The sequence below is a fragment of the Lithobates pipiens genome, unplaced genomic scaffold (genome assembly GCF_037356315.1).
Source record: "Lithobates pipiens isolate NorthernLeopardFrog02 unplaced genomic scaffold, aLitPip1_a1.2 Scaffold_23, whole genome shotgun sequence".
NCBI classification, from domain to species: Eukaryota; Metazoa; Chordata; class Amphibia; order Anura; family Ranidae; genus Lithobates; species Lithobates pipiens.
In genome coordinates, this window is record NW_027507785.1 from 209162172 (window position 1) to 209306350 (window position 144179).

Below are 144179 nucleotides of genomic sequence, written 5' to 3' on the forward strand. Positions count from 1 at the left end.
GTATTTTACATATAACTAACATAAGTACCCGAATCAGCCCTCTAGCATCCCTCATACAGAAGCACTGAGACTGGCAGAGGGGAGTTGCAGCACTACTTGTTAATCAGGATAATCACTCTGCTGCATGTATATGTGATGACAGGAAACATTCTGATGGGAGGAAAGAGCGGAGTGAGCAGAAATTGTGACTTATAGGTTTGTTGCTGCTCCCTCATTGGTTAGTCAGTAGGCTGCAAATAGGTAGGTGACACCACTGTATCCATTCATTGTAACACTGAAAGTAAGGACACCCCCCTGCCTGTGCTGTCCAGTAGGGGTCTAGGACAGGTTTACAAATCCTTTAGTGGATAAAACAGCTTTTATATGTATAATTCAAATTTATGTTCAGCTGTTTTCCACAGTGAAGCTTTAAAATAACAAGGTATAGTGTAAACAATAATATTTTATTATTCATTTATTTTTTATTTATTACAGGTACTTATATAGCACCATCAACTTGTGCAGTGCTTTACATATACTGTATATTGTACATTTATGTAACAATGTATTATAATGCAGAACAATAATATTAACTATCTATAAGGCTACTTTCACAATGGAGGTGGTTTTCCAGCACTTTAGAGCTAGAAATAGCGCCTGTAAAGTGCCTGAAAACTGCCTCCTATTTCTCCCCAGAGAGCTTTCACACTGGGGCTGTGTGCTTGCAGGACATTAGAAAAAGTCCTGCAAGCAGCATCTTTGGGGTGGTTTTGGAGCACTGAATACAGCGCTCTCAAAATGCCCTGCCCATTGAAATGAATGGGAAGTGCTTCCGAAGAGCCTGAAAAGCACGTTGGAAGCACTGCAACATGGGTGGTTTTAACCCTTTCTTCGCTTGCTAGCCGGGGTTAAAAATGCCCAGCTAGCGGCCGAAAAGCGATGCTTATACAGCAATAAATCGACACTAAAACGAGCTGTGCTTTATTTCTAACGCAGCGAGGCTACAGTGTGAAAATAGCTTAAAAGAAAAGGACAGAGGTGTTTGGAAGCATTGTTTCTAAATAAGTGTAAAAGTTTGCTGTAAGTGACTGATTGGTGTACACTGGTGGATAGTAATAGAAGGCTGGGATCTGTAGCCTGGTTTGGAATATCATTTGTGTTTGCACAGCTGTCCATCTACACAGTTCTGTGGAGGAGCCGGAATATACTGGAAGAGTGAACTCTCATGCACACATGCTTCCTAAAGACCAAAGAACACTTTGTGAGAGCTCCTTTCTTACATATGGCCCAGCACAAATTACTTTACTTATGTGCAAAAGAAAGCAGGAAAAGGAGGACGATGATATTAATTTAAACAGCACAGTGGAACTCAAATTCCAAAGGACTGCATGGCTCACATCTGAATCTAACTCTTCTTTTTCATCCAGTGTTAAGGTACTAGTGTTATTCTTAACATATGAGAAATAGATTTTTTTTTTTTCTGCAGTAATGGATTTCGACATCTGTTATGTAGGCCATTCTTAGCCCACTCCATAAATTTAAGTCCTGAGTCTTTTCCAAGCAATGAACACATACATTTGTGTTTCTGCAACAGATCATTTCTAAAATAATTTTTGCCTTAATGAAAGCTATAAAGTACTCTAGAATAGTTGTGAAACAATAGGAAACAAAAGGAAAAAAGTTTGACCTGTGCCTTAACCTTCTGGTTGACCTGCCTGTCAACTCATATTATCTGTTATGCCGCGTACACACGACCAGACTTTCCGGCAGAAAAGGTCTGACGGTCTTCCCGACGGACTTTCGACGGAGTTCCGACAGACTTCCGACCGAACGGACTTGCCCACACACGAACACACAAAGCCCATTCGTTTCGAGCGTGCTGATGTACGACGGGACTAGAAAAGGAAGTTCAATAGCCAGTAGCCAATTTCTGCCTTAGCGTCGTATTTGGTCCGTCAGACCAGCATACAGAAGAATGTTTTTTCCAATAGAAATTGATTCCGCCGGACAGATTTGAAACATGTTCTATTTCTAGGTCCATCAGAATTTTTGAAGAAAAAAGTCAGATGAAGCCCACACACGATCGTAATATCCAACGGAATGATTCCGTCAGACCTTTTCTGCCGGAAAGTCTGATCTTGTGTACACGGCATTACAAGATTATAATAAGACCGTTTTCTTTTTATGGTCATTTTTTTTTTTACTTTTCATATTGTTATCATGTACATGTAACCTATAGCAAAGATATCTGTAATGTATTAATCCTCTTATTTTTTAAAGTAACAATTTCTACTAAAAAAAGCTGTAAAATAAATCCTGCATACCTTGTTTTAGCTTCAAAAGCACCATGGTTCCCCTAAAATGAAGAGCGGTATAACATGCCTCTTTCTCTGCAAAAGTTAAGGGTTGCCCCAACATATACTTCAACTTCCTTTTCAACGGCAGTGCCCAATAGGGTGTTAGAGGTTGCAGGGAGCACACCACCTCTTAGCTTTTGCCTAATAAGTCAATAGTTCCATATCAAATTGTCCAGGTCTGTTAAAGTCCTGTATGGTTAAAGAAAGGTATGTATAGGCACCTGATCAGTACATTTATTTTTGCTGCTGTCAGGTAAGTGGAGTATTTTTGGGTGCAAAAAAACATTCAGCCATGAAGAGATGGTGCTTGTTAATATCTATTCCACCCATGCATAAATCCAAATTGTGATATCCACCCAAAATTTCAATGTACCAGATACACTAAAGCCTCATACACACGATCGGATTGTTGGCCAACAAAACCTTGAAAATTTGTTCTGAAGGGCGTTGGCCCAAACTTGTCTTGCATACACACGGCCACACAATTGTTGGCCAATAATTATGAACGTAGTGACATACTAAGTTGTTTTTCAGCTCTTTGGCGCCACCCTTTGGGCTCCTTCTGCTAATTTCATGTTAGTAGAAGTTTGGTGAATGTTGATTCGCACTTTTCATTTCGCACTTTTCAGTTCATTTGTGAATGGTCGTTCTTTAACCAGCTATGTTGGAGACTCAGGAGATAACATATTATTTATTATTGGCCTTGGAGTTATTGCTTTGACATTATTTTTTTGGTTGAATAATGATTTGCTTTTGTATATTTTGTATATTTTTGGATGCATAGAATGCACTTTTTGTTTAAGTTCTATTGGCAGATAGCATGTCTACGTTTATTTGTTTTCTTTTTTTAATGCACAATAAAAAAATTGTGTAGCATACTTGGCTATGTGTTTTACTTTAAATGACAGTTTGGAAGTAGGCAGTTACATTTAAAAAAATACAATGTAAAACTAACAAAGGACACCAACATAGTTGTATCTTTGATGTTAAAAAACTATGGGATAATGGTGTTGTTGTAACTTGCTCAAATAAAAAAAAAAAGCACAATAATATTATTCTTGATATCACTAGAAAAAAAAAGCCTTTGAAAATGTGTTTACCATAACTCCATCAGTATCACCAGCAAAGCAACTTCATTATTATCCTATTAAAGAAGAAGAGAATTGTGCGCTGCATTTCGAGATTTCATAATTTGCCAGGTCTCGAATGTGAATTCTCCATTACGAATGCTAGTTTACAAGACTGACCGCTTCTGGCTCATCCTTGCTTCTGAGCATGCGTATTTGTACTTTGTACTTTTGTCCAATGGACTTGTGTACACACGCTGGGTAAATCTGACAACACACATTTGTTTGCGGGAAATTTGAAAACCTGTTTGTGTGTATGAGACTTAACACCATAACAAGTATGAGCTCAGTATGGGAAGAAGGATTGCGCATGCACATGCGCAGTGGTGCGAGATCGTACACCTGCGCTGTGTGGGAGAGCTGACCCTGTGATGTCAGACGACGTTGTTTGGCGGTGTGCACTGACGCCGGCAGGGTCGGGGAGCTCATATAGTGGTCATTTTCAGACCACTTGTGAGCAGTACAGACTCTCCACGCTGGGCTGATGTGACGGCCGGCTGCTGGTAGAGGTTAGTGTCCTTCCCCCCCCTTTAGCGGTGTGAGACCAGGACCTCTTCAGAGTTCTGTGTTTTTTTTTTTTGCCTATTGGCTCTTTCTGCATGCACATGCGCAGTAGAGCGCAGTCATGCACACTTTTTTTATTACCATATTTCTGTATTTTACAGATCTCAGTGCTATTCATGGTCGCCTTTCCTCTTCTGGCTATTGAGTGGACCTTGCACTATTATTACCGTTTTTGAGCTACTCGCACCATACCCTGGTTTATCCATGCTGTCCTTTGTTACACCCAGCCCATGCAAATTTGTTGGCCAGCTGAAGTAGCTTGGTGAGTGTTTTTTAGTGGAGTTTAGATCCTCTGGTGGACAAGGTGGTGACTATGGGTTTATTTTCTTTTCCTCACTTTTCCTTATTTTTCCTTCCATCATACCTCTCCACGCTTTTTCCGCTTTTTCCCCTATTTTTATTTGCTATTCTCTCCCCCCCTTTCCCCTCCCCCTCCCTCTTCCCCCCCCACTTTTCCCCCCTCCCCTCTACTCCCCTCCTCTCCTCCCCTTTTTTTCCTTCCCCCCCTCCCCTCTCTCCTCCCCCCTTCCCCTTTTCCATGCCCCCTCCACCTGTTCCCCTTCTTCTTTTTCCTCCTCTCCTTCCCCCCCATCTCCCTTCCCCTCCATCTTCTATTCCCTTACCCCCCCTTTCCCATTCCCTCTGTTTGCCCTATCTCCCCTTTCCTCTCATCTTTTTCATTCTATTCTATTTTCTTGTCTTAGCCATTTCTTCCCCCTTTCCTTTTCCCCTTCTTTTCTCCTTCTCTCTTTATAGTATCACACAGTCCATTTCTTCGCCACCTGGTAACACCTGTGTGTGTCCTGAACCTTTTTATAATACAATTCCTAATTCCATCATTATCTTCCAATCAGAGTCTATTAGGTACAATCCCCCATACCTGCCACTGGGGGAATTTGATGGGTCCTTTTGTCTGCTGCTTCCATCCGTGTGGGTAAGCCTTTCTCCTTAGTTTAATTTTGATTGTAAAAAATGTTTCGTTATTTTTCTTTCACATGTATGTTTGCTTTGTTGATTATGTTTTGCTCAAAGATATTATTTATTCTATAGACTATCCTCCTGAAGAAACGATTTGCAGCAAAACCGGTTGAGCATTTTTGTATACTCCTCTTCAACAGAAAACTCTACGGGGGAACCCGACAGCAGCATTGTTTAATTGTGGTGTATACGATTTTAAAGATTTATTGTTTGTATTTATACATTTCCTTCATTAAATATTATATATTTTTTATTATTTTTCATTTGTTATTCACTATCAAGTACCGAGATAGTCCATTCAATTCCAAATCCTTATAGATGTGGATGCTTAGGGGTCAGCATCAGCAACTGCCCAGACACTTTCACATCTTCTAGCATTCTACAATTACAAATTTGGATGATGGTACTTTTATAAGTTTGATGAATGTCCTATCTGAACCTGAAGCTATACCCACCATTTGGTTATAACTGAGACATGCCCGTTCAGCCAGCTTCTGTCAGAATGACTCTAGTACACACAGGCCGAATGGCTGATGGTTTCTATGGAACTGGCCAACGCCGCCCGGCATTTGGCCCATGTGTTCTAGGCTTAAGTGAGGGGAGGCAGGAATAGATGGCAATTTTTCACCGCTTACATAAGCTTTTCGCCTCTTTTCCCTGACCTAACCTACCCACACTCTCCCTCCACAGATGTATACTTACCTCAATCTAACACTCACGGTTTCACTATTTGTTTACATCCAGCCATGCAAGTCTTCACTGTCCTAGCCTGTCTGCATGTTATGGCCCCTTAGATTTCTATGGGACCATCTGACTTCATCTCCAGCCTCAGGGCAGAGCCCCATAGAAGTTTATGGAGCTGTAATTTGCAGGCATGGCCAGGGCAGTGAATTCTTGAACCACCAGATGTACACTAGCAGCAGAACCATGGCCATTGTAACAACATAAATATGGACCTTTGGAAGAGAAGGTTGGGTTAGATTAGGGGACAAAAGAGATACATTCATATTTTTTTTTTAAAAAAATTTCTGTGAAAAATTAATGCACAAAGAAATAAATGCAAAGACAGCTAAAGCGTACAGTTATGCATGATTAAAAATGAGAAAAATTACAAAATCTCTTTAGATCTCTTAATTTTTTTTTTATTAAAATTCCATTCTCAACAAAAGCAGAGTTACACTTTAAGGAAATTAAAGTCCAATGGACAAGGTAAAAAAACTTGACTCATGGCATGTATTGGAAGTTGGCGCTGGAAATAAGGTTCTTTTCCTTCTTATATCAGAACAATACATGCAAGTTTAAAAAAAAAAAAAAAAAAAGCTTCTGTGCTTACAAATATCCCATTTACATGTGATCCTTGAGGACTTATGAGATGTTTTTACTCAGTTTGTCCTCTGTGTTCATTCAAAGGACTACACCTGAATGTTAATTTGATGTACTCTATAGGTATAGGAGGAGAGGCAGAGAAGTATTCTCTTGGCATTCCTTCCACTCTCTCAATATTCTGTGCAATTATACACAGCAGTAGATTACTGTAAAATGGGAAACCTATGAATCATGAAGACAAGGGCTAAAGTTTATCAAAAGGTAAAACAGGGCTTTGCCGGGGGGCACCCTAAGGTTGATGCATTTTGTTCCCTGTACATCATATGTGTAATTTTTCCGTTGTTTTCCACAAAGAAAAATGGTATGAGAGATTGACAGATATCAAATGGTTTATGGTGATAGAGGTTTTGTGCCTTTAGGCTCATATGATGTAAATTTTACACTACCGGAGGCCAGACTCACGGCTGATATATACATGCCTGCTTGTAGCAATTATTTCACTTTTATGTCTGTTAAAGACTTTATTAAGTATAATCCTTTGTGTTTAAATGAAGAGAGAACCTCGTAAAATATACATCTACAGTCATGATGTCCTGCTTGATGTGACATTTTTCTTTGCTTTTCCTTCAGCCTCCCCTGGTCCTTCATATAATGCAATCTATTTTAAACCTCATACTCTGGGGAAAGGAAGTGCTGCAAAATAATGTAAAACTCTTCAAAAAAATAACACTTACATAGAATTCTGTGTATTCTACTACAGTGAAGGGTAGCCACTTGAAACTTGAATGTGAGTGTGAATGATGCTACAGTTGAAAAAAGTAGATTGCTGTAAATGTCTTCTGTGGTGGTGACAACTTCATATAATCACATGAGGATTTGAGTTGGATATGGAGGACACCAAAGTACAAAAACACTGTGAAAGCACAAAAATCTATTTAAAAAGCGTTTCGAAAAGTGTTCACAATTGTGAGCTTTTTGCAAAAGCAGACATTTCGTATAAATAGGATATCACTGCAAACTAACATTGGTAGATATGCAGGGAATGAGCTGGTATATTAATAAAAATGTCCTAATGTGCTTAACAGGCCAAAAGCCAGAGTCTAAGTTAAATAACATTTTTTTTTCTTTATGGCTAATGTTTCTTGTTAAGTAGTGATTTTACATAATGCGAGGGGTTTTCTAGCAGATAGGGGATAGTAAAATTCAAATACAGGGTCTACCTTCATTTGGATAGTTTTGTATAGGGTGGGTAAGTTTTAGAACCTCTGTTAGGGAGAGTTTTCCAATGAGAGTACAGTCATCAATACATTTCTAACACATACTGTTTCTAGCTTTCCTAGACTCTATACATTATTTAACCACTTGCTTACTGGGCACTTAAACCCCCCTCAGTCCCAGACCAATTTTCAGCTTTCAGCGCTGATGCACTTTGAATGACAATTGCGCGGGCATACAACACTGTACCCAAATGAAATTTTTATCATTTTTTTCCCACAAATAGAGCTTTCTTTTGGTGGTATTTAGTTACAGCTCAGAGTTTTATTTTTTGCTAAACAAACAAAAAAATATGCAAAAAAAAAAAATCATGTTTAATAGTTTGTTATAAAATTTTGCAAACGGGTAATTTTTCTCCTTCATTGAAGTGCGCTGATTAGGCGGCACTGATAGGCTGCACTGGTGGGCACTGATGGGCTGCATTGGTGGGCACTGATAGGCTACATTGGTGGGCACTGATAGGCTGCACTGGTGGGCACTGATAGGCATAGTTAAGGCGGCACTAATAGGCACAAATAGGGCGGCACGGATGGGCACAGATAAGGCGGCACTGATGGGCAAAGATGGGCACAGATGGGTGGCACAGATGGGTGGCACGGATGGGCACTGATAGGTACCACTGATAGATGGGACTGATGGGCACTGATAGGTGGCATTGATAGGTGGCTCTGATAGGTGGCACTGCTGGGCACTGATGGGCAGCACTGCTGGGCACTGGTAGATGACACTGATGGGCACGGATAAGTGGCACTGGGGTGCAGCACCTTTGAGGCAGATTGTGGGCACTGCTGGGTGGCACTGTGGGTGGCACTACTGGGTGGCACTGTGGGCACTGCTGGGTGGCACTGCTGGGTGGCACTGCTGGGTGGCACTGTGGGCACTGCTGGGTGGCACTGACAGGGGGCACTTACTTTTTAAACATTTGGCACTGCAGGGGGCAGGTGGGCACTGGCAGGGGGCAGGTGGGCACTAGCAGGGCTGGCCGTGATCGGCTTTTTTTTTACCGGCTCCGTTATATCACATGTCATTGGCTGACAGCTGATCACGTGATAAGGGGTCAGGATCGACCCCTTGCACGGATCGGTGATCAGGCGAGTCTCATGGACTCGCCGATCACAGAGCGCGCCGCGCGCGCACGGGACGACGTCAATAGACGTAGTCCCGGCAAAGGAGATCCGCGCTGTAGCCGTCATTTGGCTATAGCGCGGATCTCAAGTGGTTAAAAATTTTCAAGTTTCACTCTTAGCCCTTGTACACACGGTCGGACATTCCGACAACCAAATCCGTCGGATTTTGTCCGAAACTGTTGCATACACACAGTCGGACAAAGTTGTCAGAAAATCCGATCGTACTTAACGTGATGACGTTATTTCGTTTGGACGGGACTACGTTCACAAATAGCTTTGGTCTAGGAATTTGATCTGAGCATGTGTGGCACTTTGTCTGATCGGAACTCTCTACACATGATCGGACAAAGTCCGATCAGATCATGTTGTCAGAAAATTTTATAGCCCAGCTGGAAAACTTGGTCCGTCAGATACTCCAACGGAAACAGTCCGATGGAGCCCACACACTGTTGGATTATCCGACAACACGGTCCTATCGGACATTGTCCATCGGAATGTCCGACCGTGTGTACAAGGGCTGGGCTATAAAATTTTCCGACAACATGATCCAATCGGACTTTGTCCGATCATGTGTAGATAATTCCGATCGGACAAAGTGTCGTGCATGCTCAGATCAAATTCCTAGACCAAAGCTATTGGCTACTAGCCTGAACGTAGTCCCGTCCTAACGAAATAACATAATCACGTTAAGTACGATCGGATTTTCTGACAACTTTGTCCGACTGTGTGTATGCAACAGTTTTGGACAAAATCCGTCGGACAAAATCCGTCGGATTTAGTTGTCGGAATGTCCGACCGTGTGTACAAGGGCTAACAGTTGGATAAACATTTTTAAAATTATTTTACAGTATTTTTTGGAGGTTATTCTTCTTTTGTGAAGATCCCATCAGCTGCCCTTACATTATTTTCCTTTCCTGAGACTTTATTTAGCTGTTGGAATAGAATAGAAGAAACTGTGTGTTCTGTGTGTCCAAAGTTCTGACTTGGGGATTTAATGGGACAGTGGTCTCTTTCCCTAACCATATGTTGTCTTTCATGTGAGAGGGAAGGGGATGAGTCACATGCTCATCCATACCCATAAGCATTGAGTATTTTTCTCTGCTTCTAATAGCCAAAGGGGGTGGCACATAACCAAAGCAAAGGAAAGGTGATAATGTGCTGCTGGTGGGACTGACATTAAAGTAGAACCATAGGCAAACCTTTTTTTTGCATTTTGGATAGCGTAAGGAAGGGTAAAAACCCCTGTCATTTTTTTTTTTTTTTTTGCCATCTGTGTCCCATTGGGGAGTTTTACCTTCAGGCAAAACAGGAAGTGAGAAGAAATCCTTGAAAATTAAGGGAATCCTTTGGGCTCCCCAGATCACCAGAACTAGTGTCCCCATTGGAAGATTTCCCCTCTATTACTTTTCCGGGAACAACCCAAAATTTGGGATTTTCTTTTACTTTAACTTTCAATTATAATGGTACACATGACAAATCAAGAGGGTGAATCTCCCTAATGGGGGCACAGACAGCAGTGAAAACTGACTGGTGTTCTAATCCCTCTCCACTATATGCAAAAGAAAAAAAAAGTTTTGCTTTTAGTTATACTTTAAAGTGTACTTATTCCTTGCCCAGCATGGGCAAATCACAGGTTTATTTTAAACCATTTTATTCTTCTGCCTCTTCTATTACGTGTCAAGTATTCAAAGACATTTTTGGTAACATTTATAAAGGCATGCTAGCCTACTTGATTTGAATATAAAACAAACAACAATTACCAATTGCATAGTTGGGCACAAGTACCTCTGCCTATTAATTGCTTTTGTGACTGGGAAACTAGAAAGAACATTGCTAATATTCTGCATTCACAAACAAAAGTGCTTTTGAGTTTTGCTATACCTAAATGTTAATATGCTGTATTATTTTGTTGAAATTATGCCTTGATTAGAAAAGTTCTCTGGTGTGGCCAGAAGAGTCTGCCTCATTTAAGCAGATCTTTTTTCACCACAATTTTTTCTCCTGGCCTTACACAAAAAAATATGATGACCAGGCCTCATGCCCACTAGCGTTATAAAAAATGGGCTGTAAAGCTAGTACCATTGCCAAGAAAAAATCAGCGTTAAAAAAGCAATTTTATCAGCGTTGTGCATTGGCGTCAATGCACTATTAGCCGTGCTAGCTTTCAGCCGCGTTTTTCCTGCCTCAATTCAAACTCAGTGGTTTCCTATGGGAGCCTATTGATTTGATTTGAATAGAAGTCACACCAGAAGTCGGATCATGATGATCCGACTTCTGGTGTGACTTGTGTGCTGAGGATCTTGAAGAGGAATCCCCGCAAAAATAAAATAAAAATTGGTGTGGGGTTTTCCCCCCAGATGATACCAGACCAGAGGGATGGGTGGATTTTAAGGAGAACCCCCACGCCAAAAAAAAAAATTGCGGGCCCCCCAAAATCCATACCAGAGCCTTATCCAAGCATGCAGCCCGGTAGGTCAGGAAAGGGGGGGCAAACTAACACCCCCCCTCCTGGACCATACCAGGCCACAGGTTGGGGCTTTGGGGCAGAGGGGCCCTGCGCCCCCACCCAAAAACAACTTGTCCCGATGTTGATGAGGACAAGGGCCTCTTCCCGACAACCCTGCCTGTTGGGCTTATCGGAATCTGGAAGCCCCAGGTCCTGGCCACTCACCCTATGTGAACGAGTATGGGGAACATTGTACCCCTGCCCATTCACCTAAAAAAAGTGTCAAAAATAAATAAAGTACACAGGTTTGTAAAGTATTTTAATAGGGCAGCTCCTGTGTCTCTTCTGATTTCCTCTCCCCTCTCCAGCTCTTCTCCCTCTTCTGGCGATGTCTTCTCCCTCTCCGGTTTATAAAGCGTGGAAGTATATACACTTACTTGTGGTCAACCAAGGAATGAAATACCTGTCCATTGCACAGGCAAAGCAGACTGAGCTGCTCAAATAGTCCCCAACCCGGTGGTATACACACATGCTAGCCATTGGCCACACGCGCATGTGTGCGAGTCAAACGGCCAATGGGCTAAAGGACCAAGCCAAGACTCATGCAAATCCTGTCAGGACTCGTTTCCGCACCAGGGAGATCACATAACCGCTGAAAGGAACAATAGTAGTAGTGTTGTTATTCCTTATAAGGTTAGCTACTCTTGATATTCAATTGTTTCCCCCTTTCTCTCCTCCCCGTCTCCCCTCCCCCCCCCCCCGCTTTTTTTTTAAACTGAAATTGTATTAAATTTTTCAGGTGATACAGCTCAAAATAACTTTTGTCATAAAGAACAAACAGTGTATGAGCATATATTAAAGAAATACATGGTTGACTAACAACAAGTTGCCAACTTTTTCAAACATAGCATATATAGCAAGTAGTTTGCTTACTATGGAAGGTGTTAATAAGGTAATATAGTATAATATATAATATATATAAGAGAGTGTTGTCTATATTGTAAGACTTTGTGATCTAGACAGGAAAAGAGAGAAAGAGAGAAGGTGGTCTTGTTGGGTTTGCAGATTCTACATGCGAAAAATGATGACTCATGTAAGTGGTATGCATTTAGGTTAGTTGAGCCAGGGGCCCCAGCTTCTGTAGAATTTGGGGGTCTGAAGATGAGCTTCAGCATGTATGAATTCCATTAGATGAGTGTTGAGAATAGAAATCACTTCTTTAATTGAAAGTGGGTTGGGAGATTTCCAATTTCTGACTATTGCTACTCTGGTGGCAATAAGGACATGTGGATATGCACTGTGGATATGGTTGGGGACCATGAGGCAATTTCTAAAACCCAAAGAAACTATCTGTGGAGATATGGGTACTGGGAGAATCGAGGATATAAATTTAGTAAGGATAGTACATAACGGAGCCATTACCTGGCAGTTCCACCTAATGTGTAGGGAGATACCAGGGTGTCCATAGTTTTTCCAACATAAGTTAGAAGTGTTGGGATAAATTCCTGCTGGTTTAGATGGGGTGAGGTACCAATCATGTAAAAAATTTTGGATATATTCCCAGTGAAGTATGCATCTGGATACTTTTGTTGGTAACAGAAGGGCTTGTTACCATTGTTGTGGTGAGTAGATGCGGTGGAGGAGTTGTTCCCAATGTAACATCGTGGAAGTTTTGTTTTTGAGCTGGGTGACAGTGAGGAGCTTATAGATGAAGGAGATACCTTTTTGGTTATGGTTCTCTGCATCATAGAAATGTTTTTAAGATGCCAGAATAGAGGGTCATTAGACCATTGTGCACATGAGAGGGCTGAACGGATTCTGAGCTATTTAAAGAAGTCTTTTGAGATAATGTGGAATTTGGTTTGTAGTTGTTGAAAGAAAAGTAGTATGGAGTTGTGGTATAAGTTCCTAATGTGTTGAAGACCAGCAGTGATCCAATCCATTTGTGAGATATCTGGGATGAAGGCTAGTAGTGCTGCTATAGGGATGAGGTATAGTGATCGATGAAGAATACCCCTGGTACGCTGGTAAGTTGCTCTCCACATTTTAACAGTTGCGTTGATAGTGCTGAGGTATGTGTGCATTCCATGGTGATTGAGGAGCAAGGTGCTGAGGTAGGTCTTGGGACAGGTTGCTAGGACTGTTCTTTCTATCTACAGTCAGGTGGGTTGAGAGGTGGATTTCCACCAGGTTTTTGCTTAGTCCAGTATGATTGCCTTGAAGTATGCTTTTATATTTGGGGCTCCCATTCTACCAGCTGATGTGGGTGAGCATAGTGTGGTACCTTTGATCCTAGGATGTTTTCCATTCCAAATTAAAGAGGTTATAATAGTTGTATTTTGTGGAGGTAGAATTGCAAAAAAGTGATGGGGTAGTTCTGAAAATGTACAACACGTGAGACAGGAGATACATTTTGGATAGAGCGATGCAACCAGCCCAGGAGGCCTGCACATGTTGAAGATCCCACGTAGCTTTTTGGAGTTTGGAGATGAGATGTGAGAAGTTGAAGGATAGTAAGAGAGAAGTGGGAGTAGCTAGTTGAATACCTAAGTAATTGAGAGAAGAGTTAGGGGCCCATGAGAAGGATGTGTTGACAGTGATGTTATGTTTAGCATGTGAATCAATGTGGGCTCCTAACATGCAGGATTTGATGTAGTTGACCTTGTACATGGAAACTTTGCTAAAAAGTTCTAGAGTATGATAAAGGTGAGGGAGAGATTTGGCTGGGTTAATGAGTGAGATACATATGAAGTGGGCTAATGATTCCATAGTCCATTCCATTAGTTATATGGAAGGGGGTCGATAGGATACTTGAGGTGACAACTCTAGCACTGGGAAGTGAGTAGAGAGCCATTATGGATTTAAATATGGGGCCCAAAAAGCCTACTTTTATCAAATTGCCTTAAGAAAGTTCCAATCTACCCTATAAAATGCCTTCTTCGCATCACGTGAGACAAACAGTGAAGGCACCCGATGATGCTCGACCCATTGTAACAGGTCTATGTATCGGTGAGTACCGTCCGACGCTTGTTTGCCAGCCACAAACCCCAGCTGATCAGAATGGATTAAATGTGGAATGATACTGAACAGGCGGGTGGCTAGAAATTTAGCATAAAGTTTAGTGTCCATATTCGGTAAAGAGATGGGTCTATAGCTGGCTGGGTCTTCAGATGGTTCACAGGGTTTTGGAATTGTAGTGATGGGGGCCTCTAAGGATTCTGGAGGGATAGAGCCTGTGGAGGCAATGTGATTAAAGAAATGGGAGAGGTGTGGGGTGGGTAGGTCAGCAAATTGTTTATAGTATTCATTGCTGAACCCGTCATGACCGGGGGCTTTGTGCAGTGGAAGGGAGGCAATTTCTTGTTCGATTTCTAGTGGGGAGAAAGGGGGTGAGAGAGTTTGGAGTTGTTCTGACGAGACTAAGCCCCTGTACACACGGTCGGAGATTTCGACAACCAAATCCGTCGGATTTTGTCCGTCAGATCTTGTCCGTCGGATCTTGTCCGAAACTGTTGCATACACACGGTCGGACTAAGTTGTCGAAAATCCGATCATTCAGAACGTGATGATGTAATTTCGTTACGATGGGACTACGTTCAGGCTAGTAGCCAATAGCTTTGATGTAGGAATTTGATCTGAGCATGCGTGGCACTTGGTCCGATCAAAATTCTAAACACATGATCGGAGTATGTCCGATCGAACCAGTTGGACGGAAAATATTTCCAACAAGTTGGAAAATTGGGTCCGACGAATATTCCGACAGGAATCAGTCTGATGCATACCATACACAGACGATTATCCGACAACACGGTCCGATAGGACACATTCCGACGGATTCTCTGACCGTGTGTACAAGGGCTAAGGGTAGTTGTATCTGGTCTGGAAAATGTGCTATATCTGAGACATTGCCTAAAGTAGAGAGATTGTAAAGATTGGCATAAAAGGAGCTAAATTGATTGGCTATATCCTTTGGGTTGGTGAGACGGGTACTAAAGGAGGAGGTGAGGTATGAGATTTTAGATTGGGTCAGGTGTCGTTTGAGCTGACAAGCCCTTGATTTGTTGTTGTGTTTGTAGAAATGTATACAGTCTTTTGAGTTATAGGTCAAAATGAAAATTAAAAAGTGTGCATCTTTTCGAGTGTAGTTCTTCATCTAGATGTGGTGACGGTTGTTCTTTGTTGGCTATTTATAGAGTGCGTATGTGTTCTAATAGGCTATTAGTAGTGGTGGTGCTTTTTTTCGTCTCGTGGGCCCGTAGCTGGGTAAGAAGGCCTCTCAAGCAAGCTTTGTGAGCGTTCCACAAAAGTGTAGGGTCATACACATAGTCAGTATTCACAGCAAAATAATTCTCAATCTCAGATGCGATCTGCTTCTGGTGATGGGGGTGAGAGAGAAGAAAGGTGTTAAGCCTCCATGTATTCCTTTTCTCAACCTTTTGAGAGGGAAATATTTTTAAGGAAATGGGAGCATGGTCAGACCATGATATAACATCAATCTTAGCTTCCCAAACCAACTGGAGTGTGTGTTTATCGACCAGGAATAGTTCTGAGAATGGGGGAATAGAAGGTGTAGTTTCACACCTTCAGGGGTCGTAGAGGTCTTCTGAGTGTAACAGGGAGGATAGAGTAGTGGAATGTTTATGGGTGGGATTGGAAGAATCCAATATTGGATCTACTATTTGGTTAAAGTCCCCAAATATGACTAGACATAGACGTAGAATGTCGGAAGGGTTCTAATTTCTCCATTACTGTTTTGTAAAACTGCTGTTGGTTAGTGTTTTGGGCATATCTCTCAACAATGGTCATCATCCGATTGTTTATTAATCCATTTAAGATGAGGTATCTGCCATTGGGGTCAACCTCAGAGTGTACTAATTTGAAAGATACAGAGGATCGAATGGCAATCAATACTCCAGCCTTCCTTTTAGGGGCGTTAGCAAAAAAGCAGTGTGTGAACTGCTTATGTGAACAGCTGGGACGCTTGCAGGAAGGAAAGTGAGTTTCTTGAACACAGATCAGGTTTATATTATGTTTAAGGGCTTCTTTCCATAATACATTTCTTTTGAAAGGGGAGTTTAGGCCCATTACATTAAAGATGTAATGATGATCAACATTTTGGGATGAGAGCAGAACAATCGGGGAGGGGTAGACAACACCGTCTATAACCATGCAATCAGGCAGAAATAAAATAAGAGCAAATGTCAATAATAGATGCTTTATGCTCAATGCAGTGGAACTAGCAATTCAACAGTGAACACATTTTTTCTATTTTTTTAAAAAGAAGACAATAACAGGTACAACAGAATACAAGACCAATAAGAATTGGTCTCAAGTTAGGATACTTGGCACCCTATTTTCTTCTTTGGGGGTTAAACAGAGAGTAACAAAATCTGAAAGCGCACTTGAGGTGACGCTCACCTGGGACATCATTCTGATTGTGAAAGTTAGTCAGAATGCTATGCTAGCACATGAGCAACTGGAGGCTTGGTCAGGAGCAAATGTAATTGTTTTGTTCAGTATGAGGAATGAGATTTTGTGCTCTTGGTTTTATGTGCTGGGGCGCTGTGGCTTAGGGTCAGGTGGGGGAGAGGTGAGAAGACCCCAGTTTAGCAGCCTTTTGATGCACTCCTTCGGTGTAGAGATGGCGATTGATTGGTTTTGGTAAGTCACTACCAATTTGGTGGGGAAGCTCCATTTGTAGGTTACATGCTTATCTCTGAGAACCGCAGTGACTTGAGTGAAATCCCTTCGCTTTTGAGCTGTGGCTGCGGATATATCAGCGAAGAGGAAAATAGAGGACTAGGGTTCTGATAGTGTGGAGGCAGAGTCGGCTGCTGCCATAATTCGTTCTTTTATGTGAAAAAAATTAATACGAGCTAGCACATCTCATGGGATAGACCCAGGGAGGTAGTTAGGATTGCCGATCCTGTGAGCACTGTCTATGATGATATCAGCTTGTGATAACCTGAGGCAGGAGTTTGAGGAAAAGTTGTTGTAGATAGGGGATCAGATCAGGGTGTCTGATGGTTTCTGGGATGCCCCTAAATTTGATATTGTTCCTTCTGGAACAGTCTTCCAGGTCAGCCACTTTTGCTTGCAGGTAGTAAATTTCTTCAGTGTGGTGGTCTTGGGTCTCTGCTAACACTTGGTAAGGCGCTGTGTACTCAGTAACAATTTTTTCAAGTTCATCTGTGTGTTCCTCCATGTGTTCTACCATGTGTTCATTACGCAGTTCTTTCTGTAGGGAAAGTAGCATGGGCTTCAGTGTATGCTCTGAGGCATGCTGGTCACTGACAGGGTGTGCAGCGAGGGAGTCAGTGTCATGCTCCCCATGAGATAGGACATCCGGGTTATCCCAGTGCTGTTTTTTATATGAAGGGGCTTTGGGGGGAGAGAGCACAGGGGATTGAGCAGCCCGCTTCTATCTGTGGGTGAGCCATGAGGGGGAGCCACTGTGGGCTCAGAGTTGTCCATGTCCTCCTGATTATTAGTGGAGTCCTGTGTGTCATTGTCTGTCAGTGAGGAGGAAGGAGGGGGAGGAGGTGCAGCATCGGCTCTATCTTGAGAGAGCTGCATGGAGAAATAATCAGTGAGGCAGCGTGAGTATGTGCTGGCTGCCCTCTGGTGTAGGAGAGAGGGGATAGAAGCTGCTTTAGAAGGCGGGAGGTTGCTGCATGTCCGGCGGCTGAGTGGAGCTTGTGGCTCAAGCGGCCATCTTACTCCACGGCCAGTCATGCCCCTTCCTTTTTTCTCCCCTCTATCATCAGTCCGTGCCTTCATCCTGTCCTCTTCTCCCTCCCTCCCCTTCTTTTTCCCCTCCCCCTCTACTTTTCTTCCCCCTTTATTTCCCCACCCCCTTATTCCCCTCCCCCCTCCCCTTGCCCTGTTCCTCCCTTTCCACTTGCCCTATTTCCCCTTTCCCCTTGCCCTGTTCCCCCCTTTCCCCTCTCCAGCCTTTTTTCTTTCCCACCTTTTCTGTTTTTCCCCTCCCATTCTGTCTCCTCTTCCCCCTCCCCCTCTCTCCTTTTTCTTTCCAATTGTCCTATGGTTGAATATCCTCTACTCATACATTGTCATTATTTAATATAGATGTCCGTCCATTTTTGCACGCCCCCCATAGCCACTGTGGGGGAACCCTGGTGGTGCTTTGACTCCGGCTAGGCTTAGGTAAGTGACATTGCTCTCTTTCTCCCCACTTTTTCATATATTGTGACACTGTTATATTTGGTGTTTACTGTTATAGTGATTGATTTCAGATATTCTCCTGATAAAGCGGTAGAACTCTGCAAAACATGTTGATAACAATGATATCCATGGGAATCCACCATATCCTAATCCTCCTTAACAGGGGACATGAGAGTTGGTGATATTCATGGATTGTTACGATGCACTTTTTATGATGTTTTTAAGTAAGTATTTGGATATCCTGTTTTTATAGGTTTTTGTATCAATAAAGAATTGAATATTTTTTATCAAATCTTGAGAATACGCTGTGTAAGTTGGTACCGAGATAGTCCTTCAAAATTTCCCTTTTATGGGTGACCAGTCTCCTTCCTTCTAATTGGATGATGGTACACCATACCTTGTCCATATGCAATCTATACCAACAGAGGCTTTAGCTTCTTAATAATTGCTGAAACAGGAAGAAACATTTCTAACTCTAAATTACGTGGAAAGCAGAAGACAGCAGATAAATATGTAAAACGTATGTAGGGAGATTCATCTCTGTGTATCATCTGAGGCTGTTCACTTCACTGGGTATAGGTGAGGGTTTACCTCCACTTTAATCCCAAATTAGTTTAACCACTTCAGCCCCGGACCATTTGGCTGGCCAAAGACCAGAGCACTTTTTGCGATTGGGCACTACGTCGCTTTAACTGACAATTGCGTGGTTGGACAATGTGGCTCCGAAACAAAATTGACTTCCTTTTTTCCCTACAAATAGAGCTTTCTTTTGGTAGTATTTTATCACCTCTGCGGTTTTTATTTTTTGCGCTATACACAACAAAAGCGACAATTTTGAAAAAAAAGCAATATTTTTAACTTTTTGCTATAATAAATACCCCCTAAAAAATTTTTCCTCAGTTTAGGCGCAATAAGCGTTTATTGATTGGTTTGCGCAAAAGTTATAGTGTCTACAAAATAGGGGATAGTTTTATAAACATCCTCCAAGAAATATTATAATTAATATATAAAATAAATGTTTTAAATTGTCATACAAATATGTATTTGAACATAAAGGAGAAGTAGGACCAAAGATCTTCTGGCCCTACTTCTCCTGGGGATAGCACTTAGTTCTGCACTCCTATGACCTGCATCCAGCGGACAGCAGGCTAAAGCCCACTGTCGGCTGACATCACTAGTGATGGACGAACTTCCGAAGGGACGTTTCGCAAAAGCGGACCGCGAACGCGGCCGATAGTTCACGAACCGTAACGTTCGCGGCGAGCCCCATTGACTTCAATGGGAGGCAAATTTTGCAAACCTACAGGTCAAATTTGCAGCCACAAAATAATAAAAAAAAGATGACATGTATGAGGTGAATCTGGGATCGACAACTACAAGCATTCTATTTTTATATGTGATTTTTATATGTGAAATTGTTGTGACAATTCAGGACTGTGGAGCGCATGAAGGCAATGGAGGAGAGGGAAGGTCAGGGTAGGCAAAGAAGAGGGTGCAGGAGATGATCACCAGCAGCGTGACATACAGTAATGACACCTGCACCGTGATAGAGTGATCTGACACCAGCACCGTGATAGAGAGCACTGACATCAGCAGCGTGACATAAAGCACTGACACCAGCACCGTGATATACAGCACTGACACCAGCACCGTGATAGAGAGCACTGACATCAGCAGCGTGACATACAGCAATGACACCTGCACCGTGATAGAGTGATCTGACACCAGCACCGTGATAGAGAGCACTGACATCAGCAGCGTGACATAAAGCACTGACACCAGCACCGTGATATACAGCACTGACACCAGCACCGTGATATACAGCACTGACACCTGCACCGTAAGCAGCCGCAGGAGGAAGTCAGTATAGCACAGGGATGGTGGGAGCCCCTCATAATGAGCATAGCACAGGGATGGTGGGAGCCCCTCATAATGAGCATAGCACAGGGATGGTGGGAGCCCCTCATAATATGCACAGCAGAGGTAAAGCCCCAGGAGGAAGTCAGCACAGCACAGGGATGGTGGGAGCCCCTCATAATAAGCAGCCCCAGGAGGATGTCAGTATAGCACAGGGATGGTGGGAGCCCCTCATAATAAGCAGCCCCAGGAAGAAGTCAGCACAGCACAGGGATGGTGGGAGCCCCTCATAATGAGCATAGCACAGGGATGGTGGGAGCCTCTCATAATGAGCATAGCACAGGGATGGTGGGAGCCCCTCAAAATATGCACAGCAGAGGTACAGCCCCAGGAGGAAGTCAGCACAGCACAGGGATGGTGGGAGCCCCTCATAATGAGCATAGAACAGGGATGGTGGGAGCCCCTCATAATGAGCATAGCACAGGGATGGTGGGAGCCCCTCATAATGAGCATAGCACAGGAATGGTGGGAGCCCCTCATAATATGCACAGCAGAGGTACAGCCCCAGGAGGAAGTCAGCACAGCACAGGGATGGTGGGAGCCTCTCATAATAAGCAGCCCCAGGAGGAAGTCAGCACAGCACAGGGATGGTGGGAGCCCCTCATAATAAGCAGCCCCAGTAGAAATATGACACCGCTCAACCTCTTCAAACAGGAGGGTACGGGCATATAGTACGGTGTGCTTTTTTTGGACAAGGAAGTGAGCCAAATGAAGAAAGAAGGTCTGTGTGCTCGAATAAAAAAATCATTTATAGACATATACATGGTCTACTGGTCACATGTGTTGAATTCCTCCGAGTTCCATGCCTCATTCCTTTTTTAGAAATGTGAGGTAGTTAACACTGTCGTGAGCTAGGCGAGTACGCTTATCGGTCACGATCCCCCCTGCTGTGCTGAACGTACTTTCGGACAGGACACTGGACGAGGGGCAAGCCAACAGTTCGATTGCAAATAAGGCAAGCTCTGGCCAGAGGTCAAGCCTGCCCACCCAGTAGTCCAGGGGTTCATCACTCCTCAGAGTGTCCACATCGGCCATTAACCCGATGTAGTCGGACACCTGGCGGTCTAGGCGTTCCCTGATGCTGGATTCGGATGACATTTGTCGATGGGTCAGCTGAAAGAATGACCTCATATCAGAAGTCACCAACACATCTTCAAACCGGCCTCTTCTTGCAGGCGCTGTTGGATTGGTACCCGCAACTCCTTCTCTGGGAGTGGGAATTGCTCCTCTGCCAGCGCACGCAAAAGCAGAATGCAGCATTTCTCGAAGCAAGGCCTGGAAGTGCTCCATTCTGACAGCCCTCTGTGACAGCGGTAACATTTCCGCCATTTTGTGTTTGTACCGGGGGTCTAAGTACATTGCCACTGGTCCTTGACCCTTATGCTTTTTATACGGGGGTCCCTGTTAAAACACTGGAGCATGAAGGCCCCCATTTGCACTAAACTGGAAGCGGTGTGGTGGCCTGGCTCCTGCTCATCATCCAGGATAATGTCGTCCTCTTCATTCTCCTCTCCCCATCCACGTACAACAACAGGGATCCCAAAAAGGTTTAAAGCATGCTCTTCTTGCTCCTCCTCATCCGCCCCACCCCCATCCTCCTCTGACTCCTCTTCAGACTCCTGTTGTTCACTTGTCTCAGATAGAGTAGCTCCCCCTGGGAATTCATCCAACATTGCGACCTCATCTTCCCGCTCCTGCTCCTCCACAGCTTGATCAATGACATGACGCTCCATAAAGAAGGCATAAGGTACCATGTCACTGATGGCGCCATGGCTGTGACTGACCAGTTTGGTGATCTCCTCAAATGGCCGCAGAAGTCTGTATGCCTCGCGCATGAGCAGCCACTGGCGCGGTGGAAAAAACCCCAGCTCCCCAGAACCTGCTCTGCTGCAGAGTTCATACAGGTAGACATTCTGCTGGAGCAGCCTATCAAGCATATAGAAGGTTGAGTTCCATCGGGTCGGGCAATCGCAAATAAGACGTCTGACCGGCAGATTGTGTCGCCTCTGAATGTCAGCAAGGCGAGCCATGGCCGTGTAAGATCTTCTGAAATGGGCCGAGATTTTCCTTGCCTGCCGCAAGATGTCCTGGACCCCAGGGTATTTGACAACGAATCGCTGCACGACCAAGTTTAAGACGTGTGCCATGCATGGCACGTGCGTAATTTTGCCCTGTTTCAATGCGCTAAGCAGATTGGCACTGTTGTCACACACCACTTTACCAACTGTCAAATTGAGCGGTGTTAGCCACTGATCTGCCTGTGAATGCAAAGCTGAAAGGAGTGCCGGGCCAGTGTGGCTTTTGGCTTCCACGCACAACAGACGCAGCACGGCATGGAAACGTCTCACCTGGCATGTCGAATAGGTTCTGGGGAGCTTGGGCGGCGCAGCGGAAGAGACGCTAGCAGCGGAAAAGGAGGAGTCAGCCGAGGAGGAGAAGAAGAGCCAGGCCTGCATGCAATCCGTTGCAGTAAAACCAAATCTACATGGGTGCCACGGGTTACATGCTTGACGGCCGTCAGAAGGTTCACCCAGTGGGCAGTAAAAGTGGTATACCTTCCCTGCCCGTGTTTGCTAGACCACGTGTCTGTGGTCAGATGTATCTTGGCACCGACACTGTGTGCCAGAGATACATTCACTTGCCGCTGAACATGGCCGTATAGCTCTGGGATGCCCTTCTCTGAGAAATACTTCCTTCCTGGGACCTTCCATTGTGGTGTTCCAATGGCCACAAATTTTCGAAAGGCCTCCGAGTCCACCAGTTTATATGGCAGTAGTTGGTGGGCTATCAGTTCTGACAAGCCAGCCGTCAACCGTTGGGCAAGAGGGTTATCCGGCGTCATCATTTTTTTATGCTCGAACATTAGGCCCATGGAAGCCTGCCTTTTTGCAGAAAAACGTGAGCTTGGCGTGATGGAAAGTGGAGTGGAGGACAATTGTGAGGAGAGAGGAGAAGGAGAAGTAGAAGACGAGGCTGGACGGTAAGAGCCTGGAGTGTGGCTTTGTGTGTTCCGTTGCTCCCACTGGGCTCGGTGATGGCTACTCATGTGCCTTCTTAAGGCAGTCGTCCCTAGGTGAGTGTTGGGCTTACCGCGACTAATGCGTTGACTGCAAAGATTGCAGATGGCAACACTATTGTCAGCAGCGGACACGTTAAAAAAAGCCCACACTGCGGAGCCATGTGCCGGCGTCCTTGGAGCGCCAGATGTGACCGTACATGGTCGATGACTCGCTCCTGATACATTAGCAGTCTACTTTGTCCCTCCTGTGCAATGTAAGTTATTCCTGCCTCTCCTCCCTATCTGCTGGTCCATATCTCCCTCTGAACTCCCCTCCTCTTCCTCTCTTGTGGGCACCCACGTGACATCCCTAGACACGTCATCATCAACGTCACCTTCCCCACCGCTATAAGTAGAGATCTCGGAGTAGGCAGCAACACCGGGGACCAACCTCCTCCTTGGGCTGATCTGGGTACTGTCGTCAGATTGCTGAGTGGCGGTTCTTGCTACCTCCTCTTCCTGATCCAATGCCAAGAGTGGCTGCGCATCAGAAATGTCTTGATATGGATCGGAAAATAATTCCTGTGACTCAAGCGGAAGGTATGTGCTGGTGGTGGTGGTGGTGTTGTTGGTGGTAGTGTCTTTGGGGGTGCACATAGCAGAGAGTGAAGAAGAGGGTGCAGATCGAGAGGATGAGGAGGGTGCAGAAGAGTAAGGCTGAGTGAGCCACTCAACCAAGTCTGGTGCGTCCTTTAAAGTAATTGAACGCACCTTCTGCAACTTCCCACTTTGGCTCAAGCCTGTTGCTCCTGCCCTACCCCTACCACCCCTGTGGAAGGGCCTGCCTCTTCTTCTGCCTGTCATTTTTTAAATGACCCTGTGACAAAACTCTCAGTCCCTATACTGATAAAGGACTGCTGCAGTATAGGGCAGCAGTCAGCAGTAGTGCACCTAAACCCTATATATTGTGGACCTATACCAGTCCTTAAGGAATAGCAGACTGTACCTCACTCAACCCTATGTACTGTAGTACCCTATAACTTACCAGTGCTTATAAGGACCTTTGTGGAACTAGTAGGTTGTGAATGATTAGCAGACTGTACCTCAGTCCCTATACTGATAAAGGACTGCTGCAGTATAGGGCAGCAGTCAGCAGTAGTGCACCTCAACCCTATATATTGTGGACCTATACCAGTCCTTAAGGAATAGCAGACTGTACCTCACTCAACCCTATGTACTGTAGTACCCTATAACTTACCAGTCTTTATAAGGACCTTTGTGGAACTAGTAGGTTGTGAATGATTAGCAGACTGTACCTCAGTCCCTATACTGATAAAGGACTGCTGCAGTATAGGGCAGCAGTCAGCAGTAGTGCACCTCAACCCTATATATTGTGGACCTATACCAGTCCTTAAGGAATAGCAGACTGTACCTCACTCAACCCTATGTACTGTAGTACCCTATACCTTACCAGTCTTTATAAGGACCTTTGTGGAACTAGTAGGTTGTGAATGATTAGCAGACTGTACCTCAGTCCCTATCCCTATAAGGACTACTGCAGCGGAAGGGCAGCAGTCAAGTATAATATTCTTTCTATATTTGGAAGAAAAAATATTATACGTGTACAAGCCTATTACCATACCAGTCCTGAAAAGAACCTTTGTGGACCTAATAGTAACAGCTACTGATTAAACTGACTGTCCCTCACTGCCACACACAGCTTCCTGCCTGTCCCTATTTAAACTGACAAAACAGAGGCTGCTGGAACAATAACTTGAATAGCACTCAAAACTATATCCTGTACTACTTTACCATACCAGTCCTGAAAAGGACTTTTGTGGACCTAATAGTAACAGTTAATAATTAAACTGACTGTCCCTGCTGCACACAGCGTCCTGTCCCTCTCTCTACACTGACAAAAGACAGGCTTCTGCAACAATCACTAGCACAGCAGTACCTCAAACCTATATCCTGAACTACACCTAACACCTACAGTATACCATGATACCAGTCCTTAAAAGAACTTTTGTGAACCTAATAGCTAGCGATTTGGGTCACTGCAGTCTCTCCCTGCTCCACACAGCAACCTCTCCCTATAGTGACATACGAAGGAATGTAAAATGGCCTCTGGATCGGGTCTATTTATAAGTTAGGGGGAATGTCCAAGTGTCCATGTGCTGTAATGTCTCAATTGGCTGTCCTGTACCCCATGATGGATGTGTCATCATAGGTCAAAGTTCTTTTACACAGTAAACACGGAAGTCCGCCGGGCGAACGGCGGCAATAGTCCGCCGATCGGGCGAACCGCGAACAGCCGAAATTCGCAGCGAAATGCCCGCCGGGCGAACTGTTCGGCCATCCCTAGACATCACTCTCTACCCAGTCCAGACTCTGGAGAGATCCCAAGTTTAATGTGGGGATCCACACATATGTCAGTGTTTTGCTGAAAGCCTGAACCAGACACTCCTGGCCCCTCCACAGCCCAGGGCTCCAGTAAGCAGTTTCTACGATTCTATACATGAAGGTAAAAAACATTCTGTGGGCAGCAGCCCCATTAATACTTACCTGAGCCCCATCTTGATCCAGCAATGTGCACAAGAGCAACAATTCTGGATTTCTTCTTTGTCATTGGCTGACACAGCATTTGCTCACTCTATTGTCAATCATAGCCTGTGAATCAATGAGCAGAGAGTGAGGGCAGGCTGAGCCATGCTCCACGTGTGAATGGACACATTTGCTCGGGTACCCCCATAGCAGGCTGCTTGCTGTGGGGCACTCGGCAGGAGGGAGGGGCAGAAGCGCCAGTGGGGGCCCCCCGAGAAGTGGAGAGTGGAGTTTGCAAAACCACTGCACAGAGCAGGTAAGTATGACATGTTTGCTATTTAGAAAAATTAAATTAGCTTTTAATATCACTTTAATATTTGGATTTTACCCTTCATTTTTACAGTTCATCAATCAATGTACCTATTTTTATGTTTATTAAACATAAACCCCCATTTCACATGAATGCATAAATACATATACAGTACACACACACTAAAAGAAAATCACAAATTATTAATTTTACTTTGTTTCAACCGTTATTTTAATTATATATAGACTGGAATCAACAAAGCCGCTTTACCAGTGTTGGAGGAAACTGGAAGATTCAAATAAAACCTTGAGAACTGCAAGAAAAAATAATACTCAATGAAGATAGTGTGAAGCCTATTATCCCAAAGCTACAAGGGTATAAAGCTAACCAGTAAGCCACTGTGCTGTCCATTATCATATCAAATCAAATAAACTGCTAAAACAAATCCTGTAGTCAGCACAGTATAGGCCAATGATTCCTTTATCATTACTTCATTTCCACCACATACTGTATAAAAGATGCCAACATACTCTTAAATTGAGTATTTGGGACAGCAAGGCTGGTTAGGAGAATGTAGAGCAGGACAATGTAGAGCTTTCAGGAGCCAAAGGGAAAGTTCTGGACATATGTCTAAATATAACACCCATCTCCTGCCAAAAAGCAGCAAAGAAGAAAATACACATAGCTAAGGTTTCAGACCCTCATGCGGACTGGAAATAAAAATAAAGAAGAGAAAAACTGTTAGAAGCACATATTACTTCAAAAAAGTAAATTGATCAAGCCACAGTATATTAACCAGATAAAAAACAAAAAAAACAAAAAAAAACAAAATAATATCTAAAAGTTCAATAAAGAACTTCAGACAATATTGTTTTTCAGATGGGAGTGGGGATTAGAATTTTTAGAACCTCTGTTAGTATTTTTTTATTTCCAGATAACTTTTATTGTTTTTAAATTGAAGGATAAAAAGAGAATAAATAGAAGAGAAGAGAAGAATCCTGGGGTAGCGAAGATAACAGTATACAATCATTCTGCATGCATCAGACACCAGACACAGTTGCATAAAGGCAATGCATAATGACTCCTAATGGTTGGCATCTCATTAAAGATATGTACTTTTTTTAGCTTGTGTATGTTCATGGGGAAAGAAAGGGTAGGTGAGCTAAAAGAGGAGGTGGGAGCAGGGTGCCCTGGAGGTCTGGGTAGGTAATATTGCTCCAAGCCAAAAGGTTGTGTCTGTTGGGATGTTGAGGGTCCTCAAACCCAAATACAGTTGAAAAAAAAAAGTATGTGAACCCTTTTGGAATGATATGGATTTCTGCACAAATTGGTCATAAAATGTGATCTGATCGGCAGCGCATGCACGGAGATCTCCAATATGTGACACCTCAGCCTAACAGCACACACATTGACTGACCATGGCCAGCAAAACACCCCTGGACCGCACCATCAGCTAGGGAACCACCTGGGAACCCTTCCATGCCCTGGGGCTCTGCCAAACAAGACCCCCCGGGGCACACATTGAGTACCTGACCTGCCATGGCTCCCTCCCCAGCATCCACGGAATCCCTAATTAGTCACAAATGGAGGATTACATGTTATCTCCCCTGAGGCAAGCTGAGGCCTACTCAACCCCCTCCACACCACCGCATACCAGCTCAGACTCCCTCATAAACACAGAGGACCTTTTCAACAAACTGACAGAGGTCTGACCACAATTACAGCTAAGATCACAGGGGACATTAAGGCTGATTTCCAAAACCTTGGTAACCGTATAGAAGCCATTGAAACCAAACTAGATACCACAGTGGCCAGGACCAATGAAAACTGTGACCATATTCATGTCATTCAAGAACAACTGGACAATGCTCTATCCAAAATCGAGGATCTCAAGAACAGATCTAGACGATATAATTTCAGATTAAGGGAGCCCCCGGAGTCCATCACAGACGTCACAGCAACCGTCAAAGACTTCATTAAAGACCTCATTCCTGACATTCCACCTCATAAACTAGAACTGGACAGAGCTCACAGGGCCTTGGGTCCCCCGAGAAAGGACAGGGCCCCAAAAGATATTGTGGTTAAGCCGCATTTTTTTTCGGTGAAGGAGATAATGAAAGGATCTCTCCTGTGCCAAAACCATCCGATCCAAATCTTCGCTGACATATCGCCATCGACTATCCAGAGGAGGAGGTCACTAAAACCCTTGCTCACAGTCCTCATACACAAGGAGATTAAATATTGGTGGGTTTTTCCATTTGCTCTCAGATTCACCTTCAAATCTAAGACATATTCATTTTCCAACCTCCAAGAAGGAGAGAATCTTTTACTGGGACTACGATTAATCTCCTTTGGCCCGCCACAAACTCCACCGAACTCCCAGACAGGAGCCACAAAATGCCATACGCCTTCCAGCCCCATCTCACCAGTGTGGAACAACTCCAATTTCAAGTGCTCTAGGGAAGGACGCCCCCCCCCCGACGCAGACCGAGGGCTAATTGATCACTAATCTTCTTGCCAAACCTGCCAGGATTTGGACATTCCTCCGTTGATCTATGCCTTTTTTTTTGTTTTGTCCCTCCAGAGGGGAAACAGTTACACATTTAAATTGACTTATTTTTGTTTTTGCTCCTAATGCCAAATCAGGTGACAGTTATTCAAGTTGATTGTGTTTTCAATTATTTTTCATGTCTCCAAGACTGCAAGGTACTCGGACTGCTCTAGTATTACCTGAAGTACATAGACCGCTCCTATTTCCTAACTCAGGGTCCTTTAGGGAGGTCCTCCCCCAGACCCCTTAACAAATGGTTTAAGGACCTCTGTGCACCCCCCCCCCCATATCTACCTTAGTTTATTTATTTATTTTGTTTTTTTTCCTTAGCTCATGTTAAATTCCACCCTCTATCCCCCTCATTCATGCTCACGATACTCCAGTGCTGCTTTTATATCATAGTTAGTCAGGTTGAAAAAAGACACAAGTCCATCCAGTTCAACCACAAAAAAAATAAAATATATATATATATATATATATATATATATATATATATATATATAATATCATACCAGCCCATATACCCAATTCTATACCCACAGTTGATCCAGAGGAAGGCAAAAAACCCCAGCAGAGCATGATCCAATTTGCTAAAGCAGGGGAGAAAATTCCTTCCTGATCCCCCGAGAGGCAATCGGATTTTCCCCGGATCAACTTTACCTATAAATGTTAGTACCCAGTTATCATATGTACACTTAGGAAATAATCCAGGCCTTTCTTAAAGCAATCCACTGAGCTGGCCAGAACCACCTCTGCAGGGAGTCTATACCACATTTTCACAGCTCTTACTGTGAAGAAACCTTTCCGTATTTGGAGATGAAATCTCTTTTCCTCTAGACGTAAAGAGTGCTCCCTTGTCCTCTTTGTTGACTGTAAAGTGAATAACTCGACACCAAGTTCACTATATGGACCCCTTATATATTTGTACATGTTGATCATATCCCCCCTTAATCTCCTCTTATCAAGAGTGAATAAATTCAGTTCCTCTAATCTTTCCTCATAGCTGAGTTCCTCCATGCCTCTTATTAGTTTGGTTGCCCTTCTCTGCACTTTCTCCAGTTCCCCGATATCCTTTTTGAGAACTGGTGCCCAAAACTGAACTGCATATTCCAGATGAGGTCTTACTAATGATTTTAACAGGGGCAAAATGATATCTCTCTCTCTGGAGTCCATACCTCTCTTAATACAGGAAAGGACTTTGCTTGCTTTGGAAACCGCAGCTTGGCATTGCATGCTATAATTGAGCTTATGATCTTCCAAAACCCCCAGATCCTTCTCCACTATGGATTCCCCCAGTTGTACTCCCCCTAGCATGTATGATGCATGCATATTCTTTGCCCCCAAGTGCATAACTTTACACTTCTCAACATTAAACCTCATTTGCCACATGGTCGCCCAATTAGACAGAGCATTGATGTCAGCTTGTAAATTGGAGACATCCTGTAAGGACGTTATTCCACTGCATAGCTTGGTGTCATCTGCAAAGACGGAAATGTTACTTTTGATCCCAGACCCAATATCATTTATAAAGATATTAAAAAATAAGGGTCCCAGCACTGAACCTTGGGGTACACCTCTGATAACCTTAGACCATTCAGAGTAAGAATCATTAACCATTACTCTCTGAATTCTGTCTTTTAGCCAGTTTTCTATCCATTTACAAACTGATATTTCCAAACCTGTAGACTTTACCTTACACATGAGCCGTGTGTGCGGAACTGTATCGAACGCTTTTGCAAAATTCAAGTATACCACGTCCACCGCCACCCCTTCTGTCCAAGGTTTTACTTACCACCTCATAAAAAGAAATCAGGTTTGTCTGATAACTTCTGTCTTTCATGAATCCATGCTGTTTGTTGCTTAAAATATTTTTTTCCTGCAAGAACTCGTCTATGTGGTATTTTATTAATCCCTCCAGTATCTTCCCAACTATAGAAGTTAAACTAAAGGGTCTATCGTTACTTGGTAAAGAGTTTGTTCCCTTTTTAAATATAGGCACCACAAAAGTCTCACTTACATCCATAATTATTATTGTCCTCCGTTTGATAGTCAAATCACTGTTCCCTTTCGCTGGTGCTGTTACTGGATCAATCCTCCTCCACAGCGCGCTAGGGGAAGCTCCGCTGTGTTCTGTGATGTACAGAGACTCAGACTGGCTCGTAGACAGCATGTGACGTCAGCCGGGGCATACCCGAGAGCACAACACTTTTCTGAGCATGCGCAGGCCTTGTTCGGGCATGTGCACTCCTTTCTCAAGTGCAGGTCTCTGTACATCACAGAACACAGCGGAGCTTCCCCTAGCACGCTGTGGAGGAGGATTGATCCAGTAACAGCACCAGCGAAAGGGAACAGTGATTTGACTATCAAACGGAGGACAATAATAATTATGGATGTAAGTGAGACTTTTAAGGATATGCCATGAAGTGCCCAGCTCTTGAGTTCTTTGCTAAGTTTTTCCTACATGTGGAATAAGTTGGCAGAGTATAGTAGTTCCACCCTTGGGGTGAGTTCTACTCCTAGATAGCGGATTGTAGAGTCGCTCCAAGTGAATTGGAAGTAACTTTTGAGATTTTCAACTATAGCAGGGGGATATTAACATTCATAATTTGTGATTTGTTGAGATCGACTGTCAAACCCGAGGCTCTGGAGAATTGATCAAGCAATTTACAAATGTTCGGGAGGGAGGTCATCGGTGAACAAATAGCAGAATATCATCCGCAAACAAGGCGCATTTGTGTGTTTGTGGGCCGCATGAAACCCCTTGTATATCTGGGTTAGCAAGAATTGCGATTGCTAGAGTTTCTATCGCTATCGCAAATATAATGGGTGACAGGGGACACCCCTGTCTGGTTCCCCTGGCTATTTTTATAGTATCCGAATAGTAGCCCTGTAGTCTTATGCACGCCTTGGGGTTGGAATAAAGTGCTGTTATTAGTCCCATGAACCTCTGGCCAAAACCCCAGCTTTGTAAAATGTTAAATAGGTATGGCCAGGAAACCGAATCAAAGGCTTTTTGTAGATCAAGCAAGAGGGGAAGGCCTTCCTGTCACGTCCCCTGCATCCATCCCAATTGTAATATTAATATGATTTCTATCGTCCTTCGAATTTGGTCTGGGCCCTGTCAGAATTTTCATCTCATTGTTTATAAGTGATATGGTCCTATAATTTCTTACCTCCCCCTGGTCTTTATTTGGTTTATGAATAACGGATATGTAAGCTGAGTTTAGGTTCCTAAGGGGTCTCCTCATCATTAAAGAAGCGCGTGAGAGGTTGGGCTAGAGTCTGTGCAAATGTCTTATAATAAGGCACAGAGAATCCGTCTGGTCCTGGGGCAGATCCCCTCTTTAGGTTTTTAATGACATTTATCACTTCTACTGTAATAGGGGACTCTAGGATGTCATGGTGTCTAACTTCAAGTTTTGGGAGTGAGAGTGAGTTTAGAATGTTACGCAGCTGGGGTGGCTTGCATTTTAGGGTGGGAGGAGTATAAGAAGGTTGAAATGCTGGTTAGTAAGATAGCTGCTGTCCCAGGCTAGCACACATTTTTCACAACCCCAAATTCCCACCAGGCATGAATATCAAAGCCTTTAGATGGTGGTTGGATAAAGGCCTTTACCGCATTGGACATTACTTAACACCTCGGGACCTGCTCTAACTTAGTTTCTGTAAGAGCAAGCTGGAGATTCCCAAATCTGAAACATTTTGCCTCTTTCAAATCTCTCATTTTCTAAACGCACAATGGCAGAACAACCCATTACCCCTGCCCATAAAAGCTTATGAACAATGGTGTAGCCAAGCCACAGAGCAGAGAGGGGGCATAGCCCTAATTTACCTGTCACTGTTCGTGGACAATTCCAAGCTCCCATACATGTTGACCTGGGAGAAGGATGCCCAGATTAACTGGAGCATAGAAACTTGGCACAACAATGTCTTTAGGTCTTATAGAAATATAAGTAACACAGTCTTAATTGAAGCGAATCTCAAACTCATAACCAGATAGTACCTGGTTCCAGCGAGATTAGCCACAATGTTCCCCTCCTCCTCACTCTTATGCTTCTGAGGTTGCAATTTATACGGTTCCATGATACACACCTGGTGGGAGTGCCCGAATATTAGGGGATTTTGGAATAAAAATTTCTATATGATCCGCAAGATTTCGGGTTGTCAAATTCCGAAAGACCAATCCATTGCCCTACTCAACATCCATGTACTTAATGTCTCCAAAGCAATGCAATCACTGATCTTTTTCGTTTTCATCCTCTTGGGCACTAAATTAACCATTGCTAAGGCATGGAAAAAGCATAGCTTAGCTTTTACTGCAGCCATGAGAAAAATCTCTTGGATAATGGCTCAAGAAAAAATGGTTAGCTCCCTAAAGGACACTGTGGCGAAATTTAAGTCCATTTGGGAACCATGGTCCACCTACGTTGGTAGCCCCAGATGATATGTTGGCGTTTGAGTAGGTCCGGGGGGTTGGCAGGGAGGGGAGAGGAACCTTGCCTCCTCACTTTTCTCTTTCTCCATTCTTCTTTCTTCCTACTTTTCAACTTCTCATTCCTTGGCTTTCACATTTTCTCTTAGAACTTACAGACTGGTGGGATCTACAACGAGTTCAAGGAACGTACCTTCTGAGATCCCTTACGCAACTTCCTGAAAATGTTCCCGGTAAGGCTAATCTTTTCAATTCCTGACAAACTGAGCAGTTTGTTTACTTCCCATTGGGTTAAACTAGCTTCTCACATTTCTAATACCCAGAAAAATAAGCATGACTACATTACAGATGTTTTACAGTTTTGAGTATAGAACGTTTTGTGGACATTTTTGCTTCAATTCTAATGTTCTTTAATGTATGTAATGTTCCTGGATGTACTGATGTAACAATGCAAAGATTGCCACATCTATTGTATGTTTCTCTTTTTATAAACATATATAATAAAAAAATTTGAAAGTAAAATGTGATCTGATCTTCATCAAGTCACAACAATAGACAATCATAGTCTGCTTAAACTAATAACACACAAAGAATTAAATGTTATCATGTTTTTATTGAACACACCATGTAAACATTCACAATGCAGGTGGAAAAAGTATGTGAACCCTTGGATTTAATAAATGGTTGAACCTCCTTTAGCAGCAATAACTTCAACCAAGGGTTTCCTGTAGTTGCAGATCAGACGTGCACGAAGGTCAGGAGTAATTCTTGACCATTCCTCTTTACAGAACTGTTTCAGTTCAGCAATATTCTTGGGATGTCTGGTGTGAATCGCTTTCTTGAGGTCATGCCACAGCATCTCATTCGGGTTGAGGTCAGGACTCTAACTGGGCCACTCCTGAAGGCATATTTTCTTATGCTTAAGCCATTCTGTTGTTGATTTACTTCTATGCTTTGGGTCATTGGGGATTATTTACGAAAGGCAAATCCACTTTGCACTGGAAGTGCAGTCGCTCTAAATCTAAGGGGTAGATCTGAAATGAGTGGAAGCTCTGCTGATTTTATCATCCAATCATGTGCAAGCTAAAATGCTGTTTTTTTTTTTTTTTCCTTGTCAAAAGTTTTTATTAATTGTATGTTCAATGACATGAATAATAACAGTTTATAGTATAGAATATTAACAACATAAGAAAGCTGATTAATATATAAACTGTGAATATAAAGATATATATGTAATAATTATACAAACATTTGATTATTCAAATAAGTCTGGGGGTTAGTATGGGTTTAAATACCAAAAAAAAAAATGCATACTGTAATATTGAGTAAAACCCTTTATATATATATATATATATATATATATATATATATATATATATATATATATATATATATATATATATATATATATATATTAGAAGAAAGGTAAAGTATGAAAAGTGAAGAAAGAAAGAGGAGAAAAAAGGTGAAGAAGTCCACAGGGTCGACCAAAAAAACAGCTCATGTTACATTCTAGCTGTATAGATATTGTAAGGGATCTTCCCGGGGTAGGGTGAGTTTGGACACAGTTCACATCAGACTTGGAATTTATAAAGCAGACCTTGGCGTTTATTCGTGGTACAAACAATCCAACAAACAAAATATACAGCAACACCGTGCTTCTTGTGTATAACAGGAACAAAATAATAACAAAACAAAACAAAACAACCTAGCCCGGCTGGGCGCTTACTAACAGGTTCTTCTCACCTATCTGACACTTATAAACACAGCGTCTTTCGCCTGGACATCGCAGGGTGGGTTTTAGCTCCAGCAGTGGCTGTGCTTGCAGCTTCCTCCAACACACAGACTGTTCATTTCCCTGGCTGAGAGCGAACACCTGCAGGCCCGCAGAGCCTTTACCTTCCCAGGCTAATTAGGATCAAAGCTCACCTGATCCAAAACCCAGAACTGGATCGAGGGATGGGGGGTGTGGAATGACAGGTCCCTCTACCAAACCTACCTGCCATTCCATATAAACCCAGGCCCGGCAAGATTAAATAACAACTTAGCAGCATATTGCTGCTGAGAAACTGATCCATCCTGGACTTACCATCTCACACTGTGTAGCAACCTAGGTGAGATGTACACCCCCTCAACCACTTCTCCAGTGACCTGTCTACATATCCCCCCCCTCTTTTTCAGACCGGAGGGCTGAGCCTTTTGTCCCCACAGACAACTCACCCTCGACAATGCGTCAGCATTTGCCTGTAATTTTCCTGGCCTGTGTTCCACAGTGAAATTGAAGTTTTGTAAGGACAGAAACCATCTAGTCACTCTTGCATTTCTCTCCTTGTTTAACTTCATCCATGTTAGGGGGGCATGGTCTGTCACCAACTTGAATTTCCTGCCTAGCAAGTAATACTTTAAAGATTCTAGGGCCCACTTCACTGTCAAACATTCTCGCTCCACAATGGCATAATTTTTCTCGGCCGGGGTTAGTTTTCTACTCAAGTACATCACCGGATGCTCCTCACCATTCACTACTTGTGAGAGTACTGCACCTAAGCCTGTTGAAGAGGCATCTGTCTGGACCAGAAATTCTCGCCTGAAATTGGGGGTAACTAACACAGGTGGTTGGCACAAGGCAGACTTAAGGCTTTGGAAAGCCTTCTCGGCCTCTGGGGTCCACGTGACCATTGCTGTCTTTCCGCCCTTTGTCAAGTCAGTTAGTGGAGCAGCAACTGAGGCAAAGTTCGGCACAAATCTACGGTAATAACCCGTAATACCCAGGAAAGCTCTAACCTGTTTCCTTGTCAGGGGTCTAGGCCAATTCTGTATTGCCTCAATTTTATTTAGCTGTGGCTTAATCAACCCTCTCCCAACAATGTAGCCCAGATATTTGGCCTCTTCTAGGGCTAGAGCACACTTCTCGGCATTTATGGTCAACCCTGCATCACTTATGGTATCCAATACGGCCTGTACCTTACAGAGGTGACTTTCCCAATCAGGGCTAAAAATGACCACATCATCGAGGTAGGCGGCTGAGTAATCCCGATGTGGTCGCAGAATCAAGTCCATCAACCTCTGGAAAGTTGCAGGCGCTCCATGTAACCCGAATGGCATCACTATATACTGGAATAGCCCATCAGGGGTGGAGAATGCAGTTTTCTCTTTAGCCTCGCCAGAAAGTGGAATCTGCCAGTAGCCCTTTGTGAGATCGAGGGTGGTTATGTACCTGGCGTTACCTAACTTCTCAATCAACTCATCTACCCTGGGCATAGGATAAGCATCGAACTTGGAGATCTCATTCAACTTTCTGAAATCGTTACAGAACCTCCAAGTTCCATTGGGCTTTGGGATTAGCACAATCGGGCTGGACCATTCACTCTGTGACACCTCAATTACCCCCAGATCAAGCATACGTTTTACCTCGGCAGATACGGCTTTCCTACGTGCCTCCGGTATCCTATAGGGCTTTAGGTTTACTCTGCTTCTAGGCTCAGTTTCAATGTGATGATGGATGAGGTGGGTACGCCCTGGGAGGTCAGAGAACTTGTTTTTGTTTTTCTGTAAAAATTCCAGAGCCTCCTGTTTCTGTGACACTGATAGAGCATCACCTACCTTGACTGGAGGGATTGGTGGTGACAAATTATTAACAGTATTTGTCGCCACCAAGGATTCCCTGTCTTTCCAGGGCTTGATCAAGTTTATGTGATAAACTTGGAACGGCTTCCTTCTACCTGGTTGGTGCACCTTGTAGTTCACCTCACTGATCTTTTCAACAATTTCATAAGGACCTTGCCACTTCGCTAAGAATTTACTCTCAACAGTGGGGACTAGTATAAGAACCCTATCGCCTGGGTTGAATGTCCTGATTCTTGCGGACCGGTTGTAAATTCTACTTTGGGCCTCTTGAGCTCTCTGGAGGTGTTCCTTTACCAGGGGCATTACAGTGGCTATACGGTCCTGCATTTGTGCTACATGCTCAATAACACTCTTGTATGGGGTGGACTCACTCTCCCATGTCTCTTTTGCAATGTCCAGTAGACCCCTAGGGTGACGACCATAGACCAACTCGAATGGTGAGAACCCTGTGGACGCTTGGGGCACTTCCCTAATAGCAAACATGAGGTAGGGTAATAAATGATCCCAGTCACGACCATCTTTTCCCACCACTTTCTTCAACATATGTTTCAAAGTTTTATTAAATCTCTCCACCAATCCGTCCGTCTGGGGGTGGTATACAGAGGTACGGATGTGTGAGACTTTAAATAGTTTGCATAATTCCTTCATCAGTTTTGACATAAATGGCGTACCTTGGTCAGTTAGGATTTCTTTGGGGATCCCAGTCCTAGAGAACATATAAAACAACTCACGTGCAATTGTTTTAGATGCAGTGTTTCTTAAGGGTACAGCCTCAGGATAGCGGGTCGCATAATCTATGACTACCAAAATATACTGGTGTCCTCTAGCTGACTTTACAACGGGACCCACTAAATCCATGGCAATACGCTCAAAAGGCACCTCTATAATAGGGAGCGAAACCAAAGGACTGCGAAAATGTGACACTGGGGCACTAACCTGACATGTGGGGCACGACTCGCAGTATTTTTTAATGTCATCATATATCGCCGGCCAAAAAAACCTCTGGAGAACCCTCTCTCGCATTTTGTCAGTCCCCAAGTGTCCCCCAAGAACATGGTTATGTGCCATGTCAAGCACCTGACGCCGGTACGGCTTAGGTACCAGAAGCTGTTCCACAATCTCATCCTTAATCTTATTGACTCTATAGAAAAGATCATTAGTCACCGAAAAATGTGGAAATCTTTTTTCAGCCTCTGGTTCCTGAGGTACCCCATTCATAACAGCAACCTGCTCTCTCGCATTTTTGAGAGTGGGGTCCTGTAATTGTGCAGCGCCAAAATTATCCCTAGACACCTCTAAGTCTAGTATATTTTGCTCAGTGGGAGGGGCCTCCTCCTCCCCAGCCAGGACCTGCAAAGGAGAACAATCATTTTCATCCTGCACACTTCTATCATTCACAGGGGACAAAGCAACCCCCTTAGAGGTATCCCCACTCCTTTTGGGGATTTTCCTTTTTTCCCAGAGAGCCCAGAATAATGGAAAATCACGCCCCAATATTACATTATGCATGAGGTTTTTCACCACACCCACTTCATATTGTACGGTGCCTTGTTCAGTCCCGACTTTAGCCAGCACTATAGGGTACACTTTTGTATCACCATGTATGCACACAACACTCATATGCTTTTTAGACTCTAAGTCCCCAGCCACCAGGCTAGCATGCACCAAGGTTACGAGGCTTCCCGAGTCCATTAACGCCTCAACGGGAAGGTCATTGATGGTAATATTGCAGATTTGCGGTTCAGTCTCTAGTCCAGGAACTGCAGCACAAGATGGTTCCGCAAACAGCGACTGACGCCGGCTAGCGTCACACTCCATGGGTTCAGTGGTAAGAGGGCAATGGGCAGACACGTGTCCCGCCTCATGGCATCTCCAACACTGGATAGGGCCTGGTCTCTTTGGCAAGGAGTCCTTTTCAGAGCCCCTTAGCCACCCGGGACCATCACCAGTCTTTTGTCCCTGAGACACCACTTGAGCCCTTTTCCCTCCATCAGCACCCCTCCACACTCCCCCAATAGATGGAAGTCTCTTACCAGCTGACGGCACAGATCTGGTGCTCCGGGGAGGTGAAGATGCTGCAGGAACATCACGGAGGTAGTCCTCAGTCGCCTGGAACCTCTCCACAAGGTTGACAAGTTCGTTTGCATTCTTAGGATCACCTTGTCCCACCCAGCGTTGCAGGTCAGTAGGAAGAGCTCGGAGGTAGCGATCCATCACGACCTTCTCTAGGATTTGTGCAGGAGTAGAAGTGTCTGGCTCCAACCACTTTCTTGCCAAATGGATTAGGTCATACATCTGGGACCTCGCTGATTTGTCCAGACTGTAGCTCCAGTTGCGTACCCTCCGGGCACGGACTGCAGTAGTAACTCCTAGTCGGGCAAGTATCTCCTCTTTTAGCCGAGTATAGTCCTTGACCTCTTGCTCACTGAGGTCATAGTAGGCCTTTTGAGGTTCACCTGTTAAATAGGGCGCAATTAACTTCTCTCGCTCAGCCACGCGCTCAAATACTGTTAGATAGGCCTCAACATCGTCCTCAGCAGTCATCTTTTGCAGCGCTTTCTGCACAGTCCTTCTCCCAAAAAAAATCTCTGGAGCGGCTCCCATCACTGTGGGTGGATTAGCAACCACAGGCGCCTCTCGATTTACTATCAGGTGCTCGATAAGTTGTTGTTGGCTTTGGCGCAAAGCTTGCAACTCTTCCTTATGCATCTGCTGTTGTGCCGCCATGGACTGTTCATGTCGTCTATTGGCCTCTGTCTGAGCTTGCTGTTGTTGCAAACTCACTTGCATAAACTGCTTCAGCATCTCCTCCATGTTGCTGGACTGTTCTTGGAGTGTAGTTGCAGCTTTCACCCAAGACATAAGCAGCTGTAGCCAAGTCTGTCCACACCGTTGCCCCTAGCAACCGTGTTGCCCGCATTCTCCACCAATTGTAAGGGATCTTCCCGGGGTAGGGTGAGTTTGGACACAGTTCACATCAGACTTGGAATTTATAAAGCAGACCTTGGCGTTTATTCGTGGTACAAACAGTCCAACAAACAAAATATACAGCAACACCGTGCTTCTTGTGTATAACAGGAACAAAATAATAACAAAACAAAACAACCTAGCCCGGCTGGGCGCTTACTAACAGGTTCTTCTCACCTATCTGACACTTATAAACACAGCGTCTTTCGCCTGGACATCGCAGGGTGGGTTTTAGCTCCAGCAGTGGCTGTGCTTGCAGCTTCCTCCAACACACAGACTGTTCATTTCCCTGGCTGAGAGCGAACACCTGCAGGCCCGCAGAGCCTTTACCTTCCCAGGCTAATTAGGATCAAAGCTCACCTGATCCAAAACCCAGAACTGGATCGAGGGATGGGGGGTGTGGAATGACAGGTCCCTCTACCAAACCTACCTGCCATTCCATATAAACCCAGGCCCGGCAAGATTAAATAACAACTTAGCAGCATATTGCTGCTGAGAAACTGATCCATCCTGGACTTACCATCTCACACTGTGTAGCAACCTAGGTGAGATGTACACCCCCTCAACCACTTCTCCAGTGACCTGTCTACAATATTCAAGTATCCATGAATTCAAATGTGTTGTATCCTAAGCAATTAGACACTCAAATAACTAAGTATACGAGTATCTAATATGTAAATCAGCTACCATGGCATAGGTATGGTTTGTATCTCCCAGGGCCAGGACGGAGCGAGAGACAGTACACCTGCCTAGAGGAGATACAAACCATACCTATACTGTTTACAATATTTTATTGAGCCTTATGAAGTACGGTGCACTAGCGCACCTTACACATGTGAGTACCCCGGCGGGGGAATGTTTTTTAACTTGTCTATTAAATTTTGAAAAACAGTATTGCACTATTAGTCTTTTTCCTTTTTTCATGCGCTTCTGAGATCATTGCATTGAGGATACTACTGATCCAGTGTAACAGCTTATTGTGCATGGCACCTTGTAACCCTAAGGTGTCCATATAACCTCACAGAGTTTTATTGGCACTTGTGCACTTTATATTTAGTTGTGCGTTTTAGTTGTGCGTTTACAGATTTTGTGCACATTATTTGTTTTGCTATATTTTGCACTTGCACTTTACACCAGTTGTATGTTTACTATTTTATGCACTTTATTATATACTTGTGGATCTAGAACTATAGATTAAGATACAGATTATTCAGTGCATAGCCATTCCAGCGCAGTGTATATTCAATTTTGGCCCAAACAAATGTTGTTGTTCATTTCTGGATTATTCTTAGATAGTAGGAAGGAATTTGGATTGGTAGGACTCTAAACAGGTATAACAGTTTTGGTAAAATTCTCATTTTTATTGCATTGATTTTACCTAACCATGACAATGGAAGGTTAGACCATAATATAAATGTTCTTAAAGCGGGAGTCCACCGGGACTCCGTGTTTTTTTTTTTTTTAAAAGCCAGCAGCTACAAATACTGCAGCTGCTGACTTTTAAAATAGTGACACTTACCTGTCCAGCGCGCCTGCAATGTCGGCACCCGAAGCCGATCTGTAGATCGTATGTCGGGTGCTGCCGCCGCCATCTTGGGTATGGGAATCAGGAAATGGAGCCTTTCGGCTTCATTTCCCGGTTCCCTACTGCACATGCGCGAATCGCGCTGCGCAATAAGGACGGTCCCCGCTGCCTCTGGGATCTGTGTGTTTCCCAGCAGGCAGCAGGGCACTTGCGGAAATGGGTGGGCACTTGCGGAAAGGGGCGTAATATACGCCCCTTTCCGCAGAGAGCTATCCCGGAAGTGGGTGCAGAATACCTGTACTGTACAGGTATCTGCACCCCCTCCCCCCTGAAAGGTGCCAATTGTGGCGCCGGAGGGGGGGAGGGTTCCGATGAGCGGAGGTCCAATTTAGGGTGGACCTCCGCTTTAATTTGTGGTTATGTATTACCTGTAAAATGTGTGATAAAAATTCTATTGGTTGTTTATTTGGTGCATAGTATGAGATAATAGTGATTGGAATATCCATTATGTCCAGTAAGGAAAATGACGTCCCTCTGGGTCTTTAATTTGCAATGGAAGAGTAAATGGGGTGGAGCGACGAAAAGCTACAAGAGTGCCCCTTTTTTGGTGGTAGCTGAGGCTGTAAAAACTTGTGGATATAATTGAGACATAAATTTGGGAGTGGAGCTATTAGTAAAGTGTGTTTCTTGTAGGCATAATATGTGTGCTTTCCGAGCATGAAAGGTTCGGAACGCTTTAGTGCGTTTCTGAGGAATATTAATACCCTGAACATTCAGGGAAAGAATGTTTAATGGTGCCATGATATCTGATAAAGGAGATGGAACTTACCAATTCTCATGTAGTTCTGGTCGGATGAGACAACCCATGTGGACTTGGAACATATCAGGAAAGAGCAGAAAAGAGTAGTCTGAAGAGGAGAAAAAAATTAAAACATAAAAGATTTGATAATATACACTTGGATTAGATCTAAGAAAGGTACAAAAATTGCCCGTGACAAGGGATAAAAATCCCCTTCAGGGGGAAGGGTGCTTCCGTCAGACCTCCACATATTATAAGTGGAAGAACGAGGGAGGAGAATTAAGGCACACAGATCTTCCGCGTGTGGGAGAAGAATGCGATAATAAGAACATCGTAAAGATGTTCATGCTTTTAAGCCACTTGGCATAAAATAATTATTGAGTCAATAGTCCCAGATGTTCCAGGGAAGAAATATTATTAAATATGGTTTATATGAGAATAGACATGACAGGATTGTAGATGGAAGGATTGGGAAAAGGGTCAAGAGGATTGGAAAATAGAAGAGGAAATAGGTAAGGGGGTAGTTGAACAATCCTGAGAGTGTGGCTAAGAATTGAGGATTACTTCATCCTAATAGCCAAAAAGGAATTAATTAATGAAGTAATAATATATGAACCTTCAAAACAACATAAGGTAACTAATAAATGAATTACTCAAGAAAATAATATACTATCTTCATATTTAATGATAGTATGTCGGTTAACAATAAATGATGAGCTAAAATTAATTAACATTAAACACCTGGTCGGTGATGAGGCCAAAAACATTCTTGAATATATATTGATAATTTGAGGTTATGTGAATCAGTGAAATTTGAAACATATAGAGATAGGTTAAGAAGTGCAAGACGTCTTAGGGAATATAATAATCGATAAAGTAGCCAATCAGGGAACTATTAGTAGAGAAAATACAACATTGATACATAGCCTGTATTCAGTTTAGGGAATAGTCTATAAAGACTCAATAAAGGCTACAAGAAGGATAAAAGAATAGTAAGGAATTCCTTATTGATGATGTCTTCTTGGTCTTGTGGAGGAGAGGCAAATCAACCTCTCTTGTGGGTGGAATTGTTGGTGGGTGATGGTGATTCTGATCTTCTACGAGTGGAGGTAGATTTGGAAGAAGGCTCAATCAAGTGTAGGTTTAGAAGGGTTTGTTGAAGTTCTCCAGGAGATCTGCAGGTGTATTTAGAGCCATTGTGGGTTAAGCGAATGGAGAATGAAAAACCCCACTGATAGATAATATTGTGGCGCTGTAGTTCCATTAGCAGCGGTTTCATTGCTCGCCGTTTAGTGATGGTTAGTTGGGACAAGTCAGCAAACAATTGGTATTTGTATCCTTGAAAATGTAAATCTTTGTCTCTTGCAGTTGTCAAAATGTGTTCCTTTGTACGATAGTAATAGAATTTTATGATTAGATCTCATGGGGGTCCATCACTTTTTTTGGCTGTAAGGGCACTGTGGATTCTGTCAAATTCCATTCTTTCAATTGGAATAGCTGGTTGAAGCTCTTGGAATAGTGCTGTAATAGTGGAATTCAAGTCAATGACTGTTTCAGGGATTCCCCTTATGCGCAAATTGGAGCGTCTGGCCCGATTTTCAAAATCTTCCAATTTTGATTGCAGCAATAGATTTTCTTCTTTAAGATTTTCCATTTATGACAATTGTTCTTGTGTGGTATTCTCTATTTCATCTACTTTAAGTTCCAGTGCTGCTGTGCGGTTACCCAATTCTCTTATCTCTTTAGTGAGACTGGTAGTTATTTGTTCAGATGTTTTTTTCAGCACTTTATTTAACATCTTTTAAATTTTTTTTAATAACTCAGGGGCTATAGAGGAGTTTTGTGTAATATTTTGTAAACAAGTTTGTTCATCCTCAGAGTCAGCTGGAGATTCTAGCTGTGTGAGCTTGTTTCATTGGGAACGAACTGAGGCAGTGTATGAGGGGAGAGTCGGCGCCATTTTAGCTGCAGCTTTAGCCTGTGGCTCTTTCATGAGGGAGTTTTTCATTTTGGCACGCTTCCCAGAGCCATCCAAAAATGGAACCTCAGGTGCCCGGGGGTTTGCTTAAGACTATGGGTATCTTTTTTTACCTGCGGTGTGCAGTATAACTGGAATTCTTCTCCCCTACGGTGTGGAGCTCTAGCAATGCATGTCTGTACCACTAGACTCCACGCATTCACCTCCCCTAAAAGGCTGTTTTTTATTTTACTTGCATGTCCCCCTCGGATCTGCAGCGACTTTACTTCCAAATGCACTTTCAGTGCAGTTTTAAGTGCACTTGCAGTGCAAAGTGGGTTTTCCTTTAGTAAATAACCCCAATTGTCCTGTTGCAACACCTATCTTCTGTTGAGCTTTAGCTGGTAGACAGATGGCCTTAAGTTCTCCTGCAAAATGTCTTGATAAACTTGGGAATTCATTTTTCCTTCGAACATAGCAATCCGTCCAGGCACTGATGCAGCAAAGCAGCCCCAAACCATGATGCCCCCACCACCATACTTCACAGTTGGGATGAGGTTTTGATGTTGGTGTGATATGCCTCTTTTTCTCCACACATAGTGTTGTGTGTTTCTTCCAAACAACTCAACTTTGGTTTCATCTGTCCACAGAATATTTTGCCAGTACTGCTGTGGAACGTCCAGGTGCTCTTGTGCAAACTGTAAACGTGCAGCAATGTTTTTTTTGGACAGCAGTGGCTTCCTCTGTGGTATTCTCCCATGAAATCTATTCTTGATTAGTGCTTTACGTATCGTAGATTCACTAACAGGGATCTTAGCATATGCCAGAGACTTTTGTAAGTCTTTAGCTGACACTAGCATTCTTCTTCACCTCATTGAGTAGTCTGCGCTGTGCTCTTGCAGTCATCTTTACAGGACGCCCACTCCTAGGTAGAGTAGCAGCAGTGCTGAACTTTCTCCATTTATAGACAATTTGTCTTACTGTGGACTGATGAACAGTAAGGCTTTTGGAGATACTTTTATAACCCTTTCCAGCTTTGTGCAAGTCAACAAGCTCTTTTGTGCGAGGCATCATTCACATCAGGCTATGCTTCTTGTTAAAAGCAAACCCAGAACTGATGTGTGTTTGTTATAGGGCAGGGCAGCTGTAACCAACACCTCCAATCTCATCTCATTGATTGGACTCTAGTTGACTGACACCTCACTCCAATTAGCTCTTAGAGATCTCAGTCTAGGGTTACATACTTTTTCCATCTGCACTGTGAATTTTTACATGGTGTGTTCAATAAAAACATGGTAGCATTTAATTATGTGTGTGTTATTAGTTTAAGCAGACTGATTGTCTATTGTTGTGACTTAGATGAAGATCAGATCACATTTTGTGATCAATTTGTGCAGAAATCCATATGATTCCAAAGAGGTTCACATACTTTTTTTGCAACTGTATGCTAGTGAAGGAGGGGGTGCTGCAGCCATTGGAGAGCTCATTAAGTTCTTATGTGGCTCAGTAAGTATGAATGTTGTCCATCCTAACCACTAGTGTTGGGCCAATGGTTCAGCTTGAGCATGAGTTCTGGCCGAACATTGGCTGTGGTGTTTGACTGTTTGTTTGGCCTCTCAAATGACCACAATGCACTGTGGAACTCATCCTATCCCCACAGAGGAAGCAGAAGATGAAATCTCCTGAGGACACCATAAAGAGGAGGTTAAGTAACGTCTTTCCAGACTCTCGTAGGTTACAGTCACATTGAAAACATAGTTTTGAGGCTTCTGTTGGTCAAGAGAGGAGTGGCGGGGAAGGGGACTGCCTCAGTGATGCATTTCAATTTTTTTTTAGTCCTCAGTGCCCAGGGCTGTCAGCTTCCACATCCCATTGGCAGCGTCTGCATCATATGATGGGAGATTATCTCAGACATGGAGAGATTTCCAGTTGATGATCCACTGGGTTACTGGGTCATGAGTAGGGATGAGCTTCGTGTTCGAGTCGAACGTACGTTCGACTCGAACATTGGCTGTTCGGCCGTTCGGCGAATTCCGAACGTTTGGGCCGTTCGCGTCAAAATTCGAGTGACGCGCGCGCGGACCACAATGCACTGCGGTGGCGCAGTGCATTGCTGCCCCATGATTGGCCAAGCATGCACTGTGACCCCGCATGCTTGGCCAATCGCAGCGCCGGCAGCGAGGAGAGCCATGATTGGCCACAGGCATCCTGCCTGTGGCCAATCATAGCTCAGGCTGTGTAGTGCACGCCCCACACTATATAAGGCCGCCTTTGAGGCGGCCTCGTGTAGTGTGTTACTTAGCATCTGAAGCAGTGGGTGTTCTGTGTACCTTCAACACAGTACACACCAATCGTTTTTGGCTGATTTCCTATCTTGCTGCTGTGTAGTGGTTGTTGTCTGTGCCCTGACTGCAGTATACACCACTATATTCATCTCACCTATATAGCTAGTGATCTAGCTTTAACCACTTAACAACTGCCCATTGCCGATTAACGGCTTCAGGGGGGTTGTTTAACTCTGAGAGGCCGTTAATTAACGGCCTCCCAGAATTCTGCTCTCGCGTGCCCCGAGGTGTGCGCACTCGAGGGCATCCGTGACCGCCGGGTCGCATCACGGATCACGGTAAACGGCCGCTCATAGCGGCCGTTTACCACGTGATTGCTCCGTCAAATGACGGAGTGATCACTTGGAAACAAACCGGCGTCATGTTATGACGCCTGTTCCTCCCTCCCCTCTCTGTACCGATCGGTACAGCGGAGGGGAAAGAGATCGGTGTCAGCAGCGATGTGGGCTGCATCTGCAGTGCCCACATCGCTGCTCACCGAATTTAACCCCTCAATTCCCTGCCAATACTCTGCAATACCAGTGCATACTCTGCAGTACCCTGCCATTACTCTGCAGTACCCCGCCATTACTCTGCAGTGCAGTACCCTGCCATTACTCTGCAGTGCAGTACCCTGCCATTACTCTGCAGTACCCCCCATTACTCTGCAGTAACCCCCATTACTCTGCAGTACCCCCCAATACACTGCAGTACCCGCCATTACTCTGCAGTACCCGCCATTACTCTGCAGTACCCCCAATACTCTGCAGTACCCTGCCATTACTCTGTAGTACCCCCCAATACTCTGCAGTACCCTGCTATTACTCTGTAGTACCCCGCCAATACCCCGCCAATACTCTGTAATACCCTGCCATAAATTGCCATACCCAGCCATACTCAGAGATACCCAGCCATACTCGGTGATACCCTGAAATACCCAGCCATAGACGCCCCCCACCCCTCACCGCCCTCCGGTGCTTCTACCAACTCGCCAGTACGATCAAAGCCAGAATCTTTTTTTTATTTTTTATTTCAGGCTTCCCAGCCTAGAGGTGAGATGTGGGGTCATATTGACCCCCAGATTTCACTGTAAAGAGGACCTGTCACCCCATATTCCTATTACAAGGGATGTTTACATTTCTTGTAATAGGAATAAAAGTGATCAAAAATATATTTTTGGGGAAAAAAATGTCAAACTAAAATAAATAAAGTAAAATGAACAATAAAAAAATAAAATACAAATTAAAGCGCCCATGTCCCCATGTGCTCGCATGTGCCACACATGTGAGGTATCGCCGAGAATGTTAGAGCGAGAGCAATAATTCTAGTCCTAGACCTCCTCTGCAACTCAAAACATGTAACCAGTAAAAAAAAAATTAAAGCGTCGCCTATGGGGATTTTTTAAGTAGCGACGTTTGGCGCCATTCCACGGGCATGTGCAATTTTGAAGAGTGACATGTTTGATATCTATTTACTCAGCATAACTTCATCTTTCACTTTATGCAAACATTGGGCTAACAAGTGGTTAATAATAGAGCTTGCAGTCAGTAGTGTTAGGAGATAGTGTGTGCTGTCTGCGTGCTCTGTACCCAGTACATACCACTATAATATAGGGCAGGCCCCTACTTTCAAACATCCAACTTACAAACATCTCCTACTTGCAAACGCAAGGAGACAGCAGCAAGTGAGATGAAAAAAGATGGACGACAAAACAAATTATACAGGGGTGATAACCCTTCCCTATGTTTTCCAAAAAGCTTAAAGATAGTTTTTTTGACTGGAGCTACACTTTAAAAATGTACCGGTTGAAAATGACAAACAGATTCAACTTAACACAACAAACCTACACAGTCCCTGTCTTGTTTGCACCGCCTGTATACTGCTGTTCTGGAGTATATAGGGCCTGGGGGCCACACGCATTTCCTTTTTTTAATATGGGTACGGGGTTCCCCTTAATATGCGTACAAGACCCAAATAGGCTGGTAATGGGCAGGGAGGGCTACCCATGCCATGTTTCTCAATGATTTTCAACCATATTGCAGGAACCAGATATAACATTAAAACCGCAAGCAGTTTTAAATGGTGTTATTTCCGTTTAATGTCATTTTGTGCAGGGACTGTTCTAAACACGGCAAACACGTGGCACTTCACAGGCATACCACAGACACCCCCCAGGCACCATATTTAAAGGAGTATTTCACTTTTTTTTTTCACTTTAATCGTCATTAAAATCAGTGCTCCCGCCAAAACGGCAGTTTTTAAAACTTTTTTTTGCAGTGACCCATGTCCCCTGAGGCAGGAGACAGGTCCCCAAACCCTTTTTAGGACACTATCTTGCATATTAGCCATTAAAATTAGCACTTTCCAATTTGAACGTTCGAGTCCCATAGACTTCAATGGGGTTCTAACGTTTGTACCGAACGCGGGGGTCGTTCGCAAGTTCTGGTGCGAACTGAACCGGGGGGTGTTCGGCTCATCCCTAGTCATGAGAATAGACCACTGGCCAGATCTTGCCCTGTATCCAATTGAGCTGCATCAATCCTGCTTTCCAAATGGGCATTCAGTGCTACGGGAGGTTTTGTGACAGATAAGAAAGCGTTGAAAATGGGGTACTTTGATGCAGTGATGGGCTTAAGCACGGTATGGCCATATGGTGTGACTAAATCCCCATATTTACTTATTAAAGTGTAAGTGAACACCCCTATCATTTTCAGCCAAGGAAGTGGCTATCTTTGCCTCTGTTTAATCTACAACTGTCATGATGCTGCATATGTGATCAGTAATGACACCAGTCATTGGATGGTTTGACAGTTTGGTTGAGAGTAAAACCAATGGGAGTGTTACATTTCAGGCACATGCCGGAAATTAAACTATTTTATGGATGAGTTTACTTCCGCTTTAAGAGCAGGTGTTTTTAAGTAGTCTTGCAAGATTTGAAAAGCAACCTTTTTTTGTGTATGTGTGCGCTATTTATATGGTTCAAGATAACAGAGCATGTCTGTCCACAGCCTCCATAGACTGGTTCACATTTATCCAAATGAATCAGTCCTGGATTAGTAGTAGCTATCAAGTCCCTGATGCCGAGGCCGCTGATTAAGTGCTTCTGAATCTGGAATCTCTGAAAGACCGTTAAAGCTGCCTAGAATTGTGGGTGTTGATTTCATCTTGAAGAAATGTTTTGGTTTAGGTTTCATAGGCACAATTAGAACCCAAGGACCAATTTTTCCACACCTGTTTGACAGGTGCATTTCATTTCAATTTTTGACAGCAAGGCCAATTCTTGCTTTCATCAACAGTACCTTTATAGGGTTATGGTGTAAAGGCACCACTGACACCCAAAGGCTAATTTTTCCACCACTGTTTGGCTGGAGCATATCATTTACATTTTTGACAGCAAGGGCAATTCTTGCTTTCATCAAGAGTACCTCCATAGGGTTATGTTGTAACGGTACCACGACCAACACCCAAAGCCCAATTTTCCCACACCTGTTACTTCTATCCAAAGTCTGCAGAATTTATCCCAAAAATTTGTTGTGGCCTCATCATACAGGCTTTCTCCCCAAGCCGTTTTTTACAAAATAAAGACAGCTTGCGGGGAAAATGTCATTTTTTTGGGGTTTATAAATGTCATTATTGCTGTAGCAGCTTCTATACACAGTACAGCTGTGTCACTTTACAGGCAGACTATGGTGACCCCCCAGGCACTATGTTTAAAGGAATTTTTCATTTTTATTGTTATTACTCATTTTTACGGTTTCACTTTAAGCATCAGTAAATCACTGCTTATTTTAAAATGATTTTTTTTTTAGAAGTGTTGTTTTCATTAATTCATGTCCCGAGGATAGTACACAGACCTCCATACCCTTTGTATGCCCAATTACTTGCATATAAGCCTTCAAAATTAGCATTTTTGCAATTATGGTCCCAAAGACTTCAATGTGGTCCATTATTCGGTTCGGAAATATTGCGATGTTTGAAAGTTCTGAAACGGTGGGTCCACGCCCCATGTCTACTTTTGAACACCTCCAAAATATGTCAGAGTTGTATCCTAAAATTTTGTGTATTATTACTGGTGTATGGTGAAATCTGCTATGGAGTTTGTAGTTTATTGTATATTAATGTTGATGGAACCCATTAAGAGGATTATAACCATTTGTTCCAAATCTTCAATTGAAAAGTCTCTATTCAAGGAAATATTGCAGAATTCTCATAGTGAGTGTGATCTTGGAACAGGCTAGTAAATCATGTCTAAGTGGGGTGTCAGATTTGCATAGGGAATCAAAATTCTTACATTTTATTTAGGGTATGGAAAGTTTGAAGGGTTGCTTTAATTAGTGGATGGCTGTAGAGAGCACTGAGGATATGGGCTTTCTTGATTCAGGGGTTGGTATGCAGAAAAGTTGCAGAGAATCCAGGTGGTACCCAGTCTTTAAGGGTCAAACAAATGTTACAAATGACGATTCTATATAACTGATTAGTCCAGTAATATTTCTGGATGTCAGGGAAGTTGATGCCTTGCTGAAGACATTTTAAAAATCAATACATTTTTATTAATATTGGTTTAAAACACATTAAATAGTTAATAGCTCTTGAGTACATTAGTTAAATAAATATCCCCATTCAGCACCCCTTAGCTGTAGTCATATTACTATATTTATTTCCTAGTCAAGTGACTATACACACCATTTGTTACTTGTTTATTGAGCTGATGACATAGAGATATTAACAGTAAGAATGTAGTTGTTTATTTAGTTTTTTATTGTTCCATAGAAAGTGCTAAATAATGATTAAAGCGAATTGAGAAACAGGCAGGGGAGGGCGAAGGGGATGGTTAAGAACAGGTAGAGGAGTCTGGGCAAAGTGTCATTTTCACAATGTCTGTTCTACCAATTCAAGAAAAGTGGATTTATCCAAGTTCTTTAGATCTGAAACTGAGAAAGGAGAACAAGTGGGTAAAGTTGAGTGAATAAAATTCGCAGAAGTTCAAAAGTAGATGGATTTCCAGGTATTTGATGGAGGTCATGACTCATGTTCCAGATGAAGGGACAGTTTGTCCTGTAGAGAGTTATGACTTCAGGGGGAAGAGAGATATTTATGACAAGCAATTATGCAGTTGATTTTAAAGAGTTAAAGATCAGATGGAATTCCTTGAGTTGTTGAATTGTACATGACCAATTACACATTACTTATACTTTATTAATACCTATGTCTTTTCAAGTTTGAATAGAAAGCATTTTAGCTGACTTTTTTTAATCTTGCCCTGGTTCATCGGAAGGTACATATATAGTAAGTAGACTTTATCTCCAGGCATGAATAGAGGTCCCCAGGTCTGAATAGAGGAGGGCCACAACCCCATTTTCATTGTCTGTACTGAAAAGGCCACACAAGACATGAATTGCCTACCAGTGCATCCTTCTTTGTAAAGTAACAATGTAACAAAAGAACCCCACCCTGCTTGAGTGCTTTCGTCATATACAGTCTGAATATAGATATCAGATATTCCAACCGCTCACAAGCAAGAACTAGACAGTACTCGTTTTGGCTGCTGAACATAAAGTGTTTATTGAAACAAATGTACACTGAGTTAACACTCGGGACAATCCCCCCTCCCTTTGCATTTGGGGTGGGGTAGAATGTCCAATCAGCAGGGAGAGCTGTTGGAATTCCCCCCTCTCTCCTAACAGCAAATACATATACACATCCCATACTACTTTTCTCCCAAAGCAGACAGATGCAATAGAACAATGGAATATAGCCACACCCCAAACGACCCAGCAGAGAGCACACCATAGTATGAAAAAAAAAAAAAAAAAAAATTTATATATATATATATATATATATATATACACACACACACACAAAATTCCACTGGTTGTACAGTGAGTAAGATTAATACAGATCAGGCTGGGGTTCTGGGTCACCCTGTGCCTCTAATAAACACAGGATAACTCAGACATAAGAGGTGCATGGGAAGCTGAAACAAGGGTTTCTAAACCTCTCCAAGGGATTCTGGGTTCCACAGGCCCCCTGCCCAAAGTGACTCCTGTCACACATCTCCCTTTTGGCAGGGGACTAACACAGGAAGCGACCCCTGATGGGTTGACTCTGAAGTCAGTCAATTGTTCCAGTTCCCCAATGCCATTATCCACACAGTACCCCAAATAAATTGTCCCAAACATAGCATTACTCACCCAGCCAACTTCTGCCTCTCTCAGAAAACATGCTAGGGAGAAGTGCAGACTGGCCCTTCTCCCTGGTGTCATTTCAGCCTCTGAAAAGAAGAGATTCTAGGTTCCACGGGCCCCCTGCCCAAAGTGACTCCCGTCACAAACAACAATTGCACTTTTTTGACCAACTGCACTACGCTCCTGGTTTACTGTGAGTACAGCAAGGATGTAGCTGGATCCCATGAACATGCATTGGACCCTAGGATCATACCTTGACTGCTTTGTAAATCATTCAGCTTTTTATAGCTTGCTGCCTCTGCCAAGACAGTGTGGTAGGCGGAGGCATTCAGAATATAAAAATAAACTTATATAGTCTATGCCAAACAAAACGTATAGTTTTTTTTCCAAAATTTCATTTAGATTAGAAAATATCTCAGATTGAGAGCTCTGGATATAGTTTGGGGAAAGTTTGAGGGCTTGAAAAAGCAGCCTGGTCCATGATACACATGCATCCTTCCAATGAGGACACTCAAGCTCCCTTTTGCATTATGTTCAAGTTTGTTTATCCTTTCCCTTTTTTTAAATTATTATTAACTTGCTTTTTGGTAATTTGTCTTCCTTTGGGCCAGGAAGGTGAAGTGAAGCAGATGGGAGTGGGCCAGCCTTTAAAGCTACAAGAAAGTGAAGATATTTAAATAATATGGTAACATGAGATTCAGCAGATCCTGTGGGGATGAAGAAAACATCTAAAGGTATGTGTAGTACCTCTAGACATTGTTCTGCTGGAGTCAATCGAGGTGTACTTTACTTCAAGGCTAAGGTCAACACACAGTGCAGTTTTGAAAAATATAGCTTAATGTAATTAAAGGCTATTTGTGGCAAGCCTGTCAGAAAAACTCCCAGGTTGTTAGCATTCTCACGTTATTTGCCATAACTATAGTAAACTAAATTTTCAAAAATAAAAATAAGTTTTATAAATGAACGAATAAATTTAAAATAAATGAACGTGCTTTACTTTGATAAGTCAAAGGCAAGTCCCCACATCTCCCCAAAAGAATATATTATGGGAAAAGGGGATTCTTAGATGCCTAAAAGTAGTAATCACAAAGTACAATATATAAAAAAAACACAAATTGTATTTATACAAAATGTAAAAAGTATGAAACACTGTAAATATATAATATAACCATTCTGTGCAACTAATAAGTGGTATGAAGTATATCGATTGATGTGTTTCACCCACGCGGGCTTCTTCAGGAGCCCCTTTTCAATATTGGTAAGTCTAATAACTGATAAAAAACACAAGCAGTACATTCATTTTACATAATACCCAAACATGTAAAAAGCACCACATACACAAAACCAATCATATATTGAAAACAGGAACATGCTATCATCTATCATGTGAGCTATGTCTGACAAAAAGAGCAAGACAAAAAAAAAATTAGGGGAGGGAGTTATAGATATGGGAGATACTGTAGAGTCAACATGTTGGGGGAATCAGAAGCAGAAAAAAATGCTTTGTGTTTTTTGTGTAATCAGCATAATAGATTTAAGACAACAAAAGAAAAACTTCAGTAAACAAGCCAAGTCCCATCAGAGTTCCCCCTTACATCTGGGTCCCCATTAGAATCAAATCCTATGTCATAGGTCAGGAAGAGATCTTGCAGTAGGCCCGATTTGGCCCATGCTGTAGTTTGGTGACCTCTGCACCCCTAATGCCTGGCAGAAGAATTTTCATACTGTTGGCATTCCCTTATTGTGGTTACTTGATAAATTTGAAGCATATGTTGAGTACTCATCCCCAGCATCCCAGGAAAGAAGGCTTTCCCATGGTCAAGAGTGTGCTCTCTCCCACTGTCATAGCAGCACTGAGCTCAGCCTTTGCTGCCGCAGGACGAGGGAGAGCACACAGCGCATGGCTTATCTAATGATATTATGCAAAAGCCATGATATCCAGTAACTCCAGGCATAATCATGACTGCTAAAAAAATAACACTTAAATAGTTTCCAGGGAGCAATGCGGCAGTGTTCTTTCCACTGTCTACTACATTTTCAAAGACTGGAGGAAATTAAACTGGTGAAAGTGGAACAGTTGGCCAAAGCAAATAATCAGGTCTTGTGTTTCAAACAAAGCAATAAATCAAAATGATTTCTAAGAAGAACCTAAATTAAACAACTTTTATAGAGTCTAAAAAAGTTTAATAATCTATGGAAACCATGGATTAAACATTGCTTGCCACCAGCCTTCGAAGACCAAGTACTTTACCAAGGTAGATGAGGATTTAATGTGTAGATAAATCATTACCCTCTGAGAGTAACCTACCTTCGGTGACCTAATATCCCTCCCTCTTCCTACTTGCTTTCTTTCCCCTCCTTGTTGTAAACCCCTTCCCCTCCTTATTTTTCATATTACCTTTTTGACCACTTACAGACCGGACCATTTTGCCGGTCAAAGACCAGACCACTTTTTGCGATTCGGCACTGCTTCGCTTTAACTGACATTTGCGCGGTCATGCGACGTGGCTTCCAAACAAAATTGACGTCCTTTTTTCCCACAAATAGAGCTTTCTTTTGGTGGTATTTGATCACCTCTGCGTTTTTTATTTTTTGCGCTATAAACAAAAATAGACGCATTATTTTTTACTTTGTGTTATAATAAATATCCCCCAAAAATATATAAAAAAAAATGTTTCCCTCAGTTTAGGCCGATACGTATTCTTCTACATATTTTTGGTAAAAAAAATCTCAATAAGCGATTATTGATATGTTTGCGCAAAAGTAATAGCGTTTACAAAATAGGGATAGTTTTATGGCATTTTTATTAATAATTTTTTATTATTTTTTTTTACTAGTAATGATGGTGATCAGCGATTTTTATTGTGACTGCGACATTGTGGCGGACACATCGGACATTTTTAACACATTTTTGGGACCATTGTCATTTATACAGTAATCACTGCTATATAAATGCAGTGATTCCTGTGTAAATGACACTGGCAGTGAAGGGGTTAATCAGGGGGTGGCAGGGTAGGGGTTAAGTGTTCCTAGGGGTGTGTTACTAACTGTGGGGGGGTTGGGCTTTCATTTAGTGAACACAATGTGATTGGAGCAGAGATCAGCGTCACTAGTTGCTAGGCAGAATGGAGAAATGCTGTTTACACGGCATTTCCTCCATTCAGCCGTCCGTGAGACGATCGCGGGTATGCCCGTGGCGATCGAATCCGCGGGACCCGCGACCGGACTCACGGGGGCCGCGACCGGCGCACAAGCGCGCCGCCAGCGGCGCGCTCGCGATGGCAGGGCGGCATTGAAGATTGGACGTACCTGTACGCCAATATGCCCGCCTGTGCCATTCTGCCGACGTACATCGGCGTGCGCTGGTCGGGAACCGGTTAATTCAGGTAAACTCCACTATAGTTGGTTGACATACCATTATATTATGCTCATATTAGGCCCCAAATCAGCGGTAGATTAACCATATTGTTCCACTATTCAAAAGAGCACCAAATATACTAGCAACTCTTAGATTCTTGTTTAGATAGATAACTATTTATTTACTGCATTGATCTGTCTTAATTTAATTTTTAACTAAATTATATGAAGTCATAAGCGACTAGAGATATACTTTACTGTAATAAAATGATCTTAATATTGCAATGTAAAATGTTTCTCTTTACTCATTCCATTCAATGTTTTCTGATAATCTTTAATGTAATACTTGAACAAGAAATGAAACAACTTTGCTTTTACTGTGGAGTCTAAAATGACAGTGGGTAAAATTCATGCAAACAGTTAATATTATTTGTGAAGTTAATAGGTTAACAGACTGTGCTAGATTCTGCTTTGAGAGTACAAGATATCCTTCCTTTGGGGAAAATTCTGAGATAAATATGGTACTGCTTTTGAATCTACATTAAGTTTCTTGGAAAACTTGCTGTGAATTCCAAGAACACTATATACAGGGCATTAGAGATGGGACTTTTCCAGTTAGATGCTAATTACCCAGCAGTCCATGGGATCTACCTATTTGGCAGCAGTGAATCTTACTTTTTTCCTGTATAAATGTTTCTTGGATTCAGTCACTAATCAGCAGTCAGCTGGAGAGAGTTCTTTATCATAAAAAAAGTTCTCAGTTTCCATTGTATCATATTCACTATGCCAATGCATCTAAGCTGTGAACTGCCCTATAGTCTTCACAGTTATGCTTATGCCGAAAAAAGTTACCACTTTGAGAATATAAAAAAAATATAGAATAAAATCATTATTTTTTCAGGCTAGAATTTTTAAAAATTTTATATTGTTTCCCCGTGTCAAATCACTGCATTACAATAAAAAAACAAAAAACAAAAAGCTAGTTAATATACTTACCTTATCCCTAGTCCTTCCAAGGTAAAGGTAGCATCATCATCCTTTTGGTGAGATCTTGGGGAATACTGAGTAGTCCAAACCTCGCAGGAAGAAGCTCTTGCACTGTGCCTTAGAGCCGGTTCGCACCATGAATCGCACAAGAACATGCTGTTTGTTCCTGTGCGATTCATATGTGATTCAGGATTCATTTGAATGGATTGAAATCGAGCCGGACTGCACCAAAAAATAATGCATGCTCTACTTTAAAAAATGCACAGCAACCATGGGCGTCCGCAGCAGGGGGCAAGGGGGGGGGGGGGTCAAGTGCCCCCCCCCTGGAATCCCCAAGGTGTTGCCGCCGCCACCATGCTGCATCCTCCGCTCTCTCCTCTGGATCACAGCGCTGGATGGCTGTGTTTGATGGCCGGTCTGTAACACAGTCCCGCCCCCCAGACCAGCTTGTGTGATAGTAGAGAGAATCACGTTCCGCCTATCACATGAGCCGGTCTGGGGGCGAGGGACTGTGTTACAGAGCGGCCGCCGAACACAGCCATCCAGCACTGTGATCCAGAGGAGTAGATGCCTATCCGTGCCACAGTGCCTGGATAGGAGGATGGGGGGGGGGCTGCAGTGCTCTCCTCCACCACCGCACTCTCCTGCCCCCCCTCCCCAGTTCTCTCCTCCACCACCACACTCTCCTGCCCCCCCAGTGCTCTCCTCCACCACCGCACTCTCCTGCCCCCCCTTCCCTAGTGCTCTCCACCACCACACTCTCCTGCGCCCCCAGTGCTCTCCTCCGCCACCGCACTATCCTGCCCCCCCCTCCCCAGTGCTCTCCTCCACCACCACACTCTCCTGCCCCCCCCCCACCAGTGCTCTCCTCCACCACCACACTCTCCTGCCCCCCCCCCCCCCAGTGCTCTCCTCCACCACCACACTCTCCTGCCCCCCTTACTTTTTATCTTGATGAAAACAGCCTATACAGTAACAGTATGAGATCAAAATATGGCCACAACAGATGTATTGCAATGTAAAAAGATGTACATTCTCTAGGCTATATGGGCATGGAACACAGCCGCCAGCGTAACTTCCAATACAAAGTGAAGATGAATTATCTGTTATATAACACATATGTATTACCAGTGGAAATATTTTCATGAGATTGTCGAAAAGGGGTGGAGCATGGAGTAGCCTTGAAATTATGCCCCCCCCCCCCCCCCCGGAAAAAGTTCTGTGGACGCCCATGACAGCAACCAGATCATATGGTTCTACTGTACCATGTAAATTGGTGCAGACAAAGGCAATGCATTTGGGACCTACGTTTTGCTGTCATTAAGTAAACGTTGACGGTTGCTTCAGATTGCAACTACAGTGCTTTTTGAACGTGGTGCGGAAAATGCACATGGAACACTGGTTTCCCGTACCATGTACTGGTGTGAACTGGCCCTTGATGTCATCTCACAAAATTTGGGCTACTTAACATTGCCTGGGATCTCATCAGAAGGATGATGACTTTATCAGACCAGTAAGGAGAGTATAGTAACTGACATTTTTACACAACAAGTGGACCTTGTTTGTAGTACTTTAAAATGCAATGCATATGTAATTCCTTTAGAATTTCAGAAATGAATTAGAGAAAATAACTTTATTATTCACTCATTTGCAGGTAAGTATTATAAAAAAAAAGAAAATTAAATACAATTTTCTTACTTATTTGGTTATGCTTTGGAATAATGGTTGTTTGGCCAGACTGCTGGTTGGAAGCTAAACAGTGGGGACCTTGAGTGGAGAGTGAACAAGGTTTGCGCGTGCACTTAGGTCTGCAAGTGGTCTGCAAGTGCACGTAGGTCTGCGAGTGCACATAGTTCTGCGAGTGGTCTGCGAGTGCACGTAGGTCTGTGAGTGCATGTAGGTCTGCGAGTGGTCTGCGAGTGCATGTATATCAGTGCATGTATATCAGTGCGAGTACCTGTGTATTGTCTTGTTGAGTATTAGTTTAAGGAAGCTAGTTGTTAGGTAATTTAGACAGGGTATAATCCCTAATCCTCATTAAATTGAATAGGTACGATGCCCGGCGGGTGTGGAGAGGCGACTTGGTGTACATCTTGCATTATGTATGCGTTCCTTGATCATCCGATGGAGGGTGAATACTGCTATGCATAATGTAAGCACATTGTTTCCCTGGAAGCCCAGGTTCTGAATCTGGGGAAGCAACTGTCAGCACTGAGAAGTCCCTCCATAATAAAGGAGAGCCAGGAACGTACAGGTCCTGGCTGGGGCCAGCACAGAGGTGGGTGGAGACAAAGAGGTGCAGGCACTAGCAAAGAGTAGATGGGTGACAGTTAGAAAGTGTAGAGGGGGAAGTGCCAGGGAGGGACTTAGGAGCTAAATTGAGGAAAAGGACCTCCAAGGTAGTATTCTCAGGAATACTACCGGTACGTTGAGCCCCACCAAAAAGGCAGAGGGAGATTAGGGAAGTAAACAAGTGGCTGAAGAGCTGATATAGTAAGGAGGGGTTTGGGTTCCTGGAGGACTGGGCCGACTTCTCAGACGATAACCGGTACTATAGAAGGGACGGACTGCACCTAAATGAGGAGGGTGCAGATCAGCTGAGAATGAAGATGGCCAAAAGGATGAAGCTAGGGGGAAAATAACACTGAGAGTATGCTATAGGCCCTCAAACCTGAGGGAGGAAGGGGAGACAGATCTCCTATCACAATTTGGATTAAAGGAAAAATAAACTGCGCTTAGGTGAAACAAAAACAAACAAAAATTACTAATAATCTATAAAGAAGGCAGCAGCAATAAATGGGATACAAACACCTAACAGCAATAAGAAGATACAAAAAGCTGCGCCAACAAAAAATAATCTATAAGTAAACTCCCCAAAAAGAAAAATATAAATTGAAGAATGTGAATAGTTGATATATTCAAAACTTATAAATAAAGAATAACAATTAATATGAATTCATCATCAAAGAGTTCATAAAAGAGTCCATAAATGATCAACAGTTGCGGTCCTAAGTGAAAACACCACAGTGGTTGAACACACTCAGATGCGCACAAGTGCCCGTCACCATATAGTGAGTGCGCTTACCAGATGGAACCTTGGTTAGAGCGTTGTAACTATATCCTCAATCACATCAGAATATTCCTTCTTTTAGTAGATCAGCTCACCAAAATGAACAACAGCACTCTTATAAGCACATCTTAATCAACGATCCCAGAAATTACTATCAGTAGCTCGAGGGAAGAAGAGGAAACCAACATAGTGTGATACTGTTTGGAGGATTTATTGAAGTAAAAAGTAGCGCACTTACATGAGCATCGAATCAATACAGCATGCATAAATGGAACATAAAAAGCCGGCCGGCATTCGGGAGACCGTCCTCCCCTCCTACAACATGATGGCGTCACTGCGTGCCTTCCCAGACGCGTTTCGTCATAAATGACAACGGGCTCCCGAATGCCGGCCGGCTTTTTATGTTCTGGGATCGTTGATTAAGATGTGCTTATAAGAGTGCTGTTGTTCATTTTGGTGAGCTGATCTACTAAAAGAAGGAATATTCTGATGTGATTGAGGATATAGTTACAACGCTCTAACCAAGGTTCCATCTGGTAAGCGCACTCACTATATGGTGACGGGCACTTGTGCGCATCTGAGTGTGTTCAACCACAATTTGGATTAGCAGCAAGGATAGGAAGTGTTATCATAATGGGGGATTTTAACTATCCAGACATAGACTGGGTGGATAGGAACTGTGCATTCATCTAAGGCTCGCCAGTTCTAAACGTCTTGCAGGACAATTTTATGGGTCAGGTGGTAGACGCACCACCTAGAAATAAAGTGTTACTTACTGGATCTACTGATTACCAACAATACAGACCTGATCACGGATGTGGAAATACAGGGCAATTTAGGTAACAGCGATCACAGGCCAATTGGCTTCAGTATAAATCACACAAATAGGAAATGTAAGGGGAATACAAAGTCACTGAATTTCAAAAGAGCCAAATTCCCTAAACTACGAGCCTTGCTAGAAGGCATAAATTGGGATAAAATCTTAGGACCAAAGAACACGGAGGAGAGATGGGTTTGTTTTAAGAGCATTTTAAATAAGGGCATTAGCCAATGCATCCCATTGGGTAATAAATGTAAAAGAGCGAACAAATGTCCTGGATGGCTTAACTCCAATGTAAAAAAAGGGGTTATGGCTCCTGCGCTATTAAGGACAGTAGGTAAAGCAATCACGTTTAACAAGTGCTGCACACACCGTATGAGTCAAACAAATCTCATGAATAGTGAACAAAATATAAATGAAAATGGTGTTGCGCTCCTGGTGTGAAATTCAAATAAACAATAAATAATTCTCAAAAATTCACGCTAGGAATTTTTGAGAATTATTTAATGTTTATTTGAATTTCACGCCAGGAGCGTAACACCATTTTCATTTATATTTTGTTAACTCCAATGTAAAAATGCTTATAAAAGCAAAGGAGTAGGCTTTCAAATAAAACAAGGTTGAGGGATCATCATCAGCATTCAGACTTGAGAATGCAACAAGAAATGTAAGGGTGCAATAAGGTTGGCTAAGATAGAACACGGAAGACACATAGCAGAGGAGCACAAAAGAAATCCCAAAAAATTATTTAAAGTGGTTGTAAACCCTCACAAACCACTTTGACGTACAGGTAAGCCTAGATTAAGGCTTACCTGTAGGTCCAAGAAATATCTCCTAAACCTACACGGTTTAGGAGATATTTACAAAAAGACAGGCATCGATGTCTACGGTACATGCGCTGTAGACAGCGGCGCGCAGGTGCACTATAGCTGTTAGCAGCTCCCGTGCACATGCGTGGGAGTGACGTCATTTGACGTCATTTGACACTTACCTGACACAGGAACCAGCGATGTCACTGCTGTCCCCTGTAGTACGCAGCATCCATCTTCTTCCGGGTATCGCTGCTCCGGCCACTCACAGCACCGGAGTAGCGATACCAGGAAGAAGATGCGGCGTACTACAGGGGACAGCGGTGACATCGCTGGTTCCTGTGTCAGGTAAGTGTCACATAATGGGCTACTATGCGATGCATAGTAGCCCATTATGCTTTACCTTTGCAGGGAGACAAAGAAGAAGTAAACCCATCAGGGTTTACTTCCTCTTTAAGTTTGTAAACAGTAAAAAAGGGAAGAAAGACCATATTGGCCTCATAAAGAATGAGGAAGGACATCTGGTTACAAAGGATGGGGACATAGCGAAGGTATTGAATTTATTGTTTTCCTCAGTCTTCACAAGGGAATTGGGGGTCTTCACTAGCCAAAACTGCAATGTTTATCCTCATGACACATCACAGGAAGCACCTCCATGGTTAACAGAGGACAGAATTAAAATTAGACTTGAATTAAGACTAAGAAACTTAACATTAATACATCACTGGGACCAGGGGGCTTGCACCCGAGGGTACTTAGGGAACTCAGTCAAGTAATTGCCAGACACTTGTTCCTAATTTTTACTGACAGTCTACTGGCTGGAAGGGCACCAGCTGATTGGAGAAAAGCCAATGTAGCACCAATATTTAAAAAGGGCCCAAAATACATCCCTGAGAATTACAGACCAGTTAGCCTAACATCAATAGTATTTAAACTCTTGGAGGGGATGGAAAAGGACCTGGGGGTCCTAGTAGATGACAGGCTCAGCAGTGGCATGCAATGCCAAGCTGCTGCCGACAAAGCAAACAGAATATTGGCATGCATTTAAAAGGGATCAACTCCAGAGATAAAACGATAACTCTCCCACTCTACAAGACTCTGGTTCGGCCGCACCTAGAATATGCTGTCCAGTTCTGGGCACTGGTCCTCAGGAAGGATGTACTGAAAATGGAGTGAGTACAAAGAAGGGCAACAAAGCACTGAACTTATTCTCTCTGGAGAAGAGACGCTTGAGAGGGGATATGATTTCAATATACAAATACCATACTGGTGACCCCACAATAGGGATAAAACTTTTTTGCAGAAGGGAGTTTACAAGACTCGTGGCCACTCATTAAAATTAGAAGAAAAGAGGTTTAACATTAAACTATGTAGAGGGTTCTTTACTGTAAGCGTGGCAATGATGTGGAATTCCCTTCCACAGGCGGTGGTCTCAGCAGGGGGCATCAATGGTTTCAAGAAATGATTAGATAAGCACCTGAACGACCACAACATACAGGGCTATACAAAGTAATACTGACATATAGGGATGGGCCAAACACCCCCCCCCCCCCCCCCCCGTTCAGTTCACACCAGAACATGCGAACAGGCAAAAAATTTGTTCAAACACGCAAACACTATTAGCCCACGTACACACGGTCGGAGATTTTGCCAACCAAATCCGTCGGATTTTGTCTGTCTGATTTAGTCCGACGGATTGTGTCCGAAACTGTTGCATACACACGGTCGGGCCAAGTTGTCTGATTTAGCGGTTGCCAAGAACGCGGTGACGTAATTTCGTTACGATGGGACTACATTCAGGCTAGTAGCCAATAGCTTTGATGTAGGAATTTGATCTGAGCATGTGTGGCACTTTGTCCGATCAAAATTCGCTACACATGATCGGATTAGGTCCGACCGGCCCAGTTGGTCGGGAAATATTTCCAACATGTTGGAAAATTGGGTCCGACGGAGATTCGGACGGAATCAGTCCGATGCATACCACACACAGTCGGATTATCTGACGACATGGTCCGATAAGACGCATTCCGACGGATTCTCCGACCATGTGTACGCGGCATTAAAGTCTATGGGACACAAACCTGAAAAATCAAAGTGCTAATTTTAAAGGCTTATATGCATGGTATTGTCTTAAAAAGTGTTTGGGGGCCTGGGTCCTGCCCCAGGGGACATGTATGAATGCAAAAAAAAAGGTTTAAAACCTGAATTTCTTTCGGAGCAGTAATTTTAATAATGCTTAAAGTGAAACGATAAAAGTGTTATATTCCTTTAAATTTTGTACCTCGGGGGTGTCTATAGTATGCCTGTAAAGTGGCGCATGTTTCCCGTGTTTAGAACAGTCTGAAAGCAAAATTACATTTCTAATGGAAAAAAAGTAATTTAAAACTTGCGGCTATAATGAATTGTCGGTCCTCGCAATACACATAAAAGTTCATTGATAAAAACGGCATGGGATTCATTCACAGGGGAACCCCGAGCCAAAATGTAAAAAAAATGCATGGGGGTCCCCCCCAAATTCCATACCAGGCCCTTCAGGTCTGGTATGGACATTAAGGGGAACCCCGCACCAAAATAAAAAATGACGTGGGGTCCCCCCAAAAATCTATACCAGACCCTTATTCGAGCACGTAACCTGGCAGACCGCAGGAAAAGAGGGGGGGACGAGAGAACACCCCCCCTCCTGAACCATACCAGGCCACATGCCCTCAACATTGGGAGGGTGCTTTGTGGTAGCCCCTGTCTTTTTTAAAATGTTTGACACTTTTTTTGTGAAATGGTATGGATACAGTTGTACCCCATTACCAATTCACATAGGGAGGCGGGATCTGGCAGTCCCCTTGTTAAAGCGGGAGACTCCTATTGTGATGGATCGTCCGGAGGACGAACCAGAGAAGAAGAAGTCGGAGGAAGATGCCGGACGAGAAGACCGGAGGAGGAAGCGGAGGAAGATGGAGGAAGAAGTGGGGGAAGAACAAGATGGAGGAAGAAGCAGAACACCAAAGGAAGACCAGAAGAAGATGGAAGAAGAAGTGGGCAAAGAAGAAGACATTAATAAAGGAATTGTCAAAAACCGTCTATTGTCTTTTTTAACATTTTTGACACTTTTTTTGTGAAATGGTAGGGATACATTTGTACCCCATTACCAAATCACATGAGGGTGGGATCTGGGGGTCCCCTTGTTAAAGGGGGCTTCCAGATTCCGATAAGCCTCCCGCCCGCAGACCCCCACAGTCATCGGGCAAGGGTTGTGGGGATGAGGCCCTTGTCCCCATCAACATGCAGACAAGGTGCTTTGGGGGCTACCCCAAAGCACCCTCCCAATATTGAGGGCATGTGGCCTGGGACGGTTCAGGAGGGGGGGCGCTCTCTCTTCCCCCCCTCTTTTCCTGTGGCCTGCCAGGTTACATGCTCGGATAAGGGTCTGGTATGGATTTTCAGGGGGACACCCACGCCATTTTTTATAATTTTGGTGTGGGTTTCCCCTTAATATTCATACCAGACCTGAAGGGCCTGGTATGGAATTTGGGGGGACCCCCACGCATTTTCTTTTAAATTTTGGTGCAGGGTTCCCCTTAATAACCATACCAGGCCTGAAGGATCCCCCATGCATTATTTTTTTTACATTTTGGTTTGGGGTTCCCCTGTGGGGGAATCCCATGCCGTTTTTATCAATGAACTTATGTATTTTGGCGGGAACCGACAATTCATTATAGCCGCGAGTTTTAAATGACTTTTTTTCCTTTAGAAATGTCATTTTGCTGTCAGACTGTTCTAAACACAGTAAACATGCGCCACTTTACAGGCATACTATAGACACCCCCCAGGTAAGAAATTTTACACCTTTATTGTTTCACTTTAAGCATTATTAAAATCACTGCTCCTGAAAAAAAAACTTTTTTTGCATTGATACCCAGGTCCCCAAACACTTTTTATGACAATAACTTGCATATTAACCTTTAAAATTAGCATTTTTTATTTCTCCCATAGACTTTTAAAGGGTGTTCCGTGCCCGCGCCCCAAATTGTTCATTATTCGGCAAACAGGCGAACAGTCAATCAGCCAGTGTTCGAGTCAAACTCATGTTTGATCTGAACATAATGACATATAATCATACCCATGAGTTGGACTTGTTGGACTTTTTTTCAACTTCACTTACTATGTAACTACTCTCTTTTAGAACCAGTGACATTCACAGCTTTGTACAAATACAGCTAACAACTTGCCGGTGTTTTCAACCACCAATTTTTTTTACTGGCAGTAACAAATAGGCACTTTTCCACTGCCAGTAAATGCCAGTGATAGGAAAAGGTTTCAGTAAAACAATATGGCTGTGATGCTCAGAACTGCGTTTGTGGAGGAAGTGCCTGAGCATATTGTGTGATGTCATGGTGCAAGGGAGCATTGTGTCACATTTGCAGGATGTGAGCACAGCAAGCCGTTAGCAGGACTGTCAGTGGTTTTTGGACTGCCAGTGGTTTTTGGACTGGAGAGGACTGTCAATGTGACTCAGTAGGAGATGTGTTGTGTCAGTGAAGTGCCATCATTATCTGTGCTGTTGTACACTGCTGTCAGTGTCACTGTGAGAGTCAATTTCATGTGTGCGTGTGCCCGCCCATTCTAATGTCTTGCCCTCCTGAGTCCTGTCCTTGAGATACTTACTATATCACAAATAAAAGAGTACATCACGGGGCACAGGAGCTTCATTACATAGTGGGTTATATAGGCACCTCTAGTGATTGAACACTGGTTAACCCCCAATTAAGGAGAATTCCTCCCCTATATAACCCCTCCCATATGGGAGGCACCTCAGTTTTGTAGCAAAGCAATAAGAAACCATGTAAAACCCAAGAGGGGCAGGAGCCCTGTGTCCCGTGATGTACTCTCAAGAAAAGGATTTTACAGGTAAAAAATCCTATTTTCTTGATCATACATCACAGGACACAGGAGCTTCATTACATAGTGGAATGTCCCAAAACAATGCTCAGATTGAGGGGAGGGAAACACAGATCATAATTATAGACCGCCATGGACCGGAGGACCTAAACTGCAGCCTGCAGTACACTGCGCCCAAAGGCGATATCCTCTTGCCCTCTGACATCCACCTGATAGAATCTGGTGAATGTGTGGACTGATGACCAAGTTGCAGCCTTACAGATCTGAGCCAGGGAGGCCTGGTGATGCACTGCCCAAGAAGCTCTTACAGCCCTAGTTGAGTGCGCTTTCACTTGAAAAGGAGGGATCTTCCCTTTAACACTATAGGCCTGAGAAATAATCTGTCTAATCCACCTTGAGAGAGTGGATTTTGATGCCGCCTGGCCCTTCCTAGGGCCTCCGGCAGAATAAATAAGCAATCAGTTTTCCTTATCTGAGCAGTTGCCTGAAGATAGTTACTGATTGCCCTTACCACATCCAAAGTGTGCAAAGATTCTTCTTCTGCGAACTGTGGCTCCGGAAAAAAGGATGGTAGGATTACATCTTGATTCAAATGGAATCCTGAAACCACCTTAGGCATAAAGGACCTGTTGGGACGCATTACCACTCGGTCCTTATGAATAATTAGATACGGCTCTTTGCTGGAGAGAGCTGCTAGTTCTGACACTCTTCTAGCTGTGGATATGGCTACCAAGAAAACCAAAGTCAAAATAACTAACGAAGCCTGATGCAAAGGTTCAAAAGGTTGCCCCTGCAAAGCCGAGAGAACCAAATTCAGATCCCATGGGCATACCAGAGGTTTGAATGGTGGCCTTATCCGCATAGCCCCCTGGATGAATTCCCACACCAGGGAATGCGATGCAAGTGGCTTCTGAAAAAACACTGACAAGGCCGAAATCTGCACCTTGATAGTGCTTACGGCCAAATTCATTTCTAGGCCGGACTGGAGGAAGGCCAAGATCCTGCTAATGACATACTTTCTAGGATGCCATTCCCTGAGTTCACACCAGGAAACATATGCCCTCCAGATTTTGTAGTAAATAAGCCTGGAGGCAGGCTTTCTGGCATTGACCAGAGTAGAAAGGACTGGCCCCGAAAGCCCACGGTCTCTCAGAATGTGGGGCTCAGAAGCCAAACCATCAAATTCAGACTGTGTAAAGCAGGATGGTAAACTGGACCCTGTGAGAGCAGATCTGGCCGGAGAGGGAGGATCCACGGCTTGCCTACTGCCAACTTAATGATCTCTGCGTACCACGGTCGCCTGGGCCAAGCCGGGACTACCAAAAGAATCGACTTTGTCTCCCTCTTGACTCTTCCCAGGAACCGCGACAGAAGTGGGCACGGGGGAAGGCATAAATCAAATTGTACTGATCCCAGGGAACTGTCAGAGCATCCGACCCCTGAGCGAGTGTATCTCTTGTCCTTGACACAAATTTGTCCAGTTTTCTGTTGAACCTGGACGCAAACAGATCTACGTCTGGAGTACTCCACCTGCGACATATGTTCCAAATCCGCCTGCCAATTTTCCACTCCTGGTATGAAGATTGCAGAAAGGCATGGAACATGCCTTTCTGCCCAGACAAGTATGCGATTCACCTCTTTTTGAGCAACCAGACTCCTGGTGATTGATATAGACCACTGCTGTGGCATTGTCGGACTGAACCTGAACAGGGAGGCCCCGTAGTCTGAAAGACCAATTTATGAGAGCCATATAAACTGCCCGGATCTCCAAGAAATTTATGGGCAATAGCTTCTTGATCGCAGACCATTTCCCCTGCGAGCACGTCCCCTCCAACACTGCTCCCCAGCCTGTCAGGCTGGCATCTGTCGTAACAATATTCCATGGAAGAGGAAGAAAAGTTTTGCCTTTCAGCAAATTCTCGGTTTGTAACCATCAGACGAGACTCTTGCATGTCCCCAGTGATAGACGCATAGGAAGATCCAAGGACTGGGGCTTCCTGTTCCAAGCCGCAAGGATGCATCTTTGCAGAGGCCTTGAGTGGAACTGGGCGAATGAAACGCTCTCGAAGGAGGCGACCATTTTCCCTAACAGTCTCATACACAACCGAATGGGGGAAGATATTCTGCCCAGAATTAGGCGCACCAGATCCCCAATGGCCAAAGCTTTTGGCCTTGGTAGAAACACCTTGCCCTGAGTGGTGTCGATAACCATACCCAGGTATTCCAACCTGGTAGCAGGCTGTAGGGACGACTTTTATAGGTTTATAATCCAACCTAGGCGTTCCAGGTGTTCTAGCGTTCTGGTAACACTGTGGTTCAGGAGCGCTACTGTTTTCTCTATGAGAAGCAAATCGTCTAGATAAGCCATGACGGCTATACCCTGAGCTCTTAGGTTTGCCAAGAGAAGGTCCAGAATCTTTGTGAAGACTCGAGGGGCCATAGCGAGCCCGAACGGCAAGGCCACAAATTGAAAATGGCGCCGCTCTACCGCGAACCTTAGATACTTTTGGTGTGCGGGAAAAATTGGCACATGGAGATATGCATCCTTGATGTCTATTGATGCCATAAACTCTCCCCCTTGCAGGGAGGAGACCACAGTGCGAATAGACTGCATTCGGAAGGACCAGATGCGTAAAAACCGGTTCAGATCCTTCAGATCCAGGATAGGTCTGACACTTCCATTTGGCTTTGGAACGGTGAAGAGATTCGAGTAAAACCCTGAACCCTGTTCTTTTGGGTCCACTTCTACTATCACCCCCTGGGATAGTAAGTGATCTAAGGCCAGAAATAGCGGTCTTTGCTTTACTGGGTCCCTGGGGATCCTTGACCTTAGAAAGCGAGAAGGTGGAATCTCCTGAAACTCCAGCTTGTAGCCCAGAGATACCGAAGAGACTACCCACTTGTTCCGGATCTCTTCCCGCCAGGCTTCCGCAAACTGCAGGAGCCTTCCCCCCACTCGGCCGAGCGGGGGCGCCCCTTCACAAGGAAGCTTTTGGGCTCTGCTTGGCAGGCTTTCGCCCCCAGGATTTCTTCTGCCCCTGGGCCCGGCCTTGAGCCTTTCCTGTAGAGGGGGGTTGAGAAGGCCATCGCCACTGCTTAGAGCTTGATGCTCCGGGAGAGAGAGAATGCCTAAATGATGGACGTTTGCTCCTTTTGAATGGAAGGAGAGTAGATTTACCCGCTGAAATTTTTTGGACGAATTTGTCCAATTATTCTCCAAACAAACGTTCCCCTTTAAACGGGAACCCAATCAAATGCTTCTTGCATGATAGCTCAGCTGCCCTTCACATGTGTACCAACAGGAGAGACAAACAAGATGCTTGTTGGACAGAATACAAAAATCGCATCAATCATGAAACACAGAATTTGAGGTATTTCTGCATAATTCTCCACTTCCTCACTGGGAAGGAGGCCAAGCAACTGCTTAACCTGTTCCTTGAGGAACTGACACAACCCCACAGCTGCAACTGTAGGTAGCACTACAGCGCCAGTCATGGAAAAGGAGGCTTTTAATAATGTTTCCAGCTTCTTATCAGTTGGATCTTTAAATACCTGAGCATTATCCAAAGGACAGGTCAGGTTTCTATTCACGCAAGAAACAGCCGCATCGACAGATGGGACCCCCCATTTCTTGGTGAAACTTTCCTCCAGAGGATAAAGCATAGAAAACCTTTTATGAGGAGCAAACAGTTTATTGGGATGTCCCCAATCCTCATACAACAATTTATCCATTAAGGGATGAATTGGAAAGGAAAAGGCAGTCTGTGGGACTTTCCTGACTCCCAGGGAAAAAACAGAGGACGTAGCGACCTCAGCAGCAGGCATTCTGAATGTGGTACGCACCAATTCAGTATAATACTGCACCTGCTTTCTGAGCGCCTGGGAGGAGGGGACTCTCTCCTCTTCCTCTGATTCATCCGACTGCTCAAGATCCCTGTCCCAAGATAGGGATATCTCCTCATTGTCAGAAGTGTCATCTGAAAGAGGAATCTCAGCAGAGGGAGGGGATCTACCCCTTTTCCTGCTATCTTTCAGGGAAGCTGAAATAAAATTCCTGATTCTCCCTTCAAAACCCTCCAATGTAGCCCTAAGGGAGTCCTCAGTGACGTATACTGGGGCTGAAATATTAGGAGAGGCTGCAAAACCTGACAGGGGCACTGACTCATTCTGTGAGGCTGGCTCCAGTCTTGCGGGGGGGGGGATGGTAACCTACAGGCATTTTTAGAACCCCTAGACCTAAGCGGTGATTTACCAGTGCCCTTGTTACCTCCCCCTGAGACCCTCTTACGAGGAGACATAGTCCTAAGCTACAAAGCAGAGGTACTAGTACAAAGTGCAATCACTGTTGTGCTTAAAGTCTCACAATAAATATACAGTATATGCTTAAACTGCACAACCTGATGCTGAGTAGGTGTCTTAGGTTTGCCTGGATCCAATCCCTTGGGATGCTTACTGCCCACAGCTCCTGTGTCTCCACTTACAGCCCCCTGACGCTCTGGGCTTTTTTAAAACTGCCGCCTGCGCAGTACAGCGCCATGCACACCGATGTGCACGGCTCGCAACCACACTCCCCCTCCATTAGCATGGGAGCGCGCTCGGCGCACGTGCACGAGGACCGCTGGTATCCAGGGGTGAAGGGAATCGCCATCGGAGCTGTGTGGGATCCCCAGACTATGTGGGACCCCTGTATTACCTTCATTGTGGCAGAGATTGCAGTGGAGACGTGAGTCATCTGGGAGAACCAGGCTTCACTGAGGGTGTGTATCTGAAAGGCATGTAAGTATGCATCAGGCTGCTCTTACTCCCTCTAGTGGTGGAAACCAGGTAAGACATACAACTACTCAATGAAGAAATCCATAATATAATTTATATAGGATTAACTTCCCTTGCCTGTCCTCGCCACAGGAATTGCTGAAAACAGCAAACAGGATTGGCCAAGCATGCGGGGTCACAGTGCATGCTTGGCCAATCATGAGCCAGCAATGCACTGCGCCATCGCAGTGCATTGTGGGCCGTGAGAGCCACACGAATTTGGCGCAAACGGCCCATAACGTTCGGAATTCGCCGAACGGGCGAACAGCCGTTGTTCGAGTTGAACGTGTGTTCGACTCGAACACGAAGCTCATCCCTATACACCAGCAATGGTTTTGTGATAGGTCGAACTATCTTATTATAACCTCACCGAGACAGGGCAATAAGCTTGTAATGAGCCATCACCCAGCCATACTAAACCTGAGAGTAGCGAGGGTTTGGGTGGGTGCTGAGAGTTTGATCGTCCATTTTTCTGCAAGAATCCTGGGGTGTTTGTGCATCTCTTTTTGGCCGGGGTGTTCTTCCACATGGGCTCCAGAGGATATGTGAAGTCCGGCAGCACATCTTGCCATCCTGAGAGATCAACCGGTGGGATTCCTGTTTCCTTAATGAAGGACGGCAGTTCCTCTGGGAATCGCAGAGTGGAGGACCGGCCATTTTTGGTGGCGATGAGACAGGCAGGGAAACCCCATTTGTATGTTGCTCCTTGTCCTTTTAGCTGATCCAGAAGAGGCTTGAGTGCTCTACGATGCTCCAGAGCCTCTTTAGCCAAGTCAGGGAATATGTTGAGGGTGGCCTCATCAAAGTCAATATGTGGGACCCAACGCAGTTTCAGCATTATGGCGTTCTTATTCTCGTAATAGTGCAGGCGACAGATTACGTCCCTCCGTTGCAAGGTTGCGTGGTCTGAGGGTCCGATGGACCCGGTCAAAGCGTAGAGGATCAGTGACCGGTTTTCCCAGTATGTTGTTTAGAATACCCCGAATCGTGGGTTCCAGGTCAGTATCCCTGGTTGCTTCTGGCAACCCCCGGATGCGTAGGTTGTTCCTGCGATTCCAATTTTCCAAATCTTCTAATTTGTATAGGGAGGAACGTGGGCTAGAGCAAGTCTCTTAACAGCACCTTGTAACTCCTTTATGGCTGCTACTTGTGAGTCCTGCCTTCAGTTTCCTCTACCCTCTCCAGTATGAGTGCCATGTCAGCCCACACAGCTGAAATGTCCTTTTTAATGGCTTTTTCTAGGCTTCCATGAGCTCCTAACCAAATGAAGAGGCAGGTGAGCTCTCTCTGGGTGATGCTGCTCGGTCTGAGCGGAATCCACCGGACCTCGAGGCTCTGCCTGTAACGAGCGCACACTGGGGCTGTGATGTTCCGCGGCACAGAACCTTCTAATGGTGCCCGAGGATGCCAGGGCGATTGCGGGAGGTCTCCTTGTGCTTCTCCTCAGGTTAGTGCGGGATCTGGCAGCTTTAGCGGGCATATCCAGAGGTGTTTAGAATGGTCGACATTAGAATCATTTTGGAAATTGTGTCTCTGCCTGCACATGAAACGTGGGATTTCGAAAAGGATATGAATCTTAGTATGAATATATTGTAGTTGTTCTGAAACAAAGAGGAGCTCAGAAAGGAGATATTTATACATAGGTATTTGGCTTTGGATTTGAGGTCCAGATGCTTGCAAAGTTTAAAAAAAAGCCTTTACCTAATCTGTAAAGAACTTTATCCTTACCAAAAAACATACGTTTTTCATAAATGGAACAAAGTTGCAGAATAACATTTGTACTTTGTATTATTATTATACCTTTTTAGCACCAACAGTTTGCACAGCGCTTTACAAAATGAAGGCAGACATTACAGTTACAATACAATTTGGCACAAAAGAAATCAGAGCAGCGTGCTTATTAGAGCTTGCAAGCTAAGAGGGAGAGTCAATTGATACAAAAGGTAATAGCTTTTGGGGATGAACTGATGAAGAAAGTAAAAATGGTGTATTAGTTAGAAGCAGGATAGGCTTCTTTAAAGAGAAGGGATTATCTAAAGATGGATAGATTAGGAGACAGTCTGGCAGATTAGGGTGGGGAGTTCCAAAGGATGGGAGAAGCTCGGGAGAAATCCTGCAGGCGAGCATGGGAGGAAGTGACAAGGGAACTAGAGAGCAGGAGGTCTTGGGAGGACCCAAGAGAGAGGCTTGGTTGAGATTTTGAAACTAGGCTAATGATGTAGCTGGGGGCTGTAAATGGCTTTGTAAGTTATTATTAGTACTTTACATTTTATTCATTGGGTGAGTGGAAGCCTGTGGAGGAATTGTCAGAGGAGGGTGGAAGACACTGATCTTGACAGAGACGTCAGGGGAAAGGGCATGTGTGGGGAGGAAATATTATGAGCTTGGTTTCAGATTAAACTCAAGGAAGTGGTGTGACATCCAGTCAGATATGTCTGTTAGTAAATCAGTAAATCAGTAAATATTGCAGTTTTTTTTCAGTTTGACCAGTGATAGTTAAAAAAAAATATTTGTACTTCTGTATCTACAGAAGCACAAATTACTTGTAAACCTTGATCAAACTGAAAAAAAACATAATACAATATACTGTATGTATTGCTTGGGTACTAAAAATTTTATTTAGGATCAATAGCCCACAGAGCTGAAAAGTGTTTTTTTTCTGATCCATATGGGGTAAACAGCTACAAGAGTTGAAATAGTTACACTGTAGGAAGTATCTTGCAAGTCTCTCTGGCATATTTCATTGCAGGTGAAGCAGGACCAGAGCCTGAAACCATCCAGTATATTGGAAGCATTTCTTCCAGCATGCCAGAGTTTGAATCTATCTCATTTTTTATAATATTCTTTCATGTAGCCACCTTTTATTATTCATAAACATCTTCTTTTCTACAGTTTCTTTTACAATATGTCTCAGTTTCTGTAAAGGGTTTTGCTTAAAAATTTGCAAAAAAAGCATTTCTTAGTTCTTTCTCAGTTTCTTATTTATATTTCTTAGGAATCCAAGTGGGGCTAGAACTCCTGGTTCTGTTACATGATACTTTGGAATCTCCTTCCACTTTCTGCCATTGGGTTAGTGTCACTTTAGCTGCCACATTTTCTGTAATTTATTTTAAGAGAAAACTTCAAAGCAGAACATAATGCAACCTCTTAACCCTTTGCTGTCACCCTCTTCTGACCCTTTAGGGCACGGGTCTCAAACTGGCGGCTCTCCAGCTACAAGTCCCATCATGTAGTTGTAGTTTTGCAACAGCTGGAGAGTCGCCAGTTTGAGACCCCTGCTTCAGGGGTTCTGAACAAGGGGGGTGGAGTTCCTGATCATGTGACCATGTGTTCCTTCCTGATCATGTGTTCACAGCAGTCATATAATCAGCAGCCTCTCCCACCAGCTCCCAATTGTAAACAGTGACTAAGAGCTGTCACAGTAAGTGCATTCTCAGCACAGAACAGCAGGGCCCCATGGACACATATGTGTGTCACGTGGGTGCATATGCATTAGATAGCAAGAGATTACCAGCTGCAGCAAGTAAGAAAATAAATGCTGAAGTGTGAAACTAGGGGTTTTGTGAGAAATAAAGAGCCAATTGAATCCACCTGCATCTGCCCTTAGTTAAAATATCAGGTTTAAACAGACAAATGCTTAAAACACATTTGTACTGAGAAAAATATGTAGGTTTTTATTGCTGACATCTGTTCCTAAAATGTTTGTTTGCTAGTTGTCATATTGAGTCAATAATTTTTTTAGGTTTTTTTCAATAATCTTTAAATTGAACAAAAAATTTGACTTTGCTTACTGTTCTTGGGCCATGACTCACAAGTATAGACTCCAAAGACAGATGTACACCTACCTGTAGCTAGGTGCTTGGCTAAGAATGGAGAGTGAGAGAAACACTGGCTGCAGCTTATCTCTATAGCTGCTGACCTGTGGTGCTGAACTGGTTAATAGCCATATCCGCAAGAGAAGGGAACTGTTGAGCAGGAAGGGTTTAATAGACTGAGTCTGGCAGCACTGCATTGTGGGAACTGTAGACCAGAGATGAGAGACTAAACCGTAGTCAAGAGCTTTTGAACTGCATTTCCCAGAGAGAGAGATTGCCAGGAGGAGGGGAAAGAGCTGCAATTTCTCAGGCCATGCAGGACACAGCTTCCTCTTGCCACGAGGGAGACCAGAGAATGCACATCGCTGTCCAGTGTTCACCACCATCAGTGCTGCATGTCGGCTGCCTGAGTGGGTTCCAGAGTATTGAGGTTGGAAGTGCTAACAGCCAGAGTCACCTGGATGCAGAGCATATAATGTATAGTTACTCTGGTTGAAAAAAAGACACACGTCCAGTGTCCACCCAGTTCAGAGCAGAGAGTGGACTAAACTAATAGCTGTGTGTGACCGGATGGTAAGCTGCAATATCGACTGGTGAGCTGCTGCCGTGGAAATTTACCATCTTCTGCTAGAGAGACTGAGCTTATCATGTACCTGGTAACAGAGCCTAATATGATGAGGAAAGCCTCTATTACACCTCTGACTCAGGGACCCTGATAGTGTAGACAAGAGACGCAGAAGTGCTTGGAAGTTTTCCTATCAGCAAGGCAGGTGTCCGCGCTGGGCAGGAGAAGTTGTCAGATGGCTTCAGGAAGTAGGCAAGCAGCTTGGGCTAAAGACCACTGGCAGGGTAGCAAGATCAGGCAGGCCTGGTCATACACAGATGGGATGGATCGGGCACAAGGCATTAGTGATGGCCGAACGGTTTGCCCGGCGGTCGTTTCGCGGCAAATTTCGGATGTTCGCGGTCCGCCCGATCGGCGGACTATTGCCGCCGTTCGCCCGGCGGACTTCCGTGTTTACTGTGTAAAAGAACTTTGACCTATGATGACACATCCATCATGGGGTACAGGACAGCCAATTGAGACATTACAGCACATGGACACTTGGACATTCCACCTAACTTATAAATAGACCCGATCCGGCGGCCATTTTACATTCTTTCTTCTGTCACTATAGGGAGAGGTTGCTGTGTGGAGCAGGGAGAGATTGCAGTGACCCAAATTGCTAGCTATTTGGTACACAAAAGTTATTTTCAGGACTGGTATAGGTGTTAGGTGTAGTTCAGGATATAGGTTTGAGGCACTGCTGTGCTACTGATTGTTGCAGCAGCCTGAGTGTCTTTTGTCAGTTTAGAGAAAGGGACAGGACGGTGTGTGCTGCAGGGACAGTCAGTTTAATCATTAGCTGTTACTATCAGGTCCACAAAAGTGCTATTCAAGTTATTGTTCCAGCAGCCTCTGTTTTGTCAGTTTATATAGGGACAGGCAGGAAGGTGTGTGTGAGGCAGTGAGGGTCAGTTTAATCAGTAGCTGTTACTATTAGGTCCACAAAGGTTCTTTTCAGGACTGGTATGGTAATAGGCTTGTACACGTATAATATTCTTTCGTCCAAATATAGAAAGAATATTATACTTGACTGCTGCCCTTCTGCTGCAGTCTGCTAATCAGTCACAACCTACTTGTTCCACAAAGGTCCTTATAAGGACTGGCAACTTGGTCTAGGGTGCTACAGTACATAGGGTTGAGTGAGGTACAGTCTGCTATTCTGTAAGGACTGGTATAGGTCCACAATACATAGGGTTGAGGTGCACTACTGCTGACCGCTGCCCTATACTGCAGCAGTCCTTCATCAGTATAGGGACTGATATACAGTCTGCTAATCAGTCACAACCTACTTGTTCCACAAAGGTCCTTATAAGGACTGGTAACTTGGTCTAGGGTGCTACAGTACATAGGGTTGAGTGAGGTACAGTCTGCTATTCCATAAGTACTGGTATAGGTCCACAATACATAGGGTTGAGGTGCACTACTGCTGACCGCTGCCCTATACTGCAGCAGTCCTTCATCAGTATAGGGACTGACGTACAGTCTGCTAATCAGTCACAACCTACTTGTTCCACAAAGGTCCTTATAAGGACTGGTAACTTGGTCTAGGGTGCTACAGTACATAGGGTTGAGTGAGGTACAGTCTGCTATTCCGTAAGGACTAGTATAGGTCCACAATACATAGGGTTGAGGTGCACTACTGCTGACCGCTGCCCTATACTGCAGCAGTCCTTTATCAGTATAGGGACTGAGAGTTTTGTCACAGGGTCATTTAAAAAATGACAGGCAGAGGAAGAGGCAGGCCCTTCCGCGGGGGTGGTAGGGGTAGGGCAGGAGCAACAGGCTTGAGCCAAAGTGGGAAGTTGCAGAAGGTGCGTTCAATTCATTTAAAGGAAGCACCAGACTTGGTTGAGTGGCTCACTCAGCCTTACTCTTCTGCACCCTCCTCATCCTCTCAATCTGCACCCTCTTCTTCACTCTCTGCTATGTGCACCCCCAAAGACATTACCACCAACAACACCACCACATACCTTCCGCTTGAGTCACAGGAATTATTTTCTCCATATCAAGACATTTCTGATGCGCAGCCACTCTTGGTATGGGATCAGGAAGAGGAGGTAGCAACAACTGCTACTCAGCAGTCTGATGACAGTACCCAGATCAGCCTAAGGAGGAGGTTGGTCCCCGGGGTTGCTGCCTACTCCGAGATCTCTACTTATAGCGGTGGGGAAGGTGACGTCGATGATGACGTGTCTAGTGATGTCACGTGGGTGCCCACAAGAGAGGAAGAGGAGGGGAGATCAGAGGGGGATATGGACCAGCAGATAGGGAGGAGAAGCAGGAATAACTTACATTGCACAGGAGGGACAAAGCAGACTGCAAATGTATCAGGAGCGAGTCATCGACCATGTACGGTCACATCTGGCACTCCCAGGACACCGGCACATGGCTCCGCAGTGTGGGCTTTTTTTAACGTGTCCGCTGCTGACAATAGCATTGCCATCTGCAATCTTTGCAGTCAACGCATTAGTCGCGGTAAGCCCAACACTCACCTAGGGACGACCGCCTTAAGAAGACACATGAGCAGCCATCACAGAGCCCAGTGGGAGCAACGGAACACACAAAGCCACACTCCAGGCTCTCACCGTCCAGCCTCGTCTTCTACTTCTTCTCCTCTCTCCTCACAATTGTCCTCCAATCCACCGTCCATCATGCCAAGCTCACGTTTTTCTGCAAAAAGGCAGGCTTCCGTGGGCCTAATGTTCGAGCGTAAAAAAATGATGACGCCGGATAACTCTCTTGCCCAATGGTTGACGGCTGGCTTGTCAGAACTCATAGCCCGCCAACTACTGCCATATAAACTGGTGGACTCAGAGGCCTTTCGAAAATTTGTTGCCATTGGAACACCACAATGGAAGGTCCCAGGAAGGAAGTATTTCTCAGAGAAGGGCATCCCAGAGCTATATGGCCATGTTCAGCGGCAAGTGAATGTATCTCTGGCACACAGTGTCGGTGCCAAGATACATTTGACCACAGACACGTGGTCTAGCAAACACGGGCAGGGAAGGTATATCACTTTTACTGCCCACTGGGTGAACCTTCTGACGGCCGTCAAGCATGTAATCCGTGGCACCCGTGTAGATTTGGTTTTACCGCCACGGATTGCATGCAGGCCTGGCCCTTCTTCTTTTCCTCCTCCTACTTCATCCTCCTCCCTCCTCCTTTTCCGCTGCTAGCGTCTCTTCCGCTGTGCCGCCCAAGCTCCCCAGAACCTATTCGACATGCCATGCCGTGCTGCGTCTGTTGTGCGTGGAAGCCAAGAGCCACACTGGCCCGGCACTCCTTTCAGCTTTGCGTTCACAGGCAGATCAGTGGCTAACACCGCTCAATTTGACAGTTGGTAAAGTGGTGTGTGACAATGGTGCCAATCTGCTTAGCGCATTGAAACAGGGCAAAATCACGCACGTGCCATGCATGGCACACGTCTTAAACTTGGTCGTGCAGCGATTCGTTTTCAAATACCCTGGGGTCCAGGACATCTTGCGGCAGGCAGGAAAAATCTCGCCCCATTTCAGAAGATCTTACACGACCATGGCTCGCCTTGCTGACATTCAGCGGCCACACAATCTGACGGTCAGACGTCTTATTTGCGATTGCCCGACGCGATGGAACTCAACCTTCTATATGCTTGATAGGCTGCTCTAGCAGAAACCTGCAGTTAATGTCTACCTGTATGAACTCTGCGGCAGAACAGGTTCTGGGGAGCTGGGGTTTTTTTCACCGCGCCAGTGGCTGCTCATGCGCGACGCATGCAGACTTCTGCGGCCATTTGAGGAGATCACCAAACTGGTCAGTCGCAGCCATGGCGCCATCAGTGACATGGTACCTTATGCCTTCTTTATGGAGCGTGCATTGCGTCGTGTCATTGATCAAGCTGTGGAGGAGCAGCAGAGGGAAGATGAGGAAGTCGCAATGCTGGATGAATTCCCAGGGGGGGCTACTCTATCTGAGACAAGTGAACAACAGGAGTCTGAAGAGGAGTCAGAGGAGGATGGTGCCGGGGCGGATGAGGAGGAGCAAGAAGAGCATGCTTTAAACCTTTCTGGGATCCCTGTTGTGCGTGGATGGGGAGAGGAGAATGAAGAGGACGACATTATCCTGGATGATGAGCAGGAGCCAGGCCACCACACCGCTTCCAGTTTAGTGCAAATGGGGGCCTTTATGCTCCAGTGTTTTAATAGGGACCCCCGTATAAAAAGCATAAGGGTCAAGGACCAGTACTGGGTGGCAACGTACTTAGACCCCCGGTACAAACACAAAATGGCGGAAATGTTACCGCCGTCACAGAGGGCTGTCAGAATGGAGCACTTCCAGGCCTTGCTTCGAGAAATGCTGCATTCTTCTTTTGCGTGCGCTGGCAGAGGAGCAATTCCCACTCCCAGAGAAGGAGTTGCGGGTACCAATCCAACAGCGCCTGCAAGAAGAGGCCGGTTTGAAGATGTGTTGGTGACTTCAGATATGAGGTCATTCTTTCAGCCGACCCATCGACAGGTGTCATCCGGATCCAGCATCACGGAGCGCCTAGACCGTCAGGTGTCTGACTAAATCGGGTTAACGGCCGATGTGGATGCTCTGAGGAGTGATGAACCCCTGGACTACTGGGTGGGCAGGCTTGACCTCTGGCCAGAGCTTGCCCAATTTGCAATCGAACTGTTGGCTTGCCCCTCGTCCAGTGTCCTGTCCGAAAGGACGTTCAACGCAGCAGGGGGGATCGTGACCGATAAGCGTACTCGCCTAGCTCACGACAGTGTTAACTACCTCACATTTCTAAAAATGAATAAAAATTTGACCTGTAGGTTTGCAAAGTTCGCCTCCCATTGAAGTCAATGGGGCCCGCCGCGAACGTTACCGTCGGAAGTTCGTCCATCACTACAAGGCATAGACAGAAACGTGGTCAGGAGACAAGCCGTGTCTGGAACCGATCAGTGGAACAGGGCCCAAAGGAGCAGACAGGAGAATAGGCAGAGGACTAGCCAAGGTTGATGCAGGTGGAGTTCAGAGAATGGTCAAGACAAGCTGGGTTGGTAACTGGGAGCAGGATTCAGGTTCACAGAATCACAGATACACAGGAGGCTGAAGTCAAAGCAGCACTGATTCTGAGCACTGGCTGAGTTTAAATATTCTGTTTAGCACCAGCATCTGTCACAGGTGCAAACAAGTACCAGTGCGCACAGGAATGCATAATGCGCATATCTATTAGCCAGTGCCCAATTCTTACAAGCATGAAGAGAAATATGTTTTAGCTTATATCCAGAAGTTCCAGAGAAGTTATCTTATTTGCTGCCATGTGTATCCTGACAGAGCCATTTAGGAATTAAAAACTTAGCCATCTAGTAGCTTTATTGCTACCCACAGGTCCGACTGAGACTATTCGCATGTGCACCAACAGTATTATTGGGCCCCAAAGCTAGCTGGCTGAAGAGTTAGGACTGAATACTGTTAGGACTAAATTATGCTAAGACGTAACTCTGAGGAGACATTGCACCATATCCTAGCCATTCTCGTAGGTGACTGGACAAAGGAGGGGACACGCCTCCAAAACGTTTGTCATGATAACACTGTCCATAACATTGTTCTAAGGTTGGCTGTTCTGTGGAGCCCTCATAGGTTTGTTAGAGAACCTTAGTGCACAAACAGCATCATGAAGACCAAGGAACACACCAGACAGGTTGGGGAGAAAATTGTGGAGAAGATTAAAGCAGGGTTAGGTAATAAAAAAATATCTCAAGCTTTGAACATCTCATGGAGCACTGTGCAATCCATTAGGAAAAAAGGAAATATGGCACAACTGCAAATTTACCAAGGCATGGCCTTCCACCTAAACTGACAGGCCAGGCAAGGAGAGCATTAATCAGACAAGCAGCAAAGATGTCCCTGGTAACTCTGGAGGAGATGCAGAGATCCACAGATCAGATGGGAGAAGCTGTCCACAGGACAACTATTAGTTGCAAGAAGAAAGCCATTGTTAAAAGAAAGCCATAAGAAGTCCCATTTGCAGTTCACAAGAAGCCATGTGGGGGATAGGGTATACAGCCTAGCATCACAGATATATATAGTTATATGGAGCACCCCACCACCCCTGGCGTGGGGCTTGCAGCACTAACGACACCACCCTCGCCAAAGGGATTGCGGCACTTACACCCCCCACCCCCAACGCAGTTATCATGGCCCTTATACCTCCGCACCCCCAGCACAGGGATCGTGGCACTTACTCCCCGGCGTGGGGATCATGGTACTTATCCCCCGCAGGAGGTCCGGCACTTAGTTGCAGCGGCGGTGTGCTCTCCTCCCCCTCCTCCCCAGTTCTGTGCAGGCTGCTGTGGTGTGGTGTCAGAAGTGGCTCCGGCTCCAGCATGTCTCCTCTTCCACAGCTCTAGGCATCCAGTAGGATTGCCTGGCGCTTTGGCCAATCTGGAAACAGGTCTCACTGACCTGCCTCCTGATTGACGGGCAGGCACTGTGGTGTGAAAATAGCTAAAATTAATTTGCTATGGTCACACAATTGGGTGGGATCAGGGCGTACTCTCTGCAGCCCGTGCCCACCCTTTTTTGAGGCCTATTAGAGCCTCTGTCTCTAAGCAGGTGATTAAAAAAACAACCCCTCCCACCCCACCATAGAAGTCCATGCGTGCATCATTCTGAAAGTGGTCGGGTGCATGGATAGGGAGGCGGGGGCAGGGATAGGGGGTGGCACCCGTGCACCCACAATGCACAGGCCACCGCTGCAATGGAATGGTTTAGATAAAAGAAAAAATTCATGTCTTAGAATGGCCCAGTCAAAGTCCAGACCTAAATCCAATTGAGAATCTGTGGCAAAACTTAAAAATTCCTGTTCACAGACACATCCAATCTGACAGAGCTTGAGCTATTTTGCAAAGAAGAATGGGCAAAAATGTCACTCTCTAGATGTACAAAGCTGGTATAGACATCCCCAAAAAGACCTGCAGCTGTAATTGCAGTGAAAGGTGGTTCTATAAAGTATTGACTCGGGAGGGCTGAATACAAATGCACGTCACACTTTTCAGATAATTATTTGTAAAAAAAAAGTGAAACCATGGATTATTTTCCTTCCACTTCACACTTATGTGCCACTTTGTGTTGATCTATCACAGAAAATCACAATAAAATACATTCACATTTTTGGTAACAGAACAAAATTTGGAAAATTTCAAGGGGTATGAATACTTTTTCAAGGGACTGTAGGTGAAATGGTTTTAGTTGTTGTTTTTCCCGATTGAAAGGACTCGGAGTAAATGTGCTATGGATTGTGCTTCCTTTTGTGTTTGAGTCTCTTATGCCCCATACACACTTTCAGATTTTCTGCTGATTTTTGTCCTTCTGGTTTACCAAAACCATGTAGTGTGAGGGCCTGTCTGATTGCATACAAATTGAAACTCCTAAGGTTTGATCTCATATTATATGGTTTGGATAAATCTGAAGGAAAAACTCAGCAGAAAAAACGTTAGTGTGTATGGGGCTTTAGAGTGCAGTCTAGATTATTTATAGCACTATTATTCACATTAAAGTTAATGCTTATATGCACTGCTCATTGCTCATCCTGCCAATTTATGAGTTGATTCCAGTCTAGTGCTACAGAACTCTAACAAAGTCACTTTGGCCCAAAGAACCAATTGTTTAGCAGACTGTGTCTGAAGCTTTCCTCTGTGTACTCATTTAAGCTCAAACCACCATTTATTCTAATCTCTACCAATAAACTTCAGTTCATTTACCACTAAAGGGTCTTGTGTCTATTTCCTCATACTAATTCACAGTCCAGTTAAAGGTATCAACACTTGTGTTCCTACAAGTCCTTGCAGTAACTTTCACTCAACCAGGTATGCAAGAGGGGCCAAATATGTTCTCGGAGTCGAGGTGAAGAACAGAGAACCCAAATTACTATGCAGCTTTTTTTGGGGGTAGTGCTACATACCATTTTCAGGAAAAGGTCACCAGTGATAGTCTGGGATCATTCACACCAGCAGGCACTTTATAAGATATGCGTAATGTGATGCTGGTGTTGTGCATGCTCTCTGTGTTGCATTGTTACAAGTATTGTGGTACTTGCTCTTTTATTAATATTATTTAAGGTACTTATATAGTACTGTCAATTTACACAGTGTTGCACATATACATTGTACATTCACATCGGTCCCTACCCTCAAGGTGCTTACAATCTAAGGTCCCTAACTCTCATTCATTTAATAGGGCCAGTTTAAACAGAAGCCAATTAACCTACCAGCATGTCTTTTTTTGGAGTGTGGGAAGAAACCAGAGTACCCCGGGGGAAACCCACGCAGGCACAGGGAGAACATGCAAACTCCATGCAGGTAGTGTCATGGTTGGGATTTGAACCAGCAACCCTATTTACTGCTAGGCGACAGTGCTACTCACTACACCACTGTGTTGTGCTTGCTCTTTTCTTTATATTAACTTTATTCAAATTCACACTCTACTAACTTGATGCATGGCAATTATGCAAAAATGCGATATGTCCTTCTTTATTGCAGCTTACACCAATGCAGTGTGCAGGTGTGAACTCCAGCAGTAGGCCATACAGCAAATTGCCTTGTCTATGCATTTGGACTGCATTGTCCAACACAGTCCAAAAGATCTGGTATGAACGAGCCTTAAAAGAGAAGTACAGCCAAAGCTTGTGTAGCACCCTCCAGTTAGTGTGCTAGAGAGAGAGAGAGCATTTTTGCTAGTGTAGGTAAATTGTCAGGCTTGGCTGGCAACCAGGCCTGTGTGTTTTCGTCAGGGTTGAGTGACTTAAAGCGGTAGTAAACCCGCTAATGTTTTTTTTTTTTTTTGTTGCCACCTGCAAAGGAAAAGGCATAATGAGCTAGTATGCACCGCATACTAGCTTATTATGAAATACTTTCCTTAGAACGAGGCCCCCCAACATCTGGCCAGATCCACGCCGAGGGAGCTGACATGCTCCCCCGGTGTTTCTTCCGGGTATCGCGGCTCCGACGCTGTGAGTGGCCAGAGCCGCGATATCGTCACTCCCGCGCATGCGCGTGGGAGATTTCATTCCGGCCGGTCGGCCACTGCCGGATTTTCAGCCGAGAATCCCCTTGTGCGCATGCACCGCTGCAGTCAGCGGTGCATACCGATGGGAATATCTCCTAAACCGTACAGGTTTAGGAGATATTTTTTTACCTACAGGTAAGCCTTATTATAGGCTTTCCTGTAGGTAAAAGTAAAAAAAAAAAAAAAGAGTATACAACCACTTTAACAGAGCTGGTGAATCTCAGCACCATTGAGACCTCACACTTCTTTCCTGAATGTTCTGGAAAGGAAGGAGGAGCGGAGGAGCTGCTTGTGGTATTCTGAGGAGCTCTGACCAATCCTCAATCTGAATTGGCAGGAGACAGGCCAACTTAAATACTCAGGGTCAGCCTAGCTGGGGAGGAGTTGTTTGGGTGGAAGCTGGAGATGAAGTGCTAGGCTGTTGTGGCCTTCGAGGGAGCTTGTAAATGTAAATAATCACCTTGTAAAACAACCCATTCAGTTTAACCACTTTCAGAGCGGACCATTTTGCTGGTCAATGACCAGAGGTCTTTTTACAATTTGGCACTGCGCTGCTTTAACTGGTAATTGCGCGGTCATGCAATGTTGTACCCAAACAAAATTTGCGTCCTTTTTTTCCCACAAATAGAGCTTTCTTTTAAAGGTATTTGACTGACTCTGCGATTTTTATTTTTTGCGATATAAACGTAAAAAGACCGCAAATTTTGAAAAAAAATGATATTTTCTACTTTTTGTTATTAGAAAAATCCAATAAACTAAATTTTAGTCATACATTTAGGCCAAAATGTATTCAGCCACATGTCTTTGGTAAAAAAAAAGTCAATAACTGTATATTTATTGGTTTGCGCAAAAGTTGTCACATCTACAAACTAAGGTACGTTTTCTGGAATTTACGCAGTTTTTAGTTTACGACTGCCTATCTCATTTCTTGAGATGCTAAAATGGCAGGGCAGTACAAAACCCCCCCAAATGACCCCATTTTGGAAAGTAGACCCCCTAAGGAAATTGATAAGAGGCATGGCATGTTGAGCCCATTGAATATTTTATTTTTTTGCCTCAAGCGATTGAATAATGACAAAAATTTTTTTTTTTTTTTTTTTTTTTACACAAAGTTGTCACTAAATGATATATTGTTCACACATGCTATGGGCATATGTGAAATGACACCCCAAAATAAATTCTGCTGCTTCTCCTGAGTACGGGGATACCACATATGTGGGACTTTTTGTGAGCCTAGCCGCGTACGGGGCCCGAAAACCAAGCACCGCCTTCAGGCTTTCTAAGGGCGTAAATTTTTGATTTCACTTCTCACTACCTATTACAGTTTTGAAGGCCATAAAATGCCAAGATGGCACAAAACCCCCAGAAATGACCCCATTTTAGAAAGTAGACACCCCAAGCTATTTGCTGAGAGGCTAGTTGAGTCCATGGAATATTTTATATTTTGCCACAAGTTGCGGGAAAATTACAAACTTTTTTTTTTTTTTTCACAAAGTTGTCACTAAATGATATATTGCTCACACATGCCATGGCCATATGTGAAATGACACCCCAAAATAAATTCTGCTGCTTATCCTGAGTACGGGGATACCACATATGTGGGACTTTTTGGGAGCCTAGCCACGTACAGGGCCCCGAAAACCAAGCACCGCCTTCAGGCTTTCTAAGGGCGTTACAGTTTTGAAGGCCATAAAATGCCAAGATGGCACAAACCCCCCCCCCAAATGACCCCATTTTGGAAAGTAGACACCCCTAAATTTAGGGGTACACTAGTGAGACTAGGTAATAAATGGCGGGTGCCCTGAAACTATAAAAAAATAACTAACCAACCAGCGTCACCTGTAACAGTTATATGGTGATCACTGATGAAAGGGTTAACTAGGGGGCAATCAGGGGGCTTTATGCGGTAGTATATGGGGGTCCCTGGCGCTATAAAAAGCTGCGGCGAACCTAAATACCTACCTGCCTAACTAGCGTCACCTGTGACACTAATACAGCGATCAGAAAAACGATCGCTTATTAGGCTGGGTTCACACTGGAGCGATGCGGGAACGCCACGAATCCGCGGCGGGTTCCCGCATCGCATGCCTCCCGGCGGCAGTTCACACTGCCCTATGCGAACTGCTGGGAGTGTCAGTGAAATGTTAATGACACCCCCAGATCAGTTCGCATATTGCAGTGCGATCTGCAAACTCGGATCGCATGGTGTGAACACCCATGCGATCCGATTCTGCTGCGGACCAAAAAAAGGGTCCTGTGCGAATTTGCGGCGGGTGCGGCGGGTGCGGCGCGAATTCAGCCATACTATCTGTATGGCTGAACTCGAATCGCACAGAGATCGGATGTGATTTGCACTGCAGTGCGGTGCGAATCACATCCGTTCTCATAAACCGCTGCAATGTGAACCCAGCCTTAGTGACACTGGCGACGGGGGGTGATCACGGGGTTAAACCTTTATTGGGGGGGTTAGGGGGGTACATTAGAACTAAAGGGGGCTAACCCTAACTGCCCTAACAGTTATTACAGTCACAAATGACACCAATGCAAAAAAAATAATGCAATTGGTGTCACTGTGACTGGGGGGGCAGGGGTAATTGGGGGGGTGATCGGGGGGTGAAGGGGGGGTGTGAGTGTGCCTGGCATGTTCTACTGTGTAGTGTCGTGTTGGTGCAACTCACCGATCCTCTCTCCTCGGTGCCGGAACGAAAAATACCGACACGGAGGAAAGATTACATCACTTCCTCTGCCTGTGTTTACATTACAGGAGAGGAAGTGATGTCACGGAGCATTTCCATTCGTCGGGAGCGATCGCGAGGGGGTGGCCATGAATGAATGGCCGCCCCCTCATCCCGGATCTCTCCCGAACGAATACCGACCGCCGCAGGCACCGGGGGGGGCCCGATCGGGCCCCTCACCCGCGGGAAGGCAGGGACATACAGGTACGCCCATATGCCTGCCCGTGCCATTCTGTCGACGTATATCGTCGTGCGGCGGTCGTCAAGTGGTTAAAATAGAAATGAAAGGCAAAAGATCAAATTTTTCCCCTGTGTTCCCAGCTGCATAAGAGCTAGGAAGGGAGAAGCAACAGTACATTGAGCTTCCCAGTGAAACACTGTCAGCATAAGTCTGATCATTTGAGGAGAGCAAGCATAGTTCCCAGCATAGTGTTGTCAGTTTTTAATAGTAAAGCAGAAGGACTGTCAGGAACACCAGGGATTTCACTCAAAGGAAGCAATACAAAGAGAACAGGATACTTCTATATACAAGAACATGGTACAGCAGGCACCGATCAGGAATATGAAATGTTGGGTTTACATATTCTTTAAATTAAGCAATATTTCAGCATTGGTAACATATTTTTCTGTAGCTCACATGTTCTTGCCACAATGTCATCTGGTCACACAAACTCCAACAAACTTAAACTACTTCTGGACTGGCTACCCGCAATGTACCGGTACGTCACTACCTGCTTCCCAGCCACAATACCCCCTGCCGACACCCAGTGTGATTGTACACAGCTGGAGTTTGTCGGCAGGTCCTAGACAATGATTCATGGCTGGAACCTACTGATCAGATGTGTCCAATCATAGCGCAGAACCCTGTGTTGACAATCTGTACAGACAATCTGAACTGCCATGTTTTTCTGTTTTTAAGTACAGTTTTAGCCTTTTTTAAATTTTATTATGCATTTCAGAAATATTTGTTTCCTCCATCCTCAATGCGGCACCTTCTGGATCATATATACTTGAACCGCATCCAATTCGCATAACATGTGAACTGGATCTGCTTGCAATGGAGCCAGTTCATACATGTCCGGGAAGGCCACGGTCCATTTAAAAAAAATAAGTCCTGTGTGATTTTAGGTCTGGTTCAGGTGCGAATTCAAGTAAAAATTTGCACCTGATTCGCACCTAAACCGCTGAACAAAACTGCACTGGACTCCTTTTAATAACTGACTGCAAACCGCATTCAGACATGTTTGAAACTAGCCTCGGATGGATTTACTGTAACAATGGAGTAACACATCTGCACAATTAGTGTACGTATATTTGATTATAGTCCCAATTAGAAGGCCAAGAAGCAAAGTGACAGTATAGAAAAGCAGCGGACAGAGCATTATCATTCCAAACAAGAAGTTCCTGTACAAGGTCATTCATTGCACGAGTACTAGGTATTATTGTAATGAAAGCTGCAGATTTTAAAATATTACAAATTACTTTTGAAATCACATTTTAAAGATTATATGAGATTTTGGTGACCGGATTTCGAGCTATGTTAACAATATAGCTCTGTTGTGGAACACTGTTAAGCACACTCGGGAGACGGCATGTGTTTTAGCATGAAGTCAGACATCTGGCAGAGCTGCAAATGTAAGACTTCAGGTGACTTTCGTGCTTGTTCCCCCTCAAGGATCCCCACACTTAGGGGGTGAATGGATCTGGTGAGTGGGGATCCTTGAGGGGGAACAAGCACGAAAGTCACTAATAAAGCGCAGGCACTCTCACGAAAGTCACCTTTCCTGTATTTTGAAGAGGTGTAATGGCACATTGATACGGCTATAGAAGACTCACTGTGGACTGAAATATTTTTATGATACATACACTGGTTATTTTGTATATATACTTGCCTTATTGATCCTTTCACAATTTTATATGGTTTTGGATTGGTACATATATCACTGGATGTAATCGGACTTTTTATATATTTCTTTATATTTTTCACATTTACTAATGTAGGGATATTTGGGATATTTAATAATTAGCACAAGTAATTTGTACAAAAATTGAAGGTAGTTTTGCTTCCCAGTTAGGAAGTGTTTGCACTATATAACACCTGGAAGCTTTTTTTCTCTCCCCCCTTTTTTTGGGGGTTTTTTCTGGTTTGGATTTTTTGTTTGGATTTTTTTAAAAATGTTTTGGTTTTGGGTTTTTTTGCGGTAGAGGTTTTTATTAATCATTTAGCACTTTTTCACTTATACTTACATTTTTTGATTTGAAGTACTAATGAAATTATATGTAGAATAAGTGGTATCAGCTCACCTAGCAGAGGAGAAATAAAGTGGTGCTTAATCACTTTTGGTTTGAGTTTGAGGTGTTGGATAAGTGGGGTGGTGCTGAATTAAAACACGGAACACGGGTTCAATTCACGTAGTCCCTGGGGACAGGTTGAGGTAATAGACATAAAAGTTTGAGGAAATAAATAGTGGTATTGGAATTAGTTGGTTGGAGGTAGCGCCAGTAACCTATAATTAAGAACCAAACTGTCACTTATGTTTATTAATCCCAGCATGCAGCCTGGCTGACAGAGGGGAAGAGCATGGAGCCCCCCCCATCCCACTTCTGAACCATACCAGGACAGATGCCCTCAACACGGGAAGGGGTACCCTGCCAGGTGGAAACCACCCAGTAAAGAAACTTGTCTCCATGTAGAGAGTAGGGTTGCCATCTGTCCAGGATTCACCCGGACAGTTCGGGTTTGGAATCATGCGTCCGGGTTTCAGACTGCCTGAAACCCGGACACATTATTTTAACTGGACTATGGCTTCCCAGCAGGGTTGCTGGCTGCAGTTGTCTAGGCTGAGAGTGTCTGTTACATTCTTTCACACTGCTCAAAGCCAACACTAACAATCTACCACCAAACACACACACACAGACGGGAGAGGAGAGAGGGCTCGATCAGCACCTCATCCTCCCACCCCTACCCCTCTGTGTCTGCCCACACTCCAATCCACTGGTGCTGTGCCTCAGAAAAGGAAAGTTGGTGCCGGAAATTTCAATTCAGCAGCCTCGGATGCATCTGGATGAGAGGTGCTGACTGCCAAGGGGTGAGTGAGCTCACCATCTGTCCCTGTCTGTCATTGAAGTCTCCCCCTTCTCTCTCCTGCCTCTGAGTGAGTACACTAAGGTAAATCAGGGTTCCCAGAGCACTCCTTACATCACAGTTCCCCTTTACACCAGAAGCCACAGTGTTCCCCCTTACATTAGAGTCCTCTCCGTACATCACAGTTCTCAGTGTTCCCCCTTAAATCAGGGTTCTCAGTGAATTGCTTATGTTAGAGGCCCCAGAGTTCTCCCTTACATCAGAGTCTGCAGAGACCCCCCTTACAGTAAAACTCTGCGAGTTCAGATGTAAAAGGGGAACTCTGTGGACTCTGATGTAAAGGGGGACTCTTGTTATTAACTTCATATGATTAGAAATGTTATTTAATGGCAAAATATATGTATAGTTTATACTATAAAAAAAAATTGGCACGCTCCGCTAAAGTATTCGGGCTTGACTTGAAGAAAAGGTGGCAACCCTAGTAGAGAGGTCCTCTTCCCCAAAACCTCCGCCCAGTGATTGTTAGGGTCTGCAGCCAGGGGACTTATCTGGAATCCCTTTAAAAATAAGGGGGATGCAGATACACCCCCCCCCCCCCACATGAAAGACATGAACGTAGCTGCAGTGGAACGTAAGTGTAGTGCAGACATGACAGGGTGCAAGTCTTACTGGAATGAGAAGTTAAGGTGTGGTTTTAGTGAATAAAGAGCTTACCTGATTGGAGTATTGTCTGGAGGGGTGGAGTATAGGAGATAGTGTTGGAAGGAGAGGGCAGGAAGATCAGCAGTCCGGAGTCAGCATGATAGGAGAGACGTTTAGGATCACCCCCCCCCCCCCCCGCAAAAAGATGAGTGGGTTAGAGAACTTATGGGAGCAGCTCAGGACAGCAGCTGAACAGCATGGCACAGACTGGCTGCAAAGCCAGATTGCGGCCACATTACAGGGGGTAGGGCAGGGAACCTCCACAGCTAGGGCCACCCTCTGTGGGCTCAGAGGGCTAGGCCTCCGGTGCGATTGAGCCCTGACAATACCCCCCGGCTTGGGAGCCCCAGCTGGGACCCTTCAGGCCCCCCTGCAAAGCTGACACCTCCGTCGGCGGGCAGGGGGCCTGGGAGAAATCCCAGACAATGGCAATGTCCCAATGGGGGGTGATCACTCACCAGTCCAGGACACAGGCCCCCTCCAGGACCTTCCGGGCGGAGATTAATGCGGCAGCTGCCCCTGGCGAGGCTCCAGTCGGGGAGGGCTGGCGGGTTGGGGAGAGCGGGGTCACCGAGCGCCGGCCTAGTCGCTGGGGCGGCCGGCGGCTCGCCACGTGTGTGCGCCATCTTGCCTCCAGGAGGGGGCATGGCGTCATGTGCAGAGTGACAATCGGGCGGCCATGCCTCCAGGTCTAGATCGAGGCCTGGGAGGGATGGCCAAGGAGGAGCGCACGCATGAACGGAGCGAGCGGATTGGCTGGGTGACCTTAGCGGATCTAACATCAGTGCCAGCGGAAGTGACAAAGATGTAAACAAAGATGGAGGCTGAGCGGAGGTGAACAGTGGGGAGAAGCAGAGGCAGCCTGGGGTGACTCAGAGAGCGGCACAGAGGCCTGGCAATGAGCGAGGAGACATCCAAGAGAGCAGCAACGAGGAGGGGGAATTGATGGAGGGTGAGACAACAGCGGTGGCAGACACAGCGACTGGAGGGCCCCTTCGCCTGCAGCAGCCAGGTAGGACGACTGTGGATGTGGGGTCTTTGGGGATGCCTGTGGCTAGTGGGGGGGGGGGTTGTGGGAAGGGCTACTGGTCAGGAGACATGGGGGGGAGTTAGGGGGGTGCTAGACACTTTAAAAGAACTGTTGCCCCATTTGGAGGGTGGGGCTGTGCAGGTCCCAGCCCCGGTCGGTCCATGGGTCGCATCAACCTGCCAGAACACAGGGGACGGGGGCACAGGGGTCCCCCCAAAGGAGGCACCAGTGGTAGCAGTGGAGACGCAGATGGAGGTGCAGAAGGACGGCGAGGGCACAGCCGCAGGGTTCTAAGGACAAAAAAGCTGAGAAGATTTGGTTGGCGGACGCGAGGTATATGTATGCTTTGGGGGACTGCTAGGGGCGCACTTAAAAAAGGAGGTGCGAGAGAAGATTAGGAAAGATGAATTCGTTGAAATTTTTTCTTTGCTCCCGTTGGAAAAATGTAATCTCGACAGGGTCAAAACGGATGAGAGTAAGAAGGAGGAAGAGGAGAAGAGACAATACAGGCTCATCCCCCGCACGTTTGCTAACTGGTTGCAAGTTTGTGATATTGGCGAGTTTAATTGGGGAGAAGGCGCCTGAACATCGTTTTGTGCTTTGTTTTGCTACTTAGAGGCAATTAGTGAGGCACAAAGGGTATACAGGATTTAGCGTGGCTTTGTTATGACGAGCAATTTCATCAACGGAAAGCAGTTCGTCCTTCTATTAGATGGGACCATAAAGATATTAGCCTGTGGATGAAGTTGATGACTTCCTCCCGGGCTACGCCGTTTTTTCCAGGAGGGGGCGGCGGACCCAAAGAAGAAAGGGGTTTCCTGGCAGTTTAACGAAGGAACCTGTAGGTTCGGGAACTCGTGTCGTTACAAACACGAATGTTGCAGGTGCAGTGCCGCACACCCCTTCTCCCGATGCTTCCGACAAGGGAAGAGTTGCACTGGGGACTTCGCTGGAAAAAGGGATGACGCCGGTGAACCTGGAAAGGATGTTGCCTTTCTTAAGTAGGTACCCCCACTGGACAGCGGCCGGGCTGCTGGAGGCAGGGTTTCCTGAAGGGTTTAGGATTCCGAGTGCGTTGATGGAGGTTTCTCCGGTAGCAGATAATCTGAGATCGGCGCTGCTCCATCAGCAGGTGGTGTCCAAAAAATTGGCTAAGGAAGTGGCTCTCGGCCGGGTGGCCGGTCCATTTCCAGTCCCACCGGTGGCCGGCTTGGTGGTTTCCCCGTTGGGAGTGGTTCCCAAGAAGGAACCAATATCGAATGATCCACCACCTGTTTTACCCAAAGGGCGGCTCGGTGAACGATGGTATTGACCCGCAGGCTTGTGCAGTTACCTATACGTCGTTTGACGCAGCCATTTCATGGGTAAGAAAGTATGGCAGAGGGGCCCTTTTGGCAAAAACGGACATGAAAGTGGCGTTCCGGTTGCTGCCAGTTCACCCCCAGAGTATGCGTTTGTTGGGTTGTTGTTGGCAGGGTTCATACTTTGTTGATCGATGCCTGCCTATGGGGTGCTCAATATCGTGCGCCCTGTTTGAGGCATTTAGTTTGTTTTTTGAGTGGGCGGTTTGGGAAATGGCTAGGGACAAGTCCGTCATCCATTACCTGGATGATTTCCTTTGCGTGGGCCCCCCGGGATCTCGCGGCTGCGGAATACTGTTGGGGACCTTATTGGCAGACAGGTTTGGGATTCCTTTAGCGGAGGAGAAGACGGAAAGCCCGGCTTTGGAACTGGTGTTTTTGGGAATTACCATTGATTCCATGGCAATGGAGTGTAGGTAGCCGGAAAGCAAAGTGGTTGCACTATGGCAGGAAGTCGGAATGGTGCATAAAAAGCGGAAGTTGCGGTTGAAAGAACTGCAATCACTCCTGGGCAAGCTAAACTTTGCCTGCAGGATTATGCCCATGGGGCGTATATTTTGTAGAAGGTTGGCGGCGGCCACCACAGGGGTGAAGGTGCCCAATCACTTCATTAGGTTATCCAAGGATTTGCAGGAGGATTAGAGAGTGTGGTATGTTTTTCTGGAAGAGTTCAACAGCCGTTTGTTACTGATGGATGGGTCAGTCAGTAATGCTGATTTGGCGTTATTCACGGACGCAGCTGGCTCGGCCGGGCATGGCGCCTACTGTCGGGCCCTGGCCCGAGTCCTGGAAGGAGGTGGAGTTCCTGAGGAACTTGGCATTGCTGGAGCTATTCTCCATCGTGGAATTGTGGGGACACAGGTTTAGGGATAGGAAGGTGAGATTCCATTGCGACAACATGGGGGTGGTGGGGGCTATCAATAATATTTCAGCCTCATCCCCACCAGTAGTGAGATTGTTAAGGCACTTAGTGCTTAGTTGCTTGAGGCCAAATGCGTTTGTTTATGCAGTACATATCCCTGGAATTAAGAATAAGTTAGCAGATGCTCTGTCTTGTTTCCAGTGGGAGGACTTCTGCAGATTGGCCCCAGACGCACGCAGAGAAGGGAAACCTTTTATTTCAGTATAGAAGTTTACAAAGAATTTTCTGGTTCGTAAGGCATTGCAGGGGTACAGGAGGGGGTCGGTAAGAAGGGACTCCAGACGCCCGATTTCTTTTGCTGTTTTAAGATTGTGGTTACAAATGCCGGAAAAGGTGTGTTCTACAGTTTTTGAGAAAAAACTTTTCCCGAGCAGCCTTTCTGGTGGCATTTTTCGGGTCGATGAGGATAGGGGAACTGGTATCACCATCGAAACAGGTTCAGGGTGGTTTGGGGTTCGTGGATATGGGCTGGGCCCCTTCATCGGTGGTCTTATGGAGTAGGTGGTCAAAGACGGACCAGCTGGGAAGAGGGGTACGGGTGGAATTGTTTCAGGGGGTGGAGGCTGAGGTGTGCCCGGTGTCGGCGTTGAGGCAATTTCTGGCGGTACGCCCGGACGGGGAGGGGGCCATTGCTTATTCATGAGGATGGCTCGTACCTATCCAAGTTCCAGTTCACGGCGGTTTTGCGTAAGTGCTTGAAGGAAGGGGGTTTACCCCCAGGTGATTATGCAGCCCATTCTTTTCGTATTGGAGCGACCATGGAAGCGCCTAGATGGGGTCTTCCGCTAGAGGTAATAAAGTGGATAGGGAGATGGGAGTCGGCAAGATATAAACTTTATGTTCACCCACATCTCCTGTGAATGCAGGGGTAGGACTGTAAGTAGAAGTTGTTGTTGATAATTGTTGAATATTTTTTCCTGAATTTTCTGCTATGTCTTTTCAGAGCCAGGATGTCTGATTTGGATCATGGGACATTCTTATGTGTTCTGGGGTGCTAGGAGAGCGGACGTCCAGCCAAACGGCAGGCAGCTCAGAAGGTAGGCCAGGGATGAAGGCAGGATTCGTTGGATTGGGGTCCCGGGTATGATGTGGCATAAGGTGTTGCCGTAAGTACATCGTTTTGCAGGACTGGACCGGCCTCCAGACGTTCTGGTCCTACATGTTGGGGGGAATGACCTGGTCATTCACCCTATGCGGCAGATCATAAAGGATATTCAGTGGGACTTTATCAGGCTTCGAACCTCCTTCCCCGACATGACAATCGCGTGGTCTGATATAGTGGCCCGCATTTCTTGGAGGGGGGCTCGTTCCTGGGAGAAAATTAATAAGACTAGGATTAAAGTGAACAAGGAGGTGGGGTGGTTTGTGGCCAGGAATGGAGGCATTGTAGTAAGTCACTGGGAGTTAGAGGTGGACACCTGGAGGTACCTTAGAGGGGATGGAGTGCACCTCAACCCAGTCGGGATCGACCCGTGGGCACTGGGATTGGAGGATGGTATTAGGAGGGTGATGCAGGTGTGGCGGCTGGCACAAATGTAAGGTGTCACACTTGTGCAGTGGTGGCGGCTGGTTCCTTGACGGCAGATAAGCAGTTACCAAGTTAAGATGAGGTATTGATAAAGTTAGGACCCATCACAGGTATGGAGTCCTCCCATGTGGTCTGGCGGTTGGCCAGACTGACGGTTTAATAAGTTTTGGGCTTGTGGTCAGTTTGCAAGTACCGAGACGAGTTGGCGGCTGGGGACGAATGCCAACAGAAAATGGGATTACAGGCTCAAAAGAGAAGTGGGTCGTCAGTAGGGATGAACTCCGTGTTCGAGTCGAACGTACGTTCGACTCGAACATTGGCTGTTCATCCGTTCGGCGAAATCCGAACATTTTGGTCCGTTCGCGTCAAATTCGCGTGGCGCTCACGGCCCACAATGCACTGCGATGGCGCAGTGCATTGCTGGCTCATGATTGGCCAAGCATGCACTGTGACCCCGCATGCTTGGCCAATCGCAGCGCCAGCAGCGAGGAGAGCCATGATTGGCCACAGGCAGGATGCCTGTGGCCAATCATAGCTCAGGCTGTGTAGTGCACGCCCCACACTATATAAGGCCGCCATCGCGGCGGCCTCGTGTAGTGTGTTGGCGTCTGAAGCAGTGGGTGTTCTGTGTACCTTCAACACAGTACACACCGATCGTTTTCGGACGATTTTCTATCTTGCTGTTGTGTAGTGGTTATTGTCTGCGTGCCCTGACCGCAGTATACACCGCTATATTCACCTCACCTATATAGCTAGTGATCTATCTTTTATAATAGAGCTTGCAGTCAGTAGTGTTAGGATACCGCTATATCCACCTACATAGCTCTTCTCTATTTGAGCCCACTTGCCATCTGCAGGAGTTATTGGAAGTTGTGTGTGCCTCCAGCACAGCACAGTATACATCTGTATATACCCCTTTATCTCTGGTGTTCTCTGGTTATTGTCTGCGTGCCCTGACCGCAGTATACACCGCTATATTCACCTCACCTATATAGCTAGTAGTAGTGATCTATCTTTTATAATAGAGCTTGCAGTCAGTAGTGTTAGGAGATAGTGCGTGCTGTCTGCGTGCGCTGTACCCAGTAGTGTTCGGCGAAATCCGAATTCTTGGTCCGTTCGCTTCAAAATTTGTGTGGCGCGCACGGCCCACAATGCACTGCGATGGCGCAGTGCATTGCTGGCTCATGATTGGCCAAGCATGCACTGTGACCCCGCATGCTTGGCCAATCGCAGCGCCAGCAGCGAGGAGAGCCATGATTGGCCACAGGCATCCTGCCTGTGGCCAATCATAGCTCAGGCTGTGTAGTGCACGCCCCACACTATATAAGGCCACCATAGCGGCGGCCTCGTGTAGTGTGTTGGCGTCTGAAGCAGTGGGTGTTCGGTGTACCTTCAACATAGTACACACCGATCGTTTTTGGCTGATTTCCTATCTTGCTGTTGTGTAGTGGTTATTGTCTGTGCCCTGACCGCAGTATACACCACTATATTCACTATTCACTTCACTATATTTATATATCTTTAATAATAGAGCTTGCAGTCAGTAGTGTTAGGAGATGCGTGCTGTCTGCGTGCTCTGTACCCAGTACATACCGCTATATCCACCTACATAGCTGTTCTCTATTTGAGCCCACTTGCCATCTGCAGGAGTTATTGGAAGTTGTGTGTGCCTCCAGCACAGCACAGTATACATCTGTATATACCCCTTTATCTCTGGTGTTCTATAATAAAGGCATCTGCGGGAGTTGGTGGGTGTTGTGTGCCTCCAGCACAATATACACTACCCAACTGCTGTTTTACCCAACTCCCTTCAGGCCATTACCATGTCTGGAAGGCCAGCAAGGAGAGGCAGACAGGCGCGAGCCGATAAAAGAGGGCAAGCAGGCTCTGTGTCTAGAGACAACAGTGCTGGTCGTGGACGCGGTGCATTGTCATCAGCATGTGGCCATGAGACATGCTTGTCCTTCTTTTCGGCAGCTGGACATGTTGAACCGCAACATGCCAACGACTTGGTAGAGTGGATGACCAAGCCCTCTTCATCCTCCTCATCCTCTCTCACCCAGTCTCAGGGTAGTAGCAAAGCAGCTGCCAACGCATCGTCTTCCCTCCTCTCAATGTCATCATCAGTGACTCCTTCCCTAGACCCACCACGTCCTCCTGAGGAGTCTCCTGAACTCTTTGAGCACAGTGTTGGGTACATGCTCCAGGAGGATGCCCAGTGTTTTGTGGGCTCTGATGATGACACTCAGCTAGAGGAAGGCAGTAGCGTGAGCGCAGACAGAGGGGATGCTCAAGAAGGACAGCAATCTGGCAGTCATGTTCCACAAGCTGCAGCATACTGCCAGGTTTGCTACAGCGATGAAGAGGGAGGGGATGATGAGGGCACTGACTCCACGTGGGTGCCTGGAAGGAGGGAGGAGGAGGAGGAGGAGGCACATGTCCAACGAGGCAGGATGCCCTCCGGGGGCCAGCTTAGGGGCAGCACACCGACTGAATCACACCGCAGAGCTCCGCCTGCGCAGAGCGCTTCCTCTGCGCGTTATTCTAAAAGTTCTTTGGTGTGGGCCTTTTTTGAGACGAGTGCATCAGATCGCACTGCTGCTATTTGCAACATATGTCTCAAGCGTATCTCACGTGGCCAAAACATCAGCCGCTTGGGCACCACATGCTTGACCAGACATATGTTGACCTGCCATGCAGCTCGTTGGCAAGCGTACCTCAAAGACCCACACCAAAGAACAAAGCGGACCTCTCCTTGCTCCTCATCAGCTGGCATCTCCAACCCCACTAGACCTTCAGTCCTCTCTGAAACCTGCTCTGAGAGGAATGAAGCTGTAGAATTAGGTGTGTCACAGCCAAGTGCTTCCGGGAACTCTGCTAGCGGTACACCCACGTCCGATTATAGCAGGCAAATGTCCCTGCCCCAGCTGCTGGACCGGCGGAAGAAGTTCACTCCCAGCCATCCACATGCCCAGCGGTTGAATGCTAGCTTGGCTAAATTGCTAGCACTTCAACTGCTGCATTTTCAGTTGGTAGACTCGGCCCCCTTCCGTGAGTTTGTACAATGTGCGGTTCCTCAGTGGCAGGTCCCCAAACGCCACTTTTTCTCACGGAAGGCGATTCCGGCTCTCTACCGGCATGTGGAAGGCAATGTCCTTGCCTCGCTGGACAGGGCAGTCAGCGGTAAGGTGCATATTACCGCTGACTCATGGTCCAGCAGGCATGGACAGGGACGTTACCTGTCTTTCACGGCCCATTGGGTCACTCTTCTGGCAGCTGGGAAGGATGCAGGACAAGGTGCAGTAGTGTTGGAGGTTGTTCCGCCACCACGCCTCCAAAATGCTACTATTGGTTGTGACACACCTCTCTCCTCCACCCCCTCCTCTTCTTCTTCCTCCATGGCCTCTTCCAGTGCTCTGTCCTCAGAACCAGCGGTGCTCCGTAAGCGTTCCAGGGGCTACGCAAGAACGCAGGCAAAACTATGCCATGCCGTGCTTGCGCTGGTTTGTTTGGGGGACAGGAGCCACACTGGGGTGGATGTTTTGTCAGCTCTGCAGGGGCAGGCCGAGAGGTGGTTGACGCCACGCCAGCTTAAGCCAGGAATGGTGGTTTGCGACAATGGCACCAACCTCCTCTCCGCCCTCCGACAGGGACAACTGACCCATGTGCCCTGTGTAGCTCACGTCCTTAACCTGGTGGTGCAGCGGTTCTTGGGCAGGTACCCCGGCTTACAGGATGTCCTGAAGCAGGCCAGGAAAGTCTGTGTGCATTTCTGCCGATCATTTAATGCCTGTGCTCGGCTGGCTGAGCTCCAAAAGGAGTTGAACCTGCCCAAGAACCGCCTTATATGTGACATGCCCACCAGATGGAACTCAACATTGGCCATGCTGCAGCAGCTGCACATGCAGCAGAGGGCCATTAATGAGTACCTGTGCGACTACGGCACCAGGACAGGGTCAGGGGAGCTTGGTTTTTTCTCACCACGCCAGTGGGGCATGATCAGGGATGCATGCACTGTCCTGTCACCGTTTGAGGAGGCCACAAGGATGGTGAGCAGTGACAGTGCATGCATCAGTGACACTGTACCTCTTGTCCACCTCTTGGAGCATACGCTGCGTGGAATAATGGACAGGGCACTTGAGGCAGAACAAAGGCAGGAAGAGGAGGACTTCCTTGCCTCTCAAGGCCCCCTTTATCCAGACAGTGTTCCTGCTGTGCCACCCATCACACAGGAAGAGGATGAGGAGGAGGAAGAGGAGGAGGAGGATGATTGTGTCAGCATGGAGGTGGAGGCTGGCACTCAGCATCAGCATCAGCAGCAGCAGCAGCAGTCCTGTAGGGATGATTTACAGTCCCAAGAAACACGTGGACTTGTACGTGGCTGGGAGGAGGTAGCTGCGGATCATGTTGTCCTTAGTGACCCAGAGGACTCCGGACCGAATGCCTCAGCTAACCTACGCTGCATGACCTCCCTGATCCTGCAAAGCCTGCGGAAGGATCCTCGCATTCTTCAGATCAAGGAGAGGGACCATTACTGGCTGGCCACTCTCCTTGATCCACGGTACAAGGGTAAGGTTGCCGACCTTATCTTGCCATCGCAGAGGGAGCAGAGGATGAGACATCTCCGGGAGGCCTTGCAGAAAGGTCTGTGCAACGCGTTCCCAGAGACTGGGAGGTTACAAATTCCTGGTCCTGGACAAAGTGTTGCTGAGGCATCGGTCAGAAGGAGCGGTGGAGAAGGTGGCCGTCTGACTGATGCTTTCAGACAATTTTTTAGTCCGCAGCCCCAAGGTATGATCGGTTCCAGCACCCATCGCCAGCGTCTGATTTACATGGTGCAGGAATACCTAGGGGCAAGGTCAGACTTGGACACCTTTCCCACCAAAAATCCTCTGGCTTACTGGGTCTTGAGGATGGATCACTGGCCAGAGCTTGCACAGTATGCAATTGAGCTACTGGCCTGTCCTGCATCCAGCGTTCTTTCGGAACGCACCTTCAGTGCTGCTGGTGGCTTTGTTACCGATCACAGGGTGCGCCTGTCCTCCGAATCAGTTGATCGACTGACCTTCATCAAGATGAATCAGTCTTGGATCACCCACAGCTACCAAGCACCTGAAGCTGATGTAACCGAATAATTTTTTTTGAAATACCACATCGCTTCAAGACTGCCTATGCTGATGCTGAGTGACTGTCCTGTTATGTTGATTGTCTATCCTCTTCCTCCTCCGCTGATATGTTGGAAGAACATTTCTGGTTCTGGTTGATGCCACCAGCCCAATTTTTCTGCCCCTGTTTAACAGGGGCATTTAATTACAATTTTTGATGCAATGCTTTGCAGCAGGGCTAATTCCTGCAATCAAACAAGAGTATATGGGAGAGGTTGCAGTGTGGTGGCACCAGCACCAGTGCCTAAGGCCCAATTTTTCTGCCCCTGTTTAACAGGGGCGTTTAATTACAATTTTTGATGCAATGCTTTGCAGCAGGGCTAATTCCTGCAATCAAACAAGAGTATATGGGAGAGGTTGCAGTGTGGTGGCACCAGCACCAGTGCCTAAGGCCCAATTTTTCTGCCCCTGTTTAACAGGGGCGTTTAATTACAATTTTTGATGCAATGCTTTGCAGCAGGGCTAATTCCTGCAATAAAACTAGAGTATATGGCAGAGGTTACAGTGTGGTGGCACCAGCACCAGTGCCTAAGGCCCAATTTTTCTGCCCCTGTTTAACAGGGGCGTTTAAGTACAATTTTTGATGCAATGCTTTGCAGCAGGGCTAATTCCTGCAATAAAACTAGAGTATATGGAAGAGGTTGCAGTGTGGTGGCACCAGCAGCAGTGCCTAAGGCCAAATTTTTCTGCCCCTGTTTAACAGGGACATGTACAGTGGTGTGAAAAAGTGTTTGCCCCCTTCCTCATTTCCTGTTCCTTTGCATGTTTGTCACACTTAAGTGTTTCGGAACATCAAACCAATTTAAACAATAGTCAAGGACAACACAAGTAAACACAAAATACAATTTGTAAATGAAGGTGTTTATTATTAAAGGTGAAAAAAATCCAAACCATCATGGCACTGTGTGAAAAAGTGATTGCCCCCTAAACCTAATAACTGGTTGGGCCACCCTTAGCAGCAACAACTGCAACCAAGCGTTTGCGATAACGTGCAATGAGGCTTTTACAGCGTCCTGGAGGAATTTTGGCCCACTCATCTTTGCAGAATTTTCCTAATTCAGTTACATTAGAGGGTTTTCGAGCATGAACGGCCTTTTTAAGGTCATACCACAACATCTCAATAGGATTCAGGTCAGGACTTTGGCTAGGCCACTCCAAAGTCTTCATTTTGTTTTTCTTCAGCCATTCGGTGGTGGACTTGCTGGTGTGTTTAGGATCATTGTCCTGCTGCAGAACCCAAGTTCGTTTCAGCTTGAGTACACGAACAGATGGTCGGACATTCTCCTTCAGGATCTCTTGGTAGACAGCAGAATTCATAGTTCCTTTTATCACGGCAAGTCTTCCAGGTCCTGAAGCAGCAAAACAGCCCCAGACCATCACACTACCACCACCATATTTTACTGTTGGTATAATGTTCTTTTTATGAAATGCAGTGTTCCTTCTACGCCAGATATACTTGGACACACACCTTCCAAAGAGTTCCACTTTTGTCTCATCGGTCCACAAAATGTTGTCCCAAAAGTCTTGGGGATCATCAAGATGTGTTGTGGAGAAATTGAGACAAGCTTTGATGTTCTTTTTGCTCAGCAGTGGTTTTCTCCTTGGAACTCTGCCATGCAGGCCATTTTTGCCCAGTCTTTTCCTGATGGTGGAGGCATGAACGCTGACATTAACTGAGGCAAGTGAGGCCTGCAGTTCATTGGACGTTGTTGTGGGGTCTTTTGTGACCTCTTGGATGAGTCGTCGCTGCGCTCTTGGGGTAATTTTGGGTGGCCGGCCACTCCTGGGAAGGTTCACCACTGTTCCATGTCTTCGCCATTTGTGGATAATGGCTCTCACTGTGGTTCGCTGGATTCCCAAAGCTTTGGAAATGGCTTTATAACCCTTTCCAGACTGATAGATCTCAATTACTTTCTTTCTCAATTGTTCCTGAATTTCTTTGGGTCTCGGCATGATGTGTAGCTTTTAAGGATCTTCTGGTGGACCTTACTGTGTCAAGCAGCTCCTATTTAAGTGATGCCTTGATTGTGAAGGTGTGGCAATAATCAGGCCTGGGTGTGGCTAGAGAAATTGAACTCAGGTGTGGACAACCACAGTTATAGTATGTTTTAACAAGGGGGGCAATCACTTTTTCACACAGGGCCATGATGGTTTGGATTTTTTTTCACCTTTAATAATAAACACCTTCATTTACAAATTGCATTGTGTGTTTACTTGTGTTGTCCTTGACTATTGTTTAAATTGGTTTGATGTTCCGAAACACTTAAGTGTGACAAACATGCAAAGGAACAGGAAATGAGGAAGGGGGCAAACACTTTTTCACACCACTGTAATTACAATTCTTAATATAATATTTCACAGGAGGGCCCCTTCCTGTGCCCACCCAGAGTAACGGTGAGGACTTATAGTGTTGTGGCACCAGCACCACAACCACCAAAGGTCAATTTTTCTACCACTGTTCAACAATGGCATGTAATTACAATTCTTGATATAATCGTTCACAGCAGGGCGCTCCAGCGCCCACCAAGAGTCGCCTTTCCTTTTTTTAATATGGGTACGGGGTTCCCCTTAATATGCGTACAAGACCCAAATAGGCTGGTAATGGGCAGGGGGGGCTACCCATGCCATTTTTCTCAATGATTTTCAACCATATTGCAGGAACCAGATATAACATTAAAACCGCAAGCAGTTTTAAATGGTGTTATTTCCGTTTAATGTCATTTTGTGCAGGGACTGTTCTAAACACGGGAAACACGTGCACCATATTTAAAGGAACATTTCCCTTTTTTTTTTCACTTTAATCGTCATTAAAATCAGTGCTCCCGCCAAAACGGCCATTTTTAAAAACATTTTAGGCATTGACCCATGTCCCCTGGGGCAGGAGCCAGGTCCCCAAACCCTTTTTAGGACAGTATCTTGCATATTAGCCGTTAAAATTAGCACTTTTCATTTCGAATGTTCGAGTCCCATAGACTTCAATGGGGTTCTAACGTTCGTTCGAATTTGGGGTCCGTTCGAAAGTTCTGGTGCGAACCGAACCGGGGGGTGTTCGGCTCATCCCTAGTCGTCAGGGATCTGCAACTAATAATCTGGATGAGCTGGAATATATATATATTTCAAATATATGGTTATAAGTAGAAAAGGTTTAACATTTTGAATAAAGTTGATAATTTGGTTTATGGTTAATAAAGGCCGGACAGGCCATTTACATCCAACAGGTGTCGGTGTCTTTTTATGTAAGAGAAGTAAGTAAGTAAGTCTATGCATGTATGGTTTGGGTAATATGGTATCTGGCTACCCTAGTCATGAGTTTTGGCTATATAGTACCTCTACTCATTCAGAAACAAATGCTAATTATAAATAAAATTAAAATAAATAAATAAAATAATAAAATAAATAAAATAAAATAAATAAATTAGCATACTAAGCATTTTGACAAATCCTTTGTTAAAAAATGTCCTACAAAGTAAATCCACTGTCAGTCACGTTGTCCAGCAATATAGATTCTGGTCAATCAGAATGAATAGCGTCCACCAAAAAAACCCCTCTCTCAACAGAAACACATGCCGTGAATCCCCAGCCGTGAATCGCGGTTCCAGCACCCCTCCTCGACAGAGCCACAGGGACCTACCACAGCACTGTCCTCTCAGAGCGGCGGCTCCAGCGTGTGTCCCCTCGCTCCTCTTCTGAAGCGGCAGGCATCCAATTGTGCCTCTTGATTGGCGGGGAGGAAGGTTAGTGTGAAAATAGCGAAAATGAATTTGCTATGGTCACACAATTGGGTGGGATCAGGGCACACTCCCTGCGGCCCGAGCCCACCCTTTTTTGAAGCCTATTAGAGCCTCAGGCTCTAATCAGGTGCTTCAAAATGTACCGGTGCCCTGAAAGGGGCCGGGCACATGGATGGGGGGCGGCGCCTGTGTGCCCACAGTGCACGGGCCGCCACTGTAGCCAAATGTAAACAAATGGACAGGGATAGTGGGTGATGTCATCAACTATGACCTTTGATTAACTGTGTCAATAGTTGGTCAGTGGTATCAGCCACCATCCTTTTTCCTTTATTTACATTCAGTCATCAGGCAGGCATATCTGAATGTCAGCACAATGGCCAGGGTGGGATACATCACTGGTTGCAAAAAAAGTTCAGCCTGAATTCAAGATTTGGTCTCATCTTTATTTATGATCATTTAAGACTGAATATTAGAACTCTTGCATAAACCTCATTTTGACTGGTTCTCTTTAAAGCTATTCTGTTAAATTCTGTTTCAACATAGAGCTTTCTTTTTAGATTGATGATAATAGTATATTCTTTTTTATTGCCACTCATAGGTGATTTGCTGCTATCTGCCATTAAGTTGACTTGCCAGCATATATTGGCAGTGGCTTGAATTGTTTATGGGTGTCTCTAGAAGGTGTCCTGATGTACAGATCTATTTACTGATTACACATCCAACTTAAGCGGAGGTCTGCCCACCTCTGCAAAAATTAAAAGCCAAGAGCTGCACATACTGCAGCTGCTGACTTTTATTAATCGGACACTTACCTGTCCTGGAGTCCAGCGATGTCAGCACCGCAGCTGATTTTTCCATCAGCTGTCGGGTGCATGCCGCCTCCATTGTGAGTAAGAGAACCCGGCAGTGTAGCCTTACAGCTTCACGCCGGGAACCCTACTGCGCATGCGTGAGGCTCTGCTCCTCTCACCTACTAGTAAACATTATCTAAATACAAAAGTCATGTGTATTCCTACTTTAATCTTGGCATGCTTTGTGTAGTTCTTTAAAGAATATGTAAAACTCAGCATGTCATATTCCTGATATGTGCCTGCTGTACCATGCACTTGTATGAGAAAGTATCCTGTTCTCTTTGCATTGCTTCCTTTATGTGAACTCCCTGGTGTTCCTGCCAGTCCCTCTGCTTTCTTATTAAGAACTGACCACAAAACAGGAGAACACATCTTGGTCAGTTCTCTAGCTATGCTGGGAACACAGCCTGCTCTCCTCCAATGATCAGACTTTCCTGAAACGCCCCCACTGCCCAGCCTGAGAACAGATGGAATGTGATCACTTATAAAAAAAAGGGGGAAATTACAGCGTGCTTTTAACAACGTTTTTTAAACGTATTTACGCACGTTTTTCAATGTCAGTGTTTGTGGGTATTTTTTGAATGTACACCCAGCTTACATTCAACTCTGCAATGCAAAAGTGCGTGTATGCATGTTTTTCAGCACCCAGCGTTTTTTGTGGTCAGAAAAACTGCTATTGAATGCGATTTTAGGGCATTCAGACAACAGCCTATAAACTTCCCTGCTGATAAACACCCAAACTCCCCAAAACATCAGTTTATCAGGTTTAGTGTGCATGAGGTCTTATATCGGTACATAAATGTTTTGCCTTTCATTACTATTTTAAACTGAATGGGTTGTTTTACAAGTTGATCATTTGCAATCACTTTAAAGTGGTTGTAAACCCTTTACTACCATTTTTGCCTACAGGTACAGTGGTGTGAAAAAGTGTTTGCCCCCTTCCTCATTTCCTGTTCCTTTGCATGTTTGTCACACTTAAGTGTTTCGGAACATCAAACCAATTTAAACAATAGTCAAGGACAACACAAGTAAACACAAAATACAATTTGTAAATGAAGGTGTTTATTATTAAAGGTGAAAAAAATCCAAACCATCATGGCACTGTGTGAAAAAGTGATTGCCCCCTAAACCTAATAACTGGTTGGGCCACCCTTAGCAGCAACAACTGCAACCAAGCGTTTGCGATAACGTGCAATGAGGCTTTTACAGCGTCCTGGAGGAATTTTGGCCCACTCATCTTTGCAGAATTTTCCTAATTCAGTTACATTAGAGGGTTTTCGAGCATGAACGGCCTTTTTAAGGTCATACCACAACATCTCAATAGGATTCAGGTCAGGACTTTGGCTAGGCCACTCCAAAGTCTTCATTTTGTTTTTCTTCAGCCATTCGGTGGTGGACTTGCTGGTGTGTTTAGGATCATTGTCCTGCTGCAGAACCCAAGTTCGTTTCAGCTTGAGTACACGAACAGATGGTCGGACATTCTCCTTCAGGATCTCTTGGTAGACAGCAGAATTCATAGTTCCTTTTATCACGGCAAGTCTTCCAGGTCCTGAAGCAGCAAAACAGCCCCAGACCATCACACTACCACCACCATATTTTACTGTTGGTATAATGTTCTTTTTATGAAATGCAGTGTTCCTTCTACGCCAGATATACTTGGACACACACCTTCCAAAGAGTTCCACTTTTGTCTCATCGGTCCACAGAATGTTGTCCCAAAAGTCTTGGGGATCATCAAGATGTGTTGTGGAGAAATTGAGACGAGCTTTGATGTTCTTTTTGCTCAGCAGTGGTTTTCTCCTTGGAACTCTGCCATGCAGGCCATTTTTGCCCAGTCTTTTCCTGATGGTGGAGGCATGAACGCTGACATTAACTGAGGCAAGTGAGGCCTGCAGTTCCTTGGACGTTGTTGTGGGGTCTTTTGTGACCTCTTGGATGAGTCGTCGCTGTGCTCTTGGGGTAATTTTGGGTGGCCGGCCACTCCTGGGAAGGTTCACCACTGTTCCATGTCTTCGCCATTTGTGGATAATGGCTCTCACTGTGGTTTGCTGGATTCCCAAAGCTTTGGAAATGGCTTTATAACCCTTTCCAGACTGATAGATCTCAATTACTTTCTTTCTCAATTGTTCCTGAATTTCTTTGGGTCTCGGCATGATGTGTAGCTTTTAAGGATCTTCTGGTGGACCTTACTGTGTCAAGCAGCTCCTATTTAAGTGATGCCTTGATTGTGAAGGTGTGGCAATAATCAGGCCTGGGTGTGGCTAGAGAAATTGAACTCAGGTGTGGACAACCACAGTTATAGTATGTTTTAACAAGGGGGGCAATCACTTTTTCACACAGGGCCATGATGGTTTGGATTTTTTTTCACCTTTAATAATAAACACCTTCATTTACAAATTGCATTTTGTGTTTACTTGTGTTGTCCTTGACTATTGTTTAAATTGGTTTGATGTTCCGAAACACTTAAGTGTGACAAACATGCAAAGGAACAGGAAATGAGGAAGGGGGCAAACACTTTTTCACACCACTGTAAGCCTATGTAGCACTGACTCCCGAAGGAGCGGCTGGTTTTCTTGGGCCTACCGTTTACCTCCTCCACCTTGTAACTCGTCATTCTTGCCTGGGGGTTCCCAAGGTTGATGGCCCAATAACTGCAGAGACCGACACTTGAATTCCCTTAGGAATTTTTATTTGCTTAAAACATTGAACAGAAACACAGTCTCTCAATTGGGAATAGAGGGTATAGGTATGGAAGCTCCGGCACTTTGAAACTGCTGACACTTAATAAATGTCTCTCTCTAGGTAATCCATGGAATAGCCACTCGCAACTGGATATTTCCACTGTCGGATAAATCCTGGTTTATGGACTTAGCAGCCGACAAATGACTCAAACTTAGCAATGTCTCTGCCACAGACTTGGTTGCAAACTTTTAGACGAACACAGAAAGTCTCGCACAGGAACTTAGTTTAGTAACCGAAGGACGAGAATAGGAACTGTCTTACAGTACCAGTATCTTGCAGTCGGTCTGGCAATACCGTAAGAAATGTGGATTCAATTAGTGTCCATACAGCTCAGCATCCAGGCTCTTACCGAGCAACCAGCCTCATGCGTGGCCCTCTTCCGAAGAGTCCTCCCCTGGTTGCATGACGAGTTGCTGGGCCTCTCCAAAAGCCGAGACGGCACCAGGCCACTCTAGAACCCTCCTTCCAGTTACTATGCCTCGGACTATCCAGTTCCGAGACTCGGAAACGGATGGATCCGCACCCCAGGCCATGAGGGCCCCTGGGGGCTGGTCAGGAGGACCAGGACCATGGAGTCAGAACATACTTCTGGACCGGAACCCAGAACCACGTGACTTCAGCACCTTAAGTACCCTCTTCCGGAAAACACAGCGAGACAACGCACCCACTGATTGGCTCAGAGAGAGAGATTGGTACCCAATGCGTCCAACTAGAATGCCTGTCAAAGGTGCTACCTACACCTATGACCAGGCAGAATGTTAGTACAGCCCAGCCAAACTGATGCCAAAACCACAATTTAGAACAATTAACCCCAAGACTCAACTATAGTCTTGGGAAAAACTAAATTTACAGACATAGCGCGTACTCTTCAGGAGTACCGGCGCTAAACCTATAATAAGGCTTACCTGTAGGTAGGGATGAGCCGAACCCCCCCCCCCCCCCCCCCGATTCGGTTCGCACCAGAACTTTCGAACGGACCCAAAATTCGTACGAACTTTAGAACCCCATTGAAGTCTATGGGACTCGAACGTTCAAAATTAAAAGTGCTAATTTTAATGGCTAATATGCAAGATACTGTCCTAAAAAGGGTTTGGGGACCTGGCTCCTGCCCCAGGGGACATGGGTCAATGCCTAAAATGTTTTTAAAAATGGCCGTTTTTAATGACGATTAAAGTGAAAAAAAAGTGAAATATTCCTTTAAATATCGTGCCTGGGGGGTGTCTATAGTATGCCTGTGAAGTGCCACGTGTTTCCCGTGTTTAGAACAGTCCCTGCACAAAATGACATTTAACGGAAATAACGTCATTTAAAACTGCTTGCGGTTTTAATGTTATATCTGGTCCCGCAAACATGGATGAAAATCATTGAGAAAAATGGCATGGGTAGCCCCCCCTGCCCATTACCAGCCCCTTTGGGTCTTGTACGGATATTAAGGGGAACCCCGTACCCATATTAAAAAAAGGAAATACATGTGGCCCCCAGGCTCTATATACTCAGAACAGCAGAATACAGGCGGTGCAAACAAGACAGGGACTGTGTAGGTTTGTTGTGTTAAGTTGAATTTGTTTGTAATTTTCAACTGGTACATTTTTAAAGTGTAGCTCCAGTCAAAAAATCTATTTTTAAGCTTTTTGGAAAACATAGGGAAGGGTTATCACCTCTGTATAATTTGTTTTGCCATCCGTCTTTTTTCATCTCACTTCCTGTTGTCTCCTTCCGTTTGCAAGTAGGAGACGTTTGTAAGTTGGATGTTTGAAAGTAGGGGCCTGCCCTATATGCTCTGCAGAAATGGCAGAACAAGGTGTTGGTGTTGCCACAACATTGTAAGCCCTCAAAGGGACTCTTGGTGGGCGCTGGAGCGCCCTGCTGTGAACGATTATATCAAGAATTGCAATTACATGCCATTGTTGAACAGTGGTAGAAAAATTGGGCCTTTGGTGGTTGTGGTGCTGGTGCCAAAACACTATAAGTCCTCACAGTTACTCTCGGTGGGCACAGGAACGGGCCCTGCTGTGAAATATTATATCTAGAATATATAGAATTATATAGAATTGTGATTACATGCCCCTGTTAAACAGGGGCTGAAAAATTGGGCCTTAGGCACTGGTGCTGGTGCCAAGACACTGCAACCTCTCCCATATACTCTAGTTGTAGTGCAGGAATGAGCCCGGCTGCAAAGCATTGCATCAAAAATTGTAATTAAACGCCCCTGTTAAAAAGGGGCTGAAAAATTGGGCCTTAGGCACTGGTGCCACGACACTGCAACCTCTCCCATATACTCTAGTTGTGGTGCAGGAATGAGCCCTGCTGCAAAGCATTGCATCAAAAATTGTAATTAAACGCCCCTGTTAAACAGGGGCTGAAAAATTGGGCTGGTGGCATCACCCAGAACCAAAAATGTTCTTCCAACATATCAGCGGAGGAGGAAGAGGATAGACAATCAACATAACAGGACAGCCAATCAGCATCAGCATAGGCAGTCTTGAAGGGATGTGATATTTCAAAAAAAAATATATTCGGTTACATCAGCTTCAGGTGCTTGATAGCTGATGGTGATCCAAGACTGATTCATCTTGATGAAGGTCAGTCGATCAACTGAGTTGGTGGACAGGCGCACCCTGTGATCGGTAACAAAGCCACTAGCAGCACTGAAGGTGCGTTCCGAAAGAACGCTGGATGCAGGACAGGCCAGTAGCTCAATTGCATACTGTGCAAGCTCTGGCCAGTGATCCATCCTCAAATCCCAGTAAGCCAGAGGATTTTCGGTGGGGAAGGTGTCCAAGTCTGACCTTGCCCCTAGGTATTCCTGCACCATGTAAATCAGACGCTGGCTATGGTTGCTGGAACCGATCATACCTTGGGGCTGCGGACTAAAAAATTGTCTGAACGCATCGATCAGACGGCCACCTTCTCCACCGCTCCTTCTGACCAATGCCTCAGCAACACGTTGTCCAGGACCAGGAGTTTGTAACCTCCCAGTCTCTGGAAACGCGTTGCACAGACCTTTCTGCAAAGCCTCACGGAGATGTCTCATCCTCTGCTCCCTCTGCGATGGCAAGATAAGGTCGGCAACCTTACCCTTGTACCGTGGATCAAGGAGAGTGGCCAGCCAGTAATGGTCCCTCTCCTTGATCCGAAGAATACGGGGATTCTTCCGCAGGCTTTGCAGGATCAGGGAGGCCATGCAGCGTAGGTTAGCTGAGGCATTCGGTCCGGAGTCCTCTGGGTCACTAAGGACAACATGATCCACAGCTACCTCCTCCCAGCCACGTACACGTCCACGTGTTTCTTGGGACTGTAAATCATCCCTACAAGACTGCTGCTGCTGCTGATGCTGAGTGCCAGCCTCCACCTCCATGCTGACACAATCATCCTCCTCCTCCTCCTCCTCCACTTCCTGTGTGATGGGTGGCACAGCAGGAACACTGTCTGGATAAAGGGGGCCTTGAGAGGCAAGTAAGTCCTCCTCTTCCTGCCTCTGTTCTGCCTAAAGTACCCTGTCCATTATTCCATGCAGTGTATGCTCCAAGAGGTGGACAAGAGGTACACTGTCACTGATGCATGTACTGTCACTGCTCACCATCCTTGTGGCCTCCTCAAACGGTGACAGGACAGTGCATGCATCCCTGATCATGCCCCACTGGTGTGGTGAGAAAAAACCGAGCTCCCCTGACCCTGTCCTGGTGCCGTAGTCGAACAGGTGCTCATTGAAGGCCCTCTGCTGCGTGTGCAGTCGCTGCAGCATGGCCAACGTTGAGTTCCACCTGGTGGGCATGTCACATATAAAGCGGTTCTTGGGCAGGTTCAACTCCTTTTGGAGCTCAGCCAGCCGAGCACAGGCATTAAATGACTGGTGGAAATGCACACGGACTTTCCTGGCCTGCTTCAGGACATCCTGTAAGCCCGGGTACCTGCCCAAGAACCGCTGCACCACCAGGTTAAGGACGTGAGCCACACAGGGCACATGGGTCAGTTGTCCCTGTCAGAGGGCGGAGAGGAGGTTGGTGCCATTGTCGCAAACCACCATTCCTGGCTTAAGCTGGCGTGGCGTCAACCACCTCTCGGCCTGCCCCTGCAGAGCTGACAAAACATCTGCCCCAGTGTGGCTCCTGTCCCCCAAACAAACCAGCGCAAGCACGGCATGGCATTGTTTTGCCTGCGTACTTGCGTAGCCCCTGGAACGCCTACGGAGCACCGCTGGTTCTGAGGACAGAGCACTGGAAGAGGCCATGGAGGAAGAAGAAGAGGAGGGGGTGGAGAAAAGAGGTGTGTCACAACCAATAGTAACATTGTGGAGGCGTGGTGGCGGAACAACCTCCAACACTACTGCACCTTGTCCTGCATCCTTCCCAGCTGCCAGAAGAGTGACCCAATGGGCCGTGAAAGACAGGTAACGTCCCTGTCCATGCCTGCTGGACCATGAGTCAGCGGTAATATGCACCTTACCGCTGACCGCCCTGTCCAGCGAGGCAAGGACATTGCCTTCCACATGCCGGTAGAGAGCCGGAATCGCCTTCCGTGAGAAAAAGTGGCGTTTGGGGACCTGCCACTGAGGAACCACACATTGTACAAACTCACGGAAGGGGGCTGAGTCTACCAACTGAAAAGGCAGCAGTTGAAGTGATAGCAATTTAGCCAAGCTAGCATTCCACCGCTGGGCATGTGGATGGCTGGGAGTGAACTTCTTTTGTCGGTCCAGCAGCTGGGGCAGGGACATTTGCCTGCTATAATCGGACGTGGGTGTACTGCTAGCAGAGTGCCCGGAAGCACTTGGCTGTGACACACCTAATTCTACACCTTCATTCCTCTCAGAGCAGGTTTCAGAGAGGACTGAAGGTCTAGTGGGGTTGGAGATCCCAGCTGATGAGGAGCAAGGAGAGGTCTGCTTTGTTCTTTGGTGTGGGTCTTTGAGGTACGCTTGCCAATGAGCTGCATGGCAGGTCAACATATGTCTGGTCAAGCATGTGGTGCCCAAGCGGCTGATGTTTTGGCCACGCGAAATACGCTTGAGACATATGTTGCAAATAGCAGCGGTGCGATCTGATGCACTCGTCTCAAAAAAGGCCCACACCAAAGAACTTTTAGAATAACGCGCAGAGGCAGCGCCCTGCACAGGCGGAGCTCTGCTGTGTGATTCAGTCAGTGTGCTGCCCCTAAGCTGGCCCCCGGAGGGCATCCTGCCTCTTTGGACATGTGCCTCCTCCTCCTCCTCCTCCTCTCTCCTACCAGGCACCCACATGGAGTCAGTGCCCTCATCATCCCCTCCCTCTTCATCGCTGGAGCAAACCTGGCAGTATGCTGCAGCTTGTGGAACATGACTGCCAGATTGCTGTCCTTCTTGAGCATCCCCTCTCTCTGCACTCACGCTACTGCCTTCCTCTAGCTGAGTATCATCATCCGAGCCTACAAAACACTGGGCATCCTCCTGGAGCATGTACCCAACACTGTGCTCAAAGAGTTCAGGAGACTCCTCAGGAGGACATGGTGGGTCTAGGGAAGGAGTCACTGATGATGACATTGAGAGGAGGGAAGACGATGTGTTGGCAGCTGCTTTGCTAGTACCCTGAGCCTGGGTGAGAGAGGATGAGGAGGATGAAGAGGGCTTGGTCATCCACTCTACCAAGTCTTCGGCATGTTGCAGCTCAACATGTCCAGCTCCCGAAAAGAAGGACAAGTGTGTCCCATGGCCACGTGCTGATGATGACGATGCACCGCGTCCACGACCAGCACTGTTGTCTCTAGACACAGAGCCTGCTTGCCATCTTTTATCGGCTTGCGCCTGTCTGCCTCTCCTTGCTGGCCTTCCAGACATGGTAATGGCCTGAAGGGAGATGGGAAAACCAGCAATTGGGTAGTGTATATTGTGCTGGAGACACACACAACACCCACTCCTGCAGATGGCAGATGGCTTAATTAGAGAAGAGCTATGTAGGTGGATATAACGGTGTATACTGAGGTCAGGGCACGCAGACAGCACGCACAATCTCCTACAACTGACTGCAAGCTCTATTTAAAAAGAGCAAGATAGCTAGCTATATAGTTGGATATAGCGGTGTATTCTGCGGTCAGGGCACGCAGACAGCACGCACAATCTCCTACAACTGACTACAAGCTCTATTTAAAAAGAGCAAGATAGCTAGCTATATAGGTGTATATAACGGTGTATTCTGCGGTCAGGGCACGCAGACAGCACGCACAATCTCCTACAGCTGACTGCAAGCTCTATTTAAAAAGAGCATGATAGCTAACTACAGTATATAGGTGGATATAACGGTGTATTCTGCGGTCAGGGCACGCAGACAGCACGCACAATCTCCTACAGCTGACTGCAAGCTCTATTTAAAAAGAGCAATATAGCTAGCTATATAAGTGGATATAACGGTGTATTCTGCGGTCAGGGCACGCAAACAGCACGCACAATCTCCTACAGCTGACCGCAAGCTCTATTTAAAAAGAGCAAGATAGCTATCTACATTATATAGGTGGATATAACGGTGTATTCTGCGGTCAGGGCACGCAAACAGCACGCACAATCTCCTACAGCTGACCGCAAGCTCTATTTAAAAAGAGCAAGATAGCTATCTACATTATATAGGTGGATATAACGGTGTATTCTGCAGTCAGGGCACGCAGAATCTCCTACAACTGACTGCAAGCTCTATTTAAAAAGAGCAATATAGCTAGCTATTTAGGTGGATATAATGGTGTATTCTGCGGTCAGGGCACGCAGACAGCACGCACAATCTCCTATTGCTGACTGCAAGCTCTATTTAAAAAGAGCAAGATAGCTAGCTACAGTATATAGGTGGATATAACGGTGTATTCTGCGGTCAGGGCACGCAGACAGCACGCACAATCTCCTACAACTGACTGCAAGCTCTATTTAAAAAGAGCAATATAGCTAGCTATATAGGTGGATATAACGGTGTATTCTGTGGTCAGGGCACGCAGACAGCACGCACAATCTCCTACAACTGACTGCAAGCTCTATTTAAAAAGTGCAATATAGCTAGCTATATAGGTGGATATAATGGTGTGTACTGCACTACAGAAGAGCAAGAACACAAAATCGGCCGATAACGAACGGTGTATACTGTATTGAAGGTACACAGAACACCCACTAACTCCTACAGACGCCAACACACTACACAAGGCCGCTGTGCTGGCGGCCTTATCTAGTGTGGGGCGTGTACCACACAGCCTGAGCTATGATTGGCCACAGGCATCCTGCCTGTGGCCAATCATGGCTCTCCTCGCTGCCGGCGCTGTGATTGGCCAAGCATGCGGGGTCACAGTGCATGCTTGGCCAATCATGAGCCAGCAATGCACTGCGATGGCGCAGTGCATTGTGGGCCGTGAGCGCCACACGAATTTGGTGCGAACGGCCCATAACATTCGGTATTCGCCGAACGGCGAACAGCCGATGTTCGAGTCGAACGTATGTTCGACTCGAACATGAAGCTCATCCCTACCTGTAGGTACTGTGAATATCTCCTAAATGCGCACTGTAGGAGATATTCACTGTATCCGCATGTGTCGACATCATCAGGACATCATCAGGACATGCACACTGAAGAAACGGCTCGCTTGGACCGTTTCTTCAGTAGCTGTGCCGTGACCGTCAGTGCCCGCGGCCATGTGCAGGAGCGATGTCATCGTTGGAGACATAACTCTGGGAGACATGTCGCCAGTCACAAGGGTGTATGGGGACTGCTTCAACAGCTTCATTCTAAAGTAAGGATTTCATAATGAGCTAGTATGTGAATGAATGAATGAATGAATGAATGAAATACTTGTATAGCGCACAATGCGAACTGAATCGCCTCTAGGTATGTGATGCATACTAGCTCATTGTGCCTTTGTCTTGTGGGTTTTATAGCACTGATCACTGTATAAATGTCGCTGGTCCCAAAATAGTGTCAAAAGTGTCCGATGTATCTGCTGCAATGTCGCAGTCACAATAAAAATCGCGGATCGCCGCTATTACTAATAAAAATGCAATAAGTCTATCCCCTATTTAGTAGATGCTATAACTTTTGCGCAAGCCAATCAATAAATTCTTATTGCAATTTTTTTACCCAAAATATGTAGAAAAATACATATCGGCCTAAACTGAGGAAGAAATTAGTTTTTTTATATATTTTTTGGAGATATTTATTATAGCAAAAAGTAAAAAATATTGCTTTTTTTTAGTGCAAAAAAAAAAAAAAAACGCAGAGGTGATCAAATACCACCAAAAGAAAGTTATATTTGTGGGGAAAAAAAGCATGTCAATTTTGTTTGGGTGCAATGTCGCATGACCGTGCAATTGTCAGTTAAAGCAAAGCAGTGCCAAATAGCAAAAAATTCTCTGGTCAGGAAGGGGGTAAATCCTTCCGGGGCTGAAGTGGGTAAGATTCATGCAGTAGGTCAGAGCTTCCTGTAAAAAAGAACCGATCACCAATGTTCTCACTCCTTGTGCAGGGTGACTGGTCTTGTATCCGCTCCCTCTTGTAGTTTTCTAAAGGTAGAAATCAATGTGCCTAAATGGATGCATAAATGTGACTTTCCATTAAAATAACATTAAACGTATCCAAGGAAACTTGCCAAATTAATGAATAGGTATAGTTTTTCTACACAGCAGATATTACACTTTCCAGAATGACATCATCTCTATGGGAACCTTCCAAGTATGCGGTGAATGTTCAGACTTTTTTTCTCAATACTTTTGACAGACATTCTGTTATAATACTGTATATATACACAGCAGAAGACACATCCAAAACCTCATGTGCATGCGTTAGATCACATGTGAATAATAGAAACTGCTTGATCTAAGCAGTGGTATCTCTTTGTTATTTCACACAGCCTCCTGAATATACTGTAATGCCGCGTACACACGACTGGACTTTTTGACAGCAAAGGTCCGATGGAACAAGTCCGTCAGACAATTCAATCTTGTGTGGGCTCCATCGGACCTTTGCTTGCCAAAAATCCAGCGGACTTTAGAAATAGAACATGTTTTACATTTTTCCACCGGAACACCGCCAGACCGAGAAATCCGTTCATGTTTGTGCTAGTCCGACGGATAAAAACCGACGCTAGGGCAGCTATTGGCTACTGGCTATGAACTTCCTTATTCTAGTCCGGTCGTATGTCATCACGTTCAAATCCATCTGACTTTGGTGTGATTGTGTGTGGCCAAGTCCGTTCATTCGCAAAGTCCGTCAGAACTCCACTGAAAGTCCGTCGGAAAGGCCGTCGGACCTAGTCCCTCAAAAAGTCCGGTCGTGTGTACGCGGCATAAGTTGCTAAATTGTGAATAGGTAATCTCTGAGGCTCGATTCACACTGGTGCGACAATCGCTCTGACTTTGAGAGCACAAGTTGCATGAAATGTAAAAATCATTGTTTCCCTATGAGAGCTGTCTTAACTGGTCCAACTTTTGTAGGTGCAACTTTGGAAAAGGTTCCTGCACTACTTTGGTCAGACTTCTGTCCGATTTCAGCCCATAGAATTGTAAGTCGCATCCAAGTCGGATCAGCATCTTAATTGATCCGACTTGTGACATGTGACTTGTGCTCAGAGAAAATTGACTTGGTAAGTACCAAATCCAAAAAATGAATATGGTTTAAGTCCCATGTTCCAGTAAATCTTAGCCCAAATTCATTGATGTTAATCTGCGTGAGAAAATCAGATAATTTCTCCATACTGCCATTCCAGAAGATGACGATGTCATCAATGTACTGTTTGTGCAAAGTCACCTCTGGAATGTTTTAATAAAGGACTTGTCCCAAAGTTTCTTCTGTCTTTTTTACTTTTTTTTCGTACTTTTTTTGTGGAATGGTAGGGGTACAATGTGCCCATTACAAATTCACATGGGGGGGAGATCGGGATCTGGGGGTCCCCTTGTTAAAGGGGCCTTCCAGATTCCGATAAGCTCCTCGCCCGCAGACCCCTACAACCACAAGGCAAGGGTTGTGGGGATGAGGCCCTTGTCCCCCTCAACATGAGGGGGACCCCAAAGCATCCTCCCCATGTTGAGGGCATGTTGCCTGGTACGGTTCAGGAGGGGGGGCGCTCTCTCATCCCCCCTCTTTTCCTGTGGCCTACCAGGTTGCGTGCTCAGATAAGGGTCTGGTATGGATTTTGGGGGCCCTACGCCATTTTTTTTTATTTTGGTGTAGGGTTCCACTTAAAATCCATACCAAAACCTGAAGGGCCTTGTATGGATTTTGGGGGGACCCCACGCAATTTTCTTAGAATTTTTGGTTTGGGGTTCCCCTTAATATTTATACCAGATCCAAAGGGCCTGGTAATGGACTGGGGGGGGGGACGTGTTTTTTTCAATGAGTTTTATCTATATTGCCGAGACCTGACAATTCATTACAGCCACAATCAGTTGTAAATTACTTTTTTTCCCTTTAGAAATGTAATTTTGCTGTGGTACTGTTCTAAACATGGGAAAACTGCGCTGATTTACAGGCATACTATAGACACCCCCCAGGCATGATATTTAAAAGAATATTTCATTTTTATTGTTTCATTTTAAACATTATTAAAATCACTACTCCTGAAAAAAACTGCAATTTCTAAACTTTTTTTTGCATTGATACATGTCCCCTGAGGCAGGACCCAGGCCCCCCAAACACCTTTTATGACAATAACTTGCATATAAGCCTTTAAAATGAGAAATTTGATTTTTCATGTTCGTGTCCAGACTTTAACGGTGTTCGTGTGTTCGTCTGAATTTTTTGCCTATTCGCAAGTTCTGGTGCGTGGAGGTTCAGCTCATCCTAACTTTTATCCAATGATTGCACATCAATAGTAACAAGCACCGTGTCATCCATGATGTGATTATACCCTGTACCAAATTAATCAAATGTTTACTATCCCTAAGACATGAAAGGCAAGCTTGAACTATGGGCTGCAAGAAATAGTCTATGTACTCTCCCACCCTGGAGAAGATAAAATCAATGTCACTCAAAATGGGTCTCCCAGGGGGACATAGACTTGTGTATTTTAGGAAGCTGATAAATGACCGATAGTCTTGGCGCCTCCAGAACCAGATACCTAGCTTTCTTTTTTGTAACAATGCCCTTGGTTTGGGCTTTTTGAACAGTTTCGTAAGATGGACCTTTAACTTATTACCAGGCTTACCTCCCAATTTGTTACAAACTATCAAGCAATAACAAACACTGTGCTATCCTTTAAAATAATAAAAAGCTGCTAACACACCACAAGGATATTTAGAAGTGTAACGTGTAAATTCTATACAAAAGTGTAGCGCTCAAACCAGGCATATTATAACATTCTCATGTAGGATAATATACACTCATATATAAAACATATGCATATGTGTTTTAAACATTAATAGTGTGAAATAAGAAAAAAAAGTAACCTAAAGAAAAAAAAGTTTCCTATAAATCATGTGTATAGTGAAAATTACAGGTAAGTGAAAAATAGCAGGTGAAAGAAAGTCCAAAAAAAGAAAGAGATGCAAAGTCTCTTGTATGTGATAATCCGATCCACATGTATGTAGAAAATCACTGTCCACCTTCTTTACATGTAAAGATCATGCAGACACCACATGATATTCCCTTCACCAGACGAGGTGTAGGCTTACCAGATATACTGGATCCAAACGAATATACATTCGAAGGATCACAAAAGCTTGTATTTTTGTATGTATATTTTCTCAAACGTAAATTCTCCAAGGGAATTTCAAGTATAACCGTTCCGTTCGTGTACCGGGCAGTAGGTTATCTCCAGCCATACACACCAATTGAAATGGTTGGACACATGTAAAGGGAAATAGGGACCAAATAGCGTAATTCCGTTTTAAAAGGAAATTTAATAAAAAGTAATAAACTCACATGTATACAGTAGATCAAGCGCTTTTCAATAAAAACATGGCTGCAGTGGAGTCCCAACGCATTTCGTCCTAGAAGACGTCACCTGGGGCTATCTTACCTCCCAATTTGTTATACGTATTTTGTCTCCCACCAAACTATTCAATTCCTTAGCATAATCTTTTTTCTTTAAAACGGCAATCCCTCCCCCTTTGTCAGCCATAAGTATGACAATATTTTTCTTATTTTCGAATGCTTCCAACCCTTTTTTTATATTCCCTTTCCTACTTATTTTAGTTCTAACAAGTTTAATGTCCTGTTCCACTATGGACTTGAAAACCTCTAAAAACTGATTAGAGGATTTCTTGGGGTTGAAAGTAGAGTAGATTTTTAACCCACTATCCTGATACTTCCTGGGTTCATTATTCATAGATTCTACATGGGATTTCTCTGAGCAATATTTTTTTTAATATTAAGCTTTCTAATGAACCTTTCGGTATCAATGAAAGCATTAAACCTAAACCTCTGTCTGGTGTGTATTTGAGACCAAGTTCCAAAACTCATTTGTTTGTAGTAAAAACTTCATTGCTGAGATTAAAATTCCCCTTGTCTATTGATCCCTCTTTTTTTTTTGTTCTTTCTCCCCCCTCTTCATCCCCTGGGGCGTCTCTCAGAGGTGTTGCCAATAAGGAGCCTCCCATGCTCCCGGTGGACACATCTTTAAACACATCTCTGCTTATTTGACATCTGTCATGGGTGTCTGATTGGTCTGGTGAGTAGGATGTTTGTCTAAGCCAGTGGAAGACGGCACCTTTTTCCCTTCACTGCATTTGTATACATAACTGTGCACATGATTGAAAAATTGTTGGTGGTGGTTCATGGACTTTTTTTATTGCTACATTCACCATTATTGATTATTATTATTTCATAGGTATTTGACTGCGGTGTGAAATTAATTTACAATTAATTTCCATTTCATATTTTTGACCTTTGGTTACACTAGGGGCTGCTCTTCATTAATTTATTAATTTGTATTTATTATTTATTTATTCATTGATTGTCTGATCCAGGGTGTGCGTCTTAGAGGTTTCACCTTTTTTTTTTCTACGCAGGGAAGGTTGCATATGAGTTTGGAGTTTTTCCATTTAATGATTTTAATAACTGAATAGTTGATACTTCAAGTTTTGGGATTTTTTTCACAGCAGAAAGTTTAAAAGGAGGATTTATTTATATGTTGGTTTTCAGATACCAACCTAAACGTTGAACATTTTCTGTATAAATGGCGACAAAAGTTGCACATGAAATATAGACACGGGTGGATTACTTAGATACATGCATGTATAAATACAGTATTATTTTTATTTATTTTTCACAGTGGTATATATATATATATATATATATATATATATTTATTTATTTACAGTGGTTTGTTCTATAGTGATATATATATATATATATATATATATATAGATATATATATATATATATATATATATATATATTATTTTTTATTTTTTCACAGTGGTTTTTTCTGATATTTTTTTTACAGAGATATTTTACATAGTGGTGTATTTTTTGGGTATAAGGTTATAAAGTATAAAAGTTAGCGTAGCCAGCATATAATCTTTTTTGCATTCTGTTTTAAATGCAGCTTTATACATTGGCATACAGTATCTCCTTAGACCAAGTTTGTCCGGACATTATAGTCACCTGCTGACTTATCACCATCCACAGGCAGATTAACTCTTGAATAAGACACAGAGATTGGATCCAATGCAATTTTACTGCAGAAAATTGCAGTACAGAGGATTGTTTTCCAGTCTTTTGAAGTGTTAGCCCTTGTACACAAGGTCGGAGATTCCGACAACCAAATCAGTCGGATTTTGTCCGTCAGATTTTGTCCGAAACTGTTGCATACACACGGTCGGACAAAGTTGTCTGAAAATCCGACGTGATTACGTTATTTCGTTACGACGGGACTATGTTCACGCTAGTAGCCAATAGCTTTGGTGTAGGAATTTGATCTGAGCATGCGTGGCACTTTGTCCGATCGGAATTCTCTACACATGATCGGAGTATGTCCGATCGGAGCATTTTGTCGGAAAATTTTACCAACAAGTTTGAAAACTTCGTCCGTCGGATACTCCGACCGTGTGTACAAGGGCTAAGAAGACAATGGGGGTTATTTACTAAAGGAAAATCCACTTTGCACTGAAAGTGCACTTGGAAGTAAAGTCGCTGTAGATCCGAGGGGGACAGCAAGGAAAATAAAAAACAGCATTTTAGCTTGCACATGGTTGGATGATAAAATCTGCAGAACTTTCGACTCATTTCAGATCTACCCCTTAGATTTAGAGCGCCTACACTTCCAAGTGCACTTGCAGTGCAAAGTGGATTTGCCTTTCATAAATAACCCCCAATGAATTTCCTGAGCCCTATCTCTGGGAAGAACACCACCTGAGGCAGTGGATCTCAACTCCTGTCCTCGAGACCCACTAACAGGCCAGATTTTAAGTATTACCTTGGGGAGATGCAGACTAGAATACTGCAATCACTGAGCAGCAAATCATATTACCTGTGAAGTATTTCAGTTATCTTGCAAACCTGGTCCATTAGTGGATCCTGAGGACAGGAGTTGAGAACCACTGGCCTAAGGGAACATGGAAGAAGTGGGGAGGGTCTAGCTAGGACTAAACTAACTAGCACTAAACAGGAGGGATAGACATAGGAAGAAACCAAATAGTTGAGGTAACCAGAAACCACCGCTGGATGTTGGCATACTAAGAAACAATCATTTTTGTTCTTGGGCTTAGATTAATTTATTACTCCCTTTCATGGGTCAGCAATTTTGAAAAAAACACAATATATTTTACTTTTTACTATAATAAATATCCCTCAAAAATATCTAAAAAAAACTATATTTTTGCTCAGTTTAGGTCGATATGTATTCTTCTACATATTTTTGGTACAAAAAAAAAAATTGCAATAAGCGTATATTGATTGGTTTGTGCAAAAGTTATAGCGTCTACAAAATAGGGGATAGTTTTATAGTATTTTTATTATTTATTTATTTTTTTACTAGTAATGGTGGTGATCTGCAATTTTTATTGGGACTGTGACATTATGACAGACACGGACAATTTTGACAAATTTTTGGCACCACTGTCATTTTTACAGCGATCAGCGTTATGAAAATGCATTGATTACTGTAAACATGTCACTGGCAGTGAAGGGGTTAACCACTAGGGGCGATCAAGGAGTTAATGTGTTCCCTATTGTGTGTTCTAACTGAAGGGGGGGGGGGGGCTGTGTAGGGGAGATGACAGATCGCTGTTCATACTCTGTCCTCCCCTCAGAGAACCGGAAACTGTGTTTTACACACACAGATCCCGGTTCTCTGTGTGCCCCGAGTGATCACGGGAGACCGGTGGTGATCGCAACCGCTGGACACTCGCATCGGCTCCATGGGCAAGCAGGGGAGGTGCTCAGGCACCTCCTAGTGACCAAATATGTTACCAACGTAACATGATGGTGATTCATGCAGCCGAGCCATGTTGCTGCAGTACAACTGTGGCGGCTGGTCGCCAAGCAGTTAAACACAGGAAGATTGTTGTTGAAATAAATAGTCTGGCAACCAGGGCCGTCTTTAATATTCACTGAACCTTGGGCAAACATTTTCTTTGACCTCTTCCATGCAATTTTGTTCTCCACATGCTTTGAAACATACAATAAAATAGCAGCTAGACTCAAAATAAGTTTACTGAATCAGATCAAGCAGCAATTGCGATCGGTTGCCAGAGGTTACAGTGTATCATTACCGCTTACTGACTGGCTGTTAGAGGTTACAGCACACATTATGGCTCACTGTTTATTTTCTAGAGGTTACAGCACATGACTTCTGCTTGTTAATTGGTTGCTAGAGATTATTGTATATCAATACTGCTCACTAATTGGTTGTTAGTGGTTACTGCACGTTACTGCTCACTGGTTCCTAGAGGTTACTGCATATCCTTACCGCTGATTGGTTGTAAGAGGTTAGTGAACAGCATTACTGCTCACTGATTAGTTAGTTAGGAGGCAGTACACTGTGGCAAATTCTGAATCACGTAGAGCAAAGCTGGAAATCTTTGGCAAATATATAGTGGGGGATTCTTCCACTGTAATGGGGAATTTACAATGACCACCAATGTGAGGGGGGATTTACACTGACCATCAATGTAATAAGAGCATTCACACCAACCATCAGTGTAAGGGAGAATATACAACGACCTCCGTGTAAGGGGGGATTTACACTGGCAACCATTGTCAAGGAGATTTGTATTGACCCCCAATGTAAGGTGACACTTCTACACGACCACCAATGTTAGGGGGGGTTTACATCGACCACCAATGTAAAGGGGAATTTACACTGACCACCAGTGTAAGGTCAGTTCTGCACTTACCACCAATGTAAAGGGAAATATACACTGATTACCAATGTTATGAAGAATTTACACTGACAACTAATGCAAATTACATCAACAGCCAATAAAGGGGGGATTTATACACTGGCCACCAATGTAAGGGGGATTTACACTCACCACCAATTTAAAGCGGGCTTCTACATGAACCACCAATGTAAGGGAGGATTCAAAACTGACCACAAATGCGAGTTTGGATTTTTTTTAATGATTACCAATATAAAGAGGAGTTTCTACACTGGCCATCAATGTAATGGGGATTTACACTGACCACTAATGTAATAGGAGCATTGACAGTAGCTACAAATGTAAAGAGGGATTTACACTGACCACCAATTTAAGGACCTTCACACTGACCATTAGTGTGAATGAAATGATTGTACAACAAAGCCCCAATGTAATGAGTAGATTTACACTGACCACCAATGTAACTGAGACATTTAGTCTGTGTTCACATTTGTGTGTGTTGGGAATACATGCAAAATCGCTTTCTTGACACCACAGAAACATGCTACCCTTTAGCAGATACACAGCAGTGCCATCAATTGTTAATGACACCCTCATGCATTGGCACCAAAATTCAGGAATGCTGTGGCACCATGTTTTTTTGAAGAAGGGTTCCACCTCCAATTTGCTTACCTTTGCAGAACAGGCTGATATTAGGCATTCAGCAGAAGTGATGGTAGATATGACCTCAGGGGAACATGATATACATATGAATGCCACCTCTATTTACATATCAATGTTGTGGTCCATGACTATTTACATATTAATGCCGTCACTATTCACATATCAATGCAGGTTATTTACATGTAAGCACAGGGTCTACAGGTGAGTCATCTGTACATGGCAATAGGGCAGACCTGGGCAGCAGCAACAGACCTTTACACTGAGATATCGGGGACACAGAATGGGACTAAAACTTCAAGGGATAAGGGAAATTAAACTGGGATAGTTGGCATGTATGAGGCAGCTGCTTTGGGCCCCACAACAATGATGATGGCCAGGGCAGCTGCCCCTTTTGTCCTACTTTAAAAAATGGTCCTGCTGGCAGCAAGGTCTCTTAAGGGAACTTTATGGAAGTTTTATACTGGAGTTCCCTGCTTACATCACTAGCTTCAATACCAAGTTTGGTATAAAATATATGATGAATAATGTGTGGAGCAATTTACCTGTACTCTTAATATATAAAACATGATTTAACCTTCTAATTGTTCCTTGAGAGTTATGAACAGGTTATTGATGTATATGACACGTTAATTATTTGAAAGAAGAACTGCAGTCTGCTCACATAATTTGTAATAAAAACATCTTTGCCATTCTGAAGCTTCCCTCAAACCACTTTGCACATTATTTTATGTGTACTGTGATTCTGTGCTGCAGAAATCCACCTCCACTAAGTCTGGCTGCAATCATTTTAACTGTGGGCAGCCGAAGCTGCTGCCTATTCACTTCATGGCTTTACACAGACGCACAGAGGCACAGCTCCAGCTCTGCAGCTCTCATTGGCTCTCTTATGACTTCCCCCCCTTCCTGGCAAACTCTTAATCAGTGAGATACAGAGAGAGCAGTGCATAATGCCATAAATAACATATTTACTGGCAGAAAAAAAAATGTTTTACTATCCAAAGTTAAAACAAGGACAGGATATTTAATAGATGGAAAGTTGAAAAAACGACTGAAGTTCTGCTTTAAGCAGAATTGAACATCTCCATCAAGAAGATCTATAGGAGAATAAAAACATCCAGGTGCACACAAGCAATTATCCCTTTCCAGTTATCGCAGCCAGAACTTTGGACAATCCAATGCCTTTCAATATTGCAGACATTTATGCTACCAAAAAATATTCTGGATTAGTAATGGTGCTGCTGGTAGGTAAAAGCTTCCAAAAGGTAAGCCGATGGCTACTATATTAAGTAAATACATTTTAATAAATACCAATCTCCAATATTTGGGATTCATCCCATCATTCCCTACATTTTTTCCAGATCTAGACCACCACAAAGATACGATGCATGTCAGGATTACCTTATCTCATTGTAGCATAGCTTGATCACAGTAGAAATGCAGGCCAGATATTTCGTTTTAAACCATATTATCCACATGGTAGGGTGAATGTATACAATGTACATCACCAACAGAAGGAGAAATTTAGACTGATCATAAGGACTTTACAGGAGCAGTAGAGCTTTCAGAAAGGTGAATACCTTGTAGGTTTAAGGAAAATGTAAAAAATGACTGGTGTAAAAAGGCATACTGTACCCATCGGAAGTTAAAGGTCGTTATGTCACCAGTAAGGATTATAAGGGCAATAAACTCAATGACCTTAAAAGAGGGGTTTAAAGTGTAAGTCCAGGCAAAAACGAAAAAACTCGAAACCTGCTATCCGCCACATTATAAACCTAACCTAATCTAATGTCGCGTACACACAGTTGGATTTTTCGATGGAAAATGTTCGATGGGAGCTTTTTGTCAGAAATTCTGACTGTGTGTAGGCTCCATTGGACATTTTCCATCGGAATATCCGGCACGCAAATTTTGATATCTGGATCTCAAATTTCCCGACAACAAAATCCATTGTCAGAAATTACGAGCGTGTGTACACAATTCCAATGCACAAAGTTCTGGAAAATGTTCGATGGGAGCTTTTTGTCAGAAATTCTGACTGTGTATAGGCTCCATTGGACATTTTCCATCGGAATATCCGACACATAAATTTTGATATCTGGATCTCAAATTTTCCGACAACAAAATCCATTGTCGGAAATTACGAGCGTGTGTACACAATTCCGATGCACAAAGTTCTACGCATGCTCAGAATCAAGCAGGAGAGCTGTACTGGCTATTGAACTTCAATTTTCTCAGCTCATTGTGCGTGACAGCATTCTTGATGTTCGGAATTTCCGACAACATTGTGTGACCGTGTGTATGCAAGACAAATTTGAGCCAACATCCTTTGGAAAAAATCCCATGGATTTTGTTGTCGGAATGTCCGATCGTGTGTATGCGGCATAACTCTGTAAAGCAAAAATTGCTATACTTACATATTCAGCAGCTGATCGGTTCAGGTTTAGAGTGGCAGAAGCAGGAAAGGTCCGACAATGGCTGTAAAATCTGAAGAAGTGGCGTCAACTATATACTTACTATGGGGCTTCCGTTGTCACGTGCCTCTCTTGCACCCACCTCGGCACTGTAACTGCCGCTGACAGCTGATGCTGGGAACAGATTGGATCAACTGCAGAATAGGTAAGTATAGTGATTTTTGCTTTACAGGGTAAGACAGATTGGGTTTAGAATGTGACAGAATGCAGGTTTAGCGTTAGTTAGGATTTGCCTGAAGTTCCACTTTAAGGAAAGTCTACCAGCGGATCCTTTGAACCAAAAAACAAAACAAAAAAAAAAACAAAAAAAAACAAAAAAACAAAAACAAAAAAAAACATAAAAAAAACAAAAAAAAACAAGTTGTACCGGCGCTCAACCTCCCCCCTTCTGTGCTTAAGGGTCCGCTGCAATCCCAGTCCTAGTCCTCCCCCCCAGAAAAACCAGGGTAAGTGAATGATGTGTATATATATATATATATATATATATATCTTTAGGGGATTGCACCTCCCATTCACTATTTATACTACCCCCTTTATTTAATTTTGTATGAATATATGGACCTTGAGGAATTGCTAACGGGAGGAATGCGTTGTGGATTGGTTATCCGTTGAACGAACCAAAGGCTTACTGATTGGGGACATCTGGTGAGTGGCCATTCTGCTTGGTGACGGTGGCACAGATTTGGTTATTTTAGTTGACACAAGTGGACTTTTGATTAGAAGATGAACGGTGATTAAGACGGCACAGTTGGAGCAATTGAATTAAAATATCGCACAATAAGGACGTTTTATATATATATATATATATATATATATATATATATATATATATATATATATATATATATATATATATATATATTTATTTTGTATTTTTTTGCAATTATAAATTAATGTCTTGTGTATATATTTTGGATAATATGGGGGCACAGTGATTATTTAGTGAATATACGTATTATTAAGCATACTCTATTGAGAAGGGGGTAGTATATATATATATATATTCCCTAAAGAGATATATATATATATATATATATATATATATATATATATATATATATATATATATATATATATATATACAGTGGATCCTTTGAGCTAAACTTTTACTGATGAAGTATAGGATATTGTAATCTAAAACTCAGTAAAAATTATCCCAGAGATTCCATGTGTGTCTCCATCTGTAATTCTAATTCTATCAACTACTACATATTATGTAGTATACTATTTAGACCTTAACCTCCCTGGCGGTTATCCCGAGTCTGGCTCGGGTTGGGATTTCAGTACCACAAGCGGTAACCCCGAGCCAGACTCAGGATCGCATCGCTGGATACAGGGAGGACCCAGGGAGAAGTTACTTACCCCCTTACTTGTCCCCTGGATCCAGCGATGTCCTCCGTGCTGTGTGAGCGAGCCATCCTCTGCTCGATTCACACAGTGCCCGAATGACGCCGAGCTCTGTTCCCTGCGACGTTATGGCGCACGGGAGCGGAGATCGGCGCCAAATTAAAAAAAGTAAAAACACACAAAACACATACAGTACTGTAATCTTACAGATTACAGTACTGTATAAAAAAAAATTACACACCCCCTTTGTCCCTAGTGGTCTGTGCAGTGCCCTGCATGCACTTTTATATTATAAATACTGTTTTTTCTGCCTGGAATTTGGAGATTGTCCATAGCAACCAAAAACTGTCCCTTTATGTCAAAAGTGATTTTAGACCAACTAGAAAACAGCGATAATAAATTATAATCACTTGCAGAATTGAGCGATAGAGATTTGTGGGGAAATTCGTCATCAAACACTAAATCTAATGACAGCGACAATTCTGCAAATGAGCAAATTTCAGTGTTTTTGGATTTGATTACATTATTGAATAATTTTTATTATTATTTATTATATTATAAACTTTATCATACCTGGGATGTCTGCTAGACTCTGGTTTGAACAGATTTAAGAGAGTTATTCCTAAGAATTACAGGACTACAATATAAAACGCCAAATTTCCATGCAAAATAATTGTACCGCTTTCAGCACCTAAAGCCAGAACTAATCATACTGCCAGGGACTTTAATGGATGGATGATGAAATTACAAAAAAAAAATGACATCATACTGATGTAAGTACTGTAGTACTCCTTCCACTAAAGTAAAGGTGGAGATGTGCAAATGGGAAATATAGTGGTGGGATTGTACAGGCACCAACAAGATATTACAATCATTAAAATATAAAAAGTTTATTGTACATCATATTTAAAAACAAGTACAGACAGTAAAAGCATATAGTAACTATTTTTATATTTGGGTTCACAGATCCTTTTGGAACCAACCCTATATATAATCTCTTCCTGTGTATCATTTTGCAATACCTATAGTGGACTTTCTGACATCCTATCTATTGCGAGAGAACATTTGGTCTTATCTGGGCTATATGTAAGTTTCCATGCATTTGAGGGGTTATACGTTCTGATGTACAGTACCCTGATGTTGTATAATGGAATTTATAATAGTGTTTATATTATTTAGAAAGTTATTCTGTGCATTGTGGGAATGTGTCCCTTGAAAACTCCCATCCTTCTGGTGTGCCTTATCTCTCCTGGAGATTTGGGGTGCTCTATATATGGGTCAGTCCCTGTTATTAGCATTGTAAGTTTACTTTTCTAGTCGTTTGTTGTGTATTTCTATATTTATTAATATACTGTATTTGTATATCACTATGCACCCCTTTATCCAACATTTTCATGTGGTTCTTTGGGTTATTTATGTACTCATACATGAGATCTAATTGCACAAGGGACATATGCTTTTACTGTCTGTACCTGTTTTTAAATATGATGTACAATAAACTTTTTATCCCACCACTATATTTCTCATTTGTATATCCTTTAGGGATGTGGCTCCACTTTCATTAGGGCAATTACCCATTGTTTGACATAGATTTGTAAAAAGGTAGAGATGTGATTAAGGGAACTTTATAGAAGTTTCTTGCTGGAGTTCCCAGCTTTCTTTTATTTACATAGTTACTGTTGTGTTTAGCCTATGAAATCTTCCAGACAGGGACAGGTCAATAGGTAATTAAAGTGGTTGTAAACCCTTTACAACCACTTTTTGCTACAGGTAAGCCTATAATTAGACTTACCTGTAGCTACACTGGTAAGGAGATATCCCTTGTATTTGCATGTGCCGACGTCATCAGCACATGTGCACTGAAGCAATGGCAGTACGTTGCTACAGTTAGACTGTGCTGTTACTGGCGCCTTCCAGGCGCATGTGCGGGAGTGACGTACTCGCGGCTCCGGCCAATCACAGCGAGTGAGCCGCGATACCCGGAAGTAACTGAGAAATGTCGGCGACAGGTGCTGTGCACGGGCAATCACAGTGGGGGCTTCTATGTCAAGTAATTCATAATGACCTAGCATGCTATGCATACTAGCTCATTATACCTTTGTCTTGCAGGGGTTTTGTTTTTGTTTTTTTAGGTTTTTAAAGTAGTTGTGAACATACACTGTAACAGACACTTTCTAATACATTTATAACTGTTCAGGCACCATAAATGCTTTTGCTTAGTTTCAAAAATAATCAGTCTTATCAGTTTTGTAAGGTTAAAATGTTCTGTCATGTGACCATGCATTTCTTCTTCCTTATAGTGGGAATCACAGAACACTGTACAGACACACAGTTTGTGTCTGTAGGCCATACTCTGTTCAGCCTGGGTCCAAATGTAGGCTGTGCTTGATTAGGGCATGTTCAAAGTGAAGACTGTGATTGGAAAAGGGAGATGTGCCAAAGAAAGACTGTGATTGGATGGGAGAAGGGTGTTGTGGCTGAACAAACTGCCCAATACAGGCATCGTATGTGCTTGTACCTCTGAATGACAAGCCATAGGATGGCAAACTGACTACACAACCAAAGATCAGCTTCTGTGATTTGTGTGATCAGTTTAGAACAAGGAAGAAAGGTGACTGGCAGGACCAACCAGATATTTCAAATGGAAGAAGTACATTAAAATCATAGAGACTATGATTTATAAAATACACATATGTGAGCTCCAAAAAATCCTATAGGATATTTAAAATAAAATATTTAGGATAGCATGGACTTTAAGTGCTCTGCTGAGATAGTTGAACTGTGGCAGAAAAAAAATGTGAACCTGATGTGTTGTTTTCAATGGAAAAGCTGCACACATTTTTTGGTCCTGTCTAGGGATGAGCCGAACACCCCCTGGTTTGGTTCGAACGGACCCCACGTTCGTTACGAACGTTAGAACCCCATTGAAGTCTATGGGACTCGAACGTTCGAAATGGAAAGTGCTAATTTTAAAGGCTAATATGCAAGATATTGTCCTAAAAAGGGTTTGGGGACCTGACTCCTGCCTCAGGGGACATAGGTCAATGCAAAAAAAGTTTTAAAAACGGCCGTTTTGGCGGGAGCACTGATTTTAATGACGATTAAAGTGAAAAAAAAAAAAGTGAAATATTCCTTTAAATATGGTGTCTGGGGGGTGTCTGTAGTATGCCTGTGAAGTGCCACGTGTTTCCCATGTTTAGAACAGTCCCTGCACAAAATGACATTAAACGGAAATAACACCATTTAAAACTGCTTGCGGTTTTAATGTTATATCTGGTTCCTGCAATATGGTTGAAAAACATTGAGAAAAATGGCATGGGTAGCCCTCCCTGCCCATTATCAGCCTATTTGGGTCTTGTACGCATATTAAGGGGAACCCTGTACCCATATTAAAAAAAGGAAATGCGTGTGGCCCCCAAGCCCTATATACTCAGAACAGCAGTATACAGGCGGTGCAAACAAGACAGGGACTGTGTAGGTTTGTTGTGTTAAGTTGAATCTGTTTGTAATTTTCAACTGGTACATTTTTAAAGTGTAGCTCCAGTCAAAAAAACTATTTTTAAGCTTTTTGGAAAACATAGGGAAGGGTTATCACCCCTGTATAATTTGTTTTGTCGTCCATCTTTTTTTCATCTCACTTGCTGCTGTCTCCGTGCGTTTGCAAGTAGGAGATGTTTGTAAGTTGGATGTTTGAAAGTAGGGGCCTGCCCTATATGCTCTGCAGAAATGGCGGAACAAGGTGTTGGTTTTGCCACAACATTGTAAGCCCTCAAAGTGACTCTTGGTGGGCGCTGGAGCTGTGGTGGGTTGTGGTGCTGGTGCCACAACACTATAAGTCCTCACCGTTACTCTGGGTGGGCACAGGAAGGGGCCCTCCTGTGAAATATTATATCAAGAATTGTAATTACATGTCCCTGTTAAACAGGGGCAGAAAAATTGGGCCTTAGGCACTGGTGCTGGTGCCACCACACTGCAACCTCTGCCATATACTCTAGTTTTAATGCAGGAATTAGCCCTGCTGCAAAGCATTGCATCAAAAATTGTAATTAAACGCCCCTGTTAAACAGGGGCAGAAAAATTGGGCCTTAGGCACTGGTGCCACCACACTGCAACCTCTGCCATATACTCTAGTTTTAATGCAGGAATTAGCCCTGCTGCAAAGCATTGCATCAAAAATTGTAATTAAACGCCCCTGTTAAACAGGGGCAGAAAAATTGGGCTGCTGGCATCACCCAGAACCAAAAATGTTCTTCCAACATATCAGCGGAGGAGGAAGAGGATAGACAATCAACATAACAGGACAGTCACTCAGCATCAGCATAGGCAGTCTTGAAGGGATGTGGTATTTCAAAAAAATTATTCGGTTACATCAGCTTCAGGTGCTTGGTAGCTGTGGGTGATCCAAGACTGATTCATCTTGATGAAGGTCAGTCGATCAACTGATTCGGTGGACAGGCGCACCCTGTGATCAGTAACAAAGCCACCAGCAGCACTGAAGGTGCGTTCCGAAAGAACGCTGGATGCAGGACAGGCCAGTAGCTCAATTGCATACTGTGCAAGCTCTGGCCAGTGATCCATCCTCAAGACCCAGTAAGCCAGAGGATTTTCGGTGGGAAAGGTGTCCAAGTCTGACCTTGCCCCTAGGTATTCCTGCACTATGTAAATTAGACGCTGGCGATGGGTGCTGGAACCAATCATACCTTGGGGCTGCGGACTAAAAAATTGTCTGAAAGCATCAGTCAGACGGCAACCTTCTCCACCGCTCCTTCTGACCGATGCCTCAGCAACACGTTGTCCAGGACCAGGAGTTTGTAACCTCCCAGTCTCTGGGAACACGTTGCACAGAGCTTTCTGCAAGGCCTCCCGGAGATGTCTCATCCTCTGCTCCCTCTGCGATGGCAAGATAAGGTCGGCAACCTTACCCTTTTACCGTGGATCAAGGAGAGTGGCCAGCCAGTAATGGTCCCTCTCCTTGATCAGAAGAATACGAGGATCCTTCCGCAGGCTTTGCAGGATCAGGGAGGTCATGCAGCGTAGGTTAGCTGAGGCATTCGGTCCGGAGTCCTCTGGGTCACTAAGGACAACATGATCCGCAGCTACCTCCTCCCAGCCACGTACAAGTCCACGTGTTTCTTGGGACTGTAAATCATCCCTATAAGACTGCTGCTGCTGCTGCTGCTGCTGCTGCTGCTGCTGCTGCGTGCCAGCCTCCACCTCCATGCTGACACAATCATCCTCCTCCTCCTCTTCCTCCTCCTCATCCTCTTCCTGTGTGATGGGTGGCACAGCAGGAACACTGTCTGGATAAAGGGGGCCTTGAGAGGCAAGGAAGTCCTCCTCTTCCTGCCTCTGTTCTGCCTCAAGTGCCCTGTCCATTATTCCACGCAGCGTATGCTCCAAGAGGTGGACAAGAGGTACAGTGTCACTGATGCATGCACTGTCACTGCTCACCATCCTTGTGGCCTCCTCAAACGGTGACAGGACAGTGCATGCATCCCTGATCATGCCCCACTGGCGTGGTGAGAAAAAACCAAGCTCCCCTGACCCTGTCCTGGTGCCGTAGTCGCACAGGTACTCATTGATGGCCCTCTGCTGCGTGTGCAGCCACTGCACCATGGCCAATGTTGAGTTCCATCTGGTGGGCATGTCACATATAAGGCGGTTCTTGGGCAGGTTCAACTCCTTTTGGAGCTCAGCCAGCCGAGCACAGGCATTAAATGATCGGCGGAAATGCACACAGACTTTCCTGGCCTGCTTCAGGACATCCTGTAAGCCGGGGTACCTGCCCAAGAACCGCTGCACCACCAGGTTAAGGGCGTGAGCTACACAGGGCACATGGGTCAGTTGTCCCTGTCGGAGGGCGGAGAGGAGGTTGGTGCCATTGTCGCAAACCACCATTCCTGGCTTAAGCTAGCGTGGCGTCAACCACCTCTCGGCCTGCCCCTGCAGAGCTGACAAAACATCCGCCCCAGTGTGGCTCCTGTCCCCCAAACAAACCAGCGCAAGCACGGCATGGCATCGTTTTGCCTGCGTACTTGCGTAGCCCCCTGGAACGCTACAGAGCACCGCTGGTTCTGAGGACAGAGCACTGGAAGAGGCCATGGAGGAAGAAGAAGAGGAGGGGGTGGAGGAGAGAGGTGTGTCACAACCAATAGTAGAATTTTGGAGGCGTGGTGGCGGAACAACCTCCAACACTACTGCACCTTGTCCTGCATCCTTCCCAGCAGCCAGAAGAGTGACCCAATGGGCCGTGAAAGACAGGTAACGTCCCTGTCCATGCCTGCTGGACCATGAGTCAGCGGTAATATGCACCTTACCGCTGACCGCCCTGTCCAGCGAGGCAAGGACATTGCCTTCCACATGCCGGTAGAGAGCTGGAATCGCCTTCCGTGGGAAAAAGTGGCGTTTGGGGACCTGCCACTGAGGAACCGCACATTGTACAAACTCACGGAAGGGGGCCGAGTCTACCAACTGAAAAGGCAGCAGTTGAAGTGCTAGCAATTTAGCCAAGCTAGCATTCAACCGCTGGGCATGTGGATGGCTGGGAGTAAACTTCTTCCGCCGGTCCAGCAGCGGGGGCAGGGACATTTGCCTGCTATAATCGGACGTGGGTGTACCACTAGCAGAGTTCCCGGAAGCACTTGTCTGTGACACACCTAATTCTACACCTTCATTCCTCTCAGAGCAGGTTTCAGAGAGGACTGAAGGTCTAGTGGGGTTGGAGATGCCAGCTGATGAGGAGCAAGGAGAGGTCCGCTTTGTTCTTTGGTGTGGGTCTTTGAGGTACGCTTGCCAACGAGCTGCATGGCAGGTCAACATATGTCTGGTCAAGCATGTGGTGCCCAAGCGGCTGATGTTTTGGCCACGTGAGATACGCTTGAGACATATGTTGCAAATAGCAGCGGTGCGATCTGATGCACTCGTCTCAAAAAAGGCCCACACCAAAGAACTTTTAGAATAACGCGCAGAGGAAGCGCTCTGCGCAGGCGGAGCTCTGCGGTGTGATTCAGTCGGTGTGCTGCCCCTAAGCTGGCCCCCGGAGGGCATCCTGCCTCTTTGGACATGTGCCTCCTCCTCCTCCTCCCTCCTTCCAGGCACCCACGTGGAGTCAGTGCCCTCATCATCCCCTCCCTCTTCATCGCTGTAGCAAACCTGGCAGTATGCTGCAGCTTGTGGAACATGACTGCCAGATTGCTGTCCTTCTTGAGCATCCCCTCTCTCTGCACTCACGCTACTGCCTTCCTCTAGCTGAGTGTCATCATCAGAGCCCACCAAACACTGGGCATCCTCCTGGAGCATGTACCCAACACTGTGCTCAAAGAGTTCAGGAGACTCCTCAGGAGGACGTGGTGGGTCTAGGGAAGGAGTCACTGATGATGACATTGAGAGGAGGGAAGACGATGCGTTGGCAGCTGCTTTGCTACTACCCTGAGACTGGGTGAGAGAGGATGAAGAGGATGAAGAGGGCTTGGTCATCCACTCTACCAAGTCGTTGGCATGTTGCGGTTCAACATGTCCAGCTGCAGAAAAGAAGGACAAGCATGGCCACGTGCTGATGACAATGCACCGCGTCCACGACCAGCACTGTTGTCTCTAGACACAGAGCCTGCTTGCCCTCTTTTATCGGCTCGTGCCTGTCTGCCTCTCCTTGCTGGCCTTCCAGACATGGTAATGGCCTGAAGGGAGTTGGGTAAAACAGTAGTTGGGTAGTTTATATTGTGCTGGAGGCACACAACACCCACTAACTCCTGCAGATGCCTTTTTTATAGAACAGCAGAGATAAAGGGGTATATACAGATGTATACTGTGCTGTGCTGGAGGCACACACAACTTCCAATAACTCCTGCAGATGGCAATTGGGCTCAAATAGAGAACAGCTATGTAGGTGGATTATACCGGTATGTACTGGGTACAGAGCACGCAGACAGCACGCATCTCCTAACACTACTGACTGCAAGCTCTATTATTAAAGATATATAAATATAGTGAAGTGAATAGTGAATATAGTGGTGTATACTGCGGTCAGGGCACAGACAATAACCACTACACAACAGCAAGATAGGAAATCAGCCAAAAACGATCGGTGTGTACTATGTTGAAGGTACACCGAACACCCACTGCTTCAGACGCCAACACACTACACGAGGCCGCCGCTATGGCGGCCTTATATAGTGTGGGGCGTGCACTACACAGCCTGAGCTATGATTGGCCACAGGCAGGATGCCTGTGGCCAATCATGGCTCTCCTCGCTGCTGGCGCTGCGATTGGCCAAGCATGCGGGGTCACAGTGCATGCTTGGCCAATCATGAGCCAGCAATGCACTGCGCCATCGCAGTGCATTGTGGGCCGTGCGCGCCACACAAATTTTGAAGCGAACGGACCAAGAATTCGGATTTCGCCGAACGGACGAACAGCCAATGTTCGAGTCGAACGTACGTTCGACTCGAACACGAAGCTCATCCCTAGTCCTGTCTAAAAATAGCCTACTTCTGGAAAGAAGTACGGAGAATCTCATAAAAATTCACTGATTACATACTTCCAGAAGACCCCTCTTTCTTCCTTCTCCATGTTTCAGAGATCTCGGTTAAAAAGTACAAAAAAATGTGTTTTAGATCATTTGCATAATTCCTTCTTCTGTTTCATTATGGATCTCCAAAGTAGAGGAACTAAATATGATGGAAGTTCTAGTTCTTTCCACCTGAGATAAGCACGAGGGTTAGGCCAAAACCTGGATTCATTGCAACATGTTCATATTTTTCAACAAAGGTAAAGGCCTACTGGAATCCACCCTGTAAGGCGTTCCTTCCTCTCCATCCTGCCCCTTCAGCAAGCTCCCAAGTACCTTTTCAGCCCCCTCCCAACCCCCCCCCCCCTTTTTTTTCTCCATTCTTCTTGTTCTCCTCTTGCTCCCTTATTTTCCCATTTAATACACTCTATTTCCCTCTAGTAGCCCCTGACATTAAAAAAAAATGTAGTGTCCTGCTTGCCAGTATTCATGCTGACAATGATGAGACATACTGCTGATATTTCCATCGGTTGAGTTACATAGACAGAAATGAAGTCCGTCATTCATCTCTGTTACACCTGATTATTTCAACCAATTTTCATGCTTCTATGGTATCTTTATACTAAATCTGTTATTTCAGTAAGTTGGTTCAGATGTAACGGTACCTTTCAGATGCTACTGTATGAAACTATGATTGGTTTTGTCATTGCATTTTGGATGTATGTAAATGCTGAATAAGATAAATAAAGGATATACAAAACAATAAATATAAAAACTGAACAATCTTCATTAGGATGGCTGTCTGTTACATGAATACTAGGAAAGGGATGTAGTGATACCCCCGGAGGAGCCGCTGCATTGTTTTGTGATTTCTCTACACACCTGAAGATGACACACCTCACTCACCCAGCACTTTTCGACTCACCTTGAGATATGTCAAAGTATTTATTATGGCAAGCATCATTTAAAAGATAGAGAGGTTTAGCAAATGTACTTATGCAATCAATCATTAAGACGATAATATACCAGAACTGAACTGCATTTACCTAGCGACAGTATATAAACACAGTCCTAACTTTCTTTAACTGTCCCAATGTTATCCCACTTGCCAGTGGGATAACTGGCAAAGCTGAGGCCTTTGAAAAAAGCACAACAGTTCCCAGCAGACAACAGAAGAACATGTATGATATTATGCAGCGTACACACAATCAAACTTTCCGGTAGACTTGGTCCGGCAGACTGGAATCCGTCAGACAATTCGATCGTGTGCGGGCACCACGTTCAAAACTAATGGACTTTCGAAGGACTTAGTCCGGTGGTGTGTGTCCTAGTCCGTTAGTTCAGATAGATCATCGGACCTCCACCGAAAGTTCGTCGGGAAGACCGTCGGACCTAGTCCGTCTAAAAGTCTGGTCGTGTGTACGAGGCATTAGTCTCTTACCAGACCCAGGGTGCCCTCTTCTGGGTCTCCAGTCATGTATTGTGATTCAGTTCAAATCAGACAGGTATAGAACATGCTGATGATCTCTCTCTTTCAATCGTGCTGAGACCGTCTCTCTTTTCCTTCCTTGCAAGTGCTGTCTAGTACAGCCTGATCTCAGAGGCATCCAAATTACACCCTCTCATGGAGAAGGTTCTCAGTATCTTTGCTTCTCAGAGTTCTCACCCAATTGTGTTCAGTTATGGAAGAGATCAATTTATCCAGCAACAGCTCAGTCTCTATCCCACACACCTGCTTCCTTCCAGGACTGTCTCCTCACCTGTAGCATTGCACAGAGTATGATGGCAGTAGCAGTCTCAGATTAGCCCTCTTCTCCTGGGTGGGCCAGCATCAGATAATTACAGCAAACTTTGGCTACACACCACTGTTCCCACTTCACTGAGGCTGGGTTCACACATGTGCGGTGCGAATTGAAGCTCAGGTTTCCCTACAAAGAGAAATCTCATTGTTCAACGTTTCATGTCAGTTTTTGATCAGTATCAGCTCAGGATTGCATCAGTATTTTATCCTGTTCATAACGGAACACATCTGCGAATCAGATGCGTGCCCATAGAAGATAATGGGCCTGAATTTGCACCTGAGCCAGACCGCACTGCCTAGAAAACGCACACTTTTTGGTGCAATGCGGAGTGCAAATGCACCGCAGATATGTGAACCAGACTCATTAAAATGAATGTATTTTGAAATGTCCTGAGAATTGAATGCGGTATAAGCCGCATCTAATTCGCATAAGTGTGAACGGGGCCTGAATGCTTGTGGTGCACTCTGCAGGTTGGTGGCACAATAGAGCTCAATTTCTCCAGCAGTGCAGTTCATCGTTTCCTTGCTCTGCTACATCAGTCAATAACTCTCCTCCAGACTCAGCCAAGATGACTGTCCCCTGTACGGGAGACACTCCAAAGGCCAGCATTACAAAGTGATCTCCATAAATATGGCACTGCACTTCTTCATTAATGAATATTCAGTTTAACCCTGTCCACCATGCAGAAGTATCATACAGCAGCAACAAAAGGAAGACATTCCACAGCAGTTATTAGCTACAGTTCATATGTTTCAAGGGTATCTCCTTATGAAGTAAATCATCAGAAATTGGCTACAGGAAAATAAATCTGGGGAAATCTACACAATAAGTCACAAAAAATGGCAAAAAAAAAAAAAACGCACAGAGGTTATAACCCTCTATTACTCTATACAAAATGAAATAAAAAGTTTTGCCTTTAGTGTCTCTCTAAAGTAGAACTTCACTCTATCAACCAACATTATCTATTTTAATCCTTTTGCTGCGAGCATTAGTAAATAGATAGAAAAGTATATCATAATTACTCATGTTTACCACTTCCCATCTGGCCTATAGCAGAATAACGGCTGGGCGGTGGTTCAGTTATCTTGACTGGGCATCATATGATATCCAATAGGATAGCAGCCGCCGCAAGCCTGTAGGGGCGAGCATCGTGGCAATCTTGGTAAAGAGTCTCTGACGGAGATCTAGAGAGTGACATTTTTGCCCATTCTTTGCAAAATAGCTCAAGCTCTGTCAGATTGGATGGAGAGCATCTGTGAACAGCTATTTTCCAATCTTGCCACAGATTATTAATTGGATTTTGTCCTGGACTTTGACTGGGCCATTCTAACACATGAATATCCTTTGATCTAAACCATTCCATTGTAGCTCTGGCTGTATGTTTAGGGTCGTTGTCCTGCTGGAAGGTTAACCTCTGACCCAGTCTCAAGTCTTTTGCTGACCCTAACAGGTTTTCTTCTAAAATTGCCCTGTATTTGGTGCCATCCATCTTCCCATCAACTCTGACAAGCTTTCCTGTCCCTGCTGAAGTAAAGCATCCCCACAACATGATGCTACAACCACCGTGTTTTACAGTGGGGATGGTGTGTTCAGGATGATGTACAGTGGTAGTTTCCCACCACACATAGCGTTTTGCTTTTAGGCCAAAAAAAGTTAAATTTTGGTCTCATCTGACCAGAGAACCTTCTTCCACATATTTGCTGTGTCCCCCACATGGTTTCTCGCAAACTGCCAACAGGACTTCTTATGGCTTTCTTTCAACAATGGCTTTCTTCTTGCCACTCTTAGTGTCGAAAGCCCCGCGCCAGGGGTGGTGGGGTGCTCCATATAACTATATATATCTGTGATGCTGGGCTGTATACCCTATCTGTGATGCTAGGCTGTATACCCTATCCCCCGCATGGCTTCTTGCAAACTGCAAACGGGACTTCTTATGGCTTTCTTTTAACAATGGCTTTCTTTTTGCCACTCTTCCATATAGGCCAGATTTGTGGATTGCACGAATAATAGTTGTCCTGTGGACAGCTTCTCCCATCTGAGCTGCGGATCTCTGCAGCTCCTCCAGAGTTACCATGGGCCTATTGGCTACTTCTCTGATTAATGTTGTCCTTGCCAAGCCTGTCAGTTTAGGTGGATGGCCATGTCTTGGTAGGTTTGCAGTTATGCCATACTCTTTCCGTTTTCAGATGATGGATTGAACGGTGCTCCATGAGATGTTCAAAGCTTGATTTTGATAACCTAACCTTGCTTTAAATGCCTCCACAATTGTAGCCCTGACCTGTCTGATGTGTTCCTTGGCCTTCATGATGCTGTTTGTTCACTAAGGTTCTCTAACAAATCTCTGAGGGCTTCACAGAACAGCTGTATTTATACTGAGAATAAATTACACATAGATGGACTCTATTTATTAATTAGGTGACTTCTGAAGTCAATTGGTTCCACTAGATTTTAGTTAGGGGTATCAGAGTAAAGTGGGCTGAATACAAATGCACACCACACTTTTCAGATATTTATTTATAAAAAAAAAATGGGAAAACCATTTATTATTTTCCTTCCACTTCACAATTATGTGCCACTTTGTGTTGGTCTATCACATAAAATCTCAATAAAATACATTTAAGTTTTTGATTAAAACATGACAAAATGTGGAAAGTTTCAAGGGGTATGAATACTTTTTCAAGGCACTGTGCATTGTTCTAGGTCAGTCCACCTGAATACTAGCCCCCAAATCCACACAGGAAGGTGCCAGCTAGGCTTGCAACCAGAATATTTCAAAAAGGAAGGTGGGTGACCACACTCTAATTTATGGAAAATCCAGAAGTTTATAAGAAAAAAAACCATTAATAAAAGCACATCACAGGGCAAGTAACAAACATTTGGTGCATTTCATGCTGCAAGGCGCTTAGTCATAACTTCTAGTGTGATATGTTTCAGCACTTGGACCTCTCCTTGAGAGGCTGTGGTGTGCTTTTATTGATAAAGGATTTCTAATAAACTTCTGGATTTTCCATACATTGGAGCATGGTCACCCACCTTCCTTTCTGAGGTATCATAAAATAACTTAAAGCCTAGGTTTAACTAAAAGAAAAAAAACAGCACAAGGGATATTACTTACCTTCAGTGAGATGTGTCTCTGCTCTGTCTTCCTATTGCCAAAATGTTCCTCCTCGGATGTACCACCCCACCTTCACCACTGTAATCTTCCATTGCGGTAGGAGTTAATGGAACTAAGGAGCTGTGACCGGCTGTATGAATTAGGGCAAAAAACCTTCTGTGCAAAGCCCCACCTTAAGCCCCATACATATTATCAGATTTTCTGCAGATTTTTGTCTTCAGATTTACCAAAACCATGTAGTGCAAGAGCCTGCCTGATTGCATACAAATTGAAACTCCTAAAGTTTGACCTCATATTATATGGTTTTGGTAAATCTGAAGGAAAAAATCTGCAGAAAATCTGATAGTGTGTATGGGGCTTTATAGTTACCTGAGCCCAATCTCAATCTAGTGTTGTGCATGAGAGCAGCTCTTTCAGCTCGCTCCCTGCTCACTGGACAGATTGATAGGAACAACCGGAAGCGCCGACGGGGATCCCAGAAAAGGAGGATACTCTGTGCAAAACCATTGCACAAGGCAGTTAAGTATGACATATTTATAGAGTTGAGCGGACACCTGGATGTTTGGGTTCGACGGGTTCGGCCGAACTTCAGAAAAAAGTTTGGGTTCGGGACCGAACTTGACCCCGAACCCAAACACCATTGAAGTCACCGGGGACCCGAACTTTTGAGGACTAAAATGGCTCTAAAAAAGTAACGGAAAGGGCTAGAGGGCTGTAAATGGCAACAAAATGTTGTTAAGAGCATGACAAGTGCTCTGCAAATGTGGATAGGGAAATAACTTAAAATAACATAAAAAATAAATAAATAATATGCTGGAGGCCCCCTTCTCAAAAGAAGAGGTACAGGAAGTGAGCTGGGTGTTTTTGCAATAGCAAAATACACCCAGAGTATGTAAACCGTGTATCTCTGAGCTACAGAAATGGCAAAAATGCTATTCAAAAAAATGTTTTTGGCCTACATTTTTTTTGAATAGCACAATAGAAGAAAACTATATAAATTGTGTAACACACACATCCACATATGCAGAAAACACTGCAATTTTTTATTTTTTTGCACTAAATGGGTGTTTTTGGAAGAGCAGAATATACCCAGAGTATGTACAAGGTGTATCTCACAATAACATATGCAGTGCTGGTGCACTGAGCTTGCAGATAAAAGTTATATTTTCTCTGGCACTGCGCTCATGGCAGTGTAAAAAGACTGTGCATTACAACCCAACCAGGTAAATCTATGTAGAGTCATGCCGCGTACACACGTATCAGACTATCCGGTGGACTTAGTCTGGCGGAAAAACCGCAGGACTGTCCACCGGACTTTCCGAACGAGCTACCTGCCCACACACGGCACTTTTTCGGCAGACTAGGTCCGGCGGTCTAAGTCCGCCGGACTATCCGCCGTATAGCCGGACTATCCGCCGTACTTTTGAAATGAATTGACTCGCCCACACACACGGAGGAAAGTCCG

The 144179-nt window shown here is 44.7% G+C and overlaps 1 long non-coding RNA gene across 1 annotated transcript; it reads left to right on the plus strand.

Annotated features, from left to right (window-relative positions):
* Nucleotides 1-1182: 1182 nt before the first annotated feature.
* LOC143927019 (uncharacterized) lies at nt 1183-5189 on the plus strand. Its single transcript, XR_013262208.1, has 4 exons — nt 1183-1413; nt 4129-4289; nt 4882-4961; nt 5078-5189. It is a non-coding gene; the product is annotated as an uncharacterized LOC143927019 (long non-coding RNA).
* Nucleotides 5190-144179: the final 138990 nt, after the last annotated feature.